The sequence below is a fragment of the Syngnathus scovelli genome, chromosome 14 (genome assembly GCF_024217435.2).
Source record: "Syngnathus scovelli strain Florida chromosome 14, RoL_Ssco_1.2, whole genome shotgun sequence".
Classification (NCBI taxonomy): Eukaryota; Metazoa; Chordata; class Actinopteri; order Syngnathiformes; family Syngnathidae; genus Syngnathus; species Syngnathus scovelli.
In genome coordinates, this window is record NC_090860.1 from 10,207,823 (window position 1) to 10,319,821 (window position 111,999).

General features: G+C 42.2%; 1 long non-coding RNA gene across 11 annotated transcripts; it reads right to left on the reverse strand.

Annotated features, from left to right (window-relative positions):
- Positions 1-521: 521 nt before the first annotated feature.
- Positions 522-111,750, reverse strand: LOC125981304 (uncharacterized). 11 transcript variants are annotated; one of them, XR_007485884.2, is made up of 11 exons: positions 111,134-111,750; positions 95,906-96,013; positions 14,512-21,073; positions 13,768-13,912; positions 11,760-11,872; positions 6,275-6,362; positions 5,991-6,069; positions 5,233-5,468; positions 1,196-1,356; positions 976-1,101; positions 522-821 (listed from the first exon to the last, which is right to left on the reverse strand). It is a non-coding gene; the product is annotated as an uncharacterized lncRNA (long non-coding RNA). The 11 variants fall into 11 exon arrangements; XR_007485879.2 differs by having other exon boundaries at positions 5,233-6,069; positions 14,512-14,746; positions 20,977-21,073; positions 111,134-111,676; XR_007485881.2 differs by lacking the exon at positions 111,134-111,750 and adding exons at positions 106,718-106,959; positions 107,461-107,719 and having other exon boundaries at positions 5,233-6,069.
- Between the last annotated feature and the right edge of the window lie 249 nt (positions 111,751-111,999).

Below are 111,999 nucleotides of genomic sequence, written 5' to 3' on the forward strand. Positions count from 1 at the left end.
GGAGAGTGTCCGCCCTGAGATTGGGAGGTTGTGGGTTCAAACCCCTGCCGAGTCATACCAGTGACTATAACAATGGTACCCATTTCTTCCCTGCTTGGCACTCAGTGTAAGGGGTTGAAATGGGGCCCCCCCTGCTGCTCACGACCATTGGGACTTTTGGCATTCAGTGTAAGCCTGTCAACATAGGCAGCCGTGTGATTACGCAATCCTCAAAGGATTAGATCCAAATTAGAACCCAATATCCAAGTAGACAATGAACATGTCTGTTTAGTGATATCAAAGTTAACACAAATTGTCCACACTCACACACAATCCTAATCTAAGGGCCCAATACAAATTGACACGAGTCTTCTGCCATCTAGTGGTAAGACCTTAAATTGGTCTTTCCCTTAATACAACTTCATCAACCATACGTGTTCTGTAAATTAAAAAGCTTGCACGTTCAAAATCAAAAACAAACCGAGATGAACAAACACACAAAGCAAATGTCAAAAAATACATCCATATTGAATATATGCATATTGATTTTTAAATAATTGATTTTTTTTAATTACATCAAAATATTTACTTATATACAAATATACAATCAATGCAAGCCCACAGAAAAAACTGTGAACTCATTCTCACCAGTGACCGTCTCATTTACAACATTTGATGTTTCAATAGTATTATCTCTGTGTCTACTGATGTATTTGGCATTTGAGTGGTAATATGGCAAGGTGACATTTTGGGGCTACAGACCCAAGCTCGCTTTTCTGTCTTGTATTTGTAGCGACGCCATTTCTTCGCTTTGTGTGTAGTCACAGCAGTTTTAATCTTATCTGAAACAAAGTCAAACAAAACAAGAAAGGAGATTGAGTGTGAGATCATTTATGTGTCATTTGTGTGTGACTGAGATAAATTAAAATATTCATCACTTTACCATTTAAATGCTGTAAGCAATGCAAAGATTTTGGACTATAATTAATATCTTACCTATGACACCACCTATGTTTCCTCTCTCTCCAGAGTTTGTGTGAATCTCGTCAAAGTCATCGGGCATATTCGGCTCATGTTCCATCGTGGTGGAGGATGGTTTTCCTAGCATTCGTGGCAGCATACCTGTGACATGCAGACAAAGCAAAGAAAAAAAATCAATAAGATTCGGACTAACCGAGGCTGAAAAGACGAGTGGTTGAGGTGTGTGCAGTTTTACCCAAGTTGTGAGCGTTCTCAATGAAGCAGTGAATGATAGCAGTCTCCAGTTGGAGGTCTTTCTCTGTGTTGCTGTTCAACTTGGTTCTTACTTTAGACTGGAGAAGGGTGGGAGCCAAGACAAGTGACAAATTACTGATGTTCATGTTGTTCTTTGCGCTCCTGTAATGAGACCCAGATATCAGTTAGCACATTGAAAGAAAAAGTCCTTCCTGGAACAGGCAAAAGAAAAACATGCAAGCACCTGTTGGATACTTTGTGAAGGAAGTCAGCAAAGTAACGCATGACGCTCAAGTTCTTGTCAGGCAGGAGGCAAGTAATCAACATGGTGGCGGAGGTGCGGTCCTCCTTGGTGTGAAAAAAGGTTGGGAAACACTGGTCTAAGGGCCATGGGGTAGAGAGGTAGGAGGAGGGAGGGGAGCATTTACCTTAAGACCTAAAGAACTGGGTTAGCATGTGGTAACGGCCAACAGCCTGGGAAATTGCTAATAAATAATGCTTTTTTTTTTTAAATCAAAAACATTCACTTTTTATTTTGTTAGTTTGCATAGTTTTGTGAGAAAATGGATGCTGATTTGGTTACTAATAGAAAAAAAAGTACCTAAAAAAAAAAATTAAAACTTTGCCTCTAATGCTGGAGACTTGTGTCACATCATACAATGGTGTTAATTTGTAGTTTCTTAACTTGCAAGTGAATATCATTTAGGAATAGTTTTAACAACTTTGTGATGGCAATAAGATAAAGTATGAGAGTGTACTTCAAAACGAGTTTTTATTCTAAAGTTGGACTTTGCATTGGCAGCGTGTTTGGTTACAAATATGTATCTTCCTTGAAGACATGTCAAAATGACGGGGACTCATGTGAATTCTCGGGTAATTAAAAAGAATTGCGCATTTTAGAGAAATCCCGTTTCCTTCCCGCTACTCTTTACATAATGTCACTCAGGTATTTTTGAAGATTGACTGCATTTGATTAGTGCGGCTGCCAGCGTCAACCATCAGTGATGACACACTGTATTCTTAGCTGCACCACAGCTTGCAGCCATGCACCTGTTCCTTCACACACAAACACACACACACACTAGTACGCTTCGGTGCGTGTGGTTTTCAACTTGGCTTTTTCTCATTAAAGACTGGGCGCAACTTGACAGCTTTTGACAGTGACGACTTGCACATCGCAGGCGCGGCAATGACAGATATCCGACAGCTTGATGATAACTGTTGCCTTATTGCAGAAACACAGGTGTCCCTCATGGCCTACGACAATAGACAACTCTGATTGACGGATGGCTTTGATGAAAAGTTACACAACTGGAAACAAAGTGGATGTGGCTCAACCTGTCGCGGTGACATCATCCCATCATTTCCTTCTACCCTCACAAAATCATTCTTAGCAATGCTTTTTTTTTTTGGTTGTTTTTCTTTACACATTATGGCGTTTGCTCCTCTCGCGTGCCCTCTGTCAACAGTAAACTTTGTGAAAAGCGAGCTTAACAGGCCGTGAAAGGGCAGCACAGATGGTTACATCCTAGGTGGTAATTATCAACTACTTCCTTCCCGACAACAAGGAAGGGGAAAAAAAGTAACAAGGCAAGGTGTTGCCGTCAGGTCAACTGATGGCGCTGACATGTTTCGTAGGAGTTCTCTGGCAGTGAGCTCAAACCGACAAACGGGGAGAGAAAGGGGTTAGGGAATTTACCGCAAGGGTTCTTCTGGAGGTCTGACAGCACATTGACGGTGTCAAAGGTCAAGAACCACCATGAGGAGATTTTTTTTGGCGTCATTACACAGAAGCCACAAGCAAATATCTTTATTAAGGTTCTATCTGCTCCACTATATTATCATCATTTTTTTTTTTTTGCCATATCACTTTTCAGTTTCTGAAACTTGTTTGGGAGTTTTAAAGGTAAAAGAATGTGAAGTTTCAGTCATAGTTGTGGAAGGTTTGTTCTTTTGTCAAGAAATGATCCCTCTGCAATTTTGTCATTCCAAACTGGGTGTTACTAATTATGACTTTTTTTTTTTCTCCCAAAAACTTTACCGTTTATTTTGCTGTAGTTGTATTAAAATGACATGTGACAGCTAATTTGAAACCTCTTTGAATCACAGGAAATGTAATGGAGAACAAGGTGATAGACAAGCCTCCCCCTACCTCCGCACAATCCGCCCGCAACATGCAAAAATATGGAAATGGGGCCCGTATTCGGATCTTTGTCTGGTTGTCATTCTCACATGGGGCACATCAAAGCCATATGACCTGATTTTGCACCTGCTGTTTAATTAAATTTACAAGACAGACAGAGTCTCCACTCCTGGTGATATACAAATCTAGCTTTATTACCCGCTACTGTAATTTACAAGGCAATTTACCGCTGGGCGCTAATGGAGCCTGCCCAAGTGCTCCCTCTGAAAACATATACAAACATGTGCAACAACAAGTTGTGTGGAGACCAATCCCAAAATACCAAGTTTACTTTTTTAAAATGTAACCACAACTTGTAACATTCCACCAGCGAGTACACAGGTGTCTAACTCAAGGCCCGGGGGCCAGATACGACCCGCCATATCATTTTATGTGGCCCGCAAAGACAAATTGTGCATCAAATTTGCGTCATTACTAGAATTGCAAATTGTCTTCACTTTTAATAATATCGTTTTTTTAAATATTTGACTAATTTTTACTCGTCTGATTTGAAAACGCGTTATTTGTCAGTTTGATTTGTAGCTTTTACTGTATATATGAGATGTTCATACGTTTATTTGGGTTGACAGTCATAATGGTCCGCCGAAAGAAACTATAACTACAATGCGGCCTGCGAAAAAAATGAGTTTGACACCCCTGGTTTAAATCTAGGCTTAGGGTTTCAAAGTAGGGTTTCATACTAGAGTTAGGGTTTCAAAGTAGGGTTTAAAGCTAGGGTTAGCGTTTCAAACATGGGTTTAAAGCTAGGGTTAGGGTTTCAAACTAGGGTTAGGGTTTCAAAGTAGGGTTTCATACTAGAGTGAGGGTTTCAAAATAGGGTTTAAAGCTAGAGTTAGGGTTTCAAACATGGGTTTAAAGATAGGGTTAGGGTTTCAAACTAGGGTTAGGGTTTCAAAGTAGGGTTTTATACTAGAGTTAGGGTTTCAAAGTAGGGTTTAAAGCTAGGGTTAGGCTTTCAAATTAGGGTTTCATACTAGAGTTAGGGTTTCAAAGTAGGGTTTAAAGCTAGGCTTAGGGTTTCAAACTAGGGTTCATACTAGAGTTAGGGTTTCAAACTAGGGTTTAGTCTGAAGCGATAATAAAACATCCATTAATCCATGACACTCACCCTATCTTACATATTTGTCCTGAAAAAATGCATTTGTTGCTACTATCAGGCAGCTCCAAATTTCATCACAAGTATTAACCAATGCACATGAGGTGCCGGCAACAGCTAGAACATAAAAGTCTACTGTGTGCGCTTAGAGCACCAGCTGCCATGCGGCCATGGGTGCACTCCTGCCTCATGAAGGGAATACGCTTTTGAGAGACACCCACCAATCTGTGGCTAACCCCCAACAAAGATACTCAATAGCGCTAAATGTTTGAAGGTCTTACAGGGATTAAACTACAACTAAACACACCAGCTACTAACAAGATCTTACATATACTTGTACCAGGTGCTTTGTTTTCATCACACTTGGCTTCGTGCAGTCCTCGATTTGGATTGCCAAATTTGAACTGTGCTCACAATTGCAGTTCGTTTATAGTTAGGAAATAACCACAGCCATAACCCTAAACAGAATACTACAGATGTGAGGATTATTGTCATCTGCCAACATGGCCCTAGCGCAAAGTTATTTTTTCATCACCCGGATTAAGCGGTAGGAATCGGAGAGTTACTCGTATAAACCAAAATATTTTTTGTTGTCGTGCCTCACCTTGGTCCGATCTATTGCATACACGATCAACCATCCTTCTCAATTTGGGTTCTCAATTTGGGCTTTGAAATGATGCACATTTGTATTTATTATAAGTAAATACATGGAAATGTGCATTTGAGATTACATACAGACCTCTGATTGCATGTGAGTAAGAGACAAGCTCAGGTTTGCAGGAGAATATGCATCTCAGGCAATCCATAATAGATGATGAAATTTGGCAAGCCGTCCAGCCTTATGGTCTTTTCTCTCCTCCTCCAGCTGCTTGTTCTCCCACAACTCATCTGTGCTGCTGACCAACACTTGTTCGCCTTCATGAGCAAAAGCGACAATGTGTCCGAATGTCACCGTCTCTGGCAGGGAGCATCTTCCTGTTCCACCAAAACAAGTTAGATGGTGAATCTGAAAACATTCGCCCCGACCCCGCCATGAGCACATATGGTCACAAAGCCCACGAGAAAATGTCAAAGTTGAGTCGAAAGGCCAAAGTTGGTGTCACGGAATACATAGTGGCAACACACACACACACTCTCTTTCGGGTGGTATCTCTCCTCTTCCCGTTCAAGTATGAATCGAAACACAGAAGCCAATGTGGCTGCTCTCAAACAGGTATTCTTCATCGTTGTGTCCTCCCGAAGGATGGCCGCAATTAACACACGCACACACCACGAAGGAGAGAAAACGCTTAGAAAACGACAACGCCGCGAGCCACAGCATAGCACATGGCAAGCAAAGTGGGAAGAAGGAGCAAAATGAGGAAAACAAAAAAGAGAGAGGCAAGACACCAGAGAGGCTGTTTTTTTTTTTCTATAAAGGTGCAGGTGCATAATTTGAGTGACTGCCAGGCAGCGCTCTCTGTTTGCTTCCATATTAACGTTGTCAGCTTTTTTTACTTACTCGCTCCTCATCTGCACCGCTCCATGTTGTGCTGCTCACTCATGTCATTTCCAAGCGCTTCCTCCTCAAAAAGCACTGCAAGAAAAAAAAAAAAAAATTATACCGCAAACTTTAAGTCTAGGCCAATTCGTATTATTTATTTTGAACGCATTTGCATTTTTCATACTGTGGGAACTCAGTAAAGTTTTATAAGATATACGCGAACTAGAATTTAAATAAATAAAGGCACATTTTTATTTTATGACTACATGTATATCGGACACATAAATGTATGTTCTACCGCTTATCCTGTTAAGGGTCAATGGCGAACTGGAGCAACGTCGTGATAACATTCCAAAGATGCAGTTTGAGGCATTCATTGTTGATCTCTGCAGACACACACACAAACACACATGCACACGCGTAAACACACAAAGTCTCGCTGAAGAACAGCCATATTTGTGTAATTAAGCCCTAATCATGTCGTTGCTTTATCACATTATTTATTTTCGTCCCTACAGATGTTTGCCTCCATACCGAGAGCTCTTTTTAATCAGCGAGACAGATGTCTCTCGTGACAAAAGCAAAACCTTTAAATCAGCTCAAATGCTCCCACCGACTGTGCACAAACACGTGCAAAACACAATCAGCTTGTTGTATTTTCGGCTTTCTAATAACAAAGCGGTACATTCGAGGATTATTATGAACAATGCTGTATAATGTATTGTTTGTCAAGCATGAGGTCAAGTTAAGTATTTTTTTGATCATCTTTTTGAGGTTTAACAAATAAAAAAAATCCATCAAAAATTGGTTGACAGAAGTTAAAAAATGGGTGCAAATCTGGTTGATTTTTTCTTTTTTTCCCCACCTCAGAATGCAAATAGCAAAATCCTGTTTATTCCTAATATTATCTTTGTGTGCCGCCTCACAATAAAGGTCATTCATTGTCATTCATGAGAGTGAAAACTACGGAAACTGCAGCCCACCCAAATATTTTTTTCATCCACTTTTGTCAGTACTTCAGTCTTGGCGGCGGGCTCCACTGACTACTGACTATTGATCTCTGCTCAGAAATGCACTGCTAATGATGTAGAAACAGACTTTTGTCATCAATAAATGTTGAGAAATCCAATCTTTCATGCTGATAAAAAGTTCCCAGTTCTGGCTCATACTTGACAGAAGTTGTGCTCAGAGACGAAAAAAAAAGTTTTACAAATGACCAAATGTCACCAATTAGTTTGAACTCTGCATTTTTGATGACACCAGTTGGTGTGGTGGGGCGGTTGGCAGGGGTTAGCAAGAAGAGGGGGGGAATTGATGGGCTGTGCCTCCAAAATGTAAATTAAACAAAAGGCGGGAGTTCACACGACAGCTTTGGAGGGGCAGGACCGCAGACTTGTGATTGGCTCGGTGCAAAAGGAGAGCAAGTGGAGCACAGTGCAGCAAACATTGGCACACACGGCGAAGAGCTCGGAGGCAGCCGAAGCAAAATAACTTCTGTTCCAGGGAACAACAAAGGAGGAACAACCGGCGAGGCCCACAACTTCTTGGTCCTTGTTATTGTGTGATTTTGCAATCAAGAGGATGGGATCTGATCTACAAACCATGGACAGCTGGTTCATTTCCACCGCCGGGCCTTGTGGGAGATGTAGTTTCTTCTCTCAATGACATATGCAATTCCCAACTGTCCCTCCCCTCTCTCTCCATAATTGCCGACTTTTCAGTAACAGAAGGAGGGCCATTTTCTGTGTGTGCGTGTGTGTGTGTGTGTGTGTACAGCCTCTGCTCTCGTCAGGGTCCAGCCTTACTTCAAGGGATAAATAAAAGATGCAGAGTTTATCTAAAGGAGCCTAGCAGAAGGTAGACGCAGGCAAGATGGATACAGAGGGATTCTTCAGAGAATCTGGGCCGTGCATGGCACCGCATCCATTTTCCATTTGGGCCCGACATGGTTCAAACACGCTGCATTGTGAGCTACAGATTGTGTTGACTGGGTGTCCCTCAAGTGACATGTAAAAAGCCGGCCCCCCCATCTGCCCGACAGATCTGTGCGGGCAGCGCCTGAAAGCGTTGGCAGAGAGAGACAGGTGGGACGGACAGACGGACAAACTGGAAGGCAAGTGCCACTCAGTCTCCTTCCAGCGACATGATCAGCACGACAGAGGGAGCGAGGGAAACTTATGCGGCGGCAATGGAAAATGCGAACCCCGATCGTGTGAGTGGCGTCATGCATACCTGTCCATACACACCCGGAAGCTCCGGGAAACAGACCTGCTGATGATGCACCCCGACAGCCTGCATGCGGCTAAATTATGCTAATAGCATGCAGTCATCTGCCTGGTGCCATTTGACTCGACAAAAACACTTAAACACTCCATCTATTCCTCTAAGTGGGAAGACGAGAGGCCATCTTGGATGGGTGGGCCTGTGGGTTTTTTAACGGGAACAGAGCAGACGAGTCAGTGACACGCCGCAGTCTGTTCGCCGCAGTGGCAGGAGGACTAGAAGAAGCCCGTCGGCATACATGTGTGTGTATGTGTGTGTGGTAAACAAACAATCTTATATCATATCTCAGTCAGTTATTTGCTTGCATATATGTATGGAAGGAATAAATAAATAAAAGCTAACAATGTAAGAGAGACGAACTGGGAGGGACTGAGAGTGCCGAGAGAATAGAGCAAGCCATGGTTTCGTTTGAGGTTCACTATGGAGATAAATGTCAATTCTAACTCTCCGTTGGCCTATACGGGCACAAATTGAGCAGCCGCGCTCCCGTTATCAGCTGCGCACACACACACACATAGTCTCCCTTCCGCTCTTGAACAATTAGCTTTATGGTGGCTCTGAGCCTGTGAAATGTCATTCTGCCAGGTAAACTAGCTATTATATCACAAAGGCTACAGCTGAGTCAATTATACAGCGTAGGGAGGGTGAAAGGGGGGGGGGGGGGTCAGGGGGGGAAGAGAAGGGGGCAATGAATGCATGAGTCCATCAAAGGAGAGGGCACGCAGGTCAACGGTGGAAGAGGCTGCGGGGAAAAGAGGCTGTTGGGATATAAAAAAAAAAAAGAGGGGGGAGAGAGAGAGAGAGAGAGAGAGATGGAGCTTTTCAGTCTTGTCAGTAATTATGCTAATATGATATTTACAACAGAGACGACATCACTACAATCTTGCATGCAATTAAAACATGAGCAATATGCTGTTTTCCGAGTACAGTGTACATCACAAAACACTTTTGTGATGTTTCAAATACAAACCTAACAGAGGGAATTTAGTAATAAAGCAGCCGGCCGTACTCAACTTTAATACCTTTGTAGCTGCTATAGTGGAAAGAAATGTGATGATGGTTATGGAATGGTAAAGCGTACCACAAAGAGGAGGTGATATGGATAGAGTCCTCAAGATTGCGCTTGAGTAAATTTAAGAGCAGCCAAGACGATGAAGGGACTGCTTCTGTAAGCCTGTCACAGATGCTGTCCTCTCTGCAGAGTGACCAGATGGAGCCTGATACACGGGGGCAAACAAAGATGGCCCCCTGAGGGCCTCCCATCCTTACTCACTCACCAGTCCTCACCTCTCAAATGGATTTGGGGGTAAAAGCCACTTGTTCCCTGTCTCAAGCCCTCCAATGCACCCATTACCCCCTGTAAAGTGCCCAAATGCCAGCACATCCCACCTGGGCCCAGCCAAGCCTGTCCCGACAGGAAGGTGGTGCTGATGGTGTGTGTGGGGAGGGGGGTAGTTTGACACACAGTTCTGAGGGCATCCACCCCTGACGGAAACACAATGGCCCAAGGGCCGGCTGGCCGGCTGACTGGGTTAGCTACAGATAACGTTGTTAATCGCGCAATGGCAAACAGCGGCCGGCGAACAATGAGGAAGCGCCAGTGCGGTGATTGGAAAATATCTCCCAGCACAACCGCGCGCTCATTGATGTTAATACACACATACACACACACATACATAAATGTGGAACATTGTAATTGAGCTCTCAACTCAAGGTGTTCCAGGCTGATAGACATGAGAAGAATAGACGATGTATTCCTTTTTTTTATATTCAGACGAGTATAAATCGCCAGAAATCCCTCAGCCTATTCTCTCATAATCTAAGTTTTGTACAATGAAAGCACATTGCTTTGGAATCCGGATTTTTTTTTCTCCCCTCTACCTTTTTTCCTCCAAATTCCATCTGGGTGTTAGAAGATACGATACATTCATACTTAGGAAAAGAAGATATTTACTGTTGAAACATTTGCAAAAGGGTTTGCCTCTAAAGCCATACAGCGCATTCTCTGCAGATGTTTATTGTTTTAGAACAGACCAAATAAACAGAAGAACAAACATTTAATCTCATAAAAGAAATTAACGTCCAATAATGTGCAGAATATAAAGTTGGGAAAACTCCAAAAAGTTGTATTATGGGAAAATGCGTATAAATGGTTTCAAGGGTCACCAAGCAGCTAAAGTACATTTTTAACATCTTAAAATTTTAAGAGACCCCACACATATGCCTTTCGAAAATGACTTCTGCTCCTTCCATCTGGGGTGCACCACATAAATCCGCAAATCCACTCAGTTTTTCACACCTGACAGTCATATTAATTTCACGACGCCTTTCTGGGCTAAGACGTGATTTTGGTTAGTTCGCCGATCAGCGGGGTTTTCTTCCACCGAAAAGCTGCTATAAAAAGCATCCAGCAGCTTTTTTTTTTTTTGCTGAAAAGCGAGTCAAAGTCATCTTGATCTTCTGAGTACTGAGAATCAAAACGCTCTCAGAGAGCGCAGAAGCGCATTAGCACATTTAACACCACAGTGGAGATTTTCGAAGCTTCCAACCTTAGAACATCTTTGTATGTTATCAAAACAGTCTTGAAGATTTACAATTTTCCACATTTGAGCGGCTATAAAAGAACATATTCATCCTTCCACTCTGATGCAAGTTAACCTTCATGATGTGAGTTGGCCCTCGTTGATGAATGTTTACGCCCGTGCATCAGAATGTTGCCGTGCGTGTGTGGAAATCACAGGGGGCTCCTATCCGCTGTTTGGCTCACATTTTGGCAGTCCTCGAAACTCTGCCATGCATACGGAAACACGCAGGAGCGGGCCTGGAATCAAGGTCAGGCCTGGAAAACCATGTAGCGACGCTCCCAGGACTTGACTTTCTGCTGAGTTTGGCATTTGTGTGCACAAGCTGTCCCCTGAGGTTGCAGCCAGGAATCACCCATCACTGCTTATCCTGAGGAACCTATAATGAGCTACTCGAGGACAGTCCTTCTTAGGAATAATGTTTGAAGGATCTTGGCATGCCAGTTTGCATAAAACGAATACATGGCCTTCTGGCACAAACGTGGAGCTACATTCACCAGGTACATTAAAAGTTACTCTGCTGGCGGGGGATTCGGGCAACATTCATCCATTCATCTTTAATGCGGGGTCTCATTTTTGTCGCGTGCCGCATCATCGTCATAGTTTCCTTTGGAAGGCCTTTATGACTGTCAACCCAAATAATCTCATATTATACACAGCTACGGAACAAACTGGTGAATTTTGGAATCAAAGACTAGTAAAAACTGTTCAAACTTTTAAAAAAGATGAATGGCAATAAATATTGCTAGAAACATCTCTATTTTTTAAAATTGAAGACAATTTGCAATTTTAGTATTGACACAAGATTTGTCTTCGCGGGCCAAATATGGGCCAGAATTTGGCCCATGGGCCAGAATTTGACACCCCTGTTCCAATGGGTTTATCTATTTGACAGGTGACAGGGAACTGGAATAATACCTGAATGTCGACTGGTCACCGATCGATCACGGCTCACATGGGAGGGGGGGGACATTAGCCACTGTGTTCCAAGACAGTAGAATATATCACTCCAGAAAGTATCCCGTCTCTGCCTGGACATAATAAGATCATGCTGAATCAGTCCAACATCAAAATATCCAGTTCACCAATTGATAAATTCCCATCTCGCTCTCTCCAAATGTCAAGAGGGCTTCGACTGAAAGTACAAAGCCGCAAAGATTAGAAAGCCTTCGCTCCACTTTTTGCGGCGACCTTAAAAGGAGCGGCGCAGTGTGCAAACATCTGGTCCATCAGCTGGATCCTATGCATCAGCGGGCACAGGGACACACTGGGACAGGTTGGCGGCTGCCTTTGACAGCAACAGTTAATTTCCAACATAATCAATTTATGTGCAGCTCCATAATAACCATCTGTGTTGTGCATAGAGGAGGACAGTTCTGAGGAACAGCACAGCGTTGGCTGCTGCTCCGCCTCTTCCTCTTCTCCACGAGCTACGCCAGGAGCAAGAGGGAGAAGGAAGCAAGGAAAGGGTGATGAAAACAAAAGGGGTGAAGGTGAGAACTCAGAGGAAGGAATGACTTTGGTGTCCAAAAAAGGAGATAGATCATGACATTGGGTGGCAGTGAATAAAATTTAAATGCTCGATATCAATTAGATGAAAAATACTGTAATGTTCATTACATGATGCAAATGCATTGAGGCGGGTCCCTTCAACATTCCCCCCTGCCGTGTAAAATAATTTTTCTACAAGGTTAGCTCCCCTGGCACCACATCCTTGTTCACCTCTAGTGTCAAAATTTGCCAAGGAAAGTGTCACTCAGCCAATTACTTTGTGTGCTGACACGCAAACACATACACAGCTGGTATGTAACACAACATGAAAACTGAATTAAGCTCGGCTGACCCTTGACCCCACCACATCTAATTTTCATAAGAGGAATCACCATAATGGGCCCACCTCTTTCTTCTCACTTCCCTTGACGTTAAAAACATGTTTGTATGTTTTAGCCATGTTAAGGCATGGGTCCAAAATTGAGGCCAAGAAATTAAAGTGAGAGACTATATTCAAATTTTGCTAAAAGTCAAACTTACTTTAATATGAGCTGAAGCCCTTTTCTACTAATTTTGCTGACTCAACTATTTTAGTTCTATTGACAATATAAAGCAAGCAATTAGTATTCCAGTGATTGTCACTTTTTTTTTTCTCTAACAAAGCATTTTTTTAAATAAATCTCCAATGCAGTCTACAAGTCGAACTCAACACAGTCCAAGCAACCTATCATGAATTATACATGTGCTGTGTGAACGTCCATGTGTCCCTCTACATCCTCTACCATCCTAATTGACATGCAGCAGGGCCGAGCAGCTGTGAGGCTTTCCGCATCACGTGTGCGTGTTTATGAATGTGTGTGTGAGTGTATATGTGGAGGGAGAGAAACTGTACAGCACTCTGTAAAGTCATGGCATTCTCAAGGCCACCTGGACTTAATGGTCTTCAGCTGCCACCATTGGTGCAAATATAGGCGGAGTCACGAACATAAAATCCATTTCTACCATTTTTTTTTAACATGTAAAGTCGTTTACTGACTTGCAGTTTTCAAAAATAAAAAAGATCAGAATGCTGAACACAGTGAGATTGAGGATAATGTTAATCTATTAATGATTGAATTGGCCACAAACGAATAAACATTTTGATGCACTGATTAAAAACAAGCAAGAATGTCATAAAAATGAGGCTCTAACAACATAAAGTATTGTCATGATCAAAAATTTGAGTTGTTTGCCAAGCAGCGAGAGGGCAGCTTGGACATCATATGATGTCAGGATGAGAGGAACGTTCTTTCTTTTGTATTTTTCTGGTGAAGCTTTTGCCAGGTTGTTGAAAATGAGAAGCGGTAAACAAACCTTTGAATACTTTTTTACGTGCTGGGTAAGAAGTGTCACAATGAAAATCAGATACTCTTTGTTTCTCGACAAGCAGACTCACCCAAGTTTTGTTTCTCCACTTCCTTCCTTTCCTCTAGCAGAATCCTTTGAATCCATCCTGCTTCTGAATTCTTCATGGAACTCCAGCATTTCAAAGAGTTCTTTCGCGCTTCCCTCCTCCTTCCCACGTGGAGCGCTGGCCAAGTCTGGAAGAGGGACTGCCCATCAGAGGTTGGCTGCTATCAGCAAGGGGAGCCCCGTGTCTCCAATTCAGGTCACTCTTGGCTACAGACGGGGACTTAAAAGCAAGCCGCAACGTGTCCTGTGATCCCAGTAAGCACGCTTGTTAGTGGAATTGATAAGGCACCCATACACCTGGGTCCTCTGAAGTTGGCATGGTGTCTTAAAGGGGGGGAAAGTACGAGGAGCCAAGGCCGGGCGCAAACGCGGCGAAACGAGGAACGGCGGGATGGAGGCGGAGGGGAAAAAGGTCTTTTTGGCATGGGACGAAACGGAATATGTTTGGGAGAGCGACCTAGAACATTGCGGAATGGTGTACAAATACAGGGCATATGGCAGCCAACCATTCCGAGAATACGAAATGCGCTTTGGCTCAAACGTGTCATTTTCCTCCTGCAGAAACTTTCAGCAATTTGTAAACCATTGCCAAAACACGGTAGCTTGATACTTTTTTGTGTGTCCGTACGTGCGTGATGCAACACCTACATCCTGGTATTTGAATGCCACACAATGCTTAGATGCCACATTTATGATAATCAGAGTATAATTCATTTATCGGCTCTACCTTGGCCATGTGTTGACCCCACGGCCATGTTGCCAGCGCACATCTGGCTGCACGGTGCGGCGCTGAGACCTGGATGGGATTTGCCCCTGGTGATGGGGCATCTGGGAGGCCAGATGAAGCCGAGGCTTGATGAGTGCTTTGTCTATTATGGATATGGGGCTTTATGGAGACATTGACAGCTGCACATTGGCGGTCTCCTGAGCAGGAGGCCTAGTTCAGCAGTTGTGCGCGTTCCCTTGTCAAAGAACAAACGGAGTGCTTTACTTATAGGATGGATGCTATCCAGGACCTGCTGCAGGAAGAAGAACATGGTTCAGTCGAGGCCGACTAAACCTGACTGAACAGTTACGCATTATAGGTTTCATGAATGGTTGACCTTTCAATTAAAAGTTTTGCTGCAAATTTGAATGGGGTAGCAATGTTGCGGACGTTAACAGCCAATCAGAAATGCATAAAAGGTTTTACCTAAAAAGTTTTCGACTGATCAAATGTAGCTGTGCAGCTTTGGGGCGCATTTATGGTCACATCAAAACGGATCGCTTGGCTCCTGAGTTGGCGACAGCATGTTGGGGTTGGGGAGGGGGATTGGGGGCAAATAGTGCTGTTCAATGAATGTTTGATTATGATTCACTAATCCATCTCTTGTACTAAAACATGCAAAAGAGCTTGTTTTTTCACAAACACACAGCAGTGCGCTCGCATTAATTGCCAGAAAATGCAAGCACTTCTCTCGCTCGCTCTATCTGAAGCACAACACACAGTGTTACAAACAGGTACTGCACATCTTGAAAATGTTTCATATCTTTGGCAATAGGTATTCCGATCCTTTGAAGGTTAATCTTTGGAATTCCCACATACTTTTTAATGAGTGCCGTAGAAAGGTTTCAAATCTCTTGATTAATCTGCTTCCACACAAACCAAAATATGAGCCAAATATTTTCAGTAATTGCAAGCTACCCAACGTCGGCGCTCATTGAATGTTGCTCCACATAGACTTCACTCACTGCTGTCAAATCTGTAAGCAAAAAAAGGATGGAACTCCTGAATACATCCACAAAGTGTAGGCCACTGACACTCAAATGTGAAATACGTCCCGGGTCGGGTTGGCGAAAACGTTGGCGACGAACCCAAATGAAAGCTCATCCACTGACAAGAGACATGCAGCTTGACATTCTCCAACCTTCTCTCCTGCCCATTTGTGAAGGATTTGGGGGATTTCATAATTTCCTGTTCTTTCTAAAAAGAGGGGGGGCGGCGGCGGTGGGTTGGGATGGGGGTAGGCAGGCAGCACCTGGTCCACACAGCTGTACTTCATTTAGAGAGCAATTTGAAAAGAGCGAGAGGGAGAGGAGAGGAGCCGAGCAGCCTTGTCATTAAGGGCTCCAAAATGGCCTCCGTTTGTTCGACACATGGCACCGAGTTAATGCTGCTGAATGGGGGAATAGGCACGTCGATGTGTCGTCGCAAATTTTTCCTAAGTGCGACGACATCTGAAAAAGCCACTCCAAGTGTGGGTGTTGGCTTGCTTCATATTTTTCTTATCAAAGAGTGTGTTTTTTTTTTTCTCCATGTAGGTAATTGACAGCTGCGGCTTGGAATGTAAGCACGTGTAAAGATGGATATTCTATTTGTGTGTCGTTTCATCTAGATCACACACCTTGAAGTTTGTTGTCGCGAGCAGGTGACGGCGCCGGCGGAGTTGCACGTTGTCGAGTTTGACAATGACAACAACAAGCAGACTGTTGGTAAACTGAGGTGATGTAAAGTTTTGCTGCGCGGCACCACAGCTGCCTCGCCTCTTCTTGGTTGATCTAATTCGTTTTGACATGCACATGTGCAGTGTAGGAATGGGAAAAAAAAAAACTGTGAGGCGGGATCAAAGGCAAACGCTTTATTGCCACATCACAAGCCCCTGCTGCATTTCGAATTCTACCAATCTGTCCAAATAGTCTGATAAAATCCCGCGACAAGGCGATGCGCTTTTCACTCAGCGTACTCCGCCCTCTTCCTTTGCAAGCTTTCTGACTTCTCTCGCTTTGCTAGTTTCACACTTTTGAGACTCTCGAGATGTTGGAAGTATGTACCGTATGAAAACATCAATCACAAAAGCTTGCGAAAGATCTTGTTTTCAAGATGACAGATGTTGAAAATGTTTGAGAGCGGCTCTGATTTTGTAGCTCAATACAGATGCAAAAGTTGTGATGAGCAAAAGTATTGGAACAAATCAATTTCAAATTCAAAACAGTTTCAGATATTCTCCTGCTTGATTGGGTTGTAAGCTGGAGTTTAATGTTGTTCCAACTATTTAAATCAGATCAGTTCGAGAGTAGCAAATTATCTACGACACGCAGGGCAGTGGGACCTCGTACTGAACCGATGCACCAGTTGTCAGCCATCCTGGAGCTGCTTCTACAACATGGTTGGAGTTCACTGGTGCCTGACTAAACTCATTGAACATAATTAGGAACGGCATACACCTAATTGGGTATGTCAGGGTGAAAACAAGTGAGGTGTATGTTTTGGGGCAAATGTAGTATTCTGAGATTGTGCCAACTATTTTGACCAGGCATGACAAGCTCAAAACAATTATATGTGTTAAGTTTTGCTCCCTAAAAATCTCAAATTTGTCAACCTGAGCAGCTTTCAGACCATAACAAGTAAAGCTATCACGAAACATGGACGTGGAACATTAGCTTTCCTCATTTACCTTGGTGACCTTGCACGATTATGCCGGAATAAACTTGTAAGAATGAAAGTGCACCAGGTGTCTTTTCCAAGAATACTTGAATGAATATTTTGGTAAATACTTGAGTTAAAAAAAAAAAGTCTGGCTTCAAACGCAAGGTTAGGGACGGCGACAAATTTGAATTCCGTATTAAGAGCTGGAACATGAGCGCAACCCAAAACTTGTCAGTAGGTTTGTTAAGTGCGTCTTCGGCAGGGGCAGCGACGGTTACGAACGACGTCGGGCGGTGGTGGAGGTATAGAGTGGGGGTGTCAGAGGGGCTGTTGGCTGCTCTTCCCCCTCCTGTCAGCCCCCTCTCCCGGCCAGCCAGGCAGGCTGTGTTGGGCGGCCCGGCTCCTCAGTAGCAGATGCGAGCCCTCATGTCAGAGACAGGCAGTGGCCCGACGGAGCGCCGCTCGTGCTCATACCTCATTGAGCCATCTCCCCTAGCAGATGGCGCGCTGCTGCGGGCGCTCCTCTCCCCGATAATTACCAGGCCTCGCCACAGATGGAAATGTCAGTCAGCCTCACAGGTCCTGGTTCCTGCCACTGCCTCCGTCCGCGGCCTCTCTACCTAGGCTGGCCACTGCCAACACTCACCATGTGTTCTGTGACTGCTGACTAGGCATGCAACAAAAGACAAATCCGCCCGCATGAATATTTATGAAGAGATGTTAGGTAGCAAGTTGCGGAGCACACTTGGTACTTGAATTTGTTGGCTAGGTGGACCCCGTGACGTCTTTTTGTCCCGCACTTCTCCACCGAGTGTCACGAGTAGACACGCTTAAGGACATCAGCCTTCTCGAGATGGAAAAACGATACCTAGTGCCTTACACTACAGTTGTGGACTGACATATTTAGGAGATTAGGATAACGGTGTTTGCAAAATGGATTAATTCTAGCAGATGCCAGGACTAACCCCCACTTATCTGTGATAAGGTGACCAGATGTCTCAGCTTGGCAAAGGCAACACACTCCGAGTTTTATTACTCGCCGCCAAAAAACATCCCTGGAGAAATTTCCCCGTACATTCGCAGATAATCTACCTTCCACGAGAACAAGGCAACAGGGTTTAGTCTCTACGAGTATTTGTCCATGTAAGAATGTACGCAAACGTGTTTCCTGATGCTAAGAAGCTCATGAAGATTAATCTAAAGTAAATACCTATGAGCCCGAGTGGCAATGTGGCAAAGGGAAGGTACAAGGGGAGTCTAAGCGATGGATTAATGCAAATATCATTGTAGTACTTATCGTATTGTGACGTTAAGTAGAGTACTAGAAAACAGATCAGTCAACATCAGTGAGGGATTTATTCTTCCTGAGATATGCTTCTAAACATTCCATGATCTATTTATTTTTGTCTAAATGACAACACTACTGTAACTATAATGCTTTCTTGATATCATATACATGTTTTGTACAAAAAAAAAACTTGTGCCATTCAACTTTAGCTCTCATCCAACCATCATTTCATATCTTGCTAAACAGACTGGGAGACCCAATTGAGCAAATATGATGCTGGCAAAAGAGCCAGCACAAAGCAATCACTTCCAGTAAGTCAAACCGTTTGAGGAAAATGTATAAATCCTTTTATAAGTTAAGAAAGCTAAATGTTCTCAGGTAGATTGCTTAAATTAGTCTTTATATTGTATAATTATCTATTATTGGCCCTTGAAGTGCTCAATATAAGCTGTGATCACCGCTAAAATGAGGGCCAAGATATATTACGGCTTTGTGTCGTTACAGATGCGATTCAGCAGGATGGCAGCAGTCTGTCCCCCCCACCCCCCCACTCCTTTTTTTTCTTTCTTCTTTTTGTCTTGGTTCGACAAAGCTGGCCCCCTCATTTGCATTCTACCCATTATGCAAATGAGAAGGGATCACATATTGGTTGAGATGAGTGAAGCAAGTGTGCAGGCCAGGTCTCCTTTAGGACCAAGTGGAAATTTGCACTTAAAAGCCAGTTTGTGGGCTAAAACAATGGTCCAGGTGCTGTGCCCTTGACCAAGGCTTTTATTGTCTCCTGTGAGGCACAAAGTTGGTGTCACACCTGTTTTCAGCTTTCTTCTTTTTGTTTCTCATTCAACTGGGTTAACAATTGATTCTAAGCGATGCTGTCCATCTTGATCGATAACTCTTTTTTCTGTTAAATGTGTTTAAAAACTCATATCTCGGTTGCTTGTTCATTTGGAATCGTATTTAATTTCTAAGCCAATCAAGGGCCAAACTGTGTTGCTTAACCTTGTTCAACGTTTAACATTCCCATTAAGTGTTTATTGTTGTCGAGGGAACACTACATTTGATTGATGATTCACACTGGCCAAGTGTCATCTGTTACCGGGTAAGATTATTCTCACAAAAGCAAAGCCAGAGCACTGAGATTAGCATCCATCACTTCATGCATCCAATCATCACACCAACACCGAAAGCCTTTAAAAAGTAGATGCAACTTGAGAAAAAGAAAGTATGGCGGTGAACCCTTTGGGCTTTGTGTGTAATTATAATTTTGCTCTTGTGTGACGCAATAAGAACGAACAATGGTGCTTAAAAAATTAAGCCCTCTAGTTGCTGAAGCCAATTATTTTCCTAATGATGAAAGTGTGCTTTATCAACGGGGATCAAATTATGCAATTAGCACTGGACTCAGATAACTAAGTCGTTTGTACAGTTTTGCAAATGAAGTATTGCCCTACGTCTGATTGTGCTCCGTCTTAAGACGGAGAGATAACAATGGCGAGACGTAGAGGGCAGCAGAGAGCAGCTGTGCATGAGCGAGCAAGAGAAAGTAGGAGTTGGGTGACCTTGTTACTAGTTGGGTTGACTTGGACAGGCTGGTAGGAGGTTACTGTCTACGGGGAGGGACAGACAGATGCTCGCTCTTCTCCCTGGGCAAAACATCTCGCCCGGTGCAGGCAGCACACAATCTGGCCTGGGCAGCTGTAACCCTAATGATCACTGGTGGCGCTGCACCTGACCGACCCACCAACCAGCTACACTGCGCACTCCAGAGAGCCCTCCCAAGCCCCGCCCTTCCCCTCTGCAGCCTGGACCACCAGCTCCTCTTTGACCTCTAATGCCTTCAAACTGTGAGGAGGGAATTTTATGTGAATGTTCTACTTAAGACATCGGATCTAATGAAAAAAAGACTTTGAACCGGTTGAGCATTCTAAAATGAGTGAATTTCAGTAGAGTACCCGTGTTGGGTTGGTTTCCCCAAGTTGTACGTAAAACGTAACCATTACTTAAAAATAAATGACTTGCAAGAAAATATGGCGTCAAGGTTACGACAAATTGACGAGATGCTCTCGGAAATAGAAGCCGCCAAATATGATTGAGAATGACGATTTAGCCAGGTGCGCTTTTCATTGAACTCGTAACTTTTACAGCTTCATATGCTTCAGGGAAAGAAAAAAAAAGCTACTTTGAAATGTAATGGTTGATTAACTTGACATTCATGCAAGAGAGAATAAACAAAGGCAACAAGAGTAATTAACAAATAAATACATTTAAGTGGAATTATGCCAAACATGTTTATATATTTATGAATGATTAGTTGTAAAACCTTGTTAATCCATATTAATCAAAGCTGTTGTTTTCACTAAATAGTCATTTCTCAGGCATGTGAATTACACATGAAAAGGTCAACCACAACAACCTCCAGCCATAAACATTTTAATCCCAATTAATTCCCTAATTCACTCCCACTGCACTGCCCCGTCACTTTATTCTGCTCTACATACCAGAAATGGATCAGACGAGCAGACGAGTCCAAGGATGAAATGCTGTTTTTGTCTTTCAAAAGGGGGTGCTAGTTAGCTTCTTTTGGTTCCACAGCATCTATAGTACAAAGAGGAAATGGAGAAAGTAAATGACATTAAACGAAAAGGATGACAAAATGTACTGCAAAAAATAAAAAATAAAATAATACTAATAATAATGTTGCTTTTTTAATTTGCTGAATATTTTACATCTTTTTAAAATTATATGATTTTATCCTTGGGTGTGAATGTAGTGTGGATAACCAGTACAGAAATTGGATAGAAAAATTGATGACCACATCGAAACTTGTACTACCCTCAGTCGAGATACAAGATTGAAAATTATCATTCGTCATACGCACAGTAAAGCAAAGATACTCTTACATTGGTAGTTTGCTTAAACGTTTATTAAAGAACATAAAATATTTTTAAAGCCATTTTAAATAATTAAAAAAGGGGAATAGGCAATGTGTATAAAAGCAAAAAAAAAAATTGCAACAGCAAACTAGTCCAGCATTTATACCATGAGTTGCCATCTTACTAGAAATGACGTCATCAATGGAAACAAGAGAAGGGCCAGTCAGCAGCCCACTTTGTGGTTTGATAAACAGTAAACTTTTGTATATGTAAACTGTTAATAGTGTTTTTGACCTGTGAAAAATGCATTGTACTCATACTAAGCAGTACTGTGCATGTGTGTTTGGAAACAGGCACAGGCCAAGAATGTGTCTGTGACTGCTGCTTTCTGTATCTGCCTTCACTGGGTGACACCGGTGACACAGACATTTCCCAGCAGCTTCCTTGCGGTTCTGAGCCATGGCTGTCCTTCCGGGAGCTGAACTATACACACACATGTACGCACACACACGTACTAGTACCACGAACACACACTATGAAGCTGTTCTTTCCCTCACTGGCTCAGCAATAGGTTCTGTGTTAGGCCAAGCAGACCAGGACTGTCAGGACCATATGACCCCCAGCAGGGTTTCTCTAATGTGTGTTGGCCAAGAACTGCTTTGGTTGTCTGCATTTGCAAAACAACATTGCATCCGTCCATCAAATGGCTGATGATGACCACATCAGATTCTGACCGTACGAAAATCTTGAGCACAAATATTATTTACAATATCACAGTATTGCAATCAGATCTATAAAATGTATTCAAATGTTTGGATGAATAACATTTTGTTTCTATTAAACACTCTCTGGGAATGAAGTTATCAGTTTTGAAACAGACTTTTTTTTTTAGCATTTCAGCACATTCACTTTCAAAATTTCTGAGGTTATTGCAGATTCTAGCGACACAAAAGAGAAAGCAGAGTGATCAGATGCCTAACAGGACAATGGTCCTGACATTTGAGATCCTGTAGGGAGTTCACATCCTCCTCCAGTAACACAGTTGTCGCTCTCTCATGTTTTCTTTATCAGACTCTCGTCATCCGGCGGCAGAGCACATGTCCAAATTAGTCGCCCGTATCTTCCGTTATCTGTCCAAGGATGACCAGATTCAACCTCTTCCCGGGCCTTCATCTGCGTGGACTGCTGCAGCCTGAGCAAACCCAGGCTACGGATCCACGGTTTGAGCTTCAGCAGATCCTCAGAACTGCGAAGCAAGGAAAAGGGCTGTGCTTCCTTTTAAGGCGGCTGGCCTTGCTTTGGTTTATACAGTAAATATAGGAGATATAAATTATATACTTATATACCAAGCAAGGGCCGGCAGGTTCCCCGAGGTGAAAAGAAATCTCTTACAGAGATACAAAAAAACAGCAAAGGGAAGATTAGAAGGTGCAACTTGGCTTCAATGCTATGCTAGTCAAGCCAACCATGTGACGTCTTAAGTACCGTAATATCCCGACTATAAGCCGCTAATTTTTGCACAAGCTGCGGCTTGTCTATGGAATTTTCATGATTTTTATGATATTGTAAGAGGATTTATTCTGTTACTACAGGTAATGGAAATGAGGACAGTATATGCAAATATGTCTACGTATGTCTCCCTGTTTCAACACACCTGATTCAAATGATAACTAGCAACTAGTCAGATAACTAGCAAGGTCTGCAGAAGCTGGATAACAATCCTGATCATTTTCATCCTGATCATCATTGCTGAAAAACACTGGACTAGTTGAAAGAAGTGCCACTCTGTTGTCTTTGATGGAATATTCAGGGTACAAAATTTCTCAGCATGGCACCAAAAAAAAAAAACAAGACACAGCATACATGCAACGTTCCAGAAGCGTGCATATGCATACATCCACAAGTTGCAGCGGGGCCCAGTGGAGCCGTATAGCCTGCATGTTTGAAGGACAGGGGGGGGATGAAAAGAGGTGCCAAAGACCACAGCTCGATGCGGGTGCCAAGCAGCACGGAGCGCCCGCTGCCATCCAAACATAAATAAAGTGATTTTGGCTGCTTTCAGCCACCAGTGTGTGCTGCCTATCCGCCAAGCATGACGTTTAAAACGGGACAAATTTGATACAATCACAGGCTGGAAATAAACACGTCTTGGACCGAGAGGGTGTGAATCAGATGGTCAGTCACTTATTAAGTTTCCTAACACAACTTCAAGCTAGATTTACCCATGGCACAAGTTTCTTCTCATTTATTTCATCTTGATACTGAGTGGTGCCAAGTTGAGACACGCATACTCGATTTAATAACGTGAACAATTGTAAAGTCATCAAACGTATGTACTATGTGTGGTGAGCGAAGAAATTAAAAGTCGGGATATTCGCACTCACTCATACCAAAATCAAGTTCCGATACCACTATGATACATAGTTTCACATAAAATTAATTTAAAATAAATAAATAAATACATATATATATATAAATAAAAAAGGGCACACACATTTGTAGAATCCATGCCCGTTCAAATATACCGGAACAGATTGTGTTTGACTTTAGAGGTACAAACTATGATTGCATTTCCAGCTAATCGCACATGACTCGAAACATTCATTCCACTGTGTTTACTTGATACAGTATTTTGTCCCTGCTCTGGTTTGCGTGTATGTGATGCTGCACTTCCAAATAGCCGCAGGCTCCATCATCCCTCTTCACCCTTGTATCAGCGCTGATTAAGGGTGAACTGCTTCTTGAACAACACTCACACTGCTGATGGTGCCTCGCACCCTATGACTCTAGGGTGGGTAACAAGCAGGTTGCCATGGCAACGCATCACATTCACTGCTAAGAAGCTGACCTGCTGCCCACAAGCTCTGTTGAACAAAAACCATCTCGCTTTGCGTATCTCATATTCTACCATTGTGTCCAATTTACAAGTGGAAAAATAACTGCTTTGTTGGGGGTCACATATTTCTATGAAGGTATGTCACAGATATATTATTAGGACACCTGGGAAGTAAAAAATAATCTTTAGAAAACACTTTACAAAACTCTATCTTGAGCATCTTGGGTAATTTGAAATTTATTTTATTTTATAATTTACATTTATTTATTTTTCATTATTTATATTATTTATGTCTCATGACGTTTCTGCAACAAATTCAGAAATGCAAGATTATTCCCCATTTATGTCCTTATATAAAACAATTCTTTGACGTTCAAGTTTAATTGAGTGACAAAAGTTTGAACCTTCACCAGAATAAGGGGTGAATATCCGCCGGCCTGACAAAGTGGAAGTCTGGGCTCATTCCCCTGTAGGAGTCATTCCAGGCACTGGACGCTCAACTCCATTCCAGAGCTGACTCCCACAGGAAGTAACACATTAACAGTACAATCAGGTTCCTTGTTAAGGAGCTTAACACGGCCAGAGAATGCAGTTAACACCACTTGGGGGGGGGGATTCTGGTCAGTTGATAGGCCTGACAGATAAAAGTTACACACAAGTTTGACCTTTAGCATGTTAATTATATTTAATTTAACTATATTTAATTTAAATGAGTCATACTTGTCTGCTTTATGAAGGAAAGTTTTATCTATTAATTTTAAATTGCAGCATGTTGCTAATATCCCCTGCTTATAGTGTCAAGGAATATTGCAGGAACAGTTGTTGTAACAACTAAAACGAAATGTTTTATTATAAACTTACTTACTTGGGGTTAATACAATAGACTTTTTGGCGTTAAAAGTTAGATCCATTAGCTTGGGCAAGCAACTTTAACGTTGTTGCCAGCAAGTGTATCTCTCAAGGCTAGTGGCAATGTTTGGCATTTCAGTGATGTCACTACTAGATAATGCTGTTTTTGTTCTCATCAGATAACCATTTTCAATGCGTACAGTTGAAATACCTCGCTGGAGGCTACGTCGCTTTTCAAATATTTGTCTACCAGAGCAGTTCTGCGAGAGAGTGTGCTGACAAGAACGTGTCTAAAAACCACTCTGAAGGCCACCGCAACAAAAATCATGCAAGCTGTTTCGCACTCTACTACCCCTCCTCCCCCGTCCCTCGTGCCCACCCTCGGAGGAGATGGGGAGCCTGGCAGTATATGTGGCAGGTGGACTTCCTGTCTTTGTAATTAGAACCAAATTAGGTTAAACTGCAGTTCTCCCCCCAGCCCGCTGTCCACGGAGAGCCCCCTTTGCCCGTGCTCCCAGGCAGAATTAGTCCTGCCCCACTCTGGGAGCCTTAATGGACACGCCTGCATGCCACGTGGTTGCTGTTTGTGAGCTGGATAGCACCTGCACACATTGCACACTAAATATTACATTATATAGCTACAGAGAATTGCACACCGGAGATGCTGCTGTTGTGGCTAAATTGGGTCCTGTTGGTTGGAGTCTTTAGCAGGGCTCCAATTCACAACTGATGGATCCACATTAATTTCCTTCTCACACCTGCCTCCTTTATCTGCTCTCAGATAGCACAGCAGCAGCGGCGGCGGCGCTTCTGCCGGCCAACGCGCCAGCCTTTTCTGTGATGAATAATGGGCACGCCGAGCGCACGCCTCTCCCAACCTACACAGCCACCCGCTATTATTCAGTGCAGTTGGTGGTGCGGTAGAAAATGTACCTGAGAAACTGTGAAATCCAGCATGTCCGGGGCTGCCAATGCGAAGGAGAACAAAACAGGCAAGAGGACAGGTGCAGCTTCCCTCCTGCTGTTGTGTGTGTTGAGAGCACAGATGACTCAAAAACACAAGCTGCTTTTTGGGCAAAATTGAAATATGATGGCCCATTTTGAGGACTATTGATTTAAAAGTCGACAGCCATAAAGTACAATAGTGATTTTATGTATATGCTCGACTTGTACGTAAAGCAAAAACATTTGTATGCATTACCGTATTTTCCGGACTATAAGGCGCACCGGACTATAAGGCGCACCGGACTATAAGGCGCACCTTCAATGAATGGCCCATTTTAAAACTCTGTCCTAATATAAGGCGCACCGGACTATAAGGTGCACCATTAATCCATCATATCAGATTTTTTATCCAAATCAAATCATTCTCCATTTTATCTTTTTTATTTCAACTTCAGATGCAACAAATTACTTTATAATCACAAAATAATGATCCATAGTCTTTTTGATTCATGATTCATAGTTTTCAGTGGAGCACTTATTATTGATTTCATGACACAATGCTTCGGGTCAGTTTGAATTTAGGAATTTGGGCCATATATAAGGCGCACCGGACTATAAGGCGCACTGTCAGCTTTAGAGAAAATTTTAGGTTTTTAGGTGCGCCTTATAGTCCGAAAAATACGGTAATCAGAGAATGAGGCCCATTGTTTTTTGCATTTTACTGTTCCCCTGTCTTCAATGAACAATTGTAAGGTGCATAAGCGGGGCTCCCCTTTCCCACATGCAAGGGCATTAAAAAAAAAAAAAATATCCAATCTATTTCGTAGCTAGCAGGCTACTTCCTGGTTTATGGAGGATGACAAACAGATGGACAGTGCCATTATGATTCTTTGGGGGTGGACTGTTCCATTCCATCCATCTGCCAATGTAGTAAGCCAACTGTTTACTGTGGAAAAAAAAGACCAATAAAACACCAAAACTACTGGTGGCTTAAGCTGTCTGCATCGTTTTTACGATATATCATTCATTGCCAAGCCAAGGGGGACTCATCTATATGGATGGTGTTGAGTGTTCTATGACCTAACATGGACGCTGTAGGCTGGAGGTCTAAGAGCTAATGGTGAAGAGCCCCAAGCTGTCGCAAGTGACAGACGGGGGAAAAGAACAGCGAATGGGAGCAAGAAAATGGATGCAAAAGGGGAGTCGGGGCAGGAAGGTACGGATCGAGGTGTTTGGAGGAAGTGATGGAAAAAAAAAAGAGGAGTGTAATGTCTCCTGCAATGATTCAGGGGCCGACCTCACCAGCTGGAGAATAATTGCTGAGTTGGGGAAGGGAGAGGAGAGCGAGCCCTCATGATTGACTTGTCATTGATCATAATCTTAATTGCAGGCATCCAAATCCCCGGGGTGTGATTTGTCCACTTTGCACGTATGTGTGTGCGGGTTTGCGTGCGTGCACGTGATTACTACACGGTATAATGTGTAAGTATTTAGTGCAGTTTTAAGGGAAGGATCAGACAGCGAATGAATTTCAGTCTTCCTGTGTTTAGTTTGTATTTTGTGTTTGTGTGTTGTTTTTCTTTAAATATTCTCACTTTAAATCTAATGATGAGAAAGTGAACGGGCATTTTTTATAACGTTGTTTTGTGAACCAATGAAAACGAGTTGGGCACATCTTATCACTAATTAATTTATAATATTTTTAATAAAAGGTAACTTAAATGCCAACCATAAACTTTAACAGAAATACTGTATGCGGTTTCATGGCATCTGATGTCATTTGTCATTTTCTCGCATTTGCGTGGGTGCGTAATTAATCGCAGATGTTGCAAAATACAACCACAATATTTCCCCGTGTGTATGTGTTGCTTTGTATAATGGAGGAATTTATGTGTCATTAAATAATAATCCTACTGTGAGAAAGTGACCTTTTTCTTTCTTTTGGCATTTCCAGGCCCTGGCATGTTTTAAAACAAAGACCAACAAATGGAACAGTGCGTCACAGCCAGCGCAATTACAGCATCGCTTGGACTTTTGTTTGTATTTTTGTGTGTAATTTTAGATGGGGCTGAGTTATTGCTTTGCAATGTTACACATTACTGGAAGATTAAAATGTTTTTGATGTAAAGTTTATATTATCAGTTCAGCCTTTCATGTGGTATATTGAAATCTATGATCACCAAAAACCGCATTTTTCAGAACAATATAAAGCAGGCACCAATGAAAGGGTCAGATCAAATGAAAGTGTCAACTTTTTTTTTTTTTTAAACTATTTAATCTGAGAGAAAAATGTCCCAACTGCATCAACATTGGACGGTAGCGGGCACAATGTATCACCCCAGTGGGAAACAATTTTTCAAACTAGGAATGCACTGTCGCAGACCACCAAAACACATCAATCTAGATCGCCTCATGCATTCCATTACGCAAGTGGGTGACAGCAATGGAGTTGCACACAAAAACTCACACAGTCCCACGGCCAGTAGGGAAGCCATTGTTCCCATACACCTCACAATCAAACTCAAGAGCATTTCCTTGCCTTGATGCCCTGAAATTGGCCGGCAACCAGTCCGGGGTTTTCTACTTGATAGGACTCTGAGATCACAACGCTTTGGACCATGATTTGCATTTGAGTCCATTTGTTTATGATGCTTGTTGATTATGATCAATGTTGTCTGTGTGCGTTTTATTGGATGGTTTTGTGTGAAATTAGAAGTTGAATGACACCTCTGGTAAAAGTTAAGGGTTAGTTTGAGTAATTGTAGTAATAATAAACTCACATTTTTTTTTTTATCCACAAACCATAATACTCACCATTTTAGTGTAATTTTCTATCTATGTGAAATATTTAAACTTTTATTATTTATTTTTCTTTTTCTAATTATTTTCTTGTAGTTGAACCCTAGAAAATGTATTGGCTTCAACCTGAAACCAGAAAAATCAAAAACATAATTTTACCCACTTCAGGAAAAAAAATGACCTCTGCTTTTACACGTTGACTTTTCACTTGGTTCTCAGGCTTTAAACTGGGTGAAACACATTCCTGTGTGGGAAAAATGCAAACACGCGCACATCGAGGCGGGCAAGTGTATGGCTGAGAAGGCTGAGAGAAGCAGGAAACAAGGTTAATGTTCTATGACAGACAGAAGCCAGCAACTCTCTTTAATGTTGCTCCCATTAGGGCGCTCCCAGTGCTCGCATCCCACTCGAGCATCCTCCAGAAGACGCCCCTGCCAACAACTGGTGGGACTGCAGCCAAACATGACATTCGCTGGCTCGGCCACTGAACCCCAGCGGGTGACATCTGCGGAGCAGCCTTTCATCCCCTCGCCGGGTACCTGCGTGGCCCCCGGCTCCCGAGAGCCGCGATGAATGCGCTCCTTCACCCTCCCAGCTGGTTTCCCCGCTGCCAAAAGGCCACCGCATTGACACACATTCACACGGACAGGTACACAATACACAAATGTTCCCGCGTGCCCACGTGTGTTCAAATACACACAGCGCCTCTGCCTTGCAAACATCCCCGCACAACAAACCGCTTTGAGAATCGACATTTGCAGCTGTGGGGCCCGCTTTTGTTTTCCCTGTTGTTTCATCATTAGGGGCCGCTTTTGTTTTTTTTCCTAAACACTGGCTATGAAAGGGCAAGACTAGCAAAACAGTTTCAAATGCTTCCCTGTTCTGAATATTCTAATCAGATCAAGCACATTCCGATCAAGAAAAAAGTAGCGGTTTATAATCCGGAAATTACGGTACTAATCGGATCGACATATTTAGCCTCTGATGAAAATTTGAATCCGAACTCTGACTGGATTGAAGAAATTGTATCTATGGAAACGTAGCCACTTTGTGCTTCATCACTTGCGACGTGCTTGTGTGTCTCTTCTGCGTCTCTTTAATCAGTCTTGAGCTTTGACCACTTGTTGTTATGAGTGCTTCTGTGTAGGGGTTCTGCTCCCGGCTGACATTCCATTAGCCCCACATTAGGAAATTCTAATCACTGCGCCACCGGGACGCTGGGACTCGCAGCTCCGATTTCACTTAACCTCCAGCAGGAGAGATCAGGCTCTGCGTCTCAATGTTTGTCCCTAATTACCTCCCCACAGTGAGCTGCCACACGCCATTTCATCTCATTTTCAACCCCTCTCATCTTGAACATCGCACAAAACACATGCTTTCAATGTCTTATCTTGGCAAACCCGATGTTTACAACCACTTCTACGATGGCAAGTTGGCCTGGTTTTACATTTGCAAATTCTGCACATTCGATGCTAATGAAAACAAGAATTTCAAACACTTCAGTCATTAATCATGATGTTCTTCTATGTTGTTCCAATTCCAACCTTGGATTACCTATTTTACTGGTCCATAACGTTGATGAACCAGTGTGGACGAATGAAAGTTCTTGCTCCCCTTAGTGAGCGGTGTTAACGGCAGCGTCTTAAAAGTCAATTACCATTAACAAGTGTAGGGGGAGCCCTGGAGCAAATATAAAACAACGCTTCAATTGTAGCCTCGGTCTCATCTCTGAGAAATTTCATTAACAGGTGTGCAATTTCTTGGATAACAAAAATATAGCTTAAAAATAACAATTTACAGTAGTCAGGGAGAAGTTGTCAACACTCACAAAGTCTTCTTCCTAACAACCTGGTGAGTTTGGATGTGTTTGATTGTCTGCATCCATGCCAGCCTGATTATGAGCAAGCTGCTTGCGCGCATATGTTTCTATATTTGCATTGTGCGTGTGTGTACGTGCTTTAGAACCTGTGACAGCGTCCCTAGTGTGTCATCCTGTGCTTCACAGTCTTGGTCCTCATTACTATTTCTCGCTGCGGCTGTTGTGGGGTTCCGAAGCCCACCAGAGGGGCCTTTGGCTCGGTGGGAGAGGTGTTGGAGGCAGCCTGGCCCCGCTGCGCTCCTTCCTTCCCCCTCCGCAGGGCATCAGGCACAGCGTGTACAACTGGCACGCCGAGCCTGGCGACTGGCGGCCGCCTGCGTGGCGTTTGAACAGGGCAGGGGGTCGCTGCGTCGCTGCCGAATTCGCACATACGGGCCGGCCTAATTGCACGTGCTCGAACACATGCACATCACCATAAGGCTGACTCCTGGTGGGTTCCTCAAATGTTTGCAAGATGCTGTAAAGTTATGTGTGGGGTCTCATTTGACTGAGTTTGTGCACGCAGGAAGAGAAAACATCTGCGCTGCTACATTTGGATACGTCAGAAGATATTTTTGCATCATCACCGTTATGTGACAACATGACTTGGGCTCACTTTGCTAATTTATCATTTATACAAGAGATTTTTTTCAAATAAAAAGTGACTGGAGTTCAGTGTTTATTAAGCAACCCTGTCATCCGTGGTGCATTAATTCATCCTCCTGTGACTTCACAATTTCAGCATATTGCGTGCACATTAACTTTTGATTGAGTCATATGTTTGGCTCTCAGGTGTGCCTGCAGACGATGAAATATTCAACCTGTGAATTCAAGAAGATGTCACACTCAGTTTCATTCAATATTTACGTCGACGCTGCACAATGTTGATCCTCTGTGTTCATTCTAATAGCACCTTCATTTTGTTTCATCTACAGAAATAAACTTCTAACTTCGCATTGTTTGTCTTGGTAAGAACCACTGGCAGAGCAAGGGGGCATGGGGGCACTGCCTCCCCCTGATACCACCCAAACCGCCCAAATACCAGGCCAGATTTTCAGAAATCTTTTTCCACATAGCCCTATACTCCAAAGGATCTATATAGCAAAAGCTTTTCAGCATTTTTTGAAGTATTTTAAAGAAGAGAAATCCTTGGCCACCCTGTGGAACCCCGAAGACAAAAATCCTAGCTCCGCCAGTGGTCAGAACTCATTCAACTCAGTTGAGTCAGCGATCAGATATCAACTTTTTTTTTTTGCTGCACAGTAACTCACATGCATGTACAGTACATGCACATCACGGATCACAAGAGCCCTCACCAGAAACCGAACTTTGTATCTCCCTACAAAAACAACAGTATTACACTACACTCTTAAATCCTCGCCATCTCACATGGGCACTCAAGAGTTCAGTCAGAAAGATTTGGTTACTATGGCATAAATCCTCCTCCTGTGTGTGGGCTGCAAGGGCAACCAGGCTCTCCCTGTTATTGGGAATGCAGGCTGACACGTTCCCAGGGGAGAGATGAAGGAGATAATTCAAAAGAGGTCTCTCACCTTCCAGCCTTTTCACTCTTACGGCTTGTATCGAACGGGAGCCATGTTAAAGGCAAAGGGCAACAAAAAGAGAGCATCATTTACAAAATTGCTCTTTCTGCTCCATGCAAAGGTGACACAACTGATCCGATGGGAATTCATGCAAAAAAGCAAAGCAGCGTCATTTGTTTTTCAGGTTCAATATTATGGAGAGTTTCAACGAGTAAGATCTACTAACTGCTTGCATGACAAACGGCTTGTTTGCTGATACGTGCTTGCCATTGTGTAAGAGATCAAAGAGGTGATGACACACCTAGCATAAAAACGTGAGGCTTGTCAGCAACCGGAGGGAGTCTAGGTCAATAACTGTCACTAACTTGTAAGAAGGTGTGCATGAAGGTTTTATGATGCAGATCCCGCATGATGCAACATTTTAACCTCCACCCCGGAATGTAAACGTGTTCAATTGATATTTACGGGACAATATAAAGTTAATGTGTCATTTATTTCTTCAGGTTTGCCGTTGTAAAGGTCAAACGTTATCAATCTACGGAGTGGCGTGGAGCCCGTGGCACAAAACATCATGAATCTTATCTACGCGATGCTTCACAGCCTTGATGATTGCTAAGGCCAAAAGGCTGCAGCCTCTCATGTATTTTCCTGCAGGCAGGTCATTTGGAGAACCTGCAGCTGTAATAAGAAAAAGCCTCGGAGACACTCCAGTCTCCCTTGACGAAGAGAATAGCAATTATTGTGGAAAATCAATTTCAGACCCAATCTCTGCCTTATCGACCAAGAAGCTCCTCGGAGGTGGAGGAGGTGACAGGAAAATTTATATTGCGGCTTCTATTAGTGGCTTTCTATTTGCTGGCTGCATCTGCAGATAGAAAGAGAGAGAGGCCTCTTGTTTTTGAAGACACTTTGACTGCACGTTTGGACGACCCACACTTAACAGTCCACATGTATAAACATTGATTGATGGATTTTTTTTTTTTTTTCTACACTCGGTGAAAGTAAATTAGCATTAGAAGTCATGTTCACTAAATTGCTGGAGAATCCAAGAAGACTACACCCACTTGAGCATTATTCCCACAGTCTTAGTGTTATTTTTGCACTGGTATTCTTTGCATGTCAATGCCCAATTGTGATTTATTGTTTTAAGCCATTTCCAAACTTAACTTCACAGACACAAAGATTTTGTATTTTTTTTTTCACAAATGATTTTTTTTTGTTTGTTAGCTTTTTATCTTTGTTGTCATTCATTTCAAACAAATATTTTTTACTCATTTTTTTTGTGCACCCTTTGCTGGAAAAACAAAATCTGTTGGATGACTATTTTTGTCTTGCCTACCTTGAGCTCCTTTTTTTCCAAGCACTTTTAATATAAAAAAATCTCTAATAAATTTCCAAACAAGCAAAACTATTACAAGCAGAAAGACAATCTGTTCCATGGATGAAATAAAACCATGACTAAATTAATCATACATGGTGGAGACACGACGAGGAATCCATCTTTATGTGCTGGGTTAGGCAATTATAAAACACAATCTGACTAATTCTATCATCCTAAACCTAAGGAAATTATTTTAGCATGTTGCTGCATTAGTTTGCAAATGATCACAAAGCTCACTCAGCAACTGTGCTTCTCATTTTCCCTTACAGTGGCCTATTTTACAAGCCATTTAAGGCTAATTTCTCACGGGAATAGTTTGATGTATAGACATATATGTCCACTATAATGTGTTCATGTTGACATTCCATAGAGTTAGAGTGTCAGCGCTGTGATATAAAATCCATCTACCCGAGGTCACTAAAAGCTCCTTCGTCATGCATTTCCAGTAATGCAGTCCTCGTATCCTCACATGTCCCCTTACGACTACGGTCGGGTCACTTTCATGATTAACCATAACTCCTCCAGCGAAAATTCATTACATCTTGTCTGACAAGCGCACACACACAAGGCGACAAATGTTAGCCACTTGAGGATAAAGACAATAGCATACACGTGTTGTTAATATCCTGATGCAACAACTAAAATGCAGGATTTATGGCAAAGCATCATTTGCTTTTGGTTAGTTGTGCCGCCCTCCCTCCTCAGCCATTCTCGACACCACTTCCCGCTCTCTGTGGACGATTAATGTGTCCAACGTTGTGTGTGTGTGTGTGTGCTGACTGTTGAAACAGATGCATGTGCCACCTATGTCAACATGGCCGGTCTCCGGACACGATGCTGTTCGTAGATAGGACCCTGCCCACAGAGCCACTAAGTCTAGACTCCAGATGTGTTCACACACTCTCAGACCAGTGCGAGTCCAAACTCATAATTCCTACATGACACACACTCTGATGGACGTTCACTCGCACAATTTGCCATTCGAAATATGGTTCCTCCCGACAGCTGTTTTCAACTCTTGAAAGAGATGTTACATAGAGTTTGTTGACACAAGATGAAAACAGAGACAAATGGTTTTTGAACATATATGTTAAATTTTTTCGAGTTTCAGGGATTTTCTTTTTTAATTATTATTGGCATTTTCCAATGAGAAGCAAGGATTCACCTTTTTTTTAACTTTTAAAAATATCTGCAATTTGAGTTATTTATGACTGTTGTCATCTATAAAGGAAACTTTCCAGACTGAAAAACATATTGACTCATTTTTGTGTGAAAATACTCTTAAAAGCTTCTCTTGCATGTGAATGACACTAGAGGCCTAATTAATCTATATCAGCATGAATATTGGCTGGCACTGAAGCAAAATCCTGCGCGCATACATATGGATGGATGTAAAGATTTTTGGGCTTAGTTAGTTCAGAACTTTCCACATCTAAGCGAATACGAAATGTAACGTTGAAATGATGGGCTCTCCAAAGTGCACCGAAATAAACAGAAACATATGCTAGCTGCATATGCTCCGTGCGGCTTTATTTAGACGGTTCTATAGCAACATGACAACAAGAGGGCTTTTGTGCGAGTGAGTGTGTGTCTGTATGTGTGTGATTGTGTTGAGAAAAAGTTGCAAACGTACAAAAACAAGAGTCGGGAAGAGGGAAAAAGTCAAGAGTGAAAAAAGTGTTCAGAACACAGATGCACCCGTTCTCTCGCTATGTGACGTGCTCGTGGGTATGCTGCCGATCCAGCTATTCTTGTTGGTTTGTTAATTGTTTGTCACCCACCAGGTGCCATCTGTCTGTAGTCCCACAGTCCCAAAGCCATGTGGGCCGGCCTGCCTGGCGCCTGCCAACGTCACTGACCTGCAGCAACCGTCCACACCTCCGTCACACACCTCCTGATCTGTCTGGGATAAATAGCTCCTCGCTCATCTTCCGCACCGCCATCACGACTACCCAATCTGTCCTGTGTGAGAGTAAGGAGGGGGTCTGGAAGGGGGTGACAGAGGGAAGGGGGTGAGACGAATGAGAGGAATTGAAAGATGGATGGACGGATGGACTGAGTGAGAATGAGCAAGAAATGGAGATGGATATCCGCATGGGTAGAAAGGATGAGCTGCGCAGTTAATGGTCTGTTTCTGGTCAGTCTGTTGTTGCGAGAGCACAGAGGCTCAAACAGCATGCAGTCTGCTACAATTACTCAGCAACAACTGTTACATTTGCGTCTGCATATGTCTACGTACTGTAGATGTTAAAGCACCACTTTAATCATGCCTTTAATTGCTATATGCCACAACAACAACAGTCTGTTCAGAAATATTCCCCGTTAGCAACACAAGTCTTCTTGGACTTTTTTAGGATGGGAGGGAGGTCACCTTCACCCAGCCTGATGTTGGGGCAGCTGTGTGCTGACAAAAATGAAACCATGAGCCTCGTGCGGTACTTATAGCATGTAGTGGCCAAGGTACAATAAAAGTGAACAATGCTTTGCTATTCTGCCTCTCCGCCACCCTGGGGCATGTCGGGTCACCTTGACGAGACGAGGCTCTGCAAAGGGGAGCCCGCCCCCACTTTGGGGCAATGGAGGGGTAATGAGGCGTTGAAGATCCAAGCGGGACAGCTTTTGGATAAGCCCATACACACACTATCTGCATGTGTTTACAGAAAGGGCAACGGCTCTTAGCGAGACCCTCTCTGAGTCCAGTTTGAAAGAGATACAAGGACATGAGTGGAAGTCACGAGTCTCAGTCTCTGTTTACATGCGGTCAGTATTCGGGTTAAGGTCAAAATGGGCTTTCTGACTATGGTGCTTTTGCAACAGATATTGCTCTTACCGACTAACTAATTTGAACTCTATTGCTCAAAAAATAAACAAAACATTTAGCATTTTTGCCAGTAAATCTGAGCTTTGCTTTCTTTTTAGTTTGATGGTGTATTGAGATCATTTAACAAGATAGATTACAATTGTCTGTGTGTAATCATGGTAATAAAGTTTTGAACATGAGGAAATCATTAAGCGACTTTGGCCTGTGGAAAGTTGCAAATAATCACGGAAAAGTTACAACAACAGAGGATTACACATACACACACGTTTTTACGTTTCCACTTGTCCTCTGTAAGGAAAATAAAATGAATCCTCATCAGCATTTTCTAAATAATTGTTGCAGTGCAGTCTGTTTGTTAAAGTATCTGTGAAGCAATTTGTAACTGTGTTGGGTGAACAAAGCTGTATTTTCATAAAAATAAAACACCAATATCAATTTTCATCCACATCCAAAAGTCCTCAACTGATTTCCAGCTATTAGATTTCCTTAATTTTCAAATGTTCAAGCAGTGAGAAGCAATACTTTCTTTCTGCTTGTAACAGTAATGAGCAGAGGCAGTTTCGGTCAAAGAAATGAAGAACATTGGTGCCTTGTTCCCATAAATAAGAGTTATGCCGAAACTGGATGCCATCCAGCTTGAGCCATGAGGCAACATATTTTGTGTGGGCTTGCAAATAATGTTTGCCCCGACCGCATCTACAGTATCTGTTCCAGCCATGGAAAAGTCTTAAAAGTGTAGGTGGAATTCATGTAAAAAGAAAAACCGGGGGGGAGGGGAGGGGGAGACTTATTTGCCATGGAAGAATTAACTTGTGAACATAAAACAGTGTGCAGCCAGGTGATCTTACTGCTCTCAATTTTGCTCACTTTTATTGGAAAAACACATTCATCTGGAAAACAAACACAAAACAGTACCGCTTCTGTTTTCTTTCTCCACCCGACACTCCCTGATGGTGTTTTGTCCTAAAGCTGACCAGGCTTGAAATATGACAAGCTCAATACGTCCTACATTAGCGCAAACTTGGTCCGGTTACTAGAGTAACAAGCGTCCTGGCGGGGCCCGCAGCAGTGTGAATGTAACCCCTCGTCAAAAGGGTTCAAGCACAGAAGGGGACATGAGTTCTGACGCGAGTGGGAAATGCATGAAATAAGAGATTAGAGCTCAAAGGAATAAGGCTTCTTGTACGCGCATGCATCCCGAGGAGACCGCTGCTTGGGTGGGTGCCTGCTCGGTTGGGTGGGCCGCGTGAGAGACATCCATGAACTGTGTGGAACTTGAGGAGGCAGCCCTAGCGGCGCTGTCACCTCCCCTTGTGTGTTTGTACAAGGGCACGGGAACATGGGGGAGTTGGCGTGAGGCATCACACCTGGAGGAAAAGACAACTCCAGTATGACGGCCTTCGGCTCCAGCCAGTCTAGCCGGCATCTGGAATGGATATGTGGAGATGCTGCAAACTTCACAGCTCCTTCGTGGGAACTTTTCAATCTCGCTCTTTATGCTGGCGCTAAATGCAAACTGAAAGGCAGTGATAAGGAAGACTCTGTTCTGCTATTGTAAACATATTCCTTAAAATTCCTTTGGGATTTTTTGTTGGGAATGAGGGTCAATGTGTGTGCACCAAATCCCATTTTTCTCATTTTTCTCACTTTTCTCATTCTTCTCATTCTTCTCATTCTTCTAATTTTTCTATTTTTTCTCATTTTTCTCATTTTTCTCATTTTCATTATTTTTTTCACCTTTTATTATATTTATTATATTTTTAAAATTATACAAGTCCGTTTCTGCTATCGTCGTTTAGACCGTGTTGAGAGTGAGACAGAGCCAGGCCCCGCTACGTTTGTTTACACAGAGCCACTCCACTCACCCAAATAATCAGCCGCCGTGGTCCTTTTCTAATCCCCACACGCAAAGTCAATCGAGGCAGGTTGAGCTGGCAACAGCCTCGATAAGATACTCAAACAGTGACGACGCTTGATCAGCGAGCTGCTGCATCTCCTTCACATACCGCTTTCCAACTTGACATGGATTGATGGAGATGCATTCATTTTGTGCTTTTGAACAGACACCAGAAAGACAAAAGTATTGGAACACATAGCCAAAACTGAATAATTCATTAGATAGTTTAGGTTAAGTTACCAAACTACTTTGCTCTTAAAAAAAAAAAAAAGAAGAACATGCTTTTGCAAAGGAATGCATATTTGAAACAGGATTGATCTGGTCTTGTGTCATGCTAACATTCATTAACTTTCCCTTTACGGGATGAGGGGGAAACGATTATGTGTGTCAGCCGGTGTGTGTGTGAGATAGCGAGTAAGGAACGGGCGGAATGGTAGGATAAAAACACAGCTCAGTGATACGACATAATCTATCTTGCAGCACCACATCTCAATATCACAGCATTTCAGACATTTTCCCCCAACTTGGCAATGTGGCGGCACTTCCCCTGATCAGTGGATTTATTTCGGTATTGTGTGGTGGGATGCTGCAGGACCAAGATATACTTTGCAACGGCACAGATGGGAGAGGCTATAGCTCCGGTAGCTCGGTATCGCATGCAAAAATGTTCGGTATGTTCTAACACAGATAAAGCTGACATATTCCGAGGCGTTTCACAGACAATATCCATGAAGGAAGAATCTCCCATCTGCCACTGCAGCCTCTCTAAAAATCCTCTCTGCCATGCTTGATGAGGAAGACAAAACATTGGCTGTGTGCATATCGTTCCTTATCAAGGCTCTACCTGGGCCTTGCGTGGTATCAACAAACCATCACTCCACTTGCGAGCCGAAGCTTCGACAAATAAATGCAAACGTCGATCCGAAACATCTTTTCATGGTGTGATGCCCAACAGAAATTATTTACGCATGCCTTCCCGTGGCTTTAAATACAGAATTGAGTGGACACATCAAGAGTATGTACCATTTTATTTCCCCCGCCAGAGAATATCATCTCGCCTTCTCACGTCTGCGTGAAGGATTACTTTGTGAGAGGAATGTCAATGTCGCTGGAGTACTCCTTCTCTCCACATGATGGTGCAGATAGAGAAGTATCTCCTTGTGCAAAATCTCCATTTTTACCTCTGTTCTTTCCACACTCATGGAAAAATGCAAGATACAGGCCACATCAGAAAAGCAAACCTTGCTAATTGAATTTCTAATATTTGCTCTACATAGTAGGTAGCCAAATATTGGACTCTTATTTGTTCATTTGAGTCAGACTGAAGACCAAAGTAAAATTTTGATTCACCCGAGTTAAAATAAATTCATAAATTATTATTTAATGTCTTTCTTATAGTACAAAATTTTGCATGTTTTTCAGTCAGTGAACAAAAAGCTGTATCATGTGTGTATGTGTGTGTGTGTCCTTCCTGTCTGTGTGTTGTCGCACCTGTTTTCTCTGTCATGATGTTATCATATCCTAAACACCTGCTCCACTGTCTAAGGTCACCGACTACACAAACCAGCCGGGCATCTGAAAATAGGTGTGTGTTTTGTGTGTGTGCGTGTATAGAAAGTGTGTTGAGATCATTTAAATGCAGCCTAGCTAACACAGCACTCACAAAGTGCCATAGCGACCAAAGAAATCAAATCAAAATCGATGTTGCCATGTCAATTGATATTTCCTGTCTGTGTGAAGATGTCGCGGTAATTTTTTTATTGTTTGATTTCAAGATTGCTAATCTGGGAAGCACTTGAGTCTGAGATGCGGTTTCTTATTTTTTAGAGATGGCCATGGCAATTGATAATTTTATTTCCAAGAATAATATTAAGTGTGTGGAATTGATTGATAAACCAAACAAATAAACTAAGCTGCTATTCTCGTAATATTCGTCTGCAAATAAATCTATCAAATGAATCCAACAAGATGTCCGTGAGCTTCTGTGAATAAACACCAAATGTGCCATTGGTAAGCTGGAAGTAGTTATCAAACGATTAACTTGAAAAGTGCAATAATAACAGAATGACAAGCTCCAGGCTGCCAACAAAACAAAAGAAAAACATTTTGATAAAGCTTTCGGAATGAGACTGCAGGACATTACTGCGCTGGTTGGATTACTGTGTGGGAGGGAGGAGAAAAAAAAATGCATTGTAACAATGTGCCTGTTGGTGCTTTTGCAACGCTTTATAACAAACAAGAAAGCTTTTCCGATTGAAGACAATTCCAGCTCGTCAAGCCATAACAAGAATCCCAACAAGTTTTTTTTCTTTCACCAAAAGGAAGACATTTCACGCACTGGGAGCCTTTTGATACTTGCTCAAGCTCCCTCTTTCTGCCCGTCTCTTCCCTTTTGTGTGCGTAAATCATCTCTTCCCTGCGGCCTGTCTGTGATCATGTTGATGGGAAACAAAGAAATCATCTTGAATGGCACATTAATTTCCTCCGTTCTCCCCCTGCCCTCCGCTTAATGAAATCCCCTCTGCCACAGGGCTCCACGAGCCACACTGGCAAGTCGTCACCAGCCAGTAAATATGTTTACCTTGGAGCGCTACGCTAATGGACTGTTTACTAGGGGGAGGCAGCGAGGGCGGTTACAGAGATCAGACAAGCTCCGGGCCGGGGCTGCAAGTTCCTCAGACCAAATAACAACACCTCTTCTGCTTCACTTTTTTTATTACAATATTCCACCCCAGGATTGTATTGTAATACATTTCACAGTTTTTACATCTGATGCTCTTCATGATGCAACCCACCCATTTTTCTCCGGACGTGTACCGTATTTTCCGCACTATAAGGCGCACCGGATTATAAGGCGCACCTTCAATGAATGGCCCATTTTAAAACTTTGTCCATATATAAGATTTGGCCCACGAGCCGGACTTTGGACACGCCTGCTGTAGTGGCTCAATATTGGTCCATAAGGCGCACCTGATTATAAGGCGCACAGTCGGTTTTTGAAAAAATTGGAGGTTTTTAGCTGCGCCTTATAGTGCGGAAAATACGGTACATAAACATATTTTGGTGCAGTAAATATGACTATTTGCATGTATGGATGCATCATGCAAATGGGCTTGTGTTTATAAGACTTCCAAGGGCAACGGCAGTAGCGGTCTGTGATAACGCTCCCTGTCTCTATGGGTGTCTGGCGCCTGGCAGCACTATCAGCGACTGCGCCTGGATGTGGCCCACACACACACATACACACACACAGACAATCACAGGAGCCTGCAGCTGGTGACAGGCTGCATCTCTCAGTGTGCTGCCAGTCTGTCCAACACAAAGCTCTCTATCCAGCTCTTATCTGCACTGATTTCCTCCCCTGCCTTCAAACTTAGATATGCACTCGGTACAAACAAGGCGGCGGTAGGCTTTGGGCCCTGGGAAGACGCCACAGCTCTCCAAAATATGGATGCTTCTTCATTTAGGGCTACCTCCTTCTTCGGGGCGAAATTTTTTCACATTCAGTCCTTGTCCCATTTCCAGTGATTCATCTCCGTCTTTTCTCTATTTTAATCGACCCTCCCCCTTCCCTATGCACCCAGACACACGCTCCCTTTATTTCGACAGAATCCATCGATTGATTTCCCCTCACTGTGACACATTTGGTGCAGCCGCATGTGGCCTATTAATTATATCCACAGCAGACTGTCGTCACGCTTTTCTTTTTTACCAACAATGCAAGCCCTCATGCGCAAACGCCGCCACACGTCGACATACATCTGCCTCGGAGCGGATAACCTCTTGTAGGCGCAGCCCGGCACATCAGGCCTCGCCCACTAGGAGACAGAGGGATGAAGCGCTTGTGTGTTTGAGGCAAGCAGATATCTGTAGTGGGGTGGGCTCCTGTAGTGTGTAATCTGGCTAACACCTGCTAGCTGTGTGGCTCCACTACAAGTCCTACAAGAGCTTGAGGAGGCTGATGGAAGACTGTAAGTGAGCCCGCTCTGAAGATTAAAAAGGATCGTATGCAGTTAGACAAAAATAGGATGCTTGCCGGGGGATGTAATCGTTTGACATTAGAATTTTAAGCATCCTAATAAGCTCAAGCATTATTTTAAATAGGAGAGAAGGAAATTATTTCACCGCACACAAAGAGGTCCATGATTATTTGCAAACCGTACAAATTCCTAACCCGCTAGATGAAGTAAGCTTTCCCCATTTGGTGAAGTTGTACAAACACGACCTATCTGTCCTAAAAACAAACACAATGAGCCAAAGTGTTCACCCAACCCACGTCTAAGCTCTCGTATCATAACGTGGGTGTTACGTAAAATGAAACAACTGAGTTGCTCCTTGTTCTTGATGGACTTGCTGTCCTGTGTAAAAACATGATGTGTAAAAACATGATGTGCATGATCTGACGATCGTCTGTGAAGACAGATTATTGCGAAGCATTGAATGTTTCTATTAAATTTTAATAAAATAAAATAAAATAAAATAAAATAAAATAATAAAGTTATGCTACCCTTACTTTCGTCCTAAATGGACATCCTATTCTCTCTTTTGAGAGGTGCAAGACACTTTAAATATTAGAGGTGATGTTCAAAGACAAGCCTTCAGTGACGAAAACAAACCGGCACACTAAACATCTGCTGTTGAGGATATTGTTCAAAAAAACGGGAGGGAGGGAAACACAGAGATTTAGAACAGATTACAGAGCCTTTTCCTCCTGGGCTTCCATATTCCAGATTGACAGAGTGGCGGATTGTGAGATCAACCTTCAGATTTTCATATGAAAAGATGTTGTCCATCCGAGATTAACAGCTGTTATTATTCATTAACTTTATTCCCGCCCCACACACACTTGTTCGTCCATCCACTATTGAAAATCTTTGTTTAGCTCACTGTTGGTGCCGTAAGAGGGCAGGAATGAGACAATCCCTCACAGAGTATGCAGACAGCGAGCTGGAATGAGAGGATGGAGGAGCACATTGAGGCGTTTCTTGGCGTGAAGGCACAACACTCAGGGCCATGCTTTACATCATACCATAAACAAAGGCTGGGGCTCATGCATTATTCATTGGCAATAATAGAGAAGGGCGCATACATAGAGCAGATACATTAATCATATGATCATCTGGAGTTTACACTTGCTCATACTGTAGCTGTTGCTTTGTTTGTATACATTTGTTGATTTATTTGTTTGATCGTTGCTGCTGGGGTCGCCCGTACAATTATATGTGGGCGAATGCAAATGCAAACAGCGCTTGTTTTTATTTGGTTAGGTATTTGAAGCATGATTTATCATCTTGTTTTGAGACATATGTACAAATTAAAAATGCACTTAGGCACTTTAATAAAATGTATTTTTGCAGATTTATGTTAATTTAGATCTTTTTTTTTAGTCCAATACGGATGCACATCATCCGCAAGTGGAAATCTTGCAGTTCTTTTTAAATGTACGTTGCACTGGGATGCTTTATAATAGCAAACTGGGAAAAAATTATAAACATAAAATATTTCAGTGTCAGTGCAATGTCTGTTGAGTTTATCCATTGTATTTGTGCGTATAAAATAGTCGACAATACTGAGTGAATGCATGTGCTGCTGTGTGTTCACAGATGATCCCATGCCAAAAATGGGGGAGAAAAAAAAAAATCCCACAGGGTGAATCAATAGATGAGGCCAGATAATGGAGGCCTGCTCGGACAGCTGTGCTCTGGTTCCCCGTGTGCCCGACAGCCTGGAGGACTGAGTGAGTGACTGAGTGAGTGGATGACTAGCTGGCTATCACGCTGACCGAGGGACTTCACTTAGCCCGCATGTCGCGACGCATCTGCGAAAGGTGTAGCGGCTAACACATTGGTTAATGGACAACACCTGATCACAACTCACAAGACACAATAACAATCTTATGAGGACCACAACGGTGCCTGATGCAAGCTCAAAGGCAAACGTTACAACAGTACGACACTCTCAGTCTCTCTCTCGCTCTCTCTTTCCCTGACCGGCGGTAGCGACAAATAAATCTTCCAATTCATTTCCTTAAGTGCAGCAGTCATTGATCCAGGGTTTACTAGATCGCAAAATGTCCAATGAATATCAACAAGCCCTCTCAGCCTTGATGGAAATTTTATTATAGTGTTACGCTCATAAATCCAAACCCTCAATGATAAATTTTCTTGGGTGAGTCCAGTTCTATTGCAAATTTGTATTTACAAAGATTGCACGACTGATCCAATAAAATTGCATCTTCTGTATTATTCATCTCTATCCCACTGAAAAAGTCAATACAAGTCTCAATTTTACAAAGTGATGGTTGTTGAATGTTTTGAAGTTTGATCCATATTATTTATATCAAAGTATTTCTGTACATATACGGTATTGGTGTAAGAGACAATGCATCTGGATGACCTTGAATGTGAAGAAAGAAGACACTACAGTACATTAAATGACAACCTGATCCTGCACTGGGTCACTGTCCAAGCAGGTCAACAATGCTGGATGAGCAAACGGGTCACATTAGAACCGTTGTGTAGGTGTGTGTGTGTGTGTGGGGGGGGGGGGGGGGGGGGCACCTCAATGGGACACCGTTGAAGCATGTCACTGAGGCGATCGATAGACTCAGACATCTGCTCAGTGATGGTATGCAAAAGCATGTGTGTGTGCATGTGCGTTTTTCTTTTGTCCTCTGAGTCATGTAACAGTGCACTGCCTTTGTAATAGAAGAGGAGAGTTCCTGTACTCATTTATTGATGGCAACATCTAAGACAACTTGCTTTATGTAACTTCCATGACCATTATATCACCTTTTTTTACACTGCATATGGTATTTGTACAAATAAAGGCATGATTCAGAGGATCTAATAGATGTGACTTGTTTTTGGACAAACGTTTTTGAATAGTAAAGAACAATATTGTACGGAATTTTCAAATGCATAATTATAATTAACAATAAATAATTAAAAATATATACTTTGTGATGATCACAATTAGGTGCTGAGTTTTAAAATAACATTCAGAGGGTTACTCACACACACGCACAGGAATTATAGTAAAAAAACTAAAATATTTCTACAAATATTTTTTTTTTAATTGTGTCTTTTTAAAACATAATGCTCAACATTTCCATTTGACCACCTGCCTCTAAAAAAAAAAAAAATGCAATGTATCGATGCTGCTGTGTACCTGTACAAAAAGCCGATCATCTCCAGGATATTATATTCTATTTGAAAAAAAAAAAAAGATACAAAAAAAGGAGAATGAGACTGCTTCAGACAGACAGACAGACAGACAGACAGAGACAGACAGACAGACACAGAAGCAGAAAGATGAGTGCTAGTGTGAATAGGAGGGAGAGAGAGTATGCTGAATCCCACTCAGACCACCTGCTCATCAGTTCCTCTGGCACAACAGATACTGTCATTGTCCACACACACATATACACACACACACACACACACGCACAAACACACACACACACACATAACTCTCAAATATAAAAATCTCCCGGTGCGCTCACAGAAAGCCTTTCCCAGTCCCTCCCACATCAGATGCTGGGCACACAGGCTTGATTTAAAACTGTTAGGTGCCATTCAATATGGGCTTGGTTAGCCGCCAACTTTCGGACATTTCTCTGCTCACTTACCTGCTCTCCTTTTTTGTTTGAGAGCAATGTGAGTAGCCCCCTTCTCATGTGACTCAATGTTGGCTGTTAATGAGTAACAATTATAAAGTTTAATTTAGGCTGCATTTGAAAGGTTGCTACTCATTGGGAGCAAACAAAAAGCAACAAACGATCCCAATAAAAACAGTTAATGTGAATGTCATGGCAGCAGAAGTAGCTGTCAAGTCGCCAGGCTAACAGAACAACGGCTGGATACTTTATTGTTTCATTACCTCTACCAAGGAGCCAATATTTTTGGCTGTAAAACAAAAACCTCGAAAAGTCAAACACATTTTCTTGCTGTAAACTACATTGCATCTGAACGTGCTGTTTTTCCTCCATCTAGGAGCATTCCTGCTCATTCTTCCTCTTTAAGCACTAGCCCCGCCCAATCCCAAAACACAAACGGGTCACTTTGTGACATCACAAAGTGAGGAGCCACCTGGTACCGCCCCTGCAGATTAAACACACACACCAGCTGTCCTCTCAACTTAAGTTGACATGCGGCTGTTCTGATTTTTGTGCATCAAATAATACAAAATGTCCAACTCATTGCTGTTTGAGGCATTAAATAGAATTTTGAGATGTCCGACTCCAAATGTGAGGTTTTAGTAACCCAGGCGTCTTACCTCCAGGTTAGAAAGTTACCAGAATATCTTAAAAAATATTTCATTATTATAATATTTCATAATATAATATATAACATAAGCTTTCCATTAAAACCCCACCAAAAAGATGAGTCACTCATGAAACCACAATAATCTGAGTATATATCTCAACATGGTCACTCTCCGCATTGCTCCCATTCAAAGCCCCACCTTGCCAATCTATTATTCACGACTGCGGGGATTCCATTAAAGGGACAGGTGCAGCTATGCACCCCCCCAGCGAAAGGCACAATCCACTGTGTAAACTCGCACGTGCACACATCAAATCAAACAATTCCTAATACACAAGAGCGGCTGCTCAATGGCCATCCATCTCCAATGTGATGTGTATTGTTTGTTCCGAGTGGTGGTGGTGTACACTCAGGTAGCCAAAGTAATGGCACCTGGGGTTATTCAGGCCCAAATGGCAGCTCCGGCTACACAAAGTGTCTGGGTGAGCACGGTAGGGGCTAATGCGCCTGTGCACACAATGCGCTCGCCTGACTACAAAGGACAGGTGTGTGCGTCCCGAAATTCCCCCCTCCCAACCATTTCCGTTGTTCCGGCCTTGCCGGGTGGTGGGCCTCGTCCATTAGCCGCAATTTAGCAGGATGATCCAAGTGCTTGAAGCAGGCCACATCAAACAGGTCTGGAGAATCCCAGGTGCCCGTTGCAAACGCACGCATCAGCAATAAGCGAGCCCACTTATGGGTCTAATGTATTCTGTGAGGGAAATGAAGATGTTGCTCTATTGTTGGGCAGCAGACACACGCGAGGGATTGTCTGCAAGTTCACATGGTGTCTGCTTGATGACGGCGGCGGGAGCAATTATACCCATAGATGCATATTAATATTTGACTAATGGAAAGATGCTGCTGCTGCTGTCAGGGCAAAGTAATCATGGACAGGACATGGAGGACAAAAGATTATTTTTAGTACAAAGGCAAAACGACGTCTCTGATCTTTTTTTTTTATTGTCATTAAAACATACTAATTGTTGTAAAAGGAAATCAACATGATAAAGTCAAATTAATGTGCATTTTAAGACTTGCTTCTTGTCCGCTTTAGTGCTGTCCAATGAAATAAATGTAATACGCACATCAATTTATTTCCCCTTTATCTCAAAGAAAAGTTTTGTTCTTAATATTTTATTAAAAGGCACTTGTTAGCTAACTTTAGTTACTTTAAACATAATATCATATATTGAAACTCATCACAAACTCTGGACACAAACACTTCTCCTAATGCATCAAGTTCATGTGGGAAAAAACGCACTTTGACACTACAGCAAAACCGCCAGCTTGATGAAATAATTATTATAATTATAATATATAATTATATTAATTATGTTAGCCTATTTTACGTGACACTCCAAGGCGAAGCAAACCCAAATTAGCTCAGCACCAGGGGAATATTCGGGAAATATGAACTTTACCTGTACGTCAATTTACATTAAAAAAAAAACACAAAGTGAACCATGGAGTTCTTAATTACCTGATCTGAAACGGTTGTAGCACTATACTTTCATTGACAGCTATGTTTCTCCAAGGAATCCCGCTCAGCAGTTGCCATAGTAACACACAGCTGTACCGTACTTGCACTGGCATCCCCCATAGTCAAAGGAGATGGCGGTGTTGGTGTGGGAGGGGTCCTGTCCTTGTCAACGATTGTCTGCAATATTTTCATATGAATTTTTATCTTTTTGCATTTCTGTAGTCAATGTCAAACTGTCTCCTTGCATAATAATCAGCAAATGCCGAAAATCTTTACCATTCCTCTACAGCATCCAATGAGAATCTCATTATTTGTAAACCACTCAATGTTCCCCTCGTGCCCAATAAATGACGACAGCCTGTCGCTCCACCCGTATTTACATAAGTTTGTCCGATAATTTGTCCTGTTAGTGTCGCGTCCGTCCCTGCCAAGGACATGTTGTTCTCAAATGCACCTGTTGGCATAATCAGTCTATTTGAATGTTATTTTTTTTTATATAATAACCCTGCCAAGACTTCTATTTCACTATTTGGATATTGAGAAAAGTTTAAGGTCAACTCTCTGCTCTAACCCTCTATTGAATTTTACTGCAATAGTTTACAGAAATAATTATTTACCCAACTTGTAGAAGACTTTTATTAAGGCTGAGGCCTCCATTCAAATCTATTTATTGAGAATCAAGGATCTATTTATTATTTGAGGATTTATTCTAAGTGGTCAGTTATTTAACTAATGAGACAATGGCGTGTTAATTTTGGGTATTGTAGATGTTTAATATTTCTAAGATGGAAAAGCAGATATACCTGTCCAGAGTGCTAGCTGTTACTGTTAATGCTTGGTGTCCCCGCCTGCCCGCTGTCTGTTTGCCACTCGGCTCCCCATATGCCGCTCCCCCTGCGCTCCTCTCATCCAGCCAATGGGGGCTTGATTAAGCCTGACTTGTCACCAAATTACACACACAAAGTTTACATGCATTCCCCGGCTCTCCAGCTGTTGCAGATTTGTTGCAAAGAATAAATCTTGAAGCAGTTGACTGAGCAGGTCTGCTGCCTCACTGATAGGGAGGAGAGAGAGGGGTAGAGAGATTGGATATGAGTGAAGGTGTTGGCAAAATTTTGCATCAAATTGGATTTTTATGGGACTTTTGTTGCAAAAAAAAAATCACGGCACCTGTATTTTTTTGTGCTTTAGTTTTACTTCTACAATGTTGTTCTGTGTAATTAATTCACTGACTATTTAAGAAGAAATTTGTTTTGTGAATGAACAATGCAATTTATTTATATATATTATTTTTTAATCCTGGAGAGAAAAAAATTATTTCTTCTGACACAAGGTCCATCCACCAAATTTTTTTCCCACAGATAATGACACTCTTCTTATTTTACATTTTTTATGATTCTCTCTTCGAGCATGGCGGTTATCAGTATGCAGGCACCATTACCCCACGAGGCATGAACGAGCTCGAGTAATGAGCAAAAAGCCCCGCGGCTCTCTCGACCGTTGATCGATACCATTAAACAACGTGCATTTTGAGGCGAGCTGCGTTGGAGAGCAGCGCCACTTAAATGCGTATTCCTTATAGCACTAATGGCTTTGAACTAGGCCTCCATTACCATGTATAAAATGTTGCTGATTAACATAATCAAATGTCTCTCAGTGGATTTTTGGTGGTGTCAAAGATAATATGAAAAGACAGAAGGGTTGCTAATGTAATTAAGCGCATGCTATAATTACGACAGCCAATCACATGACCTCTTCTCCCAACAAAGATGAATAAATAGTCCCATTATACTGATGAGTACATTGTGGTTTTACACATTGTTTAATTTTTTTTACACAGGCTAATAAAGATGTGTTTAGTTGCTTACGTGCTAAAAAACAAAAAACAATGACAGAAAACAACTGCAAAAAAACAAACATCTATTTCTGCTCAAGGTAACAAAACGTACAATTCGATTCAAACCGAGTCTGGAGGATTGCTGAAAAAACGGGGCCATTATGATCAGTAGATTTAATTAAAAATTGTTTGATTTGCATCTCGGGGCTCTCCTCATTACATCCATCTTGGCTAGCGGCGGCATTCTCCCTCCATATGCCCAATAAATAAATAAAAAGCTAAAAGAGGGCCTGGCAAATTATTATTATTATTTCAAATACAATTGGCAGGATGCTAATGGCTATAGTATTGATTGCTCGGCTCATTTAGATCAAGGTCGTATTAAAATGTAATCAAAAAGCTTTGATAATTCCTACTGAGCCATAAAATTAAAATAAGTAAATCAGGAAGCTGGGCTTGAATATCCGCTGGCACTTTTGTATGACTGGAATATATATTTTTTATTTATTTAACATATTAATTAAAATCCCTCAAGAGGAACCTACATTATGCTGCTGTATATATTTTTTTGTTGCACATCACACAGACCTAGAATTAAGTCAGTAGTTGTAGTTTCTATAAACTCATACACTTTTCATTTTTGTTCTCATTTGTGTTTCGCAATCTTTAATAAGATGGTGGTTGCAAGGCAGAGCGCTAATTGAGCGACTGATATTGAGGTTGGCTAATTGATCGGTGAAATTGTGTCAGCGGGAGCGCAATTAATGGCACAATGATGAGCTTGCTTTGGAATCAAACATCAATAGAATCATAAATAAGCACTTTGCACTGGAATTCGTTCAGGTGAGAGCTGCAAGCACAGTTTTGCTCGAGGTGTATTTAGAATATGTGATGTTATGGAGGTAAAAAAAAAAAAAGGCAAAATCCACCATATCCCAGTAACTTATATGCGTTTAGGAATGACTCCGCACGGCGCCTGGAAAGATGTTGCAAAACATCCCCAAAAAAAAATTTCCTCATCAGTGGCAGCTCAACTCCTCCGCAGCAACTCTGATAGGTTAATCCCTGTATCACACTTCAACACCAGTTCACTAAGCGGCTTAAAAGGACACATTAGAACAGTGACAATGACCTGCTAATGGTGTTACATTTCTCTGAAGCATTATGAGCTATCTTTGACACCTTTATCGCATAATGAGATCTGTCAATGGGGAGGAGGGGAATCTCGTGCAGCGGCGGCGGCCAAGGACGTTGATGTTTTACATAATAAATAATGACCTAGAAAAAAAAAGGCAAGGAGTAGTAAACCTTGATCCTTTTTGCCCTGATGTGTTTACAGTGCTGGCAGGAGAGAGGGCAGCCCCTTGAGGGCCTTGAAGCTCCGTGTCACCATTTAGCCGACCCTAGTCCCTGACCCAACGCATTTGATGGATGACTGCCACATCCACTGGCTGTAAACATATTTTTCTTCAAGCAATTTGCTCCCCTCAAGAAACCTGCCGTTGCTTAATAAACATTCTCTTAAATTTGATGTCTTTTTTTCCGTGTCCGTAAACAAAATGAATGCAGATCTGGTCTTACGCTGCTATGAAGCAAAAAAAAAGATGTCGTTTGATTTAATTAAGGTCTGAATCATGGAGCCCGGTGGCGCATATAAAAGTAATTGCAATAGAAAGCATTCAAGTGGATATCACAGCCAATTTTATTTGGTATCAGATTGATTTGTAGGTTGGATCAAACATTTTTCTTCATATGTTGCAACATTTGTCACCATTCACTCTCATCTGTTCAAACGGTATTTAAAACCCAGCTTTGGTTTCCTGCCAGGCTATTTGCATTTGATGTTTTCAAAGTTTGGGTGCATATATATTTACACTGCATTTAACATCAGGTACAATTCGCTCCTGTGAATCCACCAAATGGTTTTTAATTTGAAGGAGAATAAACCTTTATTGCCCTCTTTACACAGCAGGTGTATCATTGATTTCATTTCAGTTGTCAAAGAAGTACCTGTACTTTGTGTCTCGTGGATTTCCAAGGTAAAGTACAACCGTCTTATTCTCCTCAGCTCGGAGCAAAGCGTCCATTTCGATTTGATTGCCTCGTTTCTCGTATAAGCTACATAAACAAAGACACTAACCCAGACAATAATGGTGTTGTCATCTAGTGCACTAATCCAAAAAGCGCTAAGCGCTATTACTTTTAATTATCCCTGACAGCCACTTGCTTTAGTCGACACAAAGCACATGCAAACGAGCCGTTCGACTCTGTCACCAAAAACGGCACCGTGCCCGACTGCCCGCTGAGAAGGCCTTTTCTGCGCATGACACGGACATGGGCGCCGGTGACCCGGCTGGTTGCTCGCCTACGTCTCCTGAACGCTCCGGAGCCCGCCATGTGGCATCTGCTGCCATGAGGCTGGGGTGCTGGCCCTCTGTTTGCCTGCAGGGCTTGTCTATGGCACATTTCTAGTGCTACCTACCAAAGTGCTTTCCGAACAGGAAGTGGCAAGGTCACCCCGCACGCGGCTTGAAAGACCCCCACCTGCCACATTCTGCTCGGCTGTCACACTCCACTCAGAAAGGAGGGAGGCGCGGAATGAGGGCTCCATGTGCATGTCTATTGTATTTTTTTAAGTACTTGCACAAAAAGCCTGACATCTGAAATTATAAAAGATGAGAATAAATGTATAGTCTCATTCAGAATGGTGACATTTTTGACATTATGGAACCAGAGAGGGCAAAAGGTGGGGAGGGGGTGGGTTTACCCCTGAAGGTTACTTGTAATTCCTTGCATAGTTTATTCAAATAATGCCCTAACGATAGTCTGCGGGATTTTTCCCTTACAGCAAGAAAAGCATGACCTTTACATTTGACGCATGACAGTTCTTCACAATCGCCCAAGCAGAACAGATGAATGCATATTTATGTGTTTGTCGCCCAGCAATGGATGCTCTTTATCTCCAGAACAAAAGACTGAAAGAACGACAGCTCCTTGCAGGTCATCCGCACGCGTGCTTGTTAATTTTCTCAAGCTTTGTTTTATGTCCAACAAAATCCTAGAACGGACAAATGTATTAGTCAAAACATTAAATTTTTAATGCTAGGTACTATAAAGAATTAAGTATCAGCTTTCCTGCAGTTTTATGTTAATACACATTCCCTGGAGTGTTGAAATCTGTGAATTTTAGAGATATTTTTATATAAATATCTTTTCTGTCACACTCTATTAAGAATATTAAGCGAAACTAGATGAAAATAGGCGCATCAACAGCTCTAAATTAATATAATTGTATTTAAGCGGAGCAGAACATAACGGAGATATCCTTTTGTTATTCCAGCCTACGCCATGTTCTATTTTAAAACCGGTTTATAATTGCATTTATGTGTGTGTGTGCATCCCGCTATTCATGCCGCGTGCATGTGTGTGTTGCTAAGAGGGAGCAAAGAAGACGTCTAACCGTTCACCAACACACATTCAAGGTTGCCTGAGTAAGGGGCCAAGGAAACAAGGTGTAGTAAACAGAAAATCTCCCTCTATCAAGGCCTAGGAAGGGAAGAAGCACAAAAATATATATATATGACCTTAAACCTGCCAAATCCAGCTGCAATTGTGTATTTTGAATTATTTCTAATGGTGCGCAACATCATGACACATAATTGGACAACCACACTTCGGTGCTGCAAAACTTCTGTGCAACTGCGGCTGCTGCTGCACCATTAAAAGGTCCTGACTCACCTTGTTTCAAGTGCAAAGCCTAATTGCCAGCTTCCAGCAGCTGGCAGCGGGATGCGAATAACGTGAAGGCCGATAACAAGCACGGGGGGCGGGGGGGGACCAAGCCCATCTTACTCAAAGCGGCGACTTGCTCTATTCTGAGATACAGCAGGAGACGGATAGACCCGCAATGCCCTCTGTGACACCTCGCCATACGTTTGACTCATAAATGTCGCTATTATTCCAGCACCCACCCGGTCAATCTTAAGTGTCTCCTATAAAAAGGAGTCATTATTCAGAATGCGGTACCCAAGTCATTTAGCGCTATAAATGAACCAGTTTTTAGACCTCCGTACTTCCAAGTGAGGTGTGGCCATTTTTGTAATACTTTAAAAATACTAATAATTATTTTCAGATGAAGAAAAAGTCATGAGTGCAATGTGGTGTAGCAAGTACGTCTAGTTCCGTGAATCAAAAATAGGGCTTTGGGAAAAGATCTTGGTCTGGGTGCAATAAGCATTGCTGTTTATGTTCACACTTGCGGTGTCACCTCTCCAGTTGACACAGTGACAGAACCAACAACAGAAATAGTGTGAAGAGAGAAACTAAGCACAGACAGTGAGGAAATTGTTCATTAAAAACTGCTTAGCCTATCTTTTTTTATTATTATTATCAATCCCCAAATTGAATTTCTGTCATATTGCAGCAGGGGCTGAGAAAGATCAAGATAGATTAAAGCCAACCTGCAAATGCTGAGACTTCGTCCAGCTGGCCTTGTACAAGTCACGGACACCGGTGAGGGCCAGGGCAACACTATTTATCATAACGTCAACAAATTCAGCGATTAATGGTCCGTAGCCTATCACTGCCCGGCAGTTTATGCGACCATATCCGTTCTCTGTCCCCTGTGATCTGAAAGTATAGGAGGCGGCTAAGAACCACCCTAAATGTTTAATCCCTCATCATTACGACAGTCATTTGCTTGTCGTGACAAATGTGTGCACCGAAGAACCCCCATGACATGTCTTCTAAAACTTAACAACTTCCATTAGTGTAGCTCCACATTGGACTAAAAAAAAGGAAGGAATTATATTTAACGTAAAATGGTAGGTATACTCACATATTTGCACATGTCTATTTAAAAGTGCATGCATTGAGTTTATGTTAGCCTGAATTTGATCAGCTGTAGCCTGCTCAGTGTTTACAAGGCCCGGGGAACAATGACAGTGTGTGATCAGGGTCACTGCGGCCAATACGGGCCTGTCCCAAACACAGCTGGCACCAACCGACTCGCAATTGAGCTTGGGAACCACGCATGTTTCTTTTTGATTAATGTGAGAGCGAGTCTGTGGGAGACTGCCAGTCCTGCCCCCGTATACCACCAATAGAGGAAAATACGGTTCCGCCCAAATATTGGTAAGTCTGTGTAAGTTGGGAGACAGCTGGTAATGAAGGGGAAAGTTATTTCTGATTAATTTGAGCGTGAAGCTAAACAAAATTTCAGATTTCCACATTTTGGTGTGCATCTTTTCGTTCAGTGAAGCTACGTGATTTATTTATTCCACCCATTTGACCTTTTCCATAATGATATTCAAATTTGCTTTACAGTCTTCTCTTGTTATGCATTTTAATATATCATTGATGTTGTTGTATTGTATCATCCAAAAATGTGCAATATTAACAATTCAAATGAAGGTACTTCCCGCTAAAGCATCTGGAGGAGATTATATAAATAAGACTCGTTATTATCTACAGGAATAACAATACCAGCAGCATATTAACTACAGAGCTTTGTATTCACACTATTGTTAAATAGTATATTGTGACTGGTGACTATATCGGTACTCATGTGATCCCTTTGTCCATTTGTCCAACCCAATCCTCAAGAGTACGGCCCCACTGGGGAGAATATTGTGGTCCTATCACCTGGTGTGAAAATGTCAACCCTTCCTTCTGACATTTAGCCTTACACCACAGGGGGCGTACCTCTATAAAGTGCATCATATCAACAGCAACACACCATGCCGTTATAAGGTCAGGTCGGAAATGCGTATAATGCCGATCCGACGTCAGGCGAGATCACAAATCTTTTTAAGACATGCGCCGGTACACAGGACGAGGCATTACCAGGGATGCGGTATCTAAGAGACAGCATTCCTCTCCCCGCATCCGCTCCACCACTTCTCTCCATCACCCCCTCCTCCTCTTCTTCCTCTTCCACCCATCACCCTCTTCCCCAGGTGGCTGTGAGGCCCGGCCTGTCTGAAATGTGATAGGCATAATCCCATTTAGCCTAATTGCATCTGCGGGAGAGCAGCCCTATGTGTCCCACCGCGTGCCGACCGAACCCCCTCGGAAGACATTATATGTGCACCCACGGCACATAGGAAGCTCCGGAAAACACAGCCGTGCATGTTGTTGTTGTGCGCCATATGTACTGCATTGCAAAGTCCCACTGCATTTCTTTGTTTGCCTCCCAAAAGTAAAACGCCGGATTCCGTGCGCATTGGTGTGGGGGAGTAAGGGAGGGAGCGGGGGTGGGGGGAGCTACACCCAGTCTGCATTAGCACAGATGAGACAGAGCAGTCAGACAACCGTGTTAAGAGAAGCGTGCTGCGGCAAATGGCCTAATGGAAAGGCTGAGGGGTGTAATTTGTGCATGCGTGTTTGTGTGTGCACATGCATCCCTTCCGAGGGTGGGTTGCAATGCAGTGGGTGCCGCCACGGGGGGGCCTGGGGAGTGGTCCACTACGATTGAGGTCGTAATGACACTTCCAGGCTACAGCTCACATTTTATTCACACTAGACTGGAAAGGGCATTAGCATGGGGGCCAGTGGCATAGCTGCATCAACCGAGGGTCTAAATAAAGTATCAAAACATTATTAAGCAATTTTCGGGATTTGGGAATATGGATTGTATCACCATGTTATATTTTTGTACTGCAGCTGCTTTGTGTTACAGTCTTCTTGTAGAGTGTGGCATATACTGAGATGGAGCAAGCCACAGATCAATCAGCAGCGAAAAAGAAAATCAATGTCCGAGACGGGAGTTACTCCCCCCCCCCTGAGTGCAGATCATTAGATTCTGACTTGAAGAACAAAGCAAAGTCTAATGTGGTGGAATTTAACTCAACCGAGCAATGCATCGCTACATTGCAACGTATTTTGATTCATTTCTCGTAACAGTGGCAGCTAATTTAATTATACATTTTCAAACACTATATTGCTAAGAAAAAATTGCTATTGTTTTTACTATGATCTTGGTTGAGTTGGAACATATTCCAGCTGACTATGTAAAAAAAAAAAAAAAAAAACATCCATTCACTCACAATCACACCCATGGACAGTTTAGAGTCTTCAAATATGTCAAATAATAACAATATAAATATAGATATAACAATATAAATAAATATAAAGTAATATATAAAATATAAATATAATATAAATCCCAAAATATATAGATCTAAAAATATAAATAAAATATAAATCCAAAAATATATGTAAATATATATAAAAATATAAACATAAGATATGTCAAATATCCCTTAAACCACACAAAGACAGGAAGAACACTTAGATGGTAGCTCAGGTGAGATTCAAATCCAGAACCTCAAAAGTATAAGGCTGAAGTGTACTACTGATATTAAACAGACCGCCTCTGCATGATGCAAAATTGCAGATATATAAGTGTCATTCGCTGCTTCATATTCAAATATGCTCCATATGGTCACATTGTTTTGGAGATGGGTAAAAGCGAACGCTCCATCACCTGTTCTTTGTGCGCGAGGATAAAAACTGCGGCATCGCTTTTTCAAAAGCAGACAGCTTGCATGTACCTCTCCCATATAAGAATAGCCATTACATTACAGAATCTCCAGCTGTTCCTTTATCCCCCAACCCCCTCCACTCAAGCCACCCATTAAAAGTTTCACATCTTTTCAAACATTTGTCGAGAAAGCTGCCAAAGCACGCTCGGTGTGAGAAAATTTGTGACGTGATGCGTTGCTCTTTTGCCAAACGACTTCAAAACATTTGCATTTTGCAATTGTTTCAGACTGGCCACATATGCGGTATTACGCCGCATGAGTGGAGCGGATCCACATGCTGCCGAGCCCTCTAGGCCCTCAACTCAAGGTGTGTGTGGGTGAAAATGAGATTACACTCGCGTTAAAGCAATTTCCTGTGGAAATTCACTTCTTGTCCTCTGTTGCAGGTGAGCTCCCCGCGGACACGAGTGTCTTCTCAAAGAAATGAAGCACCTATAAACACAAGCCTTAAAGCAGGAAAGTAGAGGCAAAATGCAATTAATATGCAAATTCAAGGGTGGAACTTAATGGAGGAACCTTAACAAACATTCATGTGTAGAGCGATAAGGCTGTTTCACATTGTTTTCCTCTAACCTCTGCCTGTCCAAAGTCAGAGCCTTGGGGAGCGGCAGCTCTCGCGTGGATGTCGCCGCTAATTGATTATCGCACCGGGAGAAGTGGGACAGTAAGTGGCCGAGTTTGCCATCACAAGTCATTGTTCCTCCTTTTATATTATTCTGTGTCATTTCATCCCGCGAGCTCACCAAGGGTGTTGAGAACGGAGGAGAGAATGGAGGACATGGAAAAGCGGTAGAATTGGTTGCCCGAGGCGAGAGAGGGAGGGCAGCAAAGAGGCTAGAAGTACGCACTCAGACTGGGAATTCATTTGCCATTCCCGTGTCGAGTCATACTTCAAGGGGCTTAGAGGAGGCGCGGAGGAGAAGAGAGGAGACCTCTGATGGAATGACACGCCTGATGAGAGAGGGAGAGTAGAAAGATAGCGACAGAGGCAAAATATAAGATGGACAGACCGGCGTCGGATTCTGCAGCCGATGGATCTAAGTCACCTGGGGGTGCCTACCCTCCCCGCAATTCTAATGATTCATCCGTGGCCTGCGGCAAGCCGTCCTTGTCCCGCCGTGATTCACACCCTCTCCCCGAGCTAAATGATGGCCACCGTCCCTCAGAGAGTTCCATCACTCTCCCTCCATCTTGGGTTATCATCAAACAAGTATATGAGCTGAGACCACAGCTTGATTGCATTGAGGAGCCCAGCTCAGCAGTTTTTATGAGACCATGCACACATACACACACATACAGGATATGTACACACACACGTACACACGCGGGTGGCCTTGATGGCATTTTTGCAGGAGGAGATCTCCATCTTAAAATGCTTGAGTGTTTACAAGTGATGATGCAGAGGCGATTTAGTGGAGGGCAGCGTAATTCCACTGGCAGGACACTATAAATGTTGATTAGATGAAGGGTGAGTGGAATATTTAATCACCCCAGGCCCATTTGGTATTCTCGTCACTCTTTCATCACGTTAGCTCCGGTGGGGGTCGAGATCACGGCAACGGTTCACACAGAGTAGTGACAACACACACCTCAGTCCACAGTAATGTGATCACATGCTGGATGATGACGAGAGGAAAATGAAGGCCAAAGCGCAGTGAAGTACCCAAAGGCTTGATTTGAACTACTTTGCTGAATCCAGGCAGGTATCAGTATTTAAGCGGAGTGCTACCTTGACTTACGAATGAATCCTTAATTTACTCGTACTGTATATCAAATAAATTTTCTCCATTGAAATGAATAGAAATGTAATTAATCCGTTCCATTGTTTTGTTACTTTTTCCATCCATTCATTTTCTACAATGTATATTTCTATATCCATCCATCCATCCATCCATCCATCCATCCATCCATCCATCCATCCATCCATCCATCCTTCCAGGTTGTACTCATACTAAAAAAAATAGAAATCAAGCAGTATGACTACAACAGGTGGGCAAAAAAAAAAACCACCACCATGATTTGTCTGACATTTAGTGGAATCACAAGCACATCCTTGATCGCCCACCCATGCTGTCACCATCATAGTCACACATCAGTACAGAGGGAACGAACGATCTGGCATGTACTGGCCTTGTGATTCGAGTGCGTAGAGATCACCTGCCCAAGTCCAATCAGCAGCTCTGCTGATTGCGACAGCTTGCCGGAGAGAAGAACCGGGGGACTTTTGTCAGTGGGGAGGCAGCGAGGGTGGGGCGGCAGCTCCGTCAGTGGCGAAACTACAGTGGGGCAGCGAGAAACTGCAGCCCCTGGGAGGACGCAAGCCCTCTCTGGCCAGACGGGGTGAATCAATCATCTCCAAAGATGTCAGCATCTGCCCAAGCAATTTCAGATTGGAATAAATGGCAGATGGGGATGTTGTTCCCTCTGTTTAATCAGTTCCACCAAATGTGGTTTTATCTCTTATAAAATGAAACCATCTGTAGCACGTAGGTGTAAGGATCAAGTGAGGGAGGACGCAGGGAGGAGTGTGTGTGCGTGCATATGAGCATGAATGTGAGCATTTTAAGTATGTGCATGTGTGTGTGTTGAAGGAGGGCAGTGAGAAAAATGGAACACTGCTAAACAGAAGTGCAATAGTGGGAGTGACACAAGGGGGAATAGATGCACGCGTATCTATTAAAAATGAGCGAAAATGTAATCTTTCTGCAAGCTCACACCTCCACTCTCATCTCTTCTCCTTTCCTCACTGGAGTTCCACCCAGGGGCCATTGCTATTATATCTAGAGCCATCTATTTCCTCCTCCACCTTCCCCGAGCAGATACTGAGGCTATAATATGGTCACCTCCCCCCCCCCCCAAACCGGAGGCAGACAGACACTCCTGATAAATACTTTTGTCTTTAACAGAGTAACACGAATCTTCTGCTATAGGGGCTTCGTAAAGTTTACTTTTGAAAAGATCATGAAATAAAACCCAGACTATTTTTATACGTGCATCGTGAGTGTGTGTGTGTTTTTTTAAATTATTATTCTGGAGCGGATTTATTTTATCCCCAGCCTATTTGCTATTCAGCAGGATATTTTCTTTTTTATGCAGAATGATGTAAGACAGTGGTAAGAGCCAAATGGGACACTACCATTGTTAGAAGAAATAGTTCAATCATTAGGAAAATAGAAAAATTAAAGAACTGCATTCACATTTGGATTTGGATTCACTGGTGCAGGATTCGCTCGGGTGAACTGAGAGGGGGAAAAGGTAAGAGAGTTTCCGTGTCCCTGCTATGCATGTGTTGTGCATGTTGTGGCTCATAGCAGTTATTAGTGCCAGTCTGGCAGCAAAATCCACTGGAGAGACAAATTCAGGAAAACATAACACCTTCGGTAAGAAATCATTCCTTTTCTATCAGTCATATCTAAAAGAGGGAGACGTGCCAAGAGAAGTATATTTTTCTAATAGGTAATTTTTAATGTGAGAGAAACAATTATATTTGACAGTATCACAAAATTGATTTTTTTTTTGCCTTGTCTTTTTTTTTTTTTTAAGGGACATTTATTTCCCCGAGACTGGAAGGCAGTCAGCTCCCTTTTCGACTGCCAACAATGCGAGCCAACTACAAGTGATGGGCAAACTGTTCCTGGATCTTTCTGTCTGCCAATCATCACGACTTATTTTTCCTCTTGACAGAGACAAAAAAAATTGTTGACTGTTTTGGATTTAATACAATAATATCATTTAAAGCAATTATTTTTTCTGATAAAGGCTAATTTGGATAATATTTTAAAAGGAATGGAAAGAATTGTTTTGGCAATATTGTGATTTAATGTAAAAGAAAAAAATGTATTATACACTATGTAATATTTTAAATAAATATTCTTTAAGGGAATTGAATCTACTATTTGTATGAATAGTAATTGTGATGTCTTTCATTGCTATGGCATGATTGGTTTTTTGTTGTAATTTATTCAGACATTTCCAAATGCATTGTTTTGACAAGATAACGTGAAATGTTTTAGAATTAAATATTCATAATTTAAACAGCCTCGAGGCAAAAATAACCAAACCTTCAAGGAAGATAAGAAACATTTAATGCAACCCGTGCTAATTGGAAATGCATGTAATTATTCGTACATTTAAAGCAAACACTTTTTTAAATGCTCGTGACTGCTTGTGTTGATTTTGTTTATTACTTAATTAAAGACAAGACACAACTAGTTCAAGGTCAGTATTGGGATGATGATAATTAGTTTTTGCAAACAAATCTGAAAGGTGTGAAAATAAACTAGTTATATAATTAATATTTTTCTTTCTACACCCACATTCATTTTTGCTTTTAAACTAGCTTTAACAACCCTAATGCGATGCCATTTGTTGAAACTACTTCACGTGTTGAAGATTCTTCAATTCATTTAAAAACATCCAACCTCTTTTGTGCTTGTCATAATTGAGTATTTTTCAATAAATAATAAAGCTTCCAATGAAAGGAAGGCCTTACTAATTAAATTTTCTGCTTGATTTCAAAAGGCTACGCTCTGGCCCTTCCTCCATCCTGCAGTGACCGGCTGTGTGCCACATAGCATCATGTGATCACAGTCATAGTGACAGGATGAGGCATGCCGGGCTTCTTACTTTGCTCTTTGCCTCATGGCCACTTGCGAGATGGAGGCCAGCTATATGCGGGCAGAATTTCCAATTCATAGTCTTGCTTTATAAATTTTTAATCACGAAATAGGCCCCGATTCCTCCCAGCTGTAGAAAGACAAAGAGACTATCAGGAAGTTAGATTTTTCACAATTTAACCTCCTAATCACACTATATTTAACTCGGCAGAGAGAGATAGACACATTCGAGCGTGAACGCTTGGATCTATTGTGGCGGGGAGACATTACGAAGTGAGTGTATGGCCCACTTTTATCGTCCCCTTTATTCCAGCACCAAGAAGCCTAGCAGATTTATTTTGTTAATTAGATTGGCGAGACAACTTTGCTCGGTCCAGCTGGCCGATTGGAGATTGAGAAGAATGAGTGCACGTGGCTATCAAAAGGTTATCAAGCCCATCAGACGGGAGAAAGTCAGCTCCTGATGTACTGGACAGTGAGCAAGCGTTGAGGAAGAAAAAAAATAATCCATTCATTGAAGTGGACCGACTATATTGACATCACAAGGTTGGGATAATTGGGAAACTTTTTAAGCCAATTTTTCTTCTACGCTGGAGACTCGAAAGTTGAACACAATCTGCTGATAGTTGCTGAAATTTCATATAACTATAAATTGAAGTGCTCAAAATGGCGTACATGGATTTTTTTAATTAACTTTGAACATCCTTAATTGTGAGATAAATACAAAGAAAAGTTGGAATGTACAATAAAAACATTTTCAACTATCCGACTGGCTTCTGCCAAGCCATACCATTAGAGAAAGACAGTACACACACACACACACACACACAAACGCATAAACGCATAAACCATTCTTCATGGTCACATTGATCAATGTGCAGCAGCCTTTAGATGCTCACAATGCAAGATGGTCTGACATGACGCATGAGGATGCCTTGACCTCCAACTTGGTTGGAATTTTGAATCATAATTTACACAGGGATATTTCCCCAAACCCCTAATATGAGTGTTGGACTTTTGGGGACGAGTCATTTCAGAAGAGCTAAATAGCCTGCTATACAGCATGCTAATCAGCCATGTACTGATAAAGCCCACCAACTGCTCTGAAAGTTCCAAATAAAGCCTATTAGCTGGAGCTCCACATCCAGATGCACAGTGCAAATAATCACCTTGTAAAACCATTGGCCTTGTCCTCAGTGTGCAAGCGTCTTGGCAGGCACAGAGGCTGCAGCCAGCCATACATACATATGGATCGCGAGCGGTAATGGCCTCCCTCAGGAATCCAAATACCAGTGGCACAGGCCAGAGAGGAGATCCTGAGGGAAATCAGAAGAGCAGCCAGAATTCGGGTCAGCTTGTTCGTGTCTCCTGCACGTTAACGTCTCCATTTCCCCAGCCTGATTTATACACTTGTATTATGTATTGAGTGGAGAGAATGTGAGCAACACAATAGACGTGTGCAAAAGTGAAATAGGGTTTAGCTGAAAGGATTGATGATGTTTGACGAGGTGCGCCTGTGCATTAATTTGACAGAGTGGGAGACTTTGCTCAACACTTTAGTCGGCTGAAAATGATGGGAAACGTGTGTTTAGAAGTGCCAAAAATATTATCAAATTCATCTCATTAGATGAAAGATTTGTGGTATGGAGAAGGTTGTTTTCAGTGTTTCACAAATCCCAATTACCATTACGTCATTTTCAAAAATGTTTTGTTTTCAAGATGGAGTTAACTTTAAGGTGGAGGCGGAGCTAGAGGGAGGGTACTTGGGACACTGCCCCTCACCCAAGTGCCAGGCCAAATAAACTGACTTTGGGGTATTTTGTTATTCCAAAATTGTTCACATAAACATAATGATTTTTTTTAAAAGCATTTCCTGAAGATTTCTGGGGTTTTGTCTTTTTTTTGTGTGAAGCCCTTGAGCTCCACCAGTGCTTTTCTATTCCATTAAAATTGTACTTCACTGTACAAAGCAAGTTCCATAATGGCTTAGAATGCTTTGGGGACTTTGGTACTTCAAACTTCAAAAGCTCTTTTCAATAGTCTAACCTTCGCACAGATAGATTTTCAAGCATTTTCACTCCCTTCAACTTTTATAAGGGTAAAAAAATATCACAAGTGGAAAATTAGTTTCAAAAACTTGGTTGTACAGTGTGTGTGTGTGTGTGTGTGTGTGTGTGTGTGTGGTTGCTGCTCAAAAGGTAGATTTTAATAAACAAACACCAGACGGTGAAGTGGGAGACATATTGTCCATTCCTCATAGCGTCACAGTTGCTAAGGACAAAGATGACGTCTTTCAAGCATTAATAAAATGAACCAAATATATCAACACAAATGAATTTAGTAGACAGATGTATCTTATTTTGAAAGGTGACGTACATCCACAGCAGAAAAAAAGTGCTCACTTCAATTAAATTACAACATGACCCCGCAACTCTTCTTAGCAGCTTTATTCTGTTCAATACGAGTTCAGAACTTTCAAAGATTTTTTCCATCCCATAAGAAATTAACAAATGAACTGATTGAACTCAGAAACAGTTTGCGTTATACTGCAGAACAATCGTCCTCATCTGAGCTTGTGCAAGAATGCTAACAATGCGAGTCTCATGAGCAGAACATGTGACCTTACTGAAGTGCTGCTGCCGCCCCCGAAAACATCTTATCAATGACGCCTGTGTCCTCATTGCGCAACTTCTTGATGTGACCAAAGATAAGACAATTGATGGAGAAGAAAATCTTCTGTTCCACGCCCAAGTTAAAAGGCAAATTGATGTCATGGAATGAAACCATGATTGTTTTTATGTGTGCATGTGTGTGTGTGTCCACAACTCCAACTGATAGACTCCAACCAGTTCACTCTCCATCCATTCACCCAGTTTCATCATCATGCATCTTTGTGCAGTCTGCCTTGTGTGTGTGTGTGTGTGTGTCCGTGTGTGTGTAGCCGCTGCCTGTGGAAACAAAGGTAGGTTGATTTATAGCCCCGCACTGAGAGCATAAATCACACCTGCAGCGCTGCGCCTTTAAACGCCCTGTGTCCTGACAGCATTTACCTTTTATAAATGATCGGGCTGCACCTCCCATGAAGCCCGAGACCACAAAGCTCTACTCATTCCGCATCCGACTTCTCCTTTGTTTCACCTCTCCCTCTGTCTCATTTCAATATTCTCTCGCTATCTCCCTTCGCACGTCATCACTCTGCTTCACCCTCCTCCATCTTCTTTTTTTTTTACCTCATCCTAATCGCTCCATATCGCGGCCCTTTTCCGTTTGCCGGGCATGATGGGATGCTCCCAGAGGCATCTCGCTCTGCATTCACCCAACGTCAAAATTTGTTAGGGGATAAATAACTAAAGCTGCTTAAAAGGAGGCAGCGCCGCATCCTAGCCTGTTAAGGAAATGAATGTGTCAGTCTCGGCCCTATCTGCCTTCCTCATGGCCACTTTTGTGAAAGACATAAGGGGGGAGGTGGGGGATAAATAGCTCGCTCACACACACACACACACATACATATATAATACCACACCTGTGCATCATGGAGGGAGTGTGTGGCTGGAAATACACAGCCTCAGCTGCAGGAGTGTGGCTAAAGATAAAGGTGACGTCTTGAGGCCATTACTTATCCAGCACAGCGGAAAAGGTTTGCTGATATTATACCTGCTGTCCCCGCATAATAGCTCCGGGTTGGTGGCCGCGTATACACACACAAATACACACAATACGTGCGCAAACGACAAGACACACAATAAATTCCAGCAGGCCAATTTATGCACATCTTCTCACACACACTGCTCATCTGACTGAGTTAAAGCAGATAAAATAGCTGGTAAATTAGATGTGACTCAACAGTTTACACCGCAGAACAAAATGGCAATGTTTTTCAAAAGACATCCACAAGGTTTTACGTTTGGATTGTGTGTTTTTTTTTTTTGTTTTTTTTTACTGCAGATCGCTGCGAAATGGTTGGAAAACACACATGCTAATCATCTTTAAATAAAGCGAATTATAAAGACCCTGTAAAGTGAATTCAGAGATTTATTTCTAAATACTTCATAATACTTTATAATCACCCTGAAAAAAATACACTTGTCTTATTCTCTGGTTATATTTTTTTGATAACTAAGTTAAATATAAAGGAGAGCGTTTATATTTGGTCACATGACTCCGACTGGCAATAACATGTAACATGCAAAGTGGATTCATACTATCCATGCATTAGCGTTCCGTTTAGTCGCAATTCCATCTGTTAAATCCTTACGCACTTGATCTTCTCCCTCTCGCGTGGGGGTTCTCATACAGTTCCAACTTTTCATGGCAGCGAATAAAAAAGAGGGACCCTGACAGACAAGATGAATGGAAACCCAGCCAGTCATTTCAGCTCGAGTTTTGAATGTGACAGTTGTTCTTTGTATTTGCGTTGGACCCTCTACAGTGGAATGGAGAGATACCCTGCAAATGTGCGTGTTTCTGCTGCCAGCACGCCGCTTGTTCTACTGTAACCGAGCAGGAGCCCGCCTGTGTGTGTGTTTTGTGTGTGTATGCATGCGGAAAATAAACACCAGCAGCCTTGCATTGAATAAAGCTTTGCACATATCCTCGAGGTCTGAGGAGATTCTTCTTTTTTTTTTATTTGTAGACAGCTATATGTTTATTGCAAGAGGCAGTAAATTGCAATGCTTTACAAATTAGCAAAAACATGGTTAGGGCTTTATGTTGTTGGCAGAAATCATCGCTTATCTGTTGTAGAACTTATTTTCCTATCGTTATATTTTAGGGCATTCACTGTGTTGCTTTAGGAAATTAGATTGTTGGAGCTACAGTTTGCTACCTAATTATTGTACAATAAACATTGCTAAAACGACCTTGGGTGAGGCACAAAACCTTTTGAGGAAAAAACAGTATAATCAATTGACTAACTAAATATGAAGGTAGCAAAAAAAAGAACAAAGTTTGTAGTCAAATGTTCTATCACTAGAACTGTAAAATTAAGTTAAGCAGATACTCCATATGAATATTTTGTCTCACAAAATAGATCTTGTATGAGCCAACACTATGCAAAAAATCCTTTATTTTTTCCAACATATCATCATAATGATATAATATAATATAATATAATATAATATAATATAATATAATATAATATAATATAATATAATATAATATAATATAATATAATATAATATAATATAATATAACAATCATCCACTCCGCTAATGCCACTTCCCTGAGCAACAAATAAGTATTTCAGTCATATTAAACATTATAAAAACATCCCCACTAAAACTCCCCATTTTGTTCAAAAATCCCACTAAATTCTTGTGAGAACAAGCTTAAAAACAATATTCCCAGAGACATTCCTTTCTTGTGAGAGGAGGTCAGCAGCTCCATGGGGGGATAAGAGGCTAATGTTTGGCTGCTTTTAGTGTGCCCTCACTTAGTGCTGCAGAGCTTGTTGCAGGTCTGACCTCTACATTGCAAAACACTGCGGCACCGAGTCGGGTGCCGTCTCCCCTGAACCCGACCGTGCTCTTGTGAGACATGGAATTAGTAGAACTGCAAACACACACACACTGCTTTTGGCCGTGGGTTAATTGGTTTGATTGTTGCCCCGGGGTCTGACTAATTCAGTGGGGGACTTCAAGTCGTGTGATGGTGAGGGCATATAAAGCATTCAGATGGTATTAATTAAGTATTCATAGGAGTATAGCTGCTGCCAGTGGTATGTGTTTACCTCATCTTCACCACCCCCATAAATATTTCCTTTTATAGTTAAGTTCACGCTGAACCTTTCTACCTTCACAAGTCGAGGTCGAAGCTATGAAGTCACGGCAGCCGTGCCAGGTATTGGAATAGTTGTCGGATTTTTGCCATGGTGGATCTCACTTGAATTGAGGAAACAATGAAAATTGGGGGAACCAACTCAAAGTTCAAAGAAAACGGTGTAGAAGTTCAGCCCTTTGGAAAGTGGAATGGGAGAATAGCCGTGGCTATCATTTAATGAGACGCTTTTCCTTGAGATTAGAAAAAGGAATATTAAGTACAGTTTGACCTGGGCCAGCTTAGCACGGTGCATGCTGATCAGTAAGAAATTCCTCATGTACAAAAGGAGTAAGTTCTCTTAAATCACACAAGTTTCTGGTCTAGTAGGCACAGCCAATAAAAGGTGAAGGTGCCCTCCATCAAACGTATCCTTCAGCGCTAGTTGAAATGGAAAACAAGGCCAAAGCATATCAGCAGCCAAGGCCGGGTAAACGTTCTGTTCTGCCATGCAGTGCTGATCTGTAGATAACAGCAAGGTGCACACTGAAATGTCAGGTCACATTAACTTGGGATGTGTCAAACATAAGCTCAAAGAAACCGTACGGAATAGCATGTCCAGCTATTTTTTCCTCCTACACTTCCACATATAGTTGTGAAGTTTTAGTCAGGTCTTAAACTAATGACAATGTTCATCTAGGTACATATATGTATTATTCACAAGCCAGACAACCTTGGAAATGATTCTGAAAAATATTTATGATCGCTGTAAAATGGCTACCGACATTTACGAGTCCAATGGTGGATTTATATGATATTTGAGGGGGCCAAAAATATTTTTTTTTAAAAGTATTCCATATACGCAATGTTTGTATGCCGGTGCTTGTTGTTTACTACAAGTTTCATCTTCTCCACTGCACCTGCTTCAGTCTCCTCCTCTATATATACATTCTGAGGCTCAACATGACGACGGGAGGAAGAAATATATAAATAAATATAAACACTGGCTTCGGAGCATGTTTTCTCCCTCCCCCTCGCCTCCTTCTTGGCCCCTACACTGAGAAGTAATGAGGGGCTACCTGTAATTACAAGCAGCTGCTGTCTTCCCTGACGAACGCTAATTGCCAATAATGATTTTGGAGAGCTGTAAAAATTTGCCGGCTGACGCTGGTCTCCTTCGCCTGAGCTTTGTACCCAAGGAGGAAGTGAGAGGAAGACTGCAGATGTTTTTTTTCCATCATTTTCCCACCCGGTGCAGTTAGTTCATTTCTGCTGCTGATACATCAGAGGCCTTTGTTAGCCTTTTTGGGAGTCCCTCCCATTCCGCCGTTCTCACGCCTGTTTGCTGTCTTCTTCACGGGCTGATAGCAGCTTTATTAGCGTTATAATGTGCAGGTGGAGGTTTAAAGGTCCCGTGCGAACCGCAGCATGGGAAGGAAGTGGAGGGAAGCGGAGCAAGGAAGACTTGGGTGAATGGCGGAGGTGACTAATAAGCCACATGCATAATTAAAAGACAACGAGGCCGCTAATTAATGAATGCTTATGTTTGGCAGTGCGTTGTAATGGAAGTGGCATCAGCGTGCGAGAGAGACTCGGTCTGACACAAATTCAATTAGGCCCAAAATAAGAGCGGAGAAAGAGTGGGAGATGATTCACGGAAGTTGCATTATGTGAGCTGTCATGTTTTGTTTTTGCCATACGGAATATGTTTGAAGGTGCAGACCTAAATACTGTCCAAAGCATTAAAAAAGATTTTGCAACCGTACTTACAAAAAACAGACATTCTAAAAGGCTATTCATATCTCGAATTACCGTTACGTCCGTAGCTCAACTGGTTTATTAGTAAGCTAGTATCTATGTTTAACGAAATATCGGATACCCTTCTCAAATCCCCTGACCTTGACAATGGGTTCATCCCACTACTTTGAAACAGAAAGCAAAAAAATCTTTCCTCTTCCTTGTCTTGCATCTCCTTTGATGTTGTCATCTTGTCCAAAAGATAACCGCACTAAGACGGTGAACAAACACCTTGCAAGAGTTGAAAAGCGGCAGAAAATCTTAACTTGAAAGCTTTGCCGAGCATTTCACAGCAGACAAAGCCACCTGTCGATGTTATCAAAACCATAAAATTCTTCGGATCTTTTTTGGGTTTTAAAATCACACCCTGTCTGAATTAAGTTTTGGCTGACTCACAATCAAAGTTTTTCTGCTCAATGAGTTTAGCAATACTTTCTAAATTGTGAATGGGCAAAGTCGTTCAACAGCCGGTTAAGTTAAACTACAATTTCAGCCTTGTGAATGTATAATTGAAAAAGATTTGAGAAGGAATTTAAGGAGCGGTAATTTTTATTACACACACTGCATGCGATCACGAGGTGTTGATTTTTATGGAAGCCAGACCTTTGAACACTCTGAACTGTGGGAACAGCGTGCTGTAAAAGATGTTTAAACACCACCTTATCTCCACCGCCTTGAATAGTTTACGCATTTATTGTTATGTGTTCATCACTCTCTAATTGTTATATTACTCCGAGCTTTGTCTCTGTGGGAAAACTGTCAGGGCATTGACTTTAATTGACACAGAGATTTTTATGACAAAAAGAATATTACTCTGTGCTTTGGGAGGGCAGTAAAACGATATGATAAGACTCTTTCATTGTCCTATTTGTCTTTTTCTTTAAAAGGAAATCAGACCTGGAAAGGCTGTTTGGAATGACCTCATTGTTTGGCGTGACTGGCCCGATTCTCTCCTTTGAATCCAATGATGTCATGACAGCTAACGTAGTGGGAAGCGCTATCAGGTGACCTTTTAGTATTCTCCGTTTTCATGCTATCACACATAGTCTCAACAAATTACAGAAACCCTCTGTTCTGCTTTGGAGATCAAACACGCCGATAAGGGAAATGAGCAGAACAAATTTACGGACGTATGGAAAATGCCGAAAATTACCATCGGAAGCAAATTCCCCGTGGGCATTTGTCTGTATACACTGCTGCTCTTAACAGGCTCGACCAGTTTGGGCATATCCCTCCTGGCCAGATACTCTGGATTTGAATACGGTGCCTGATATTTTGGTATGTAATAAGAGGCCTGAAGCCTTTCCCACTCAGTGAGCAGCGAGGGCCTGTCTTCCCGATAATACCATGCATGGATAACCGAGTGAGACGCCATCAGATACTGAAACCGGCGGGCTTAAGGGAAATGAAATTTATTTGGAGGCATCGGGCGAGGGCGGCGAGGATAATTGAAACGGGGAGCGTTCAGTTGGGGAGAGGAATTGAGATGTTGTCACCGCGTCCTCCTTATCGTCATTGGGGCCACTTTGCAAAAGCAATTAAAGAGTCAAAAAGGATATCTGCGCTTGTGCGGGGCGCAAGAGAGCAGAACGCAAGTCAACTAAGGTGCCCCCTGCCTGTGCCACACACACATACACACACATTTAAAAGTGCCGGTGCATCAGTTGATCATTTAAAGTCATGCATTCCAAATCGTGTTTCGGATTGGCTAAACTATCAAAAAGGCAAATAAAGTCCAAGCGGCACACGGCAACAAAGAAAAGCCAAGCTTATATAAGCTCACTTATTTTTTTTTCTCCAGTCTAACTCTGATGTCGTTTCACTAAATTGAATTTCTAATGGGAATCAAATGGGACAAGTACCATGGATGAGAACAGAGCGAGATGAGGGCGGTAATGCCGGTGAAACAAAGACAGAACTGGAACGAGCAGAGAAAGACAGAGCGAGGATGAGACGAGCTCGAATGAGGATGGTGGGGTGGGGTCTCGGTGAGGAAGGGGGGGCATAGTAATGAACAGGTGGTGGGAGGAAGAGAAGGTTAAGCCCGTTTCTGTGGGTGTCACTAGAAACCGCCCCGTGCTGTGCGGACAGATGTGTGGATGGACCACTATCTACTCTACCCCCCACCTCACATACATAGTTGGTCCTGCCAAAGCCCACTAGCCTGCACTGGAAACCCCACTTGTTTATCTGCCTTTGTTCTTTTGGTTATTTTTGGACGCAAAAATCATCTCTGTCTAGGCAGAATATCGCATTTCACAACTAGAACGGTACTCCGGAGAGTGAAAACCTCCACTAAGGCCGAGCAATAATCGAGGATAGCGGTGGAGTCAAACTATTTGGAAGGGCTTGATAGCTAATAGTAGGATGCCTTGACACTGTGAGTTTGTGAATTGTTGGATTCTGATGTGGTAGAAATATGCTTTTCTATTTAAGACAAGGGTCAGGCAAGGCTGAAATGCTGACCTTTGACTTAGTCACAGTTTTTACATCACATGCACTTCCTGACATAAATCACCCATGATGGGAGCTGGGAAACGGCAAATCCTGCAAAGGGTTTTAAGAGACCCAACTGGTTGCTACCGTTCACCCTGCAAAGAATTTATTTCTGGTATTCCCAGTTTAGGAAGTCAGGAGTGCTTCCCACTGAGCCATCCAGCCGCTGATATACAAGAAGGGACGGAAAATAAATCTGCTGACAAATATCAACAATGTGATGTCTCATTATTGTGACATTTTGCCGGCCTATTATGATCACGTTAATCAGGTTTCACGATTTTATCGTTCTTTCATTTGGAAGCGAGACTGGTAATTTACCGTATTTTTCGGACTATAAGGCACACTGAGTGTATAATCCTTTTAACAACTTCATGGAGATGTATATGAACATTTAAAAGGATGCTGCAACTGTCTTTTGTATCGTGTTTTTTAAGATTTTGGTGTTGAAACAGGCTCTTCAAACAGGTACCTTTTTAAGCTAATAAAAATGTTCTCACACCTTTTACTACAGTTGCTCAAGGTCTGTTGACAGGCAACGAGGAACAGGATGTTGTCGTTAGGCGCTTCCACTGTGAGCGTGCGTTGCGAGTCGTTTGACTCGGGGCTGTACGAGACAGGTGTTTCCTTGCTTGCCTCGCTTACTGGTTCTACGTACTACGTATACATTTTGCAAAACTGCGTTTCCAGTCAGTAAGGATGGAGTATGGAATATGATGGATGTCATCAAAGTGACATTTCAGAGAATCACCTGTGATGGCATAGTATTTTTCCACTGCACCTGTTGTTTCTCTCGCTCACACACAGCAGATAAAATCAGTTGATAGCATGGCCAGCTTCATCAGATGGGCCCACTCCTGCTCCGTTCATTAACGTCCAACCCAAGGCTTGGGCTGGCCCGCAGCCCAATGTTAGTCCCACTCGGATAAACGGCACAAAGCAAACACGTGGAGAAAGACACAGATGCCGACGACAAACAAAAGGTAGCGAAAAATGAATTTAAGAGGGTAAGGAAACGCAGCTGGCGGGACAAAGAGCAAGATAGGACTTCCAAAGAGAGGCGATGGCAAGCTCAGCTGTAGCCTTGGTTTCGGGGAGGTCAGCTGGGAATTTTGGATTGGCGTCGCCTGTGTGACGCCCACGCGCTCGGCCCGCTCTCCCTGGGACGCCGGCGCCACCTGCTTCCATGGTGGATGGCAGCTTTGGAGCCCAGCAGGAGGGCTGGATGGACGGACTGACAGACAACATGTTTCAGTGAGTTTGTTTGGAAACCTGTGCCCGCCTAGCCAGAGAGAGGAAAACTTTGGGAGAGAGGGGTGAGGCAAACAGACATGGAAAGATTTTTTTTCCAAGAGTTTACAGCATCTTTGTTGTGTCTGACTGGTAAAACACAAATACTGATTAGTATGTGCTTGTTTGGTGATTTATTTTTTGGGAGATTTGCTGAGGCTCATTTCACAAGACAACTGTGGCATATTGCCATCTCGACATCTATTCCCCAATCATGCAAAACCATTATCTGTCCTGAAACAACAAAATCATGCCTGAAAAAAAATAGGCTTTTCTCTTCAAGGCAATTTTGTGAACGTATAACCATCTATTATTATTCAAAATCCAGATTGATATACTGTGTCAAAATCTATAACCTTTGGTTTTGATGCGGGTAATAGAAATGACATCACCGTTGCTGCCAAAAAATTGACTTCAGGCAACACAGTGGGTGTAATCCTCAAACTGCACCAGTGGTATTTATTTTTATTTTTATAGGAATTACTTGAGGATAGCAGTGTGTATTTTACCCGGGGTGAGGGTATGGTGCCAGAAAAGAATTACCTGTGTAGGGAAAAAGAACACAGAGGCTACGAAAAAAAGGGAGTTCAAGGTTCCAACCGTAGAAGCTACCAGAAGGTAAAATAGTCCCCATAGCATCTTCTCTCAAAAGACAAGGAGCAGGCAGTTCATACTTTTTTTCTTAAACTTGAATCTAAATAAAGACCAAGATGTAAAAAGCACTAAAATATTGTTGTAGTACTCAAACTAGTGATCCAATTAAAGTTTCCTTTTCAGCTCAGATTAGCTGCTATAAATTCTCCATACTATATTTCTACACCACCAATGATTTTTAATACTATCCAAATAACAAAAACAGGCTAGTCGTTTCTTTTTAAATTCCAATACCTGCACTGTCCCTCACCCGACAGGAAAATCTAACTGAAAAAAAGAGGAATAAAAATAAATGGAAGATCTGACAGGGTGAGAGATCCACATCATGCAGACTCCATCAAGTCATCCTCCAGTCAATCATAAGCCTACGCTTTTCCCTGCCTTCTAAATCTCATTTGCTGCCTCTGCTCGTCGGTGAGACGTTAAAGTGGGTCTGTGGGAATAGCGAGCGTTATTACTTTTATCCAGTGCAACTCGTGCAGTCAATAATGGCGCCACGTCAGGAGCGTTATTGTTCCCAGCTGCTGCGATGGAGGAGATGCAACATTTCCTGTTGACTTAATGACAGCAATCACTTCCCGTACATCGCACTCAATAACTGTGCAGGGCCCACCCAGTCCTGTAAGGTGCGGCGATAAGGCTTCTTCATCATCTTTATTGGATTCCTTCTCCAAAGCAAATCATAGCAAACACACAGTGCATAATTTTGCCGTATTTTCTCATATCTACGTATTGACTGCGGCTGCTGGAATTATTGGCTAATAAAAAAAACTTATGTTTGCTTGTTGAGGTGCTGCTGACCGACTTATACAGCTAACGGAATTTTCGGGTCTACTGTGATCACCTTAACCCCCAATATAGCTGCTCCGGGTTCAGTAACTTATTGCCTCCCACTCCCTGTGTGGATGTCAGGCAGGTGAATGCCCTGAAGACAACGCGGCAACTGGCCGACTGTATTGTCTGTTTTGGAATTGGCAGGAGCTTCACGGGTATGATGCTGAAGGGAGAGAGAGGAAAAAAAAATCACGGAAAAGATCTAAAGGGATGGCTAGTTTGTGGTTACGTGCTGAACCGTTGCGGGCTACTTTTACCGCAAGCTGCTGAGATATATTCCCTCCGGTTTGACTTTTTTTAGTGCGAAAAAAATGTATGGCATGCTATAAGTAGACTGAAATCAATCTGAAGCCACATTCCAGGTTGCCTAAAGGACAAATAGTCAACCGCACCAACTGGCACCAATCCTAGCTAAGCTTGATGACATCATTTGCACGGTATGAGTAATAATATCATTTTGGAATGTTTCATAATGAAATGATTAAAAATGTGGAATACTTGTTGTTCTTTACACATACTTTCCCGTGCAGCCTTTCTAAACTTTCCCTATTTCCCTTTTGATCTTAGCCACGGGTGCACCACGTACCCCGCTGCCCAGCGACTGATCACCCACATCCGGGATGTAAAGAGAATTATTCATTGTTTTCACGCAACAACAAAAGTATTGGCGCTCAAAGAGCAGATGCCCTCCCATAGTTAATTCAACATCGGGCACTAAGCCACGCTGACTAATCAGAGGTGCCCTATCCGTTGCCACTGTAGTGCAGGCCGTGCTTATTAAAAATACATGCTGGTGAAATTTGCCCAAAGCGTCTGAAATCAGATCAAAACACATCTGGACTTTAAAAAATGAATGCTATTGAACAATAGATTGACTTTCAAAAGTCCATTCAAGGGGATTTGCAGATTTGAGACTTTAAAAATGTCACGTTCTTTGTTTGGTTGGTTTTGATTTTGGTTTGTTTTTGCTTTTGTCAAATTATGTTATTTAAAAAAAAAAAAAAAAAGTATTCTTCAGATAGATGGATAAAGCCATCTTTGAACATTAAACCAATGCAGTATTTTTTTCAACCTGGACTAACAAGAATATTACAATTCCACAACCAACCACTTTTTGAAAATTTTCTATGGAATCCTGTAAAGAGCAGCCCTAATTGAGACAAAACTGAGAGAAGCTGATCCTGGTTGTCATCCCTGCAGTTCACCACTGAGAACACGGCATCTCATGCCAGATCACCTCACGCACCAATGATCACATCGACTTGGCCCAATTGTGGTCTGGACTGGACTTCCACTTTTGTGTCCCAACACACCACCCCGTGTCTGCTGCCACAAGCATATAAGTGGTTGCTCAGTGCCCAACCCAGCAGTGCTGCAGGCTCCCGCCCAGTACAGCAGTAATGCTTGAGCCAACGGTTAAAGATGTGTGGTGTTGTGCACCATCAACTGAATGAAGTGGTCATCAACTTCACATTAACAGAGATGTGCACAGCTGCAGCCAGCAGCCATTGGCGAAGTGGTGGTCACCAAACAAGGGAAACTAAATGGACTGGTTGAAAGTTGGACAGAACACCTGGGGTGGTCTTACTTACCTCATGAGAAGCCAGCAAATGTTTAAAAATGTGTAACATGGAAATCAGTGGTACAAATAATGCTGGGACAAAACAAAGACTCAAACCGATAATATTTTAAATGGAATAGAAATATCCAGAATTCTGGATTGGACCAAATCAATTTCTCCATATGGTCACAAGAAAGCTAAACACCAAAATGTTTTTTTCAGATGAAAGTAAATGCATGGAATTTCTCATTGGATGTCAAATAAAGGGGAATGCTTAGCAATAATTATTCCCACTGTGAGGTGGAATACAAGCCCACTTCGGTCTATTCAAGTGCACCAATCAGTTGCTCAAGCTGTCGGAGAGTCTGCAGGTAACACAGTCCCACAGAGGTAGCATCTTGTACCTTTGCTTCTTATTCTGTTCCACTGCCAAATTGTCTCCTGAGCCAAACTGAAAAATGAGAGTCTCTCTCAACCCAGTACACTGAACAGAAGTTGTGCGAGTTGACAGAAATGGCCGAGCCTGCCAAATATTGAAATTTCCAGTTTCTGCCATCCCATCAAACTTCAGATCAATCCTCAGTCGACTCGCCACGCTCGTGTCCACCAGCCGTCTCAAATCAGCTAATGCGCAAATTAATTATCCAGGCAACTGCATTTAAAGAAATCTTGGATAAATGTGTCAATAAAGACAAGCTACATTTGTATCGCGAAAATCAATCCGTGGCATTTTATAAGACTAGAATCAAGCAATCAAACAAGACCATCCATCCAAAAACTGATTGCTATGTGTCATCATCATTTTAAGTAAAGTATTTCAAACTGGAAATCCAGAGAAATTAGCATTTTATGAGTCATAAATTCATTTCCACACACACTTGGATGCTTCAATTATTCCCAAGCAACTTCATCCTACGCTGGCTGTCACACTCACATCAAACTGTTGCATTGCGTATTGTTTACTAGATCCACAACTGCAAGGGTGTCACTCATGAGAAAATGTTCACTTGCAAATACTTTGAAATTAAATTCTGCAGCCACTTTGACATTGTCCTGGTATGAACAGCGATAAAACACTCCATTTTGTTAATCTGGTTTTAACCTCGCTCTAATCCCACACTCGACTAACTGTAAAAGTGTCACAAGACAAAGCCACATAGCATTTGCAAAAAAAAAAAGAAAACACTTTGAAGCCCACACTTATCTTACCTTTAGACTACGATTGGCAACAATAAGCATGACCCGGCATTCCTAGCCAAAACTCATTAAAATATATAAAGGCAGGGAATGCTAATTTCACCCTAGATCCTGAAGAAGTAGAAGAAAGACAACAAAAAAAAAAGGGTCTTCATTAAGAAGAGCATGCATTATTCAAGGAGCAGCAGGACAGAAGAATGGCTTAAGGCCAATTACGCACTACTGGAATCTTCCTCTGGCTTGCTGCTCGGCTCCACTCCTTTTCTGTCGTCAATATTCATATATAGTAAAAAGGAAAGAAAGGGGGGAAATATAAAATGTGATGAATTATTAACCAGTTTTGCAGGGTAGCCTCTACGTCTTAATAAGTGACCCGTTTCTAGTGATCATTATTTTACATTTTACAACTGGACACAATGACTTGAAGAAATTGTCAATGTTATTATTATTATTATTATTATTATTTCCTGTCATTTTTGAAAACACGTGAAATTTTTCATATACAGCTAAATAAATCAAAAATAATTGCATGTATACTAAGTCAGCACCCTCAACCTACAATGGCTGGCAAACAGGCAAACTTTTAATCTCCACTTCTATTCTAGTAACTAGTTGGTATCACACAGCACGCAAACTAAGCTTGACGCGTCACTCGCATGGCAGGTTTGCACATGGACGGGAAGTGGAAGAGAAACAGGAAGGAGGAGAGTCAACGGCTTACTGGACGTCATTGTCGGATCAGATCACACAGCAGACGGAGGCGGCAGTCGAAGCAAACAGCTGCTGGGAGACAATTTATTACACTGGAATATAGGGAAGTGTGTGTCTTTATGTGTGTGTGGACATCATGTGACAACAGCCTGTCACTCATCCTGTCACAAGACTTTCACAGTGTGTCCCATTGTGGTCGTACATGAGTCCGCATCAACCAGTGACCTCGTTCATTAGAAGCAGTTTTTCCTATAGAAACATCCCAAGACCTTTTTGTGTGTGTGTGTGTGTGTGTTTGATTATGTAGTTTTGTTGTGTATGTGTGCAAGTCAGCACGGCCTGGGCCTACTCCGGGTCCTGCACAGTAATATGAGCAGACAGTGAATGGGCAACAGAACCCCAGACCGGTCTACTCCATTTGAGATTTATGGGACTGGCAAGCACCTGAACTCTTGTTGACACAGGAACAACCTGACACACAAAATACTGATGACATAATTTTGTAATAAAAATAGTCATGCTGCCATGTCAGAACGAGACATCTCAAGTCATGTTATTCATAAAATACAAAATAAAGCTAAAAGACGACACAGCTCGCGACCATCTTGTGCCTCATCCATGAGTAATCAATAACAATCATTACTACATAATTACTTGGATGAGTACTGTTCCCAGAAGTTTCCGTCTCTGCATCCTCACAGACGCAAATTTAATTCATCATACATAATGAAAATTTGTCTTTATTCACACATGGCAACTGGCTCAGTAAACATTTTGAGCCACCGCAAATCCACAATGCAGTCTTGTAAGCGACAAAGAGCCTCATAATTTGAATGCCCTAAAGTTCATAGAAATAAAATTCTGCTGATGCCCACTGACTCAAAAAACTTTGCTACAGTCCTCCATCCTCAAGGCTGCTGCAACACCAATTAGTCCTTAAATCATGAGTGATCAGATTTGAAATATGGAAGACAGACTGCTTCAAGGCAATTTCCAGCCAAATCTCCACTGAAGATTAAGTCGGATTATTATTTGGTCTACAGCGAGATTTAACGACACTGGGTCCTATGCTAAAGTGAGAGCGAGGGGGGTGGGGGTGGGGGGGGATAGTTGGTGAATGTACATGAAAACAAGAGGACGAGAGCAGAGAGGAGAGCGAGGTTTGGTTCCAACTGAGCCCTTAATTAGCCGGGCTAATTGAGCTGTTAATTGATCTGTTGTCTTAATTAAACATCTCCTGACACTTCTTTGCTCCTTGTTGTTAGAAATTTGAGGGAGAGAGAGAGAGAGAGAGAGAGAGAGAGAGAGAGAGAGAGAGAGAGAGAGAGAGAGAGAGAGAGAGAGAGAGAGAGAGATGTAATACTTAAGTGGCCAGCCTAAAAAAAATAAATAAATAAAGGTGATTATCTGAGAGGCCTGATGACTCCATTAGACACTTTGGCTTGTTTGATTTCAGGGCTAAAACCATCATCACAGATTTGCTTGCGGTTAAAGTGCTAGGCAAATGCATTTAAAGCAAAAATCTGATTAGAACTAATCTAGCAGCGATATACTACTCTGATAGAGCTGCCAATTTCCACAATGTCGGCTGACTGACGGCTCAAGCGTGTTCAAATGTAAGAGCTTTTTTTTTTTTTTGCATTTTATTACAATTGTAACTTTTCGGTATCAAGTAATTGATTAGAGCTCACATTTATTGCCAACGATCACAATGAAAGAAAGAGGGGAGAAGGAAGGAGAAACATTATTGAATTCCTATACAGGCCAAGTGAATGATTTATTGAGCATTGTAATGAATAACCAGCAGGGAGCGATTTGGTCTTGTTGAGAAGATTGCACTGATTGACAGAAATGCTTGACTTAGTTGACCCTTGTGCTCAGTGAAAGGTGAAGGGTAAGCAAACCCTGGTCTGATTTGTGTTTTCACCACGGGGTGCCTGAAATGGTGCCAGGCTAGCATATATAATTCTTTCACCACACTCTGAATAATTGACGGAAAAGTAAGATAACTCCTTGCCCTCTGATTCTCATCTGATGTGTTATAAATAGTAAACATGTCAGCAATATATCTCCATGTTATTGACATCAGGAGTAATAACTCATAGAGAATCCTGCATCGCTGTCTGACTGTACGGCTTGTTATCAACTGTCCTCTCATTACAGAGTTCATGCTCAGGCATTCTTCACACTTAATGTAAACAGATTAGCTCAGTGGAGGATCCAAGTGTACTCTTGCAACACATGAAGGATGTCAAAATAAGGCTTGCTAAAAGGTTTTCCAGCGCGGTTACATGATAGTGTGGATGTGCCTTGCGGAGAGAAAGAAAAGATTCGATTAAAGAGGCGGGGGGGGAGTTAATGGGAGACTGTGTGATCAATACATTTTAAAGCAAGGTCGCCCAAAGTTCAAGCCCACACGCAAAGTATCCTGATGAATGAGGAGCGTGTTTGATGAGATTGCATGAAAGCAGGATTATTCCTGAGCCATTTGTGATGTATTATTTTTGTTTCAGGTCCAGTGAATTATGATGTATCGACGTCTTTTTGTCCTTTGTGGTTGAATTCCGATTTTTTTTTCCTTCGACTTGGATAGAAACTTTGACAGCCTGCTGTCTTTGTTCTAAAGTTCATACAGGGAAGCAGATGGTTCTTCTCAGTGTGACTCAGCAAGATAGCTAGCTATACTGTGTAACTATCGCCTCCGGTGGTTGGCACTCATGTCAATGTATGGAAAAGAGTACAAATATTTGATACATAAAAAAAGGAGCATACAGTACAATTCACGTTCATAAAAATCAAAAGGCACATGATTGGTCAGCTGATTTACCTCCCTCAGAGGGTCCGACAAGATCGGACCATTCGCTTCCAATTAAGAAAACCTAACTTTGTCCCATGTGCTGCCATCCTTTCTGCTTTTTTTTTTCCCCCCTCACTTCCTCTCCTTCCACAAGACGTCTGGTCTTTAATGTATTTCAGAGAACATCTGCTAACTATCACTGAACCTCATGGGATTTCCATTTAGCCCAGTTAATTACTCTATCAAGCCAGGTTCATTATCATATTCCTCCTCTTAAAAAATGCACGCGACACTTTGTGACTGCGCGTGTCAGTGTGTGTGCGCATAGGTGTCTCTGATGTGTATGTGTGTATGCGTGTCTTAAAGACATTACTAATTGCAAGTGGTTGAGCTATTATACTCGCATTAATGAACCACAGCGGTCCATAGGAGTCGTCTCTGAGAGTCAAGGAATGGATGTGTTAGTTTGTTTCTCTCGGGAGGACAAGAAGCTGGTATTAATCTAAATGAACAGCAACCTTCTGACTTCTCCCTGTCTGTCTCATTCCCCACGGAGTTTTTTTCAGGTGACTGATGACATGCCCTTACTCGAATGGGAATATGATGTCACAACCGACATGTGATACGAGCTTTTATGTCGTTTTTTTTTATTTTTTATCATTATTATTATTTCCACTATTATTATTATTATTAGTATTAGTATTAGTATTATTTATTTTCCAGGTGTCTACAATGGATTTATGTCAAAATACCCGAGAATCAAGAATTATAGCACACTTTATACAACCTAATTTTTGTCTTGCTCATGCAAGTGAGCAAGGCATTAACAGGGCAATGGTAGGTTCAGATTCAGGATCTCAAGGGGAAGAGCAATTGGGTGGCTGGACTCAGAGCCCTGAAAAAAAAAAAACAAGACTCCAAACTGTGAAGCCCAAGACTACTTCACCGAAGTATGAGTTGAAACTAAGTTAGCTAATGCAAAAGACTGATGCTAGCTGAAGCAAGTTCAAGTATGCTGAGCTGTCAGGAAAGTTGCTGCCCATCCTGAAAGTTTTTTTTGGTTTCAAAACTGTGCTACCTCTGAAGTGTTTGAATTTCGAGGTACCACAGTACACAGAAAGTTTAGTGCTGGCAGACTTTTGGGAGAAATGTCAAAAAAAAAGATTCACTATATGATGCGTAGCAAATGAGAAGCTATTTGTCACCCACAGGGTCAGATTTCTCCTTCAGGGATCAGTATACAATAACATAAAAACAATCATCAACAAAAGATTGCCTCTCTCAGTATGCATACAAAGTACTTGAAGACTCCATAATTAATTCGTTGCCATAATTGAAAATGCCTTAAAGTGACTATTGTCGTGTTCCTCGAGGTCATGCGATTGAAAGCATCGCCAGCTGCTCTACTAAACAGCGACGAGATGACGAACAATAATCACAGATTCATCTTCTAAAGCGCACGAGCCAGAAGGGGTTGGCAGGATCAGGGAAAGCTATTTAAAAGTAATAGAGCTGCTTGCTTGAAAACCTACGACCTCGAAGCCGTACCAATACTTTGAACCAGACTTGCAATGATGAATAGTGTGCATTATGGAGTAAAGACACTGAAAGCACAGTGGAGTAAATACCTCCACCGAGAACCAACCATTCTCTTTAATTGAATCAATAAACCATCCATACCTACTTGATAATTTAAAATAAATAGGTTTGAGACAGCCAGCGACAGCGTAATCGAACCAAAGCAGAAGAAATTGCAGAAAATCTACTGCTCTGTTTTTTTTTTTTTTTTTTTTTTTGTGGTGACAGTTATAGCATCATTTTGTTTGGAGACAAACGTAAAAATGAGCAACCCACATGCTGGTGTCTACTGAGCGGAGGTCAAGAGCAACCTGTCTGGACCAGGCAATGCTTCGTAAATAATTCATGAAGATGCGCTTTTTAATTCATGAAATAATCTGTTTGTCTGAGACCGGCTCATATTTCCCATTATGATGTTTACAGCTTAGAACATCAGAGAAAATGACTTCACTGACATCAATTCAACTTTTCCAATACTTTTTAAAAACGATCTTTGCTTTCAGCCTAAATGTCCGTCATTAGGAATATTACATTTCGAAATATCGGGCAACCAGTTTATAAATTGCATTTCCCGGCACACTATCTTGAAGTCTAGGTGTGTTTGTGGAGCACAGAGAAGCAAAATCTCCTCTTTGATGAGATTAGCTGAGTGGTGTACTTGAAATAACCTTTCATGCGCTGCCATTATTGTATTAATCTATTCTAAAACAATTTGGTTGAATTAATTAGGCCTTACATATTTCAGCGCTGCTCACAGGCTGCCTGGAAACAGATGGCAGCGAGGACGAGACACTCTCTCCGACGGATGTGTAAGGCTAGGGAGTAGAATGGTGGAGGCGGAGGATTTGGAACGAGGAGAAAAAAAGAAGTGTGGTCGGAGGGTGAGGAGCGCCGTGTACCTGACGGACTGACAAAAGGGTTCAAGATTGAGACAAGAGAGGGAGAAAGTTGCTCAACAGGGTCTTGGTCCTAATCAGTTCCTCTGCAACTGACAAGAGATTGGTAGCTTAACAACATTTGGGTGAAGGAGGCTATTATCTCAATCCTACAGTGTTGCGGCTAGGTTCAACCTTGAACAGCTTGTAGATGATGAGCCTATCCATATGGTGTTTAAATCGCTCAGCCTTTCCTGAGCCATTAACCTTCAGGACACCTTGTACTGTTCCTACACTTTGACTGACAGCTCTGTGTAGATTTCATGAAATAGTCTCCACTTTTTGAGAAAATTTAGATGGAGTTTCTGGTCCTTAGCATACCAATTACCGGATTTTCTTCACTAGAAGGCGCACTGGATTATATGGCGCACATTCAATGAATGGCCCATTTTAAAACTTTGTCCATATATAAGGCGCACCGGATTATAAGGCGCACCTTCAATGAATGGCCCATTTTAAAACTTTGTCCATATATAAGATAGATAAGATCCGCGGGCCGGACTTTGAACACGCCTGCTGTAGTGGCTCAATATTAGTCCATATATAAGGCGCACCTGATTATAAGGCGCACTGTCGGCTTTTGAGAAAATTGGAGGTTTTTAGGTGCGCCTTATAGTGCGGAAAATACGGTAGTTGGTCCAACATGGCTTTATGTTTTGTCTCAGTTTGTTGTTGGGGTAAGCTAAATTCATTTAAATTTGGGAAGTGATACTTGATAAAGATATGCTACACAATTTCCAATTCCCGCAAATGGTGAGGACGGTTAAAATGTTTTACAGCGGACTCAAAGAGTTGAGGAGAGTCAAGTGCTGAAGCATTTACAAGCCACGCCATGAAGAAAGGACAAGCTAATGGCAAGAGGAGAGGCAGTGGATCGTAATGCACTTTGTGGCATGTGTCCAGCAGACTCTTACGTTTTTAGATGATCACGATAGTGCCAGAGAGGAACGAGAGAGAGAGAGACAAGGGCAGAAAAGTGGATGGGAGGGTGGGGAAGGGATGACTTGGCAGAAAGGTTGCAAGAACGATGATGCGGAGGTTTGGGGACTAAAGCTACAGGATAGAAATATCTTATTTTAACTAAAAATTTAATAATAAATTACCTTTGGATTTAAAGTGTAAAGAGAAATGTTTGTGAATTAGAAGCCACAAGACTTCAAATAATTTACATTTAAGAAGTGACCGGTCAAGTGTTGGAAATCCTGACAACAAATCTTTACAGAGCTGAACATAGTCCTTTGGCATTGCATGAACTACATTTCCCATCTTCCATTGCTCTAAGTGCCCCTCTGTTTTCCTGGCACGGTGGTATCACCATCTCGCTCCAGTCAGGCAGAGCCATCCCTCGAGTCTCGCTTTTATTACCTTGTTGACACCAGCTGCTACTTTTAAGCACTTTTAAATGCTGAGTCGGAGCGGAGGCTCAAATCACAGAATTAATGCCGTTATTCCTGCCCAGCTTTCATTTTGGCAGCGCTTTTAAGCCACGGACTTAACAACAAGCCTGGGTTTTATTCATTCAGACAGCTGGTGGGAATAACACGGTTGCCAGTGGCATAGAACTGCGTGTGGGACTTAAAGTGTGCTCGACACGTGTGGGAGGGCATCTGAATATTCAAGTGTTCTTTTAAGAGTTGCTCATGCGCCGTCCAAATATTAAAAACAGCCATGATGGTCAGTTTCTATAAACAAAGATTGAGCTGTCATTCTCAGGATTTTGGCATGAAAAAGGTGATTAAAATGAAATGTGGTGGGAATGTGACATAACCAAATGTTGCAGATTCCTCCATCCTTCTTCGCCACTTGACTTGCCACATTGCCGCTACGCCTGCGTGAAGTCAATCGCCTCCTCTTACACACACACACGCTCTTTCACTCGCTTCACACACAGCAACTAAGCAATGCTATCGAGCAGCTGTACCTCTCCCTATGTGCAGAGTGTTGATCTCAGCTCTTCTCTCACACACTCCGAGCATATGTCAGTCACAAACAAGACACACTTGCCGTGCATCCTTTTCAATAAGAAGTTTGGCCTTCTGAAATCAGACCAATGTTGCAAAGTGCAAAGCTATGGTAAAGTCGCAGTATTTATTTCTGTCAATATAATGACCCTTCAATAATGTTGCAAATATAATCATGGATATTGATTCATATATAATACTATACAACTAAATAAATTCAATTGTGCATGATTTAATCTTGCACATGTTTAGCCTGAAGAAAGAAAATGGCCAGAGGGTCCAAAAAAAGAACCACTCTGACTGGTTCACTTAGAACAGTCAAATGGGGACAAAAATCAGCAACGACACCTGTGCGAATGATGTCTCGCTCTCACTGCTATCCCATTCTCGCCCGAGGCAGGATTCGTTTTTAACCTTGTTCTTAACCTTTCTCTGCCCTCGCTGAATGAAACCTTACTCTTCCTGTTCAGCCACCACACTGGCTAAAAGACGCTGTGGCAGAACTTCCTCAGATGTGTTTATTTTGTCATGTGTACAGACAGGTCTTTCTTGTCGAGACACAGATCGAATTGATAGCCAAGATCAACTCCAAAAAATGGGACAAAAAGGCACAAGGGTCAACAGACTTAAGTTCCAATCGATTTTATACTCTTCATGTTTCGTTTGTCAAGCTCCACCTATTTTTGGGGTTTAAAAAAAGTTCACGTTTTTAATTGGAGATGACACATGGAGTAAGTGTGCCCTCAGACCGCAACCAGCAGGATACAGGAGAGGAGCAGCTGTGCTGACTTCCGATTGAGGTAGACTTGTGCGGGCTGCTGATCAGACACAGATGTACAGAGCTTGGAACAGGACAAAAGAAGAAGGTCACCCCTCTCACAATGGAACGGTAGCACTTGCAGCAAGGTCAGCCGCACTCACTCGCTGCGGGACCGGAGCTACTGTTCTAAAAACATGCCAGGGCGGCTCTATCATGGTTGACTGGGAGGGGGGGGCAGTGGATTCAGGTAGTTTGTGTCAGTTGGCAATTAAAATCGATTTGAAGCAATTTCAAATCTGGCATTTGTACCAGGAAAATTATTCAAGCCAAAACTACAGCCATTATTTTGCTGACATTAATTAACATTAAAACCCACGCCTACATATTTTTACTTTCTGTCTCAAACAAAACAGACAACCATGACAATTACAGCCTTGTACTTAGTTGTTACTGTAACCATGACGACAAATCCACAACAATTTGCTAAACATTTCCAAAGCCTTAACTCTAAACATAATTAATCAGGCATGAGGAAATGCCCAAACTGGTCCGTTCAAACAACATCAAGTAAATCAGGTACAAACTCAAAAGTTCCCACGGACAATTCCAAAATAATCATGCTTGATTAAGAGAGAACCCAAGAAAATCCACCTGCCAACACCTCATGTGACACACACATACACACATGCTTTGTCAGCAACTATTACCTCCCCCAGGGTTGAGTCCCCACCTGGGAGCTCCATTCCGTCATTGCACATTAGCTCAGTTACCCTTTCATCCTCTCCTGTTACACTTGTTCCCAGAGTTTTCGCCTGTAGACCAGGCTCGCTATTATCTCAACCCACAATTGAAGCCACTAAAGAGGGTAGCAGCAAGGCATTGTCATGAGGGATCACTCTTTCGTTCCTTTTTTTTCCATCTTGAGTAGTTGAAGCCCACTTGAGAAGTGACAGAAACAAAAAAAATTGTTACCAAGAAGGTATTGTGCTACCCCCCTCAATGTTTTTGTAATAACTGGTATTTTATTCGACATCCCACATCCTGACTCACTTGAACCAGAACACTTCAACGGTTGTTTGCACTTTTCCTGTTCTTAAAAACACAAATAAGCCATTGTTATGTGTCACAGTTATAAATAAATAGAAACTGTAGGTGAGAGCGAGAACTTAATGACCCTTCGGGCTCCTGTAATGTCTAACCAGTCCAAAGTAAACATTTACCTGCAGACGTGATCTGGAATTAATGTGTGATCACCGCCTGGGGCGAAAGCAGCGCTCTATTTCCTGACTTAACATACTAATAAGTTGTCCAGGTGTGTGTGTGCACTGCGGGAGGTAGACGTGAAAAAAAAAAGCATGGAATTAAAAGCAAAGCACAAGGTGAATTTAAAGAGCAGATAAATCTGAGATGGTTTTTCTTACGGGGATCTGAAAATTGAAGGAGATTGAAAACCAGCGATGTCCACGGCATATTCTCCTTTGGAATTGTTTGTCATTGCTATTAATTCTATCTGAGCTTCATTAATCCCCATTTTCACGTCCAGACCCGGGCGTCCTTCATCATCCTTTCAGCTTTTGCCAGCATGGCCTCCGGTGTCCAAATTCAACCAGGGTCACAACGCGTTCCCTCGGCCTCTAGGGAGTCCGTGGGCACGTCCACGTGCATACAAAAACACCGATTATTAAACAGGTCATCCATCTCAATCACTGGTGTTGGAGCCGTGTCAGTGCAATTCTCCACTGGGTGAAGCGAAGAGTTTAAACTCTAGATGACTGAGTTGGAGGTCATTGGTTGTCACCTTGGGACCCGCGTTTTGCTGTTCTATTCTATTATCAAAGTTGAGAACACCAAAGATGTGTTGTTTATAAATGACTATGGAAATTATGTCCCTACTAAATTGTTTGTTGAGGTCGGGGAGGGGATTGGGGGGGAGATTTTTCCATCAATCCAATGTAAGCACATAGAATAATAGTCACCGAGTGCAGGATTGTGACAGCAGATGTTAAGAGTAATGACAGTGGAGATTACCCAATAATTGTAGCGGTGTAAATCATTTTTGAAGGGGGGGGGGGGGAGAAAAGGAGGAAGAGCCAGGTTAGAACAAAGGCGAATTAATTAACAGCGGGGAAATCAATGATTCATTCAAAATTTTCCACAAATTTTTTTTTTTTTGCATTTAAATCTAACACTCAAAAAAAGGCATCTTTTTAATATTCAAATTTTTGGTTTGAATTAAAAAAGAAATTAAATTGAAAAATTGGCTACAGGGTTTTACTATTTGATTTGTCGTATTTACGCAATCAACAAAGTAATTAGTGGACCAAAGAGAGAAGTTAGTTGTCCGTAAGAAGCAAGGCGAATAAATGTTGATGGAAAGATTCACGGGGACTGCGGTGAACAAGATCATGGCGATCATAACAATGTGGCTGCTGGTGTTATTGTCTACATTTGGGAGCTAATCGCTGGGACGCAAGCTGCCGCCTGAGGCCCGGGATCACAGACATAGAGGCCCCTCCATATAAGGATGCCGTGACATATTTCTCTGTGATGTCCCACAACAACATGACGCACCCCTCACCCAATGCCCCAGTATGCAAGGGTCAACTAAAAGCAAGTGTGTGTGCATGTGTGTGTTTGTGAGCATGAGCGGTTGTGTGTTTGTGCATGCGTGTGTCTGACTGGCTCCGTTGTCACCTTGATTGTGTAATAAACTTGATTCAGTTAAGCGTGAATTATTGTTAATTGAACTAAAAAGTAATTTTCTTAATTGAAAGCCAGGGGGAGGGGCAGAGCAGATTAACGACATAAAGGAACGTTACCTTCAATTGCATTGCGAAAGCATCTTGACAATTTGATCTTGTCTAATTCCTTTTTCCTCACTCTTGTCATTATTTTTATTCTCCATCCTGCAACTATTGTAAAAGACGGTAATGTAATTAGCTGTAAAAAGTAAAAAAAACGTTTGTACCTGACTGCTTTGTCCTCCAAAATGCAATTTAGCAAAAGTATGTGCCTTGCAATTGCGCATGATTTTGCTGGTATCTTTTAAAATGGTTCAAATAAATTTAAAACAAGACTTTCATTGAATTGAAAACATATTAAAATAACAAATAAGATCCAGGTACCAGAAAAGCTAAATACAACTCGATGTAAAACAGGTTAGTGGCAGTAATGCAGCACAACATGTATGTTTTAATGACACAAAAAGCAGTTAGTGCTAATGTTGCTATGACAATATTCTAAAAACTGATTAACCATAACAGCAGTAGCCACCAAATGGCAATATAAAGTCAACGATGCGGTAGATGCTCCTATTCCACCATGCAACTATGTCTACCATCTTGTACAAATGTCATTGTCAAATACATTGGCAACTCAAACGGCTTTCACTTAAGCTGACTATAGCGTTAACGTAATTATGGAAAGTGAGCTATTTTATTGTACTTTTTTTTTTTTTAATTAGAAGAGATCTTTTTTGTGTATCTAAAAAAACGAAAAAACATTGAGGTAGTCCGTCACATGTAATATTTGAGCTTGGACTTGTGTAAATGATTAACTGAATTAAATCTGAATTTTTAACTTCAAACTTTCTTATTTCAAGTGATCCACAATTTTTTACTTTTTACCAGACTACCATAGATAAAACTGAATCAAAGAAAAATGCTTTCAATGCATTCTTACCATACTCATTCCATCATAATCACATTCTTATGACTCTATCTATCGCCCCAAACTTAACAGTGGGAGGCCCCTGCTGACCCCAATGAGGATAAGTGCAACTGAAAACGGACGGCAGGAGGGATATATTCTAATAAGGGCCATTTCCTACTGCTGAAAACCTAAGAAAAAAAAAATATCTTGAAAAGGCTTCAATTTAACCTTAGAATGAGTGCACGGAGTAGAAAAAACGTTTCTTTCTGTAAATAGAGCTGTGCACTGAGGAATTTACACACAACATACAGAAAACGTTCCCTTTCTTTGAAAATGGTTTTCTAGGAATGACCGTCATCTTGCAGACCTCCACATCTATTCTTCCCTTCAAAGAGCAAACAAGGTCGCTCAGAAAACAGCAAATATGTTGGAATTCAAATCCACATACCAGAGCTGCTGGTGAGCTTCAGGAAACACACACACACACACACACACTACATTCCAGTAAACACATGTGGAATTAGCAAGGAAAGCGCTCCTGGTTTCAAGCCTAGTGAAATATCACATGCACAACAATATCAAAAAAATGATTTGCTGTTGACCTCTATTTAAAAATGCATAATATTACAGTGGTTTCCAATATTAAATGTAGTTTTTGGAATAAAAACATCTGGCTTGTTTTGATGAACTGATTTTTTTTTCCATGAAAAATTGATATTCAAAAATTGTGCTTCCATTGTTCAGCTGCAAACCGTAATTTTGCCAAACATGATTCGTGTGCAATCTTGATTCATTGTGCGGCCCAAATGACTTTTCATCAAGCTCCTGTTGCATAACAACCAGCGTAAATGACACTCGTGCTATCATTGTAATCTTCTCCTAAAATGATTAGTGCACGTAATAAAAGCAAACACTGCCGCTCCTGTTAATTAAAAAGAACATTATGCATCCATTCGTACTCATCTTCCTTCATCATAACGCACGACCTTTAGAGCAGAGACATTCCAACAATGCCATCCCATAATACATTATGTCTCCACAGTGTGTGTAGGGAAAGGGGGGGGGCATGTCGAACCTTGTCAATCATAAAACTGTGGGATGGGGAGGAGGGAATAAGAAGAGGGCCATTACCTGAATCTTCCCGGGCTAAATAATTAGACATCTGACATGTAGTGAATGGGTTGGGACATTATCGCAGGCCTCCTCTGTAGCCCCGCCTCCCAATACACAGACCCGCTCACGAACATTAGGGCCCCTCTGAATGATTTAGGGGCTCTGTTAATAATGTAAAGGCTCCTGGAGCTAATTAGGTGAGTGGCGGAGGGCGCCGGCTGTGACGCATCGTCTCACTGATAGGAGCTGTAAAGGAATGAAGCACACACACACACACACACACACACACACAAACGTTCACCATTTGGTTTAGGTTTCCCTGTGCATACACTGCTGCCCACAATCATGAATAACAGCCATAGGTGTTCTCAAAAGGGCCAGCTTATGAATTGCTTGTATTATTCATCATGGTTGAAAATGAAAAACGGGGACCTTGCATATGAGACCATGACTCTTGAGCTTCTTTTATTCATGGAGCTGCATTAAAAAGTCAATAAGGAGTGAGGAGTGCTAGAGGCTAAGTATGGCTTTTGGGAAAGGTCTCCTAAATGAGTCATTGTGAAATAATAACTGATGAATCACGTATTATGTCACGCGAGAGATTAAAGATCAGTAAAAATCACGCCTCTGAAGATCGAGCCAAGTCACGTGACTTCTTCCAATGTTGGGAAGTAGTAAATACTAAATACTTTGTGACTGTGGCCTTCTTAATTAGACTTGTCAGGTAGGTAGGTTTTTATTTTAATAACTTTTTATTTTATCTGCCCAAAAATTAACTACCATCAAGATTAATGCTGATAACAAATTATCAGTGTGTTTAAAAAAACTGCAAGAAAATAAACTCCAGCCTACTGATAACTTTGTGTCAAAATGTTTTGTGCTGAGACGTGAAGATAACTTGAGCGGTGCCAAATGTGTTCATTGGAGCAAGATATGCTGGATGGTGGTTGCTGCCAGGTTTTTATAAGCTACGGGGGATCATACCAAGATTGAAGGTTACAAACGGCATGCAATTAACTAGTTTATGCCGTGTGAGTAAACGTCACGCAGCACTAGATGGCATGCTCATTTACTGACATACTTACTGCTTTTATTTTGATTCATGACCTCGTTCATTACTCGAAAAAATGCCTATTGGTGGTAAGAAAAATGTTGTTGGACTTGGACAAGCAGCCTCGGAAAGGTTGAAAGGTGAAAAAAGAAAAAAAATCAATAGGAGTGATTATCTTGAGAGGGAACAAGTGAGGAGCCAAGGTGGGCCTTGTCACATGTACAATGTCTCCCTCCCCACTCTGGCTGGCGCCATAGCTGTCAGCCCAGTAAGTGCAGTGTCAGGCTGATTAGAGAGCAGCGCGGCCCAGACGGAGAGCAGCCAAGCTCCAGACGAGCCCTCCGGAGACGCCGCGCCACAACAAACCTCGGCCCGGGGTCAAGACTCGCTTGTCAGCCTCCCCGCTTTCAAGATGGGCCCCTTCAGTGCACAGCTAGCAATCGTTTTGCACAGCAGACGGCCGGGTCAAAGATTTGTGGCTATGTATGAAAAAAGTATCTCCATCACCGAAACTCCCGTGTACAATATTTCCATTCTATTGAAGATTTAAGAGTTTTCTTGGCCTTGACACCAATGCAGAAACATAAAAGAAATTTAATGTGGCTTTTCACCCATGGTTAGGATGATAACATTAATCTTTGAACAAAATCAACTTATGCTGAAGTTGATAAAAAATTATAATATAATATAATATAAAAAATTGTTCTATTTTAGGCGGAATAAATTCACAAAATTAGCTATTAAGTCATTTATTTCACAGTCACTTAGTCGGAATCCACCTTTATCAAGCCTTCCACTGTTTTTTAACACTATCAGCATTATTACGCTAAACTGGACGACACATACCTCTGTCATTATATAAAATGAAACAAGGAGATTAGTCACTATATTGTATAATTAGAATAGTAATGATAACTGAGGTTGTCTTGGCTTGCTGGGAAAATAATAATACTTGGATTATGTGTTATGTTGATTGTTGATGACTTAAATCTATCTAAAAGGAATTTTGTCCAAATGACTATTTGACCTAGTTTTGTACATGTCAGTGTGCGTCATTCAAAGTTGTGCATATTTGATGATACGGAATCAGCAGTGTCTGTTAGTTTACCAGTTTCGTCACATTCCTTAGCAACATTATACGCCTGAGTGAGTTCTACCTGAGTGTGTATTTAGCGATGGCTGGAGGGTTGACAGTATCTAATCACAGCCTGGGAAGTTAAGCGGAGGAGAGGGTGTAGACAAGGTGGCACCATGTGGAATAACTCTACTGGATTCAAACTTGAGTATTTTTGGTGAATGGTGTTTTGTGTGCTACAAATAATATATTGAAGAGTGAAAAAAGCATTTAGTCATTTGACCGCTCTTTCACCTGAAGGGAGCTGAGCCGCGTCAGGCGTAAACATCATAAACAAGAAGCAGAGGAACCTCCCCAGCCCATACCTCCTTTAGGGTATAGTCAAGTCGGAGTGGGAGGAGGAGGTGTCGGCGTCTCTACAAAGCCTTCTTATCCACGAGATATCAAAGCTGTCCTCCCTGCATGAGATCTTGTCAGGATGATGTGACTCACGCAGAGGGATGGCGTCCATTGCAAAGAAAATCCACAAAAGGAGACGAGGCCAGAAAACGACACAAAAGCAAAGAGCAGATTTCCGTGGAGATTTGGCAACGTGCATAAGCTTCCTTGCAAAATATGTTTTTTTGATGTCAACAAAGAAAAGTATTGTGTCTGAAGACGCTTCTTCAACCAGTCCCGGATGACTACACTGTGTGAAATAGTGGTGGCGGCATTTTGCTACTTCTAGACAACTTTTCTAACCGCATTTTCTTTCTTTTCAAATTTGTTTTATAAAAGACGATGTTGGCCGGTGATATTGTAAGGGACGGAGAGAAATGACCTTGTGTACGTCTGTATACTTGTGTTTGTGTAATCAGACAGAGAGGGGGATTAGAGACCCGGCACCTGGCAGGTGGAAACAGTCTGTGCTCATGCTTCTTGGATAGCACTGATACACACACACACACACACACGACAACTTGTCCTTTAGTCATCGCTGTCATGTTCGGTAATCACCTATTGCTTGACTTTCTGTACTGATTGTTCAATCACTGCAACCGTAACAAAAACATTAAATTACGAAAAAATATTTTACTTTATTTTTAAATGTATTGGTATACAAATATAACATAAATTTAAAACAAACTGCCTTTTTCTTTTGTTGCAAATGTGTAAATCAATACATATTGTTTGTCTTATTACCTTAAATTGCTTCACATCATGGATTGGAAGTTTGTCACTGAATTTCTCCTCTCAAAAAAAAAAAAAAAAAATCCAAGGTAAACTAAATCAACATCAAACATCTCAATCCCAACTCTTGTTGGATTCCCAAAAGAACGCTGAGCCATCTGTTGTGGCCCGCTCAAAGATAGTCGCTCAAGAGGAGTCAACAGTGTTAAGTTAAAACAAACACACTAATTAGCCTGATTAAGATCTGGAAGATTCCTTGAGATTAATACTAGTCTGCTTTTGTGAGATACTAGAGTTTACGTCAGGGGAGCGTAAAGGCGATTTGGGGGCTTGTGGGACAAAAACTGGGGAGGAAAGTGAAGCTGAGGGAGAAGGTGGAATGTTGATCATATTAATGGGGGCTTTGCTGTTTGCGGATGAGTGGAACTACATAAAGTGAGCAGAGAAAAGGGGAAATGAGAGCTAAGGGCCAATCCTGGACGTGGGCTTTTATTTTTTTGGGCTTCACTGGGAGTAAGTGTCTCTGCAGGCACTTGTCACTCTGAGGGGCCAGCGTGGGACAATCAGTGATGATGACGGGGGCACGGACCTGTGTCAAGAAGCTGAACCGGGCTGTCATTCAAAGCTCTCTACCCTATGGGATGACAAGGATGGGCCTTAATCTGCCGGGAGTGAGAGGGAGGGTGACAGAGTGATGGAATGAAAGGGGGGGGGGGGGGGGAATTAGACAGGAGGAAATTGGGAGTTGGAGGGGGCAAGAAAGACTAGTTTGGATTTATAATGCTTGCTTGTCGCATTCAAGGAAGTTTTTCTAAATGCTTTTTCAATCTGACTGTCAATGCTTTTAAGTCTGGTTTCAGTTAATAATGGAAAGTTCATTTCAAGGAGGAACTCAAAATGGAGAAAAAGAAAATAGCAAACAGTCGGGAAATAAAAATAATTGTTGTTTGCCCTTTAAGTAGTTGTCCAAGTGCGAGTTAACTTTGACATAATTCACAGGAGGAGACTGTTAGACTCCAGTTGGCAAGAGTGAGTTTGAATTTTCCAAGAGTGTCAAAAGCATGTCTCTTTTAAAACCCAACATACTGTCAACCCAGACCGCCATCTCTCCTTGAACCAGTTTATTTTCAACCAAAACACAGCCTTTACACTTTGTAAATGGTATTTTGTAAATTTGGAGGATTTATAGATCCCAAAGAAGCTGGCGTTCCACAAGGCTAGTCATAGACAGATTGCAGTGGTTTAGTTGTGATGGAATGTGATGTTTAGGAGACAGAGCTGTTAATGTCTGGATGGGATAATAAGGCACCAAAATGACAAGTGAAACATAAGAAAAACATTGTGGGCTGAGTTATATTTCCATGAAGTTTCATTGTCATAGTTCCCATACAACAATCTATTGGTTTTGGTTGCAAATCAATCAATAGATAATACCGAGACGCCGCCATCTTACCTGATCCCATGGCACCGCCCAAATGAACTTGCCATTGGTTGATCCAGAAAGGCCCATGAGTGAGCCATCAACTTGCTATCTTGGACCACAAGCTAGCTGGCAGTTCTCCTGGGAACACAAAGAAATGACCAGTAAAGCAGCATGTAAGGAAACAAAAGTTGCGGAGCCTCAGTCTCATAGTCAGGATTTGCTGAAACTCCAGCAAGATGTTTCCAATTAGACCTCACTTATTCTCGGTGTTGGTCCACCACATCATTTTAAGTAAATTTAACTATAGCAAAAAGCCACAATGTTTGGCTTTGCAAAATGTTCTCTGGTCTGACAGAAGGAGCTGCAATGAAAATCCTTTTCACTCACGGTTACATCTATTCTTCAGTCTGCGGTGTTTCACCGTGATGTAATGCAATAACAGGTAATCTAAAACCAGCTATAAAGAAGCCAGCAGATAATAAGATACCAATTCCAAAGCACAAAAGCAAAATATGTCAGTGGTACAGTCGGAATGAAGCCATTGAAACAGAACACGACTTGAAAGATCTTAACGAGCGTTAACATTTATTCGGAATGCTGCTCATCGTCTCAGATATAGTCTTGGATGCTTTAGCCTAGCATCGGAATTTTCGTTCTCTACTTCATCAGATTACAATTTGACCATCCTAACCTGGCACGACAACAATGGCTTTCTGAAGCATTTGACACAGCGGTAACAAATACTGAACAAAAGGGGTCCAAGGATTGACCCTTGAGGGACCCCACATGTCATGGCTATTTGATCCGCTTAGAAAACACCATCCTGAGTACTGGCAGCATTAATCAAGACTGAACATTATGACTTTTTCCTCTTGGCTCACTTACTCATTGTGAATGCTGAGTACGTAAAATGTGCCATATTTGGAAAAAAGAACCAAACAGTCCAGTTGCACGACAGAAAGACAGGTGGCGAGTGTCATGGTTGCAGGTCACGTCCCATGCGACTCTATGCACCAAGAGAACCAGCTAATGATCTTTCATCGCCCAGATGTACGGTGTCCCGGAGGTGATCGGAGCCACGACCTGACACTGCGATGTCCCAGCATGCTCGGCAGATGTGGGTCAACTGACATCTGTTTCTCAGCACAGGCCGGGCTCAGCTCGCCACGACCCAACCCTGATGCCATATTCATCCTAATAACCACTCCCATAATCACCAGGGATTATTCTAATATTAGTGTGCACACGCACTGGGACTGCTCTGATTAAGGTATAGTGAGTGCTCCATATGTTTTTTTTTTTTTTTTGGGAGGGCTTTTTGGGGGGATTTGTATGTTTTCAGTCCCTCAGTGAAAAGCCATGAAAAAGCCAGCTTAGAGAGGACTAAAGAGAGTCACTGCATAAATAATATTGGAAAATAGCCTAGACAAGAGGAAGGAGGGTGGCGCTGAAGTGGTTTAGCTACAACGCATGTTTGGGCCATGATGAAAATGGAAATAGTTGTCCTTTAAAAACATGAATCTCCAAAATCTTATGTAATTTTGAGTCTGAGTCCATCAGCCAATCAAGATGATTTAGATCCCCTGAAAATGAAGGTACTCCTTGTTCTTGGAATGAATTAAACGAGTGAGTAAGATATATTTTTTGTGCAAAACAACATATGCAGTCATTATATAAAATATCTTTCCATATAATGTGTTCTTCTTTCTTTATATATGCTGCGTCTGAAATTTTCAGCTTCCCTTTTTACCCTAAGAGGTCTATTTGTGGAAGTCATGGCCTGCTGGTGTTTATGACTCTCTGGGCTCCTACTGCTGAACCCCCCCCCCCCCCCCCCCCCCCCCCTACCTCCACACCACACACACACACCAAGCAACATACAACACACACACACACGGAGTTGTCCCTTAACTGCTGACTCTCAACTTCATTCCGAGCTGCAGCTGCATCTGCTGTCACCATGGAGACCTTGTTTATTACTTAACCCCCCCTGCTCACTCACAAACACACACACAAGGATGCAGCGGTGGCAATCTGCAATCTCCCCCTGTGTTTGATTTGGTGTTATAAGACCCAACGGATCACAGCCCCCAGCAAGCCCGGACCCATATGCACAAACACACAGAGGCAGCAGTTGGCCTAAATGGATGCAGCAGGGCCCGAGTATAAGCGGCACACTCCCTAATCACCTCCAGGCTGCTCTGGATAATGACATTTGTGAAGGCTTGGCGCGTTAAGAGCCAGGTATGCATACCTTTCCTTTCGTTTTGCACTTCCACCCAAAAAGACATTCAAATAAAACATTGCATTATTTTCAGGGTGTTCCTCCACACATACAAGTAGGCCACAGTTGAAGTTTCACGAGTGGCCCGGCGCATTATGCAACATGTGAGATCCTGCTAATCTTGTTCAACAGCCTGCTCCTCCTGGCCATGTCGAGGCCACCCCGCACACATACACACACCTCCTGGCCATCTTTGGAGCCATGCATGGCTACACACCCAGGTGGCCTTAATGGGTTTAAGAGTGAGTCCAGATCCCGACCTGAGCTCTTGGGTCTCCTGTCTCTGCATGTGACAGCACAGCAAGTGAGACGCGTGAGAGGTCAAGGCGTCACTGAGATGGCCAATCACATCACACTGCTTGTAACGGAAGTGGAGCGTGACAATGCTTGACTACACACGTTTCTTAAAACCTCCACCAAGATACCGAAATGCTAAAACTAATAGATTTGAATGTGTAGGAATAAAAAAAGTAAGAATTAAAAAAAAAAAAAAAGTACTACTTATTATAGAAGACCCAGAATCCCTCCTTGTCGGATTTCACGTAGTTTCATTCTGAATCTGGAGACAAACTCTCAAGGGAAAAATCGTGGGTCCTCGTGGAAGTCTACACACTTTTCAAACCGTTCAGTCCACGCGACTGTGACAGAAATGACGGAGCCTCCCCCAACGGCAGCAATGTTTCACAAGGCATACTTTGATAACAGCAAAAACAAATAACAGAGCAGTCCTCACAGGCAGCCCCTTGTCAGGGCTCGGTTCTGGACTCCTGAACCGAACAAAACAATTGGTTCCAGATTGAGGCGGGCTTCTGTTCTCCCCAGGGGGATGGGTTAAATATATCGCAGGAGCGAACGAGAGCGAGGCAGCAATAACAGTGGAAATGGTGAGAAAGTATTTGAGAGAGTAGGAAGGAGCGAAACGTGGAAGAAATGGACAGTGTGGGAACATTGAGAGGGGAATGGATGGAGAAATCATTTGCACACAATGGAAAAGGAGATGCCATTGAAATTAATGGCAACCCTTGCAGGCCTTGTCGCAAAGCAGCATTGACAGATGTTGCAGAAAATATGAATCAATGAAAATAATCCTCTAATATTTCTGTGAAGTGCTGATGTGGTGAAAAAGGAATGAGGGAATAAAAGAAAATGGATTTAAAAAAAAAATATTTTCCTTGGCGTTGACCTCCTACAAAGAATTCCATGATCATGCATTGTTTCCCTTTGGACAAACACACACACACAAACACACACACACACAGAACTCGGGAGGTAAGCGATGTAAGAACAAACAAAGCATGTCCAATCATAAGTGCAAATGGCGACAAGTGACAGTGATGCGACACGACAGGCATGAAGCATCAAACAATATGAACACTGAGTCCTAATGGAGGCTGCGGCACCATGCTGCATGTCAGCAATATCAGACGCGTGACGGCTGAAGTCAGACATCGCCATGGCAACCTGCCAGCCACGACATCATCTATCTACTGGGCCAGTAAGACATGTTTGCCAAGATTAGTGTTGTCTTGCTAATGTCAACAGCCAAACACAATGCTAGTGTCAAAACAATGCTAAGTAAGTACAAACAATAATTTTTTGTTATATTTATTTTCATATTATTAATAGATTTTTATTGTTAAAAACAGCTACTATTTAAAATGACATTTCTGTTTTGATTGCAGAATTGCGACACCACTGGTCACACGTGTACACATGCACACAAACAGGGTGTCATCAATCAGCATTAAAGGTGGCACTTTCTCCTCTTCATGTGTCTCAGCAGCCTGTGGTCACATGGGAGACTCCTACAGCAGCTGTGCCAAACACACAGTGGTGCTTCTATGCGCCAATGTATGCATTTACTGTCTGCTATATAGGTCTTAAAATACACGGAAAATTAGTGTGTGATGAAAAAACAAGCAGCACTGAGGTCATGCTAAGGCCTCCCTTGTGATGCGTGACTTTTTTCAAGTAAATGTCTATGTGCACGCTTTAATCAATTAATAGTGATCCGTAAGTTTCATTATTGTATGCCAAGTAAATGCAAGTATTCTTGGCTACTACTGTGAACTACTTGTTTGCTACTTTGTTTACCGTATTTTCCGGACTATAAGGCGCACCGGACTATAAGGCGCACCTTCAATGAATGGCCCATTTTAAAGGTTTGTCCTTATATAAGGTGCACCGGACTATAAGGTGCACCATTAATGCATCATGTCAGATTTTTAATCCAAATCAAATCATTCTCCATTTTATCTTTTTTATTTCAACTTCAGACGCAACAAATTACTTTATAATCACAAAATAATGAACCATAGTCTTTTTGATTCATGATTCATAGTCTTCAGCGGGCCACTTATGATTGATTTCATGACACAATGCTTCGGGCCAGTTTAAATTTAGGAATTCGGTCCATATTTAAGGCGCACCGGACTATAAGGCACACTGTCGGCTTTTGAGAATTTTTTTGGTTTTTAGGTGCACCTTATACTCCGGAAAATACGGTACACATTTTCTTTTGAGCTAGGACATTTGTAGGGTCTCTCTTATATTAATATAATTAATATCATAAATTCAGAAATCCAGCAGAAATTCATAATTAATTGCACAACTTGAATCAAAAACTAGAACATTCTGATTTGAGGGAGAACAAAAACTAAAAATTGAATGAACAATGTTAATTGCTTCATTTGAGCTCATGAGCTTCAAAAAGACATCAGTCATACAATTAGATTGAAGAGAGTTTGTGTTTCCTATGTCAGCAAAGCCAGACGTTGTTAGCCCGAGGCACGTTGATATTTAGCATGCTGTTGCATTTTATCGCTACCACACACAATCCCTCTTCTGCAGTGTCGCATCTCAGGCGTCTCCACACCTTTAATGTGAGTCAACCTGAGGAGAGGAGCACGTTATCTCAGGCAGCCTCAGCCTTGATAATGGGCCGCATGCCGGAGATACTACTCGTCTTTGGGCAGCGGGATTACAAGGTTTACCCGTGAATGTCTTTTGCTACGCTGCTGCTACTGGCGCGCATATTTTTTACCGTGACGGTGATACATAATCAAAGAATATACACATTACAAGGAAAACCTTTTCACATTGATTTATTCAATACCCAGCTAAAGGTCTATGTGCTTGTATGCTCTTTGTTCAGACTAATAAAATAATTCAGTCCACTTGTAGAAATAACTGTCGATGCTCCTTTTTAGTAGATAAATAGACACAGTAGGGTTTAAATCATAGGTGTCAAACTCAAGGCCCGGGGGCCAGATACGGCCCACCACATCATTTTATGTGGCCCGTGAAAACAAAATGTGCATCAAATTATCTTCACTTTAAAAAAGAGGTAATAGTAGAAGAAGAAAAAATGTTAATAATAAAATGCTAGTCTCGTCTTACTATTATTGCGGCCAAAGAGGGCACTAGTATGTAAACCTTAAGCTGGATATGAAGGATATGGAATGAATGCACATACGGCTTCCCATACACATCCAGCATATTCATCTGGCCAGGCCCTTCCATGCTTTGTGTGCTTGTTGGGTGATGAGGTCTGCACCCATCTGCTTGTGTGTGTGTGTGTGTGTGTGTGTGTGTGTGTGTGTGTGTGTGTGTGTGTGTGTGTGTGTGTGTGTGTGTGTGTGTGTGTGTGTGTGTGTATGTGTAATCTGCCTGAGACAGGCTCCAGTGCTTAGAGGGTCCAGACTGCAAACACTGCACAGGGATGAGACACCTGCCACAGGGCTAAGACCAGAGCCTCCACATACACACACATGCACACACAGATGGAGAGGCCACAGTTACCATGGACAAAGCAGTGCACCAGCAATCAATCACATCCCCAGGTTTGTCATATTCACTCGTTCCAGTGCTCTTTTAAATCATATTTACGCTACACATTCCCAAGTGCGTGTTTGGATTTTCTATCCCCGTACCGCAGCCACCAGTACTAATTAGCTGCTATTAATCGTCCACGGAGGAGGAAGTACCATTTGACAGTTGCTCCTTGTACGCCATGCTGCTTAGTGAGGAGGGGGGGGGGGGGGGGGGGGAGGGGGTAGAAAGCTCCACTTATCCTCATCTTGAAGTCTAGCTTTGAGCATCTGCTGTCAGAGTGTCAGGTCTGAATTTAGCAAATGCCCAAGCACGAGGTGGCTGCGTTCTAAACGCCCGACGCTCAAAGGAGTGTCTGTGGAGGCGCGGCACGGCGTGCCAAATCCGAGCTGGCTAGGAGCTCCCTATAGGCGAACAGATGGCCATTACTATCATTTATAACTTATTAGCAACTGTAATCTTACCTGCAAGTGTCAAGCAGTGATTTTTTTCTTTTGACAAAATGTTATCTTTCATCTTCCTCCTATTTTTTTTTAATTTACAGAAGCAACATGGTGGCCTAGCAGTGCTATTAAATACTGAGACTGTATGTATATAGAAAATATCAGATGATGTTTTTGTATGGGACCAGGAGAAGGTGCACGCGTAGGTTTGCTAAGTTCAAATTGCACCAAATGTTCGACTACTGACAAACAAACACACGTGATGGCTCACATGGAGCAGCCAAGCAGGTGTGGGCATTGACGTTTCTGCTGCGAACAGGCTGCATCTGTCATGTGGCAAAGCAGAAATAGCTCCAATCAATGTCCCCCCTCGGACACACACCCACACATACAAATGTTATACTCACGCACGCAAACACACACACACACACTAGGTGTGGCTGCTCGCCAGCAAGCTAGAATAGGCGAGGTAACCGACCAGTGGGAGCGATTGATTAGCTCGTCCGTGCAAAGCCAAGATGGCTGCAAGCATCTTGCTTGAATTTTATTTGAAGTCACGTTTACACCAAATAAAGTCTTGCTATAAAACATTTCAACTTGCCATGGTTGAGTTTGGAAATATCCACCATAAACTGATCTGTGATTGTTCAAGCAATGCCACAATTGATCACAAACAATATAACTAGAAGGCAAATCATACTTCATGAAGAATTCCTTTACGCGGTTTTGCGGGAATTGATTTTGTATTCATTTGTGGAAATTGGCTGTATCCTGTGAGTTAATATTTTACAAGTCATATTGACTCCTGTGTAAAGGTTCACTGATACTAAAAACAAAGCTACAGGAGATTTTTGCACTGTACTGTGTGTGTGTGTGTGGATAGAATGACATCATAGTAGCGGTAATAGCTGATCAATTCGGCAAGTCTGATGTTTTTCTGACCAATCAATAGACGGTATCTTATCTCGCTCAACCCTGTAGATCGCACCAATGGTGGCTGATAAAAGCAGACAAAGTTGTTGGTAACCTACTTATGTATGAAATGTATGTATGAAATTTTAACTTTTAAAATTTCAAATTGGAGAGACAGTAGGAAGCCTTTGACTCAGTGTGACATCGCCATTTTGCAGCAGCTAATTTGTCACAACCAATTTGGGTCCGTACGGCTGAGCTTTCTATTGAGTTGTGATTTTCCAAATGGCACGTGCCCCCCCTCCATACACACACACACACACACACACTCAAACCATCATTTGTGACCATTTGGAAGCGAGACAAATAGACGGGCAGACAGAGAGACAGAAGGAAGGCAGATGACTGGCTTTGACCAGCTTTGTGGGGAGATGTGTGCAGACGGACACGCAGACACAAATGAGTGTGGACAAACAGACAGACAGATAGACGGACAGAAGGTAGACTTTTGTGTTTTCATGTGTGTGCGTGTGTGTGTCAGCGGATGTCAGACCAGGTTGTGTGTTCCTGCAGTGGTAGAGATAAGAGAGAGAGTGCGAGAGTGCGAGAGAAAGCAGGAAGCTGCTCTCCTGGAGACAGATGGACTGCCATGCTGTGGACACACAACCACATACACGCACACACACAAAGTGACACACAACCGTTCAGACAGCAAGAGAACACATCAGAGAACACCAACATGGCTGCTTAAACAGGCATCCCGGACACACTTGTGGAAGGAGTTAAAAACTTTGCACAACTTAGAATCCCATTCAAACTGCTAAGAGTGTATATCACACAAACACACACACAACAAGTGCTAATCATGCCAGGTATATGGCAACAACCAGGTCACACCCAACCTGAGAGCTATGGCGGATCTAAACTACACCATGTTGTCACGCAGGATGTGTTGAGGACATGCGCAGACACACACGCACCCACGAACACATGTTCTGATTCGTCCTGTGCATTTTCAACACACCGTGAACTGGAAGAGTCTTCACAGCAGCCTCACACCCTCATTTGGGTGTCTCGGCGAGCAGGCGTCTGTGAAGGTGTGTGTGTGCATGTGTGTATTGTAGGTGTGTTTCACAGGATTGCCAACACATCTCCTTGCAGCCCTATAGGAACAGAGACATCTGTGGAGTGAAAGGACGCCAGCTTGCATGGTCGTCTCAGGAGGGGAAGAGAAAGGGAAAAAGGGACGAAGGGGAGCGAGGGCAGGAGAGAAACGTCCTATTTAGTTTAGATAGAGATAAATAAGTCAATTAAAAAAAAAAGTCCTGCGTTCAGTACGCCTCAAGATGTAGATCTGTTATGATTTACGTTTCTGAATATGACCACTAGCTTAAAATAATGTATTTAGTTTTTAAATTATATTAAAAAATGATTATAATAATGTATTCAATACATTCATTTCTACAATCACAACACATCCAGGGAGCTCAGAATCTGTTTGCCCACACCTAGCTGCAACCACTTCACACGCCACAATTTAAACACGGTTTTATCTGGTCTATAGTCTAGTCTACTTTCTGACACCAAATTGTCAGGTACACTGAGAACGTTTAGAAAATGCCCTCAGTCTGATGAAATGCCCAGCAGCAATACGATCTGCCAAATCCCAAATCTAAACACGCCCCGGCACAACACTGAGGATGCGCCAGTTTTTACGGCAAGCTCGTGCACCTGTCTATAACAAAAAAAAAAAAAAAAAAAGCCCATAGTCTTTGGAAGCTATAACATATGCTTATTTTCACTTATTCCAACCTGACCTGCTTTGTGATGTGTACAAAATAAAAAAAAGCGAACCCAAGTACGAGTATCACAGCATCTGCAGTTCATCTATAAAGCTGCAAGGCCGAGCCCCCCGCCACAAATAGAAGGGATGACAATACAAGCAAATGCCCTTATTGTGTGCACAAGTGAGCGCTCTGGAGCAGATGTGCCCCACGGCACCTTGGGAGTATATGAGCCGGGCAACGGGACACAGGTGCACCTGCTCTCTGCTCTCCTCAAAAGGTCAGCCAAAGTCAGACGACCGCGCAACCTCACAGTGCATTTGGTGTGGCGAGAAATAACCGTGAAAAAGTGCGAACGAGTCAGTGGAAAAGACGAACCCGCAGTCCGATCTCGTAAAACGCTACCGTGAAGCCCCCCCCCCCCCATCTAGACAACCATCATTGCCACACGTGGCTCCGCCGCCTTTGCCAAAGTGCATTTCCAGCCATGTGCGCAGGTATACAGCGGAAAACATGTGCAGCCGGACCAGTGCCAGGACAGACAGAAGGTCCGCAATGATGTTTCACTACATAGATTATGCAGATTGTGTGAGCGGCGATCGCGAAGTAGTTGGGAAAGGAAGCAATGAGGGATGAGGGGAACGAGTGAGCGAGGAGGGAGGGCTGCGTGCAGGCTACAGCTGGCAGAGGGATTCCCACAGCCAACTGTCAGTGTAGAGGAGCTCCTTAACAAGCGCACAGGCCTCTCAGAAAGGAGCTTTAAAGTGGCCACATGGCTTGGACGTCAATGCAGAGCTGAGCCCAGCAGCAGGCAGGCTTTACTGGGACCCTCACACACACACACACACACATACACACGGTTGTACACAAGCTCAAACAAGACTCAGTCGGCCAGCTGCTGACAGGGACAAGAGTGTCCAGAGCGATAAACCTGTGCACGTGCATGTATGTGAGAGATGAGAGCAAGGAAGAGCAAAGGAGCAAGAAGCTTTTAGTAGGCTGACGACTGTACCCTATGTAGGACTCGCAGATTTTTTTTTTGAAAGCATAGTGGGTTTTTGTCTGCAGGTTTAGCGGTGGTTCATGGCAAGAATGGTAAAATGGGATTTTTTTTTTCTTTCGCAAAAAAGGTCACTCATAGAAGTCACTAAAAGGGCACTAAATTAGGGACACCTCCCCAACTAGATTGCACTGCAATTTCAAATATATTTATTTGTGTGTATCGAATTTGGTATAATTTCTCATTCTTATCAAATGTTGATTTTTGCTTTTATGACCTAAAGTTTTGAAATGAAAAAAAGTCAAATCAAAGTTACATTCATGCTTATCTGTTTGAATATTTTTGTAGGAGTTTTGTTATACAAATATTTAATTTTCCAATATGGAGCCTATTTATTTATTTATTTATTTATTTATTTATTTATTTATTTATTTATTTATTTATTTATTGTTAAGGAATATCCTGTGTTAGAAATGGCTCTTAATGACTCTGCAAAGTGCAACCCCAATAGTGAGAGCACAAGTCTCTAACAGTGTCAATCCAAAATAAACATTAGCATCTTTGTAAGTATACAGTGTGCAGGTGTACCTAATGAAGTGAAGTATATTTCCAGTGACAAAAGGGTCGCTTTTTTGTTCCCACCATCACTATGCCGGACCACCGCTGCAGTAATGTGGCTGCATTAGCATTTCAAGGAGCCTCCATTAAGAAGGGTAAGAAAAGCTGCTCTCGGCAGGGGGAAATCCATTTTGTCCCGGGCTCCAACATCTGCTCCAGCCGTCTCAGGGCCAGAAGGACGCTGGGATAAAGCCGAAGAGCCCTCTGATTTACTGTAATGACACACGGACAGATAGACAGACAGACGGGCAGAATGGGCGACCATATGCGGAAGCGCGGGAGGAAAAAGGGGAAGAGACAAAAACAACTTCTGTCTCGCTGTCTGTCATTTTTTTTCTTATTTTTTTTATGCTGGTGCCTTCTTCGAGCGCTTATGTGAGCAGTGGGAAAGGCAGCATGCCAGAATATGCTCTGTGTGAAAGTCTACAGTAGTGGAGATAATAATAGAAGAAGGTTGTAAAAATAGCACCACCATCATCATCATCATCATCATAACACACTGCTGGATAAGAGTGTGAGAACTTTGCAGGGTTGGTCATCATTTGGATTCCAACCAAAAGAGTCAAACAGGCACGATGCTACGACTCGCTCGCCCTCGATTTGTTTACACGAACCCGAAAATGGAAACATTTGAAAATTATTCTCAGAAAGGATATTTTTGACACAGTTCGTACTACACTGAAAACAAAAGATAGAAACAAATGCTCACTTACTGATTTAGGTTTGAGGGGCAACCACAGAACTGTCGAGTGGTGGAAAAATAAATCATTGTAAAGCCCTTGGAGAAACTTGCGGGATCAAATAAATAAATTTGACTCTACTTGACTGACGCCTTGACTGATCGACTACCTCAATCAAAAATAATTAGAGACCGTTCATTTTTTTTTCCAAATGAGCAACCTTACACATACAGCCGGGTACCAAATGATTATTTCCCACACTGCATGACACACTGAATTATTTTAATCTGGGATGAACAGTCTCTTGTGTAAAAAAAAAAAAAAAAAACAATGTAGGGCAAACGGCATGTCTTCTGTTTCAGCACCGTTGCAGCAATTTTGCAAGCACGAAAGAGGGTAGTGGAAGTCCACTGTTGGAGTCGAATTACATAACGAGTCTTGTAATAATACAGCGTGTGACCAAAGTGATAGTTTGTGACCTTGCGGCTCCACAGTGTTGATATTGTCATATGACAGATTGGCGACAAAGAGCATGATGATAGCAAATTCCCCTAAGGCGAACACGGCCGCAATTGCAGTATAAAAAAAACATTTTTTTATAAAACCTAAGCAGTGGCGTGACACGCAGAACACGACGCCACAGTGATGGATTGCCACACAGTCAAGTGACAAAGAAAAGCTGATAAAGTATATTTTCTGGTGTTCTCACTGCAGCTTATCTAAACGCTCGGCTCGATAACTCATTGCAGTTTGTCTTTATTTGAAATATATAGAAAGCGTCTCGGGGAGTTTCAACAGATGATGTGCTGGGGAGAGATTTTCAAAACAATAATTCATGGTAAAGAGGTAGTTGGAATGTTTAAGGTTAGTGGAGAAGTTTTGTTCGGAAAAGCTAAGCTATTTTATTTATTTAGCACATTTTGATTTTTAATTATTTCCATCAGTATTATATAATTACTATAACTACTACTTTGCATATTTACTATTATGATATTCAATATTAAATGAAAAATTTGTGTCATCTAATCATAGAAATAGTTTTTCTTGTGAGTGAAGACTTGCAAAAAGGAAGCAGAAGGCTAGCTTGCTTGCTATACTTGGAAAAAAAGAGGGTTTGACGTCGTCTTTCTGCTGGCGGATCATGTCCAGTGTATACACACACACACACACACATGCACGCACACGCACACAGCCAGATGGAGAGCAGCGCTAAAGCTTAGTTTAATGACAAAAGGACCCTCAATCTGGACACGGATTTATCACTCACTTTAAAGTCCATCTGCGACAAGTTTGGACTGTAAACACAACTGCTCAGTCTTGCTGCCTTCTTGGGCTTTCGTGTTGGAGGATCTTAGCAACTCCCTAGAGTGTGTGTGCGTACACATACGCACACAAATTCCTGCACAGGCCCCTCATTTAAGGTTTCAAGGCGTGTTACAAAAACGTGTGGTGATGTGACGCCGTGTGACGAGGAATGAGAGCGCGGGACTTTACACTAGGCCCGGCATCACGTGAGGTTGGGTCGGTGAGGGAGATTTTTTTTTTTTTTTTTTGGCAAGGGGGGGTGAATAAGAGTGACAGCACAGAGATAGACTAGCTACCTATTTATAGCCCGGGCCATCTGCAGAGCTCCCTCTTGTCTTTGGTCATCCTGCTCACAAAGGCTTGGAGGCAGATTCCAGCAGCCCAGCCGCTCCACCATCCATTCACTATTCATTCCCGAGCCGGCAGCACCATATGGATCCGGCCCCACTGCTGGGCCCTGGCCGGCCCGCTTCTCCCACTCCAGCTCTCTTTCTGCAGATTGACATGGTAATGAAGCCTGGGTGGCTTGCTTTTCTTCTTCTTCTGCCCTCTTTCTTCCGACGTCTTCCCCTCTTCTGCGCTCAAAGGAGCCGCCATTGAACATGGCCGGACCCCCACACCAGACACCCCCCCCCTCCTCTTTCCAGGCCTCTCACATACCCTCACAAGAAGAATGTGCCTCACAATAGTGCACACCTGCACCAATGCTCAAGAGTCCCAAGGTGAAAATCTGAAATATCAAGAAATCTATTTATTTATTTATTTATTTATTTATTTATTAAATTAAATTAAATTAAATTAAATTAAATTAAATTAAATTAAATTAAATTAAATTAAATTAAATTAAATTATAGCCCTTCCACATGCTATAAACATATTTCAAGTTCTTAAAATGCACCTGAACCCATCCAAAAAGATTTTTATACCCTCACACATACCACACGCACTGATTCGCAAGTCCAAGTACCGCGTTGTGTTAGTCAGCGCGCACTCAGCTGCACTGCATCCTCTTTTTCCCGCTCATATCCTCTTTTGAGCTTGACCATCGCTCTTGAACGAAGGCCAACTGGCAATAAAGCGGAAATGGAATCAGAGGGGGGTGGCTTGGTAGTTGGTGGGGGGGTCGGGGGGTGTTAAATGGGGATTCTACACAAGGAAGCTGTTTATGATGCCACAAAGCGCAGCTTCGTGGAAGGAACACAAGTGCGAAACGGATCTCAAACAACAACTTCTGTCAGCCTCCCTCTGTCACACTTAAAATGACAAAAGGAGACATTTCTAAGAAAAAATAACCGCGTAGTTCAAAGACGCTTTCCAAAAAGCCATATATCTTACATACACATAAAACTTATGTTGAACTCATTGTCATCCATAAAAAGCATTTGCTTCCAATTTGTTACTGCTGTTTTTCATTGTTTTGGTCCTTCTCATTTTTCAATTGCTACAGTGCCTACGTTGGCTTTATTTAAGACCTTGTTTTCGTTGGCGATTGTCTATCGCTCCATTAGAGGTGAGTCTACAAGTTAAAACAACTCCAGCATGAGATGAAAAGAGCCTTTAAGTAACGCGTTAAACATGTTTTGATGCTACGCTTTCAGAAATAGGAGTAGCTTCAAGAGGAGTCCTTTTCTGCATATAATCTGCATGACTATTTATTTTCATTTTTATGGACTGAGGCTGGATTTATGTGGCATGAATCAAATGACAACTAAATTTCGGTGACAACCAGGTCATGGTTACCTCTGAACAAGAGAAAATCCATGAGCAGTATGGAGTATCATTGGTGGGCTGCAGCGGAGCAGTCACCTTGGGATCAGTGCGGCAGCCTGAGGCGGAGGCCAGCCTAGTTAAGCATGCATGCTGTGCTGGGCCTAAACCTAATTAGGTGCCATCCCAATGTCAACACTGCTGATAGAAGACAAGACTTCTCCTCCTCCAGCCACGCTGTGAAAGGCCTCCAAAGAGCCGCCTTGCTCGGTCGGCCCTGGCCATCTGCAAGCTTTTTCGGCAACAACATATAATCATGTTGTTTTGACATCAAGTCAACAACTCACAATTGATTAACGGTGCATCAGTACAATAAATGTATTTTATTTGGCACTGATTATTTTATCTTATTTTCAATCCGGTCCCAACTTTTATTCAACAGGAAGTAGGCTGCCAACACACAAACGCTTTAGCTTCTTCTCACCTTTGTTATCACTACAACCTTGGCAGAGGACTGCGCTCTACTAATTGAGATAAAACAGTGGAATTAAGGTGCTGGCTGACTACTTAAGAGTCAGATTTATAAATATATAAACCCAAAAAGGTAGTTTATTCAATTGGCTACCAGTTATTTTATTTCTCATCACTCTTGCCTGTGATTTAGGGCTATATAAATAAACTTGACTTGTCTTACCTTTGTTTGTGGATTTGTTTGGGCCTGCACCTCATTAAGTTCTGATGCCATCAGAGCAGATCCATCATACGTTTGAGCTGCTGGCTTTTCACAACAGCTGTATTTCTCCAACAAGACATACAGCAGGGGCTCATCTATCATCACCCCAAAACTCCTCCATCACTTCACAGTCCAATTCAATTATGGGTACAAAAATAACTGAGATCTGTGATTTGTTTGTGACATGCATGGTCTAGTCTACCTCTTGAGCCAAAAATGGGGCAGTATTGATCATTTGTTGGCTCATATGCGCCCCCCTTCAGTGTGGCAGAGTACTCCCTGCCTCAATCTGTGCCTTTTTACTGTGGTTTTATGTCCCATCAGCAAAACAAAGCATTTTGCCTTTGTAGATTTTTTTTTTTTTTACCTGTCATGATGGCAGGTGAGGCATATCTTCACTTGCCTCCCCTGACCACACATTTTATTTCTACTCCTGCTCACGGCAGAAAAATGGCACAGACTTCCTAATTCGGGTCGACCAAATACGGAAACCTGGTGCTCGGAGGTAAACATGTCGTTGCGCACAGTTGCCTTTTTAATGTGTCATCAAACCGTCATCTAATTCCATTTATACGGCTAAAAAGCCTCTCACAAACAGATTACCTGCTGCATAGAGGGGAGGCCCCTCTTTCAGTGTGTAATTGTGGCATGGCGCCATGTCCTCCCACTGCTTCTTAGTCCATTAAAATACAGATGAGAGCCTTTTACAGCGTGCGCCAACAGCAACGCCTCCCAGCTAATCCGGCAAGCAACACAAACATCACATGAATTATGTGTAATGGAGACGACTCGCTGCTGGCACAGCTGACGGAGGACGCAAACAAAAC